At 40.5% G+C, this 144,179-nt stretch overlaps 1 protein-coding gene across 2 annotated transcripts; it reads right to left on the bottom strand.

Moving 5' to 3' along the window:
* Positions 1 to 35,998: 35,998 nt before the first annotated feature.
* LOC111159033 (programmed cell death 6 interacting protein) lies at positions 35,999 to 114,087 on the bottom strand. 2 transcript variants are annotated; one of them, XM_022521390.1, is made up of 18 exons: positions 113,790 to 114,087; positions 91,842 to 91,896; positions 89,911 to 89,980; positions 85,976 to 86,103; positions 82,363 to 82,516; positions 81,050 to 81,150; positions 78,681 to 78,812; positions 73,332 to 73,554; positions 72,202 to 72,325; positions 69,981 to 70,158; positions 64,886 to 64,997; positions 62,735 to 62,904; positions 54,571 to 54,819; positions 54,099 to 54,233; positions 52,585 to 52,679; positions 41,826 to 41,949; positions 40,501 to 40,691; positions 35,999 to 39,592 (listed from the first exon to the last, which is right to left on the bottom strand). In XM_022521390.1, the coding sequence occupies exons 1-18, from the start codon at positions 113,996 to 113,998 to the stop codon at positions 39,418 to 39,420; spliced, it is 2,625 nt and encodes an 874-aa protein (XP_022377098.1). In that variant the 5' UTR covers positions 113,999 to 114,087; the 3' UTR covers positions 35,999 to 39,417. The 2 variants fall into 2 exon arrangements, with proteins under 2 accessions (XP_022377098.1, XP_022377097.1); XM_022521389.1 differs by having other exon boundaries at positions 78,681 to 78,797; positions 113,790 to 114,086.
* Positions 114,088 to 144,179: the final 30,092 nt, after the last annotated feature.

Raw genomic sequence — 144,179 nt, 5'->3', positions numbered from 1 at the left:
TTTGGCCACTAAGTTTGACATGATTTGTTACACAGCAAAAGCTAACTAATATCCTGGCTTTATCCTGCGATCAGGGGAAGCCACTTGGAGATTTAAGGAGCTGAGTGACAGTGTGAGATGTGTCTTTATAAAAGTTACTCTGGGGGCACCTGGGTGGCCCAGGGGCCTTCGGCTCAGGTCATGATCCCGGGGTCCTGGGATAGAGCCCCATATCGGGCTCTCTGCTCAGTGGGGAGCCTGCTTCCCCCTCTCTCTCTGCTTGCTGCTCTGCCTACTTGTGATCTCTCTCTGTCAAATAAATAAATTAAATCTTTTTTTAAAAATAAATAAATAATAAAATAAAATAAAATTTACTCTGACTGTTATGTAAACAATGAATGGAGAAGGGGCAAGTCTAGCTCAGACATCAGTTAGTGGGTATGCTGCCACCCAGAGGGAAGTGATGACCACCAGCCCAGGACAGTGGATATGAAGAGAAGTGAGAAGAGAAGTGGAGGGACATGGGAGTGCTCCCAGCAGTGGTATCAACAGGACTTGGTGACTGCTTCAATGGCGGGGGTAAGGAGAGAGATGTCAATAATGACCCCTCAGTTTCTGCTTGAGCAACTGGGAAGATAGTTATGTTAGTCAGAGTTCTCCAGGGTGTGTATACCAGTAGGATGTGAAATAGAAAGGAGTGTATTATAAGGAAATGGTTCATGTGGGTATGGAGCTGGCAGTTACCAATCTGCAGGTTGGGCCAGCAAGGCTGGAGACCCAGGAGAGCCAATGGTGGGGATGACATCCAAAAGCAGGCTGCTGGGGAGTTTTTTTACTCTGGGGAGGGTCCATCTTTTTGCTCTACTTGGGCCTCCAACTGATTAGATAAGGTCCATCCACGTTATGGAAGATGATCTGCTTTACTCTACCAATTAAAATGCAAATGCATCTAAAAATGCCCTTGCAGAAGTACCCAGAATAATGCCCAAATGTCTGCTTATGCCATGGCCCAGTCAAGTTGGCACATAAATTAACCATCACCATGGCACTGCCAGAGGTTGAGATGAGGAGGCTGGGAGAAGCAGGCTTGTGCGCTAAGTCGATGAGTTCAGAAAGTACAAGGCGCAGTGGACAGAGGGCATTCCAGCCAGTCTCAAGGCTCACAGGGACTCCTGAGCAGTAATGGTTGCCTTTTTCCACTGTCATGGTCACAGTGAGATCTTAACACCATAGTAGCCACAGAAGGGACTGTGGAGAAGCAGATGGTACAGCCCCCACCCTGACAGACCTTGACTGTCTCGTTAAAGGGGGAAATGGAATTCAAGGAGAATGGAGCCCAAGTGGATTAATGAGGAGACCCTAGGCTATCCTTCCCAAACAGCTTCCCCCTGCAGCTGTGGGCAACCTCACTCCAAGGCTGTCCTGCCAAATAGCCCGTGGGCTTGTGTGCTGCGCACAAGGCCCTTTGGGGTCTAGGACCTAACTGCCTCTCTCTCTAGACCCCCCTTCCCTTCTCCATCTTTCCAAGAAAGGACACCAGAGAAAAGGCAGCATTTAAAAGCACGGACTTTGCTTTCAGGTTGTCTGGAAACACACTTTGTCCCACCGGCTGTGGGCTTCTCTCTCTGGGCAAGTCCCTGAACCATTCCTGGCTTCCTCATCAGTGAGGTGAGGATACAACAGGACAGAGCTGCATGTGATTAGCTGAAATAATGCTTAGCAAAGTGCCTGACACTTAGTTAGTATGCAAGAAGTGTGAACTAATTCTTATTAGATCACTGCTATCATCATTATCATTACTAGGAGCTTTAAAGTCCAAAAAACTGGGGCATCTGGGTGGCTTATTTGGTTAAGCCCCTGCCTTTTGCTCGGGTCATAATCTCAGGGTCCTGGGATCGAGCCCAGAATCAGGCTCCCTGCTCAGTGGGGAGCCTGCTTCTCCTTCTCCCTCTGCTGCTCCCCCTGCTTGTGCGGTCTCTCTCTCTCTCTGACAAATAAATAAATAAAATCCTTTATAAATAAATAAATAAAGTCCAACAAATCCTTAAAGTCCTCTCCTTATTAACTACTTAATAGCTGTGAATCTTGGGTAAGTCGCTGAACCTCTCTGGGCCCCAGTTCCTGAACTGTGAAAGGCGATAGTGTTTCCTACATCTCAAGGCTATTGTGAAGACTTAAAGTGACAAAGCAGAGAAATCACCTCGAACATTCCCTGGCACTAGGTCAATGAGCAATACATTTTACCCAGGAGTAGCATAGTGGTACAGAGGTATTCTGTCACAGAAAATGGCCCTGTCCATCTGCCACGTGTCCGTGCCTCTTGCGGCACCCGCTCATGCCCCTGCTCCCCTAGAGACTTCCCTGTTACCCACCCACCTTGGCCCAACCAGCCTCTCCTGTGTTCACCCTCTATCAAGGGTGTGCCTCAACCACCACCTATGCCTCTTCACAGTGAGGGTACCTGCTTACCTCATCTCCACTAGTGTCCCAGACACCGCTGGGACTCCAGGGTCCACCACAGGGCCTGGACCAATTCAGAAGCTCAGTAAACACTGGTAACACAGGGCAAAAACCCCGGCAAGAGAACCTCCTGGACTCATGGGAGACTTACAGGCTCAGAGTGCACACCCCTTAGACACACAGGCGCCCTGAGAAAAGTGGGGAGACACCGAGAACCGTCTTCTCCCCACCACCGCACCTCCTCTCCTCCCTCCAGCCTTCCCTGTAGCCCTTTCCAAGAGATCAAGAGGGAAGCAATAAAAAGGTGAGAGGACCTGCCGGTGAGGAAATGCCTGTGGGCCTTCTCTCCTGCTAAGTGGCCTGAGTTCACAGGTTTCCCGAGGCTCCAGCCCAATCTTTAATGATTTGGCAAGAAAAGATTTCTCAGCCTGTCTTGCTGCTCCTGCCACAATCAAAAAATGCTAAATGGCATCTCTCTGCTCCAAAAGGCAAGAGGGTCACACTGGGCCTGCCGTGTTAGATAACATGCCAGCAGGTTGGGACTCGTGTGAACCCAAGTGCACCTTCCCGCCACCTGCACACCCAGTAATTGTCCAGGTCTCTCCAAGTGGGCCCTGTCCCCTGTGCTAATGGCCTCACAGCCTGGCACCGCCAACGGCTTCATGCACTTTACCCAGCGCTGCCTGCAAAGGCTCTGAGGGCTCTCCTCCACCATTAATTCAAAGTTCCTCATGTCCACACAGCCCCCAGGAGGCAGGCCTGGAAGCTACAACCTGCACACCAGAAGCAACTCACCCGTCCTATTAAGTGTCTGGTAGGAACTGCGGCCTGTGGGCAGGAGGGATGAGCTGGGCAGGAAGGGGCAGAGAGATGGTTGCTGTTCTCTCCTTCAGAAAGCTTACACAAAGCAGGAACATCTCCTTCATTCATTTACTCTTTAGAAATTGACCGAACTCTCACTCTATGCCACGTTCTGTATTAGGTGCTAGACTCCCAGTGGTGAGCAGAGCAGAGGCACTCCTGTTCTCTCCTACGGGTACATGCCAGTGGGGGGCCCAGATCTGAATCAAGGCATCACAAGAACGAAAGCTTAATTATGCTTGGCAAAACTACGACACTGTAGGACAAGAGGCTCAGACTGAGTCAGGGGCTAGGGTTAATCATCTCCAGAGATGCTTGAAAGGCATTTAATGAAATTACACACATTCTTAGGCCAATTTGATCCCTAGTAAAAATAGGAACTATTTTACAAGCTGTCTTACAAACCTTTAGAAACTGTTAAGTCATCCCCGAGAGTCATCCTTTCCTTCTACAGTAATTGAACACATGAATGTTAGCTGAGTACTTGGTTACCTAGAATCAAAATTACATTCTCACAGCTAGTCTGACTATGTAACTAAGTTCTTGGTGGTGGGATATAAGCAGAAATGGTATGAGCAACTTCCTGGACATTTGGGAAAGATAATGTCCATTTTATTCCCTTCCCTCCTTCCTGCTGGTAGAAAAGTGGGTGTGGCACCTGGTGCAGGAGCAGTCATCTTGAGCTACAAGGGGAAAAAGAACTTTGAAGATGATGGAACAACAATTAATCCTAATTTAAACAGAATGTGGTACCCACAGGTGGGGAGCCTCAAGTGGCAAAACCTAAAATGAGATGCTGTCCAAGTGGAACTGGGAGGACAGCAGATGGCTAGGATACAGACATGGTATTTCATCACATCTAAAATGCACATTTTTTTGCCCATTTTAACATCTCTGAAATTGATTTGCATCTCACAACTGAGAGCATATTACAATTGCTATGGGCCATTTTTTACATTGTGACATGGTTGCATAAGACGTCCTTAGCAAGCAGTAACATCTTCCATAAAACATGGTATCACAGGCTGGTCATCTGATGATCCTAGCTACTCCATATAAAGCTCTTAGTTAGACCATCATCAGTGGGAGACAATGGAGACGAAGTGTTAGGGAAATTTCCAAATTTCGGGAGCATCAGCTACCTTTCTTTCTCTTTTACCCAAAGTTACAAGAGAGATTAACTCTGCCTAGAGATAGCCACAAACAGAATAGAAGGGGACATAATTCTTCTAGGAGAGGGACTTTCTATCTGTGGCCAGCAATCAACATTGACTGGGGGTCGAGTACTTTCATGCCCTTGAAGAATGAAAGACAAGGAAGAAATCTCCCACAGGTAGAGCTGGGGGACTTTAGCAGACAATAAACAAAGGCCTTCTCCCCAGAGACCAGAAGTAGGTGACCTGAGTGGACTAATCATGAAATGTGGTCTACAGCCAGAAAAGGAACTATTTGCCATTACAGCCCAGTGTTATCTCTGCCAATGTCTACAGAATTTCCCACTTTCACTTTTCAAGATGGAATTTGGGTTGTGATTGTCCTGTCTTTACTGAGTCATATATATTGACCACGTTGTGATCAGATCATTTTCCTTTTAGTTTAAAGACCACCAGATGAAGGGAAGCCTATTGTATTCTGATGGACAGAACTGTGCATTAACCTAAGATCCTAGGCTTTGCCCCAGATGCAGGACCCAGTGGGGCTCTATTCCCTTCAGGGGGTGGATGAGTATGTTCTACATAAGGAAAAGGTACATGCAGATATTTGGCTAGCCAAATTAATTGGCTATCACAGAAGCTACTAATGATGGGTATGTCCCTAATGTAATAAAGATATCTATCTCAATTTCTTAAATCAGCCTCCTGTTTAATGAGAAAACACAAGAAACTCCCATTAAAGTCAGGGACAAAACAAAATGCCCACCATCACTCTTATTTTTTAATATGGTTCTGGAAATATTAACCAATGCAAATCAACAATAAACAAATAGTTTTAATACAAAAAAAATTTTTTAATGAAGACAGTTATCCATAATTGTACTTGGTGGGATTATCAACTAGTAAAAGTCTAAGAGGATTACAGAAGTCTATCACAAACATCTACGAAATAAGAATGAATCTATACAGTGTAAATATACAGCAAATAAAAGCTTTAGCAGGTTGAATAGATACAAAATTAATATAGCGAATTTAATAATAGCCAGTTAAAAGGTATCAGGAAAGAAAAATCTCACATGTAATAACAAAAAAAGATAAAAATAGAGAAATAACCCAATATGTGCAAAAATCTATGTGAAGAAAATTTAAATCACCCCTGAGGGACACAGACCAAAAAAAGACTTTTAAAGTAGGTTCCATGCCCAACATGAAGCCCAACACAGGGCTTGAACTCATGACCCTGAGATCAAGGCCTAAGCTGAGATCAAGAATCAGACACTTAACTGACTGAGCCACCCACGTGTCCCTCAAAAAAGACTTTTTTAATAGGAGGTGTACCATAGTCTTAAATTGGAAGTGTCTCATTGAAAATTTAAAACACACACACAGGGACGCCTGGGTGGCTCAGAGTGTTAAAGCCTCTGCCTTCGGCTCAGGTCATGATCCCAGGGTCCTGGGATCGAGCCCCGCATCGGGCTCTCTGCTTGGCAGTGAGCCTGCTTCCCTGTCTCTCTCTCTGCCTGCCTCTCTGCCTACTTGTGATCTCTCTGTGTCCAATAAATAAATAAAATCTTTAAAAAAAATAAAATAAACACACACACACACACACACACACACAAAATTCTCCAAGAAAAGTCTCCTTTTAAAAGCAATATAAGAAGACAGCCAAATATTAAGATATATTACAATACTGTAGGAACTAAAATAATTAGGTACTGGTGCATGAAAAGATAGACAGATCAAAGGAAAGAATCTGAAGCCCAAGTAAAGATCCATGAATACATGTGCGTGTATATAAATGAACACTTAATGTATGATGAAGATGTTTTGAATCAGCAAGAAAAAATATTTCTTCAACAAAATGATGCTGGGGATGGCCACGGTCTCCAAACTGTGGAAAGAACCAAGATGCCTTTCAACGGACAAATGGATAAGGAAGATGTGGTCCATATGCACTATGGAGTATTATGCCTCCATCAGAAAGGATGAATACCCAACTTTTGTAGCAACATGGAGGGGACTGGAAGAGATTGTGCTGAGTGAAATAAGTCAAGCAGAGAAAGTCAATTATCATATGGTTTCACTTACTTGTAGAGCATAAGGAATAACACCAAGGACATGGGGAGATGGAGAAATGAGTTGGGGGGAATCAGAGGGGGAGAGGAACCATGAGAGACTGTGGACTCTGAGAAACAATCTGAGGGTTTTGGAGGGGCAGGGAGTGGGAGGTTGGGTGAGCCTGGTGGTGGGTATCATGGAGGGCACGTATTTCATGGAGCACTGGGTGTGGTACATAAACAATGAATTCTGGAACACTGAAAAGAAATAAAATAAAATAAAATGGGGGGGGATGATGCTGGGAAAACTAAACAACCAGAGAGCAGGCCTGCCACATCACAAATATTTCTTCTTCCTAATTTGTGACTTGGGGCGGTGGTTTTGTTTTGTTTTGTTTTGTTTTTACTTTGCATATGGTGTTTTTTGCAATGTGGGTCTTTTTTTTTTTCTTTTTGTTTAATGGAGTCAAATACATTGATCTCTTTTACCGTGACTTCTGAATTCGCATCATTCTTTGGAAAGTCTTGCCCATTTTGAGGTTAAAACTATTTTCCTATTATCTAGTGATCCTTTATGCCTTAATTTTTTCAATACTTAAATCTTTGATCCACCTGGACCTTACTTTGATGGAGGATGTGAGGTAAGGCCATGTTTATTTCCTCCAGTGTGTTCAGACAAGAAGAGCAACTCTTCCTCTGGTTCGAGGCCAGGAACCTGTTTCCAACAACAGGGAATCAAAGAGCCTACCTTGGTCAAAGACGCCCTCTTCAGTAACAATTCAGAGAATCTTCCCAAGAGCACGAGCTGTCTGTCATCAGTGGTCCTGCATTGTCTCCTTGACAAAGGCAAAGGCACTCCGGACTCTGCCTTGCTTTTCACACTGGTCTCACTATGGCTTGCTCCCTGCCCCAGAGCACCCTCATTACCTGGGATGAAATGCTTGTGCCCATTGGAATTCACTCTTCACCACAACTGATGTGCTGCTCACTCATTTTTCAAATCTAAACCCAGCCATTACCCTTCGGCTGCCGTGCCTTACACATCACACACGAGCACACATTCCCCACCCACAACCCTCCCTCTGGGTCGCATGTACATGTACATGCCCTGGATCCCTCCCACATACCACTACCAAAGCAGCAACCACATTCCACATTGTGCTGTTCTATTGTGAGTCTTCCCTGCTGGCCTGCTGACAAATGTGTCTGCCACTTCTGCTATCCCTCCACCCAGGGCAAAAGGATGCTGCAGAAATGATTCCTGAACCAGTGAGGATCCCCCAATCCTGTTCCATTTGTTAAGTATTTTTCTAACGCCAAGAGTGGCAAAATCATCAAGGAGGTGAAGTTCCTAGCAGTGGTATATATAATGTCCCCAAAAATGCAAATTATAAATGCTTAACTGAGCTGACAGTTGGCCAGCCATTCTGCTATACAACAGCGTGGTAGTTTGCTGCAAAAAGGGCCCAAAGTCTTCTCTTCCCCCGTACAGACACCTCTTTTCATTGTGATTTTTGCAGAGGTAGAGTCGGCTTCCTTTTCCTTGAGTCTGGTCTTAGGATTTGCTTTGGGCATTTAAGTGTGGCAGAAGAAGTCCTTGTGTGTCTTTTTTCTTTTTTTAAGAAGATTATTTTATAGAGAAAAATAATGGTTTTTAAAGGGTGAAAATCTTTATTTTTAGCATGTAGGAGGCATTTCCCCTCATAATTTTGTTCCCCCTCCATTTTAGCTGTCTCATGGACCACGATTTGAGTTTTCCTCAACCGTTTTAGGCTAATTTTATCTCGGCCTAACGTTTATGTAATCCTATTTTTTCCTCACAAATCAAATGGATGGACTGTAAAAGGAATAGAAATTGTGATCTCTCATGAATAAATAGCATATATAGAGGGGTCATGATTCACTAGCTCTGTTCCTAGAGCCTCTATTAGAACTCTCAGACATGTTTGAATGTCCCTGTGTCTTCAGTCTGAGGGAGTAGTAATACCTTGTGGATCTAAACATATGGCTGATCCATGAAACCCAAGACCTGTGGTGAGTTGATGTGTGTGTGGCAGAGTTCTGTGCTCCTTTCTCAAGCCTCAAAATTTACATACGTAGCGCTCTGAGAAGTTACCTAACACAAATCTGGTATCGAGCTGATGTGTGTGTGTGTGTGTGTGTGTGTGTGTGTGTGTGTGAGAAAGGATTCCTCTATCAAGTTAATTAAACACATTCGTCACCTCACATTTTGTGTGTGGGAGAACATTTAAGCTCTACTCTCTTAGCAAATGTCGATTAAGCAATATAATGATATCAACTATGGCCGCCATGCTTTACATTATATCCATTAATCATCTTATAGCTCTTATAGCTGAAAATCTGTACCCTTTTACCGACCTCTCCTTATTTTCTTCACCTCCCCCGTGTCCCTGGCAACTTTTCTACTCTCTGTTTCTAGGAGCTGGACTTTGTCTTTTTTAGATTTCACACGTAAGTGATACCATGCTGTATTTCCCTTGCTCCATCTGGCTTACGCCCTTAAGGTCCATCCATGTTGCTGCAAATAGCAGGATATCTTCTTTCTCAAGGCTGAGCCATATTCCATTGTAGGTATATACCGCATCTGCCTTATCCATTCATTCATTGATAGCAACTTAGGTTGTTTCCGTATCTGGACCTTTGTGAACAATGCCACAATGAACATAAAAATGCAGGGACCTCTTCCAGGTCCTGTTTTCTTTTCCTTTCAATACACACCCAGAGGTGGGTTTGCCAGATCATATGGTAACTCTATTTTGAATTTTTTGAGAAATCTCCATACAGTTTCCCATAGTGGTACCAGTTTACATTCCCACCACCAGTGCATAGGGTTTTCCTTTTCTCCACATTCTCAACACTTGTTACCTCTAATCTTTTTGATGATTAGCCATTCTAACAGGTGTGAGGTGGTATCTCACTGTGGTTTTGATTTGCATTTCCCTGGAGATTAGTGATGTTAAGCACCTTTTCATGTACTTGTTGGCCATCTGTATGTCTTCTTTGGAAATTTTTCTATTCAGTTCCTCTGCCTATTTTTTAATCAGATTGTTCATTTGTTTGCTTTTGGTATTGAATTGTAGGAGTTTTTTATATATTTTGGATATTAAGCCTTTATCATATGTATAATTTGCAAATATTTTCACCCATTCTGTAGGTTGCCTTTTCCTTCTGTGGCTGGTCTCCTTTGTTGTGCAGATCTTTTTAGCCTGATACAGTCCCTCTTGTTTATTTTTGCTTTTATTGCCTTTATTTCTGGTATCCAGTCCAAAAACTCATCGCCAAGACTGATGTCAAGGAGCTTGCTGTGTGTTTTCTTCTAGGAATTTAATGGCTTTGGATCTTACATTCAACTTAATTAACCCATTTTGAGTTGACTTTGTGTTTGGTGTAAAATAGTGGTCAGTTTCATTCCTTTTCATGTGACTGTAGTCTTCCCAGCACCATATATTTAAGAGACTCTCCTCTGCTATGTATGCCTGTGCATGCACACAAATGCACACACATGCATACACGTGCTCACATGAGCACATAAGCACACATGTGTGCACGTGCACTGCACACATACCTGTTGGTTCTGCTTCTCTGGAGAATATTGACTAATACAACAGATATTTTTGCTGGAAATAGAATTCCGGCTTTACTTTTTTTCTTTTTTTTTAATATTTTATTTATTTATTTGACAAAGAGAGATCACAAGTAGGTGGAGAGGCAGGCAGAGAGAGAGGGGGAGGCAGGCTCCCTGCTGAGTAGAAAGCCTGATGCGGGGCTCGATCCCAGGACCCTGAGATCATGACCTGAGCTGAAGGCAGACACTTAACCCACTGAGCCACCCAGGCACCCCGTACTTTTCTTTCTTTTCAACAATTTAAATGTGTTGCTCTGTTTTACTCCCTTTCCTTTTTTTTTGGATGGTTTTGGGGAAAAGATTGCTGTAACTCTTAGCCTTTTTCTTCTTCAGGTAACATGATTTTTCTTTTTACCTCCCTCTGGCTTCATTTCTAACTTTGTCTTTGGTTTCTGCAGTTTGTATATGAAATGTCTGTGTGTGTGTATTTATCTTACTAAGCATTTTATGAGATTCATTGATTATTAGTGTAACACCTACCACTCTTTTGAAAAATTCTCACCCATTATTTCTTCTGCCTCCTTCCCTTTCACTTCTCCTAGGATTTCCAGTTATGTGCATGTTAGGGTGGTGGCTGTTAAGCCATCTCCTGGAAATTGTGTTCTCTGTCTTCTTTCCCTGTATTTCTCTGCATCTCACTGATTTGCATTAGCCAGTTCAAGCTCTATTTCTTTCTTCAACTGTGTCAGGCCTAGTGATAAGCCTGTTGAAGGCATTCTGCTTTAAATTTCTGTACTTTTGATTTCCAAGTATATTTCTTATTATTTTTATAACTCTGCCAAAATTACCTCTCTGATCTTGCATGTTTTCTGTGTTTTACATTAAAGACTTTAACATAGAAGCATTGTTATTAATCCCCAGTGTAGTAGCTCAAGCATGTGTGTCACATCACAGTTTGGTTCTGAGGTTTGCTTTTACTTCTGAAAATGTGGTTGTCCTGACATTTTATTATTCCTTATAATATTTTTATTTCTGTTCAAGATGGAGATGTAAGAAGATCCTGAACTCATGTCCTCCCACCAACACACTGAGTCTATAGCTCCATGTAATAATATTTCCTTTGAAAACAACAACAACAGCAAAGAAAGATCACTGACGTTCGGTTGAGTGACAACTACATATTGGGCAAACAAAAAGAAAACCACAATGAAGTGGAAATGGAGTCTAGAACACAATCTCACCATAAACCCCACCCTGACATGGTTTCCTACAACTGGCAGGAAACTCCAAACCCCAGAGCTTCCCCAAGAGGAGCAAATGGTTCAAATCCCATGTTGGGCGTCTGAACTTTTAAGACATACTCTTAAGAGAGGAGCTTCCAAAGCACTTCACTTTGAAAAACAATGGGAGTCATGTCCCAAGACCCATAAAACTCTAGCAGTCTGAGAAACCACTCTTAAAGGACTCACCAGAGTGCCGCCTGCACTCACCCACCTCGGGGCCCAGCTCACAGGCAGCAAATCACATCCAGACTTAAAGTGAAGGAGACTCACCTTCTTACATTAAAGCTTCAGCTTGAGGGTCAGGCATCTAATCTAACACATACATGTAGGAGCCTGCTGCAGTAGTCTCCAGGAACACAGACCGGCAGGTGCCATCTTTGCCTGCTCACTTTGACGTGTTTCAGAACCAGTATCTCCCAGGAGAGAGATTTTACAAGCAGCTGGTGCCCTGATTTTTATACCTGCCACCTAGGGGCATCTCCTGATTGCCTGGCTCTGAAAGTTTGGATTCCTGGCACCATGAAACTGTAATGACTGGTGTCACCAGAGAGGAGGTCATACCCTTGCCTGGCACATGATTTTTGCAACTGCCATCTGGAGACACCTCTCTATTGGGACTTATACTTCCGGACCTCACAGGACTATAGCCAGTGAAGAAATATTGCTTAAATAGCTCCCACCTCTAGGACACAGAGGAGGCAACAGATCCAGAGGTTCAGACTGTCTGTGAAGAAGACCTATTAGCTAATCATTCTGACCATGGTTGATGGATAGGCTTTTTTTTTTAATTTGCTTTTATTTTTTTTTTTATTTAAAAAGAGACACTGACAGGTCAGAGCACATCCTCAGCTACTGGGAGCTGTTAAAAGTATAATAGGCTGCTTTGATAAGAGCTGAGCTGGGAGTCCTTTGTTGTGAATATTATCCCATTTGATGTTGTCCTATATGTCTTTTAAGCTATCTTCACTTTTTTCACCCTTTTTTCTTTTTCCTTCTCTGGTTAGGTGTCTTGTCCGCTGTCTTGTCTTTGAGTTGACCGATCCTTTCTTCTGCTTCATCCAGTCTGCTATTGAACACTCTAGTGTATTTTTTAATTTGGTTACTATATTCTTCAGCCCTGCAACTTCTTTTTGGTACTGTCTTATATTTTCTATCTCTTTGTTGAAGTTCTCACTGTGTCATCCATTCTTCCCTCCCACGTGGTGAGCATCTTTATGACATTACTTTGAACTTACTCTCAGGTAAGTTACTTATCTCTGCTTCATTATGGCTTTCCTTCTGAGGTTCTATCTTGTTCTATCAATTGGAACATATTCCTTTGCTTCTTCATTCTCCTTGACTCCCTGTGTTGGATCTATTCAGTAGATGAAACAAACACCTCTCCTAGTCTTGAAGGAATGGCTTCGTGTAGATGACTCTTGTTCAACATTGCCTCAGCTCTTCATTGTGTCTCAACCTCTGCAAATCAATGTGATAATCACATTAATATAATGAAGAATAAAAATTACATGATCGTCTCAATAGATGCAGTTAAAGCCTTTGAGAAAATTCAATATCCATTTATGACAAACACTCTCAATAAAGCCGGTATAGAGGGAATGTATGTCAATATAATAAAGGCTCTTTATGACAAGCCATGACTAACATTAGATCAATGGTGAAAAGCTAAAAACATTCCCTCTTTAAGATAAAGAACAAGACAAGGATGCCCATTCTCACCACTCTTATTCAAAATAATACTGGAAATCCCAGCCAGAATAATTGAACAAGAAAAAGAAAGACAAGGTACCCAAATTGGGAAGGAAAAAGTAACATTGTCACTACTTGCAGACGATATACAGAGGACCCTAAAAACTCCATCAGAAAACTGTTAGAACTGATAACCAAATTTATTAAAGTTGCAGATAAAGGGGTGCCTGGGTGGCTCAGTTGGTTAAGCGTCTGCCTTAGGTTCAGGTCATGATCTCAGGGTCCTGGCATCAAGCCCCACATCAGGCTCCTTCTCAGCAGGGAGTCTGTTTCTCCTTCTACCTCCCCCTCCTCTGCCCATGTTCTCACTCTTTATATCTCTCAAAGAAATAAATAAATTTTTTTAACTTAAAAATTTAAAAAAATAAAAATTGGCAGAAGATCTGAAGAGACATTTTTCCCAAAAAAGACAAACAGATGGCCAACAGGTACATGAAAAGATGCCTACATCATTAATCATCAGGGAAATGGAAAACCACAATGAGATACCACCTCGTACCTGTTGGAACAGCTTTTATCAAAAAGGCTAGAAATAACAAGTGTTGGCAAAGATGTGGAAAAGGGGAACCCTTATGCACGGTTGGTGGGAAAGTAGATTGGCGTAGCCACTATGGGAAATGCATGAAAGTTCCTCAAAAAATTAAAAATAGAACTATAATATAAGATCCAGCAACTCTACTTCTGGGTTTTTACCCAAAAAAAAAAAAAAAAAAACACTAATTCAAAAAGCCATATGAACCTCCATGTTCATTGCAACATTATTTACAATAGCCAAGATATGGAAATAACTTAACTATCCATCAATGGGTGAATGGATAAAGATGTGATATGTATATCACATATACACATATACACACAATGGAATATTATCCAACCATAAAAATGAAATCTTGCCATTTTTTGCCATGTGGACAGACCTTAAGGACAATTTACTAAGCAAAATAAGTCAGACAGAGAAAGAAAAATACAACATGTGGAAGCTATATATATATATAACCAAGCTCAGAGATACAGAGAACAGATTGGTGATTGCAAGAGGTAAGGGGAGTGGGGGGAACAGGTGAACTGCTTTTGCTGTTTTTATCTCAAATAAACTATTTTTTTTAAGGGACAGAGATGCACAAAAATGGAAAACCAAACAAAATCTGAATCAAAATGTTGCTTGTTCTCTTAGAACTCCATCCATCCATGTGAAAAACCCAGGCTAGCCTTTTGGAGAATAAAATATACATAGCCAAATCACTCCCACCATGCCAGGTAACCCTGCAACACCCAGAAACCAATTATCTAGCCATCCGGAAGCAGACCACAGACACGTGATTGACCCTAGTCAAGATCAGAAAAATCACTGACCCCATCACAAATTACCAAAGCACAGAATGAGCTAAATGCATTTTTTTAAGTCACTACGTTTTGGAATAGTTTCTTCCACAGCCTAAGTTAACTGCTAAGACTTGTCATTAAACTGTTACAGTTTTTCTGTATCAGTTAGTAAATATTCACTACTTAATTCCCCAGCCACTAATAAATAGACCCCTGGACTGCTTTACATTCCAACAACAAAAAATTTGGTGCTTGGTCCAGCAGTGGCCTCCAAGACTTCCTCTGTATCTAAAGCCTGGTCTATTCCGATTGTTCAGTGTTAATGACATATTGGTTGTTAAATATTTTGAAGACTATTTCTAACCAAAGGGGAATGCCTATGTCACCTATAACATATCTGAGTATTATATTTTTGCTAAAAAACTATGTTGAACCATCAGTCCATGAAATCATATCTATAAAATAATGTTAAATGGAAAAGAGCAGGTCACTATCAAAGGGAACGTACCCATTGTAATATTTGTCTATTGTACATTGACTATTTGTACAAAATACAAATACTATTTGACAAAGGTGAGAATTAGAATTACAGTTCCAAAAGCTTGATGATTTTATTCTCTGTAATTATTATCTTAGTGTAGAATAAGAGAAAAACAACTATACTCTTTCTAAGCAGACTGTATTTAGAAACTTGTCTTTTTGAAATCGAGATCTCTCAGAGTAAATCCTAATGTTGGGTATAACTCATTAAGAAAAAAAAGTTGTTGGGCACCTGGGTGGCTCAGTGGGTTAAAGCCTCTGCCTTCGGCTCAGGTCATGATCCCAGGGTCCTGGGATCGAGACTCACATTGGGCTCTCTGCTCAGCAGGGAGGCTGCTTCCTCCTCTCTATCTCTCTCTCTGCCTGCCTCTCTGCCTACTTGTGATCTCTGTCTGTCAAATAAATAAAAAAAAACTTTGAAAAAAAAATTGTCATAGAAAGCATTTCCAAAAGGAAATGAAATCCCATTCTGTTTTTCAGGTAATATATGGAAAAGTTCATTTTCAAGGAGCCTGAGGTCAGACTGAGGATAATAAAGCTCTTCTGGCTACCTCAAATGTCTAAATCTTCAGTAAATAATTATATATTTCTTTAGCACCTTAAGTTTACAAATTATTTTCACTTTTGATCCTTATGATGGTTCTGAGGAGGTATAAATAGTATCATTCTCCTTTCATGGAAGAGGCTACTGAGGCCAGAGCCTAACACAAGTAACTAAATTCATTAAATATTTAATGTCACTATGAGAGTGGTGTCAATAAGAAAGCCAAGGCTTTGACCAGAATATACCTAAGATCCCAACCCGACCACTTCTGTGCCAGCTGAATGTCACTGGTACTGTTTCTAAACTCTTCTGGGCCTCATTCTCCATATGTACAAAGAGAAGATAATACCTATTTCAAGGACTTTTTATAGAATTAAATAAGAGAATTAAAGAACATGTCAGTGCTTGCCAATAGTATACTGATAAGTATTAAACAATAGGCTCTGTGAAGAAAGTAAATGTCTGCATGTGTATATGAACATAAGTTTATTATAAATTGCTATTACCATAAAGGATGTTTAGCATACAATTGACAAATCATAATAAAATACCCAATACTTAGTATTACAAATTCTGCATAGCCAATTGATGCTAACAGAAAGCTTCCATTGGTATTTTCCAAACTCTTATATTGGTAGCCAAATTATACCTCCAATTCAACTAGGATTTGACAAACAGAATTGGATCCCAGTTTGCTCTTTCCCCAACTGATGTATCATCAATAAATCTGATATGTGACATAGAAAAAAAAAGAAAAAGAAAAAATTGCCTATAGGCAAATTATCATTAATGTCCAACTTATTTTTATAGGTTAAAAATTTGCAAAATGAGGGATGCCTGGGTGGCTTAGTCGGTTAAGCCTCTGCCTTCGGCTCAGGTCGTGATCCCAGGGTCCTGGGATCAAGTCCCGCATCAGGCTACTTGCTTGACAGGGAACCTGCTTCTCTCTCCGCCTCTGCCTGCCACTCTGCCTGCTTGTGTGCTCTCTCTCTTTCTCTCTCTCTGACAAATAAGTAAATAAATAAAATCTTTTTTTTTAATTTGCAAAATGAGAACAAATCAATATACTCTAGAATGGATCATACTCATTTAAGCAAATATTAATTCACTTGTGAATAACTTTACCTCATTAGCTTCTTACCCCCTTCCCAACATGGAGAAGAGCTCTGTTTTAGCCAGATCAGCCCCCAAGAATTTTGCAATGTAAAATCTAAAAGATGAGTATGCCAGACATTGCCAGCTTCTTATCCAAGGTCTGTTCTTCCCTTCTTTATTAACATGACCTTGATTTTTTTTACAGTGTTCAAAGTAACCAGTTATACCTATCTTCCCAGGCACCCTTGCAGCTGGTGATTACCATGTGACCATTTTTGGCCAATGAGATGTAAGTGGAAATCTACAAGATGAGGCTTCTGGGAAATCAACTGTTTTCCTGATAAGAACAACATATTCATCAAGCACATGTCTTTTGCCTTTGGCTAATCCCCCTCATCTGGCCTTGACTACTCATCCTTCAGTGCCCAGATCAAGCATTTTGGGAAAAGCAGCCCTGAGAGATTTTATCCAGCAGTTGGCCTAGTTGTTATCAAATAGGCTGTGATGTTCCCCTGATGAAAAAGCAAGTTCACAGAATATCAACATCGGCAGAGAACTCCAACAAGACAAAACAATACGACTCCATAATCACCCCTGAACAGAGATAAAAACAAATACATTGTGCAACCACAGAACAACAAAGCATCCCCTCCCTAGGCTAACATGAGTCTCTACTTTTTTTTAAGATTTTATTTATTGAGGCACCTGAGTGGCTCAGTCGTTAAGCAGCTGCCTTCGGATCAGGTCATGATCCTGGGGTCCTGAGATTGAGCCCCAAATGGGGCTCCCTGATCCACTGGGAGCCTGCTCCTCCCTCTCCCACTCCCCCTGCTTGTGTTCTCTATCGCTGCAACTCTCTCTCTGTCAAACAACTAAATAAAACCTTTTTTTGAAAAAGATTTTATTTACTTATTTGAGGGAGAGAGAGAGTACAAGCAAGAACAGGGGAATGGGCAGAGGGAGAAGCAGATTCCCTGCTGAGCAGGGAGCCTGATGTCCGACTTGATCCCAGGACCCTGGGATCATGACCTCAGCCAAAGGCAGATGCTTAACAGACTGAGTCATGCAAGCATCCCAACATGAATCTCTATTGCTTCTTTTCCAGTGATATCTCTAACCCCACTCCATTCCTCCCACTTCCTAGATTGAAAGTATTAAGATGTCCAGTTACTATGTCTCCAAAGGCAAAAGAAACAAAAGCAAAAATGAACTTTGGGGACTTCGTCAAGATAAAAAGCTTCTGCACAACAAAGGAAACAGTCAACAAAACAAAGAGGCAACCCACAGAATGGGAGAAGATATTCACAAATGACACTACAGATAAAGGACTGATATCCAAGATCTATAAAGAACTCCTCAAACTCAACACTCATAAAACAGATAACCATGTCAAAAAATGGGCAGAAGACATACAAATGGCTAACAGACACATGAAGAAAATGTTCATCATCATTAGCCATCAGAGAAATTCAAATCAAAACCACACTGAGATACCACCTTACGCTAGTTAAAATGGCAAGAATTGACAAAGCAAGAAACAACAAGTGTTGGAGAGGATGTGGAGAAAGGGGAACTCTTTTACACTGTTGGTAGGAATGCAAGTTGGTGCAGCCACTTTGGAAAACAGTGTAGAGATTCCTTAAGAAATTAAACATAAAGCTACCCTATGACCCTGCAATTGCACTACTGGTTATTTACCCCAAAGATAACCAAAGATACAGATGTAGTGAAAAGAAGGACCATCTGTACCCCAATGTTCATAGCAGCAATGGCCACAGTTGCCAAACTGTAAAAAGAACCAAGATGCCCTTCAACAGATGAATGGATAAAGAAGATATGGTCATATATACAGTGGAGTATTATGCCTCCATCAGAAAGGATGAATACCCAACTTTTGTATCAACATGGATGGGACTGGAGGAGATTATGCTGAGTGAAATAAGTCAAGCAGAGAGAGTCAATGATCATATGGTTTGACTTACTTGTGGAGCATAAGGAATAACACGAAGGACATTGGGAGATGGAGAGGAGAAGGGAGTTGGGGGAAATTGGAGGGGAAGAAGAACCATGAGAGACTGTGGACTCTGAGAAACAAACTGAGGGTTTTGGAGAGGAGGGGGGTGAGGAGTGGGTGAACCTGGTGGCGGGTATTAAGGAGGGCACGTATTTCATGGAGCCCTGGGTGTGATGCATAAACAATGAATCTTGGAACACTGAAAAAATAAAATAAAATAAAATTTAAAAATAAAATAAAAAATGTCCAGTTACCAAATTGTCCCGCTTTCTAACAACACTATTCCAGAAAATATCCCTTATTTCCTTATATTCAAACCACCAAACACAAGCCCAGATCCTCTATTAAGCCCCTCCAAGCCTCCTCTAACCCAGACCCCCCATGCTTGTCTGCCATATGTGTTCTCCTTTTGTATGGCAAGTTACAAACACAACTTTAACTACGTGTGTGTTCCTGGGAACCTCTGGAAGGCTGTTGACCATCCCATCGTCTCTGACCTTCCCCAACCCAGCAGAACAAAATGCGTATTTCTGTGTTACCAGTGTAGACGTCCAGCCTCCCTGAACCCTGTTCAGAACAACACCCTGCAGCGACATTTCTTGCTGTGTTGCCCTTCTTGCTGTAACTGTCCCACGACCTCTCCCATAAGACTGCTTACTCCCTGGGCAGGCCACCAGGATGGCTGCGGAATAAATATCCCAACATTCCACACCCCAAAGCAGCACAGAGAACCTCCGTACCCAGCACCAAACGGCTCCTAAGCGCTCATCCTTCTCCACCCCCGCCTCACGTGGAGCCAGAGCACGGGACGGCGATAAAGTTGCTCCTCATCAGCACTTCAGATGCGGCTTCTCATTTTTGCCTTACATGCTGTTCTTAAATTGGCCAAGTCGCCACGACTGCTGATCACTCATGGAGGCCCCCTCTGTGACTCTAGCATCCCCCAACGGTGCTGTGCCACTTTATTGAAAGCGAGGACGGCAGCAGCAAGCAAATAATGGGAACACGACTTAATGAGTTGATAACACCAAGATCCTTCACCAGAGGAAGGAAGGGAAGAGTCTTAGGGTTTAAATCACCTCCATAAAACATCTGCAAAGAGGAGTTGGAGAGGCTGCACGAAGCCACTGGTTCTTGTTTAACATGCACGATTAGCAGTTTTAGGAAGCAACCTTTAGGAGACAAGTGCATCCTGAAGTGTACCCTTTGGTTCCTTCTTCAGCTTGGACTCAGCGACCTGAAAGGCAAGCAGCATTGGCCCCGGTCCCTGAGCCACCGAGCACAGCCTCTCAGCATTCTGGAAGAAATGGCAGCTGCTTTTTTCCAAGGAAAACATCATGTTTCCCAGCTTTACTGAATGTGGAGCAAAATTTAAGGGTCAAAAATATCAGGTTTGGTTGTTATGGTTGCTTTTTTTTTTTTAAGATTTTTTTTAAGATCTTATTTATTTATTAGAGAGAAAGAAGAGCACGAGCAGGGGGAGGGGCACAGGGAGATGGACAAACATACTCCCCGCTGAGCAGGGAGCCCAACGCAGGGCTTGATCCCAGGACCCTGGAGACATGACCTGAGCCGAAATCAAGAGTTGGCCACTTAACCGACTAACCCACCCTGATGTCCCGCTTGCTTTCTTTTCTGTCCAAAATGGTTCCCTTGTTGGTAAGGTCAGTGCACATACCACTTGCTCACCCGAGTTCCAAATGAAAACTTCACGTCTACCCACCGTGTCCTCACGCCTGCTGCAGCCTCTGCCCCCTTCCCAGTACCCTGGTCTCATCAGGAAGGAACTGGGCTCACAGACAAATACACAGGAAACAAGGTGCCCAGCAGGACTCTGAAATCAAAGGAAAGAAAGAACTTTTCTTCTCTCTTTTTCCGTAGTTGAAGGGAGGTTGGAAGATAACAACATGGTCCCATTTTTTTCAACACAAATTAATTCTGCCAGCCACAGGAAGACTTGTAAACCAGATGCCACTTCTCAAAAGTTTAAGAAACGTATGACCTGGGGGCACCTGGGTGGCTCAGTGGGTTAAGCCTCTGCCTTCGGTTCAGGTCATGATCCCAGGGTTCTGGGATCGAGCCCTACATCGGGCTCTCTGCTCAGCACGGAGCCTGCTTCCCTTCATCTCTCTCTGCCTGCCTCTCTGCCTACTTGTGATCTCTGTCTGTCAAATAAATAAATAAAATCTTAAAAAAATATATTAAAAAAAAAAAACATATGACCTGTCACCCCTGAAGGGGGGCTTCTTTTATCTGAGCCCAAAATCAAAGGAATATTACAAGAAACATTTATACAAAATCTTTCAAGTGCTTGTGGTTCTCAGGGTGGGGGGGATGGTGGAGGAAGTGAGCCTATAAAATAAGCATCCAAAAATGAATGACACAAGCTCTTACATCACACTCCAGAACTGATCTTGCTGCTTGTGTCTCCAGCACACCAGGGACAGGTCCCTCTGGGAGCACAGTCAGGGACACAGCTAGTTCCTGAAGTTAGCCACAGCATGGACGGCCTCCAAGGAGTCAGAGAAGGTCTGGCCTCCTACCTCACCACCTAGCCCTCCTAGTGCCTCCTACCTCACCACCTAGCCCTCCTAGTGGGCTAGCTCTGCCTCCATCGCTCCATCGTCACCTCCCACCTCGGCTACCAGCAACTCCCTGCCGTCACTCTCCCCGACACCCATCCATCATCACCCTCACATGATGGCTCATGGACCACCCCTGCATATAAAGCAGGGAGAGACCGAACACAGAGGCCGGCCACGCCAGCAACTGGCAAGTCTGACAAGCAAGGAAACTTACCAGGCTTGTCTTGGGTAGCCAGGGGATGAGAGGACCTCCACACTTGCCATCAGGATCTTAAGGTTTCTAGAGAGGCTTTAATGGGGTTCAGCCATGTATACCAATCCAAAAGGTCTCAAAAAATGCAGTGCACTCTCGAGGCTGCGTCCTTGAAAACAGCCCCACCGGGGGCAAGGTGGGCGGATGGTATACTCCAAGGACAGGAAGGGGTGAGGAGTCTCTGACTCCCCGCGGGCAGCTCGCCCGCCAGCCTACGGTCACGTCCTCTCCACGACCTCCTACAACACCACCCCACCAGGACTCCTCCACTGCTACCAGTCACCATAGAATATTGAGGAAACTGGGTCCAGGGACGTGAAACCACTAGTCTCGAATGTGTAGTAGATTCTCACAACCCTTTAACTTTGTCATCAGAACATATGTAACAAGTTGCCTTGGGCGATACAATAATAATAATAGCTCAGCGTTGTGAATGCTTCCTACGTGCCAGGGACCACTCCAAGTGCTTTGCATGTGCGAACTCATCATCAGTCCTGTTCCAAATATGGGGAAACCGACGCGCAGAGGGGCTCAGTGACTCACTTAAGTGCTGCAGCTAATAAGTGTCAGTGCTGGGACTTAGCCCAGGCCACCTAGCTTGAGAGCCCACGCTCTTGACCACTTTGTCACACTGCCACCTCACCCAATAAACCTATGACACGTATATGAAGGGTATTCATTAAGCTCCCTGCTTATTGGAGGTACCACCTCATAAACAAAGCAGAAAGCTGCCACAGCTCCCACTCCCCGAGAACATCACGAGCTCCAGGAACAAAGCTATCATCCTTCCTAACAACTGCCAGGCACCGGGCTAGCTGGGCATTCACTTTATTTTCTTAATTCTCACAATACTCTCATGAGATAGGTAATATTACTCTCATTTTATATTTGAGGAAATTGAGGCTCAGAGCGGATCAACAACTTGCCTCCCAGTCATGCTGCGGACATCTGTGAAAAGTCTCTATTCAGGTGGCTCAGTCAGTGAAGTGCCCGCCTTCAGCTCAGGTCATGATCCCAGGGTCCTGGGATCCAGTCCTGCATCGGGCTCCCTCCTCAGCAGGGAGCCTGCTTCTCCCTCTGCTGCTCCCCCTGCTTGTGCTCTCTCTCTCTCTCCATCTCCCTCTGACAAACAAATAAATAAAGTATTTAAAAAAAAGAAAGACCCCCACCTATTCAGAATGGTGGCATTTACCCAGCATGTGCTAAGCACTCCGTGGCACACTATAGAGCCACACAGCATTGTGGGGGAGGGGGAGCCCCTGCTGTGGCCCCAGCACCCAGGATGGTGCCTGAAAAGGCACCTCACAATAGATGACATCCTCAGGAGATGAATGCATGCGTGCACGGGGGGGATGAGTGCACGGGACAGTACTGCCCATAATTAGGACCGCAAAAATAACAGCCAACTGTCATCCAAGGCCGGAGAAGAAGGTTGTGTAGCAAATGTTACTTTTAGAGTCACTGCGGGAGGTGGGAGCACAGAGCCAGCTGCAGAGCGGGAGTGACCCCCCACCCCCACCCCACTCAGAGACCTCTTGCTGGTGCTTCTTCAGTCTGACCCAGTTCAGCTCTAGGGAGGGCTTGGAGAGCTGTTCCTTGGTTCCATGCTGACTCGTAAAAGTGGCTGCTGCCCTTTGCGATTAGACAGTCTAGACCTCCATTCTGAGCCCTTAAACATATACAGTGACCTACGTGCTGATGCGGCCAAAGGACAAGGAACGTGTGAAACTGTCCCCATTAAAATCAGCCCTGGGGGCAACCACTGCATAAGCAAGTGGCAGGCCTGGCCCAGGCCTCGGGATATCTGTTAGATTTGTGTCCCCTCCTCCCTCCCACACAAACACAGCACCTTCTCCTAACAGCCATTGAGTGCTTGGCAAACTTTCTGTGGCGTCTCTAATTGAGACGCGTCTCTGCGTCTACTAGAATAACAAACTGAGTGTACTGTCTGCTTTACAAGCCTGGGATGTGGGGGGGGGGGGGCGGGGAGGGGCTGAGAAGACAGCAAACGCGACCTGGGCGCTCAACTTCAGGTCTCAACTAGGCCTAGGAGGCTCTCTTGTTCATAGCACATCTGCCCGGATTCACAGAACAAGAATGCTTCGGCTCTTGGCAAGGTCTCAACTACAGAGCCTCATGACAGGGCCCCAGTTACATTGCTAACAGTAAAGAAGAAAACTTGAACCAATTTTAGAACAAGAGTTAAAAAGGAATACAGAAAATTCCCTGCTGTGCTCTTCTAAAACTTGAGTGGGGAAATATTTCCCTCTTGTGGTCTAACTGGGAATTGCTACTCTTACCCAGAAAGTTTTCCACTGCTTGAAATTCATAAAAGTTTTTGTGCCATAAACCATACCGGAAGGTAAAGCCAAGGGACCTTTTCCCAATTCATAAGTCAAAATACATAGAACTACAAGGAAAACCAATTAAATCTAGATTTGTTTACCCAATTATTAAATAAATGGGGGCTGTATAAATATATGTGCTTCTTTAACACAATAAATAACAAAGCCTTATTACCAAAACGCTTACTACCATAAATAAAAAGTAGTGATGAAAATAAATGATATTTTGAGAAATCAGGGACAACTGTGACATAATATGCAAATAGCTAGAATTTCCGGGAGTGACAAAGGTATGGGTTCTGATACTACTACATAGGTCAGTGTTTGACCTTTTATTGTCATTTATAATTGAAGGAAATTCTGTATTTCTTTTTTTTTTTTTTAAAGATTTTCATTTATTTATTTATTTGACAGACAGAGATCACAAGTAGGCAGAGAGGCATGCAGAGAGAGAGGGCGGGGGAGGAAGCAGGCTCCCCGATGAGCAGAGAGCCCGATGTGGGGCTCGACTCCAGGACCCCGGGATCATGACCTGAGCCGAAGGCAGAGGCTTTAACCCACTGAGCCACCCAGGCAACCCGGAAATTCTGTATTTCAATTAGAGGTCCAGCTCCAGTCCTTCCCCATTCTAGTGCATGGGTCTCCTGAGTTCATCCACAGACCCCAGGGGTCAGGGGAGCCCAGGTGGTCTAACCTAGCTTAATCTAATCAGTGAGCAGCTTCGCCACATGAGGCAAGGTTGCCAGTTTGTAGTGCATCAGGAGCAAAAATGCAATTGTCATAGCCAGGGTGTGTGAGAACTAGGGATGCTGAAGAAAACAGCCAATCCAACATGTTTAATGTAACAGAAACGACACTGGTCTAAAAGCCAGAAGCACTAGCTTCTGACCCAGCCTGGCCCGAACATGCAGGGAAAGGAAGCAAGATCAAGTAGAGAGAAGCCAGAAGTCATAGAAGGCCAACAATCCCACCCAGTTCCCCACAGGTTAGGGGACGTTTGCCTGTGTTAGTGATGCGGGAGTTCTACTCTGTTGGTCCCCACGGTTCTTGGTCACAACGCTTGGAAGAATGAAGAGGGAGACCAGACGAAGAATGGTGGGCAGCAGAGCAGAGTTCACTGAGCGATTGTACAAGGCTCCTGGAGGGGGAGGGGAGGCCCAAGTGGGTTGCCTCCAGAGTTTCTAAGTTTAGGGAGTTTTTATGAGCTCTTTTGTGGAACTATCTTAAGCAATCAGGGTGTGCTGAGTCGTGCCAGTCAGGGCTTTGATCATGCATCTACCTATCGATATTAGGTTCATATCAAGTGCGGATCGTCTTTTTTTGCTGACATCTAGGGGCTTACGTTTTAACTGCCCTTGCCCATGATAGTGACAAGTGCATTGCGGATAATTGTCTTCTTTTAGAACATTTTGCGGAAGGCATTCCTACAAAGGCTGCAAAGCAGAATGTCAGTGTGTCCTGTCTAAGCCATAGAACAGGATGTCAGTGCTGTTTTGTCTTAGTTGTCCTGATTCCATGTTGTTTTGTTGGGGACGCTGGCCCGGAATACCTCACTGTCCAACCAACTGCCAACATTAGTAATAATCAAAACGGCCAAGTGTTGGAGCATCTACCGGGGCTGTCTTTCAGGCATTCTGCCATTCTGAGGGAGGGATTATTACCTGTTTCAGCAACAAGGAAATGGGGGCTGACAACAGAAGTGTCTTGCTCAGAATCACACAGCCGGCTCGTGGTAAGGCCAGGAGTGCAGCCCAGGTCAGTCTGGTTCTTACTACCAAGTCTTCAATCCCTGTTGGTTTGTAAAGCCAGGAGCTTCCCGGGTGAAATCCAAAACCACCCCCCTGTACTCAGAGCGCAGGGAGAGGCCATAGAGGCCAAGTGCCCCAGATCAGTACATCGCAGGTGGACAAGCCAAGGAATTTACAAGGCTTGTCTTAGGCAGCTGCAAAATGAATGGATCTCCACACCCATGGCCGGAATCTGAAGGTTTCTCAAGAGGTCTTCACAGGGGTCAGCTAGCTTATACCATCCAAAGGGTCTTACTGCCCTGTCAGAGCTGCATCCTTGAAAATGGCTCCCAGGGTGAGAAAAGTGGGCGGAATGTACATTTCGAGGCGTGAGGAGATTGTGAGTGCCCTCTCCAGTTCATGGATCAACTGGATGACCGCCTCCAAAATTGTGCCCCGTGACCCGCTCTTCCAGTTCTACAATCCCCCTTACTCCACAATGGGCCCTGAGTGGTGGCAAGGCGTTTCAGTCAGCGTGGAAATGGCTAGTTTGCAGCCCACAGGCTGCAATGGAGGCAGATACCATAGCAACAATATAGGCACATGTAAGAAAACAGAGTAAAATAATGATCCCCCAAACAAGTAACAGTGTTTTCCATTAAGAGCTCCATGATCCAAAGCACTGATTTATGAGGTCCCTAAGAGTAAGTGGGGGGTCCAATCCCTCAGGGTATCCACTTGTGTCCTCATGAGATGTGATAAGGAAAATGCGTCTGCAGACTCATCAGGTATGAGCATGACATTCGGTTGGGATGGCGGCACAGATGCCTCCTTGCGAGGCAGCAACAATGTCCAAGGCCATCCTGTCTTGGAAGACAGCTTTTCTCGATAAAGACATTTCAGTGTTCAGTCAAGAGAGGTTTCGTTGGCTCTCATCTAAGACTTACTGGTCGAATTCAGCAAGGGCTTCTACTTGTGTGATAAAGGCTTCCAGGCCAAGGGAGGGAACGTGTATCACGTATAGTGTGTTTCAGCAGGTCTGGCTACAGCAAGACAACGGGATCCCAGGAGAGATGGAGCAGTTCCCTCTCTCCCTAGTGCAAAGCACCTCACCCAACCTGGAGAGACATCCCCTTGCACATTCCCGTAGGTAAGACCTTTCCCAGTCTCGATGGGACTCGCTGTTCTCAGCATCCTCGGTGAGAGGACAATGGCTGTCTCCCTCAACTTCCATACCTTCATGGTGTTGGGTGCCTCGGCAGGGGTCTTCAGTGTGGCCTATGGGGCACCAGGCCCAACTGGTCAACGATTCAAATGTATTAAAGCTTGAAACTTTAGTCCCCCTGCCCCGCCAAGGTGATTTTACCTGTTAGTAATTTAATCCGCTGCTTTAATATTCCATTTTTTTTCTGCTTGTGGGTTTTAGGGAAGATGCACCTCCATTTTGCCCAGTCTTGCACATCCTGCCTTCTAAATGTGATCCCTAATCAATATCTAATCAGTGAGGGTATCCATACGTGGTACTCAGCTTCTCTAACCCCTCAGTAGGTGGCAGGCTGGTTTGCACGGCGACAGGAGAAAGCATGGGTTAGGCCAGCCGAGGTGCCCACATGCCAAGGCCTCTTTAGAACCCTCACTTAGAGGGAGAGGACCAGTATAATAGATTTGTTGCCTCAACAGCTACCTCAGTGGGAAGGACCCCAAACCCAATGGACCCCCGTGATAGCCACTACTTGGAATGATAAATTGAAGGGGAAGCCAGTACACAGGGCAAACTTCGGTCCCATCAGTGCTTCTGGGAAAGGCAACATGGGAGCAGGACTTAGGTCAGCGGAGGGTTCCCCATGGAGAATGACCCAACAAACATGGCAACCAGGGACCTCCTAGCTAGAAGTTCTGGTCCACTTTCCACAAGCTTCTAATTGACCAAGCAATTCCACAGCAAGTCCAAATGTGTCCCTTCTCCCCACTGGGCTGTCTAAACTTGGTCCCACCACATCACTCCTCTGCCTACAACCCTCTTGGGGCCTTTTATTGCTGGGTGAGGTCTCTTACTTGCTGCTCTTTCTCACCTCTGGAACTTCCCAAACATCGCCTTTGTCTCCCAACAAGCATCACTCCCTCCCCCGCCACACGCGCACACAGACGTGCGCGCACACATACACACACACACACACACACACAGTGAGGAGTAGTCTCTCTCGCTCATCTAGACATCACAGGAAGGAACGTGACTGGCCACACTCAGTACACCCAGCCTGGATCCCACTCCAAGTCCTCCTCAGCCATTTCACCAACTACCGATTTTCTCTAGGGCTGAGAACCCTATTCAATACCCTGTGTGTCCTCCATGCGCATGCCGTGCCTCTTCAGGACCACCTTTTCTGAGGACCGGTCCACCTGGCTCACCTCACCGTCCTTCCTGAGCAGGTCTCTCCCCACAGCATCCAGGCCACCCCACCAAGGACAGACTGAGGGTCACCTCACCCAAGATTCAGGTTCCACCACCCATTTCCCGGGAGTCTGAAGCACATCTCCGTTTGCTGGCCTACTCTATCGGGACCTGCTGTGGAGCCACCAAAACCAGCCTCGTTAACTGGTTCCCTTCACCCGTGAGTACCCAGTCTTTACGGCATCGGTGGCTGGCAGGTACAAGGTGAGGGTCTGTCAGTCAGAACCTGGGATGGGATGTGCCACTCAAGTCAGGCAACACCTACTGTGAATGTACAGGCCTCGCTTGTAAATTCCAGAACTCTCCAAGGAAGGGCCTTCCACACCCTCTCAACTCATCCATCGGTGCGGACACCTTTCAACAGCCAGCTGTGTGCTCTGAAGGCCTGCTCTGGCTCTAAAGAGCAGGTCTCAGCAATTGAACCTTTGCTCCAAGAGCCCTGGGGGCCTGAGGACCTCACCCTTGGGATTTCTTGGTCTCTTGGCCACCCATCTGCTGCACCTCAGACAGGGCCCAAGTAAGACTAAAAGACTTCTCCTGGGACCAAGCCAGAGCTTTACCTCCCCAAAACACTCATGGTTACTAGTAGGCTCATTTCTACCACAGAATAGCTATCCCCACAATTTGGGCAACCACTTGGCCTAGGCCTTCCATGGTATGACCAGACTAGGGCCATGTTAAGATCCAGGCACCTACCTCCCCCCAGGCACGGGGCACACTGCCTCCTGGAAATGCGAAAAATCAGTCTCCTCAGCCCTGCCACACACATGACTTACCTCCTCTCCATTCTCCCAGCCCCCATATCTAACCAGTGCACAAAACCATTTAGTCTTTTGAACCCCGTCTCATCCTGTACCGGACCGAGGCCCTGAGAGCCCCCTTACTTCTGCCGGCCAATCCTCCAGCGGGATCCCAGCCAACCCACCCAAATGAATGCGGTGCTGCCTGAGACCATGAGTGCGGGCGTGCACAGCAAACATCCTTCACTGCCCCAGGGACAGCCCCGATGCGGCGGTAAGGTGGCTGTCAACCACAGCTAACAGCACCAGGTGCCCAAGGAACGTCCATTTGTTTACTCAGTAAAGCCCATCCCACAGGCTGGCGAGAAATTCAGTCTCAGCCATTAGGCTCCCCATATAAATGCCAAGCTGGTGCTGGGTCTGGGGTCCCCACACCATGCCACCCAGCCTCATGGATGCCCCACTTTACATGCTGTGACACCCTCTCTGGGAAAGCTGCGATTCCTCTACAACAAAGAGCTAACTTCTCTGAGATTTTGCCACTTCCTTCATCTCCTCCTCCCAGATACGCCGGGGGGGTCTGCACCCCACACAGCATGCAACCCCTGCACAGGAATAAAGGGCTTGGCTACCTGGCTGGAGCTGAAAACAGGGAGGAAAACATGGAGAGCACCCTCATACAAATTCATAATGTAACACCCACCTTAATCCCACCATTGTTCCCAGGTCAACTTCACTCTCCTAGAATAGAAATTCCTTGCAGGCACAGCTGCATCCCAGGACCTCGAACAATAAGGAGTCTCTCAACATACAATGTTGAATTACTAGGAAGAAGAAAATGAATGCATAAAGACATAGATGCATGCTGGCATCTATGCATTGGTTCAGGTCTCGATCTCAGGATCCTGGGATCAAGCCCCGCATCAGACTCCCTGCTTGGTGGGAAGCCTGCTTCTCCATCTCCCACTCCCCCTGCTTGTGTTCCCTCTCTCACTGTCTCTGTCAAATAAATAAATAAAATTTTAAAAAGAGAGAGAGATAGATGCATGTAAGAAACGGGAGCAAATGCCCTCTTATAAAACACACTCCAAGCAACAGGGGAGACTTCAGAACCTCTTTAACTTTCATCTCGATGAGGGCTCAGCTCCATGATGTGCCAGCCCCCGGGACTCAGTCTCTCTGACCCTTGTTTCTGCCTTTCCTGTAAACTGGGGGGAAGCTAGTGGCCACCTCGTAAGTGGTTGTTCAGATAAGGCAGTGGATTTTGAATGCCTAGAAGAGAACTTGGAACATGACGGACACTCAATAAACGTTGGTGGCTGCAGCAACAGCAGCACAGAAGAGCAAGCGCTGCTTGTCCTTAGAGATGTTGAGATCAGAGTCCAACGGGTGAGCGAGAGCCCAGCCCCAGCTCATCTACGAAGCAGCCATGTGACCTCGGACGAGTGGCTCAACTTATCCACAGCCAGCGACTCCTCTGTTTGGAGTGTGAATCAAATAATATCACTTTCATAGGGTTCTTATGAAGCATAATGAATTATTATTGAAAGACACAGTAGCGTGCCTAGAAGTTGAACTGGATAGTCGATGCTGAGCAAGTCACTATTAGATGAAACAGAGTAACTACTAGGAACGCAGCAGCGGTTGGCCATGGATGGAAATTGTGAAACTGGTAAAGACAGCAACAAAATGTATCTGCGGCAGCCAAATTAAAGAGGCTTTGGAGATGGGGTGTGGAAGAGTAAATGCTGCAGAAAAATGAATTCTGAATTAGAAGTCTCTGATGGCTAAAGTTACCTGTCGACCTGACTGGGCCAGGGGGTGTCCACACGTTGTTGAACAGTATTCTGGGTGTGTCTGTGAGGTTGTTTCTGGATGAGATTAACACTTGAACCAGTAGACTGAGTAAAGCAGACCGCCTCCCAAACAGAGGCAGGCTTCATGGAACCCACTGAAAGCCTGAATAGAACAAAAAGCTGAGCCAGAGAGAATTTGCTCCCTGACTGATGTTCTCAGAGGCAGGCATGTCTTCTCTCTATCTGGAATTCCTATCGTTAGCTTTCCTGGTTCTCAGGACCAGAGACTGCAGATCTTGGAACTGCTCAGCCTCCATAAATATGGGAGCCAATTTCTTATAACTAATACAAAAACCATTTCTGGGGCCCCCGTGTGGCTCAGTTGGTTAAGCATCTGCCTTTGGCTTAGGTCGTGATCCCAGGGTCCTGGGATCAAGCCCCACATGGGGTTCCCTGCTCAGTGGGGAGTCCGCTTCTGCCTCTTCCTCTTTCCCTCCTCCGACTCGTGCACTCTCTCTCTCAAATAAATAAAATCTTCTAAAAATTCTAAAAAAAAAAAACAACCATTTCGGGGAACCTAGGAGGCTCAGTCGGTTGATTGTCTGATTCTTGATTTTGGCTCAGGTCTTAATCTCACTGTTCTGGGTTCAAGCCCCATGTTGAGCTCCGCGCTGGGTATGAAGCCTACTTTAAAAATAGCAGGGAGGAAGGGGAAACCAATTCAAGAAAGTCTCCCAGAACTGAGAGAGAAAAAGTTTGAAGATTGAAATAATGGGTTAAAAAAATAACTAATATTATTGAATATTTATATGCTAGGCACACAGAAAACATATGGGGGCGGGGATCAAGCATCCTAACAATAGGAATTCCAGAGGGCAATCAAAAAGCACATGGAAGAGAGATCATTCTCTAAGTTTAAGAAAGGCTTGAGTTTTTTTTCTTAAGAGTGTGCGCGCGTGTGTGCACACTCGCACATGCATGAGTGGGAGGAGGGGCAGAGGGAGAGGCTCTCAATCTGCTGAGCACAGACTCCTGTGCAAGGCTCGACCTCACAACCCTGAGATCATGGTGGGAGAGGAAATAAGAGTCAGATGCTTCACTGACTGAGCCACCCAGGCGCCCCAGCTCCAATGTTTGTATCAAAAAGTTCATTTGATCTCCAGTTTCTGCTCTGACATGTGACCACTCCACACACACAAGGAAAAGGCTGAACAAACTGAAAACCAACCATTCTTCTTAGAGCATTTGGAGCACTGAGGTCAGAGGGGACACCGACTGGAGGCCCCAAATTAGAGCAATGGGCAAAGGCAGGAAATCACCGTTCCCCGGGATCTGGGAGGAAAATAAACCGGAATGGACAAAACACTGAAACAGAGGAAGGACTAGCTCAAGAGTTAAAAGCTCCTGGGGGCCCAGGCTTAGATGGAAGGGCCCTCCTATTTCATGAGTTTTGGCTCCAGGAGCCCCACAAGGTTTCCATGGGGAAGACTGAGAAAACCTCCTCTGACTTCCAGCAGAGGAGAAGGAGATGAACCAAAGGAAAGGACTGTTCCGTTCTCTGCCGGCCCGCAGGTGGAGCCGCGTCATCAGAGCCGAACCAGCTTCAGGAAAGGGCTACGCCTGCTGGGTTCCGGGGTCCTCAGCCATCCTGTCTGATAAGGCATGGGGGAGCGCTGGGAGGCACTGGTGAAAGTTAGAACCCACACTCCTCCCGCCTGCAGCCTGACTCCTTCAGCACGGCTCCCACGTAGAGGATTACAGCTGCAAGGACGGGGAGGCTGGGGTTCCACTTAAGGGGTTCCTAGGGAAACAACAGAAGAAACAAAAAACAAGGACACTAGAGGGAACTTGCGCTTACACACCTCCAGAAAACAGTAAACACAATCTAACTCACCAGAAAAATACAAACCCTCTCACTACAGGTCTATTTACCTCAGCTTCTCTTACCCAATACATCATGTCTGCCTTTCAACAACTACAAGGTGTGTTAAAAGGCAAGAAAAAAACCCAGGTTGTTCGTCTTGGTTTGGGTTTTTGGCACTTGGGCCTGTATGTCCTCTGGGGAGTCACCACTGTGTGTTGTAGATCTCCACCTCTCTGCTCATGAGATAAACTAGGGCATGTCGTATATTCCATATGACCCAGGGAGCCCAACGAGGAAACTACCTGTTCATAGACCAGACTGAGTATAACTCACTATTGCTTCTGTAATAAATGACCACAAACTTAGTGACTTCAGACAACACAAATTAAGGGCGCCTTGGTGGCTCAGTTGTTAAGCATCTGCCTTCCACTCAAGTCATGATCCCAGGGTCCTGGGATTGAGCCCCACATCAGGCTCCCTGCTCAACGGGAAGCCTGCTTCTCTGTCTCCCACTCCCCCTGCTTGTGTTCCCTCTCTCACTGTCAAATAAATAAGGTATTTTTTAAAAAGACAACACAAACTAATAATCTTAAGTTCCTGAGATCCTAAGTCCAAAATAAGATTCACTGAGCTACAGTCGAGGTGTTGGTGGAACAGTGTCGCCTCTGTCAACTCTAGGGGAGAATCTGTTTCCTCCCCTTTTCCTATTTCTAGAGGCTGCCTCTTTCCTTGGCTCATGTTCCCGTGGCTCCATCTTCAAAGCCAGCAGGGTTGATGGAGTCGAGTCATTCTCAGGCTGCCATCCATTTCTCCCTTGCCTGTCTCCCTCATTTCACTTTTAAGGCAACCTGTGATTACACAGGGCCCACTGGTAATTTAGGATAAAGTACCTATTTTAAGGTCAGCAGAGTAGCAACCTTAATTCTACCTACAACCCTAATACTCCCACTTTGCAGCCTAATATACTCATGGGACCCGAGGAATAAGACAGAGACATGTTTGGGAGGTCATTATGCTGTTACCACAGAGTAAAATTAAATGTGCTTATGTTCTGTTCTTTTAGGTGCAGTTTATTTTCTATGCTCCAAAGTTAGAAAGTTTTCTTGCTGAGTAAGTATGAGTCTGAAATACTGTCAAAAATTGTGAGATCTACTCTGGGTAATTATGAAAACTCATAAAGCATAATGGGATTAGAGATTAGTGACTGTTCAAGACATGTCATTAGTGCAAATAATGCTGTGTACCTGCACTTCAAACAAAGTCTGTGATGTTTCCAACCAAAAAGGCAGTCTTTGGTCTTAATGAAAGAAAGGAAGCCAAGGCAGATTTTGGTTTTAGAAACAACTGTCACAGTTCACTGCCTCCCTTCCACAGAAGGTCACATCACATCTGCTACTGGAGTTGATAAACCTAAAGACAATTTGAACTCTGTGCGTGCTGGTAGCAGACAGTCTCCAAGGAAGGAAACTGGAGGACACATTGTTTCATCACATGCCTTTTCTTACCTCTTGTAATTTATATGTGTATATACTTACTCAAAAAGTACACTAAATTTTAAAAGAACATATGATGCAGCCCAATCTATTGTGGTGGGTGGTGAAGGTTGAAGGGGTGAAGGTTCTTCTTTATCCCTTTTTCTAGGTTCTGGTAGAAAAAGAAGGCATTGGCCCTCCATACGGGTCCCTTGTCTGGGATCAGGTGCTTACTGGTAACAGAAAAGCCACAAGACTAGAAGCACTAGGGGATTTGACGTAAGACAGACAACAAGATCAAACATCCTAAATGGTCAAAGGCCACCCCAAGATGAAAAAGGGAGGAGACCCAGCTCTGCCATGTTAATGTATTTTGTAAACTGAGTAATATAAAACTGAAGAGAAACACAAACAAAACGCAAGCAAAGCCCAATTATTATAATTCAGAGATGATAACTACTGTAAAAATAATAGTGCATTAACAAGAGCAATCTAAATCCTGTTTATAAAAAAAATTTTTAAAAGACAAGATTTGGCTGGGGGTGGTGTGGTAAAAAAAGTATTAATGTTCCAAATAACTAGAAGAGAGAAAACATAATCCAACCAATTAAAGACAAGAAAAGGAAACAGAGAAGACAAAATATACCAAACAAAATGATCAAAAGATCATATAATTACAATTTTAACAAAGTTGCAAGTGAAACTTTCCTATTCGGTTATCCAAAAAAAAAAAAATCTGACTGGGTCCAGTAACTACATCTAAACACCTATAACTAAGGCAAGCACACAAAATTTAGAAATTTTGCTAATGCATCCAAAAAGAACACAATGGTGGCAATTTTAATAACAAAAGATATTACAAGGTGGAAAAGGAACAGTCATTTCATGTTCACAATAGACATAATTAACATGAATATGAATCACATGACTTCAAAATACATAGAGAGTTAAAAATACAGTAAAACTGAAGAGTAAATTAAACGGTAACAGACGTGAGCCTGTTCACCCGTACCACTTGAGTGTTCATTAGTTGAAAGGGACTAAGCAACTTTTAAACTCGAAGGAAGAGTATCAGGAGCCACAGAACTGACAAAAGACAGGGTCCCTTGTAGGTGGGATGCTAAGGCAGACACTCAGGATGCCTGGACTGATTATCTACACAGGGGAGCCTGGAAGCCAATGGGGACACTGGCTGGCAGTGGCCTGAGGCTCTCTGGTGCACAGGCTCTGGGCAAGCTAAAGCCTGCTCCCTGCAGTTCGTAAGCCAGCCCCGTGTGCCGTGCCGAAGTAAATGCTAAAGCCACCCCAGCACACGAAGCTGCTCCTTTCCCTTTAGACTGCAGCACAACCCAAGCACCAGGCACTGGCCTCTCACTGCAGACATCTATGCGTCCAAGCCCCTAGTGTGAACTCTGTCCTCTCCAACCCAGATGCCAGATTACTGAAAACAGAAGTAAGATTTAACTATGCCCAGTTGATGTATTTAAAATTTATATAATAGGGATCCAGACTATTGATTCATTCCTGGAGCCAGCTTGTTCCAACAAATTTGGAAGACATACAGCATCAACACATTTTCAGATAAATTGTGCATTGTGAGCTACATAATAAAACAGTTGCATCTGACCTTAAAACATGGAAGTAGAAAGAAAATGTTTTAAAAGGCGAACACATTTCAAAAAATTTACGAATAAAACATGAACACATTTCACCACCTCCCCTTTCCTAACCAACTGAATAACATGCCATACATTTCCAAAAATTAACCCGCAAGAAATGACACCTGAAAAGAGATTCCTCACAGACCTGCACCCCTGAAACAAATAATTCGTTATATGTTAATTTAAAAAAAACAAAACAAAAACAAAAACACAAAATTACGATGGGTTTCGCTTGTTTAAAAAAAAAAAGAACTAGGGCAAATCACAACTAATGAAAAACATAGTCCATCCATGGATCAAGTATGGGGCTGACCGCTGTAAGAAAACATTTAAACACGGTCTCACGCATTTAGTCAGAGTGGGTATTTTTTTATTTCCCAAACCACCATTTGTCAAACTGCAGAAACTATAAAGCTGAAGGATAAACAATTCAAATAAGAATTCATACTCCAAGGAAGTAAGAATCTTTCAACTTTTATTTCTAGGATACATTCATCTGGAACCTTTTTGTTGCTTTACAATTTTCCCCCTAAGAGAAATGAATACAATAAAAATATAATCCAACTACCAGCAGTGTTTGTAACCAGAAAAGAATCTAAAATCTCTGGTGTGATAATATAGGATTTTTTTAAAAAATATAAACTTCATACCAGAAATAAAGCCTGAATATTCTCTTTTTCTTTAAAAATATAATTTTTCCTTCTTAGCTCTTCCATGTAAATCTTATAATCAACCATTTAGTTCTACAGTCTATTTTTATACTAGTAATTTTAACACTATAGCAGTTTTTCCCTACTTTGTATCCTGTTCTGTACTGTGAATCAACCAATAATTGCAGAAGTGTTTACAAAGAGAGAAAGAGAGAGATGCCACTAGGTTGTAGCAAGATTCTTCGAGATATACCAATCATTAAAAGAAAAAAAAAATCCCCATTAGCAAACTGAAACCTACTGAACAAACTGCATTTTATCATGTTTATGAAATTAGAAAATGTGTATAAAGCACTTTTGCAAACTTTGTAAAGCTCTAATGGAAACATTTTTAAAATCTGTTTTAACTAGAAAGGCTGCTGACTGGGATAGAGTGTCAGGGACAGAAGGTTCTGTGAAATCTTGTTCTTTTTTTCTGTTAACTACTTACATTTGGGGAAGGAGAGATTATAAACTGCGAAGAAACCGGGGTTATGGGTACAGGAATGTCTCATAAAGACTGATTGGTGTGCAGTGACATATAACTGTTCTTCTTAACTGAGAATAAAAATCAAAGGACATGGGAGTAGACCAATACTTTACACCAGACTGAGAAGTCAAGCTATTTGTCTCCAACTAGGAACAAGAAATAGGAGAAGTGAGGCTTTTCCCCCACTTCTGACTAGCTCCTCCATGCAGAGCTTCATTACTTGCAGTCCTTTTTTAAAAACAGTATTCCAAACCCAAACTTAAATGGTCTGGGAATGGTTTCTTTAGTTCAGGAAAATTATCAAAAAGTCTAATTATAAATATAGGTAACAAAAACCTAAACCAGCGTTGACACCTTCCTACCTCGAGATAAATAACATTGTCCATAACACCTTTTTAGGGTATTCTGTGGAATATAAGAAGTTAAAGGACAAGAAAGTTTGGTAAAAAACATAATCCCAGTGGGGGCTTCCTTGTTTGTTAGAATGCAAAACAGACTAACAGAAAGTTCCTACCATGAGCTACCCTAATGAAACCAGAAACGCTATGAGGACAGCCCCAGCAAGGACGGGCTGCAGAAATCTGGTCATCCGTACCCAGACACAGGCGACCAAAAAACGCATCCACAGTTACCTAAAGGATAAGTGAACTGACCAGAGAGTGGGTCTGCATTACTGTGTAAAAATGTCTTTGAGCGAGTCAGGCATGATGGAAGAGGCTGCCACTTGGGGCTTTGGAGCCTCCTTTCTAACAGTTTCTGAACAATTTTCCCGTGGCTCTCTAGGAGCAGGCCTAGCTTAGCACACAGAATGGGCTAAGTGGCCTTATAACCTCTTTTGCCCCTCTGATGCTCTTACTCTTCTTAGTGCCTTCTTTCCCCAAGAGAATATTCAGGCCAATTTGTTTTTTGTTTTTTTCTGCATTAGTAAGAATAAACTAGCAATTTGGAATACCCCTAACTCTATCTCCTGTTAGTATAGGATACCATGAACAATAAGAATAAGAAGAATGTAGAACTTTAATGCCTTTTACATAAGTGTCAAAAAAGCCTATGTCATAGTTTGATGATTCCACATTAATAAAATTTAGCTATGATATGTAAAAAACTACTTTTGCCAAGGTTTTAACTATTGGACTTTAAACCAATTTCAATATTCCACGGAAAGGTCATTTGTAACATGCCTTCATGTTTTCTATGTACAACAACAAAGTAAGATTTTTTAAATGTACATATATTTTTTAACCAATGCACTCCCTTTTACAATCACACCTCCAGTCCAACATTTAAAATATAAACCCAAAATGTCAATGAAAAGAACAGTGGACCAAATGACAGTATCATTTAAATGTAACAATAATGCAAGAAAATGTGAGCATCAAAACTTAGAAAATAAACATAAACAGATTCATTGGAAATCTGCTCATATGCCTGATGTGTTCAGAAATGAACCGCACACAAAACAAATCCCACTATTAGATAACTCATACCTTTCTCTTTTACTCACTCCATGATGCATGTCTCACTATTTTTACTGAGGTTTATAGAGTGATTAATTATCCTAACAGCAGAGCTTAATATTAAATATACAGCCTATTCCAGAATTGGCATATGTTCCCAACAATTGTTTTGTACGCTCCCTGAATTATAAAATAGTCTAATATTTTAGGAGCATAAAATGAAAGGGTTTAGATTGACTCAGATACATTGTGCATTAAATGTTACTAAGTTAAGACAGTAAGGTGGAAAAAAGAAATAGAAGGGTATAGCAAATTTTCTTTAAACAATTCCCTTACATTAGACAGTACTGTCAATGATATGTATTTATTTTAAATAGGTTATGAAAAAAAGGGAAAAAATTATTATCAGAATTTGTATCAATTTCTTGGAGAGGCTAATAAAACTTGAAATATACATATTTATTTGTATATTTATTTGAATAATCTTTGGTAGCAATTGTGTTTCTTCCACATTATAGGACTTTTCAAAATAAATGTCAAAATTAATTTACTAATCAGCATGAAAGATAAATTATGGTACTATTCTTTTGGTTTTCCTATAAACCTGACATATTAACTTGCACTAATCATGCACTTAAACACAGTTATCTGTTTAACTTATGTACATATAAAATGAGAGACTAATACCAGAAAGAAATTAGACAGTAATGAGAATCAATGACAAAACATAACAATGACAACTGTTCTTAAGTTATTTATTTTTAAATTATAAGATTTACAATGCTTTGATTATGCAAAATAGTATAATGGAAATTAAACCAAACTGATAAACCAAAAGAGAAAGAAAACTTAGTTTTCTTGAATATCAGTACTTAAACCATCATTATAAGTATCTGATGTCCCAACCACGTCTTATGTAGACTTAAGTATAATAATTTCAAACGTTTCACTTGTGGGTTTAATTTCTCATTTTCAACTTTTATGAGCTGAAATGTAATTTATTTCAAATCCTATTATACCTATTATAGTGTTTATACTGCAACAGCAGCATCTCTCAGTGTGCAATCAAATGTGGAACTGGGGCACAGTTTTTAGCTTTCAGCCACAGACAGAAATTATACACTGTGATCAGTATAACAGAGTACATTATATTAACCAGAACATAGAGTTTAGTACACTTATTGCAGGGTTGGTACTTCTTTCCCTTTGAACTGAACCAGCTGAGCTTCTGAGCTGACATATTACTGCTGTGGATAGTAAGACTGCTGTGGGGGCTGAGGGAAGGGGTATGAAGGCTGCTGGGGTCCTGGGTATGGAGCCTGTCCAGGGCTCTGGTGATACACTGGCGGATATGGCATATTATACTGGCCGTATGCGTAAGGATTGTAGCCCATGGGCATGGGCATTTGGCAATACCTGATGAAAAGAAAACAAACAAACAAAAAAAGGAATTGGTAAATCAAATACTGGAAAATGAAATGTAACAATTATTCTAAAACCAAGTTTTTTTCAAGAAAGTCATTTTTCTCTTTCTCAGTCTAGCAGAGAACACTAGGGAGAAAAAAAACAGCTATTTCAAGGTACTTATTAGAAAAAAAGTGTTCCTATCTGTTAATACTTGAGATAAAAGAATATCGAGTATTTAATACTGTAATGGAAATAAGACTAAATATTAAACTATTAACAAGGAATAAAAATGGGAGACCCTTAATTTTAATGTACCAACCTAAGTACCTTCCTGATTCACAAGATTCAATACTCGCTGTAATGCACATAAATTCACCGTTAACAAGGTTTTAATATTTGGAAGACAGAACGTACTTACAAAGCAAAGTCTGGAGCACATCTTAAGAGGTAGTCAAATGTCTGGATTTTTTAAGATTAAAAAGTTATCACAAAGAAAGCTGTTCTTTAAGAAAGCACATGCCGTAATTAGAGTCGTGTTCAACAGTCTGTCAGAATACCAATATTTCAAAGTACAGGTACATAAGCAAGGCCTTATCAGTCTTGCTAAGTTCGGAAAAGGCGCCTATCTGTTTATCACCAAAATAAAGACGACCAAGGAAACACATTCCACATCCCATACAGAAGAGATTTAAGATGAACCCAGCATGTAAAAACTAAAAACATAAATAAGCCTGGGAAATAGCCATTCAATTGCTCAAATAAGTGCCTGTAAAATTATTTTCCTTTCTGTGTAAGCTGACAATGCAGATTATTCCTTCATGACACCTCCATTAGAGAAGGGGTAACCCTGTTTTTAAAAGTCTAACCAGAGCTAGAAACATTAGCCAATTCATTCAGATATTCAGTTGCAGCCTTACCCGGGATATCCTGGATAGGTAGGATATGGGGGTCCCTGGGCCTGTGGAGGAGGAGCTGCTGAACCAGGAGTGTGTGACGGAGCTGGCGGGGCGGTGCCTGTCCCCACTGGAGCTGGAGCAGTAGCAGGAGGAGCTCGATTTGCTGGAAGCACAGGAGGTGGAGGCCGGGCTGGAGGTTGGGGCTTAGCAGGCTATAAGAAAAAGTCAACATTGACTACAAAATGTTTTATGTTGCTGTCAAATTACTGTCAGTTAAAATAAGTGAGGGTATATGGGAAACTCTAGAATCCAACCAAATATATTTCTAATTTCCATTTTTAAATGTTGACTTGTTGCTCTAGAAATGTAACAAGTTGAGGAATAATTCTCCAATTTCTGGAAACTGCACAGCAGTAGCTAATGCTACTGTTCTAATGTTCCTAATGCCTAATCATTTCTGTAGCTCATTACTGCTCCCATCAATGGTTAGACATTTGAGATGGGAGGAAGGAGCAAGTCAGGTACGGTTTATTACTATAATCTCCTCCTAGCCACATTTTTTATGCAAACATTTTCAAACACTCAAAAACTTAAAAGAATAGTATAATAAATATAATATTTACCAATTAAATTCAGTAACTATTAACATTTGGTCATGTTTGCTTTATCTATAGCTATATCCATATATTTATCTACCTAAATGTTTGCGGAACCATGTGAAAGTAAGTTGCAAACTTCATGACAATAGCCCTAAAGACTGCAGCATACAAGTCCTAATATTCTCCTACATAATCAAAATACCATTTCACGCTAAGAAAATGAACAGTTACTTCCTAATGTCATTGAGTATCCACTCCACATTCAATTTTTCCTATTTATCACCAAAAAAAAGCTCTTAAAGGAATTTTTATAAACCAAGATCCAATCGAGGTTCATGTACTACATGATTATTATGAATCTTTCCTCTTTTAAACCAGAATGTCCCACACCTATTTTTTTTCTTTCCATGACATTCACTTTTAGAAAAGACAAAGTCTCAGAATGCCCCAGTTCTGGATTTGTCCAATTATTTCCTAATGGCACAATTTAACTTCTTATTTTGTAACACTGTATTTGCTATAAACTGAGAGGTGGTTCTAAAGGCCTGATGAGATTCAAGTTGAACCTTTCTGGCAAGAATTCATGAGTGATGCTGAATCCCTTATATTGCAAAACATCAAAAGGTTGGTCAATCTGATGAAAACTGGTAACCATCAGATCTTTACAATGTAAAGCCTGTTTCATCCTTCACGGCAAGCAAGCACTAATGTAAAACTTCCATTTACAAACTGTGGTTGCTTACTGACCGGCATGGTTCTTGGTGCTGGCGTTGGAGGAGCTGGCGCATGTCCCCCAGCTGGGGAAGACTGATATGCAGGTGTAGGAATTGACGGAGCACTAGGTTCCCTGGCAATGCTTTGTTGCAAGTCCCTTATTAAAGACAGAAGTGTTAGGAATTAACACAATTTTAAAAAACAACATCTATAAAATACCAGATCTTTTTTTTTCATAGTTTTTTTAAATTTAAACTCAATTAATTAACATATAGCGTATTACTACCATCAGGGGAAGAGTTCAGTGATTCATCAACCTTATACAACATCCAGTGCTCATTATATCATGTGCCCTCCTTAATGCCCATCACAAATTACCACATCCTCCCAACCCCCTCTCCCGACCAGCAACCCTCAGTTTGTTTCCTATGATTAAGAGTCTCTTCTTTGGGGAGGGTATGTTCTATGGTGAGTGCTGTGAAATGTGCAAGCCGGATGATTCACAGACATGTACCCCTGGGGCAAATAACAGATTACATGTTAATTTAAAAAAAAAAAAAAAAGTCCCTTGTGGTTTGTTTCCCTCTCTGATTTCATCTTGTTTTATTTTTCCCTCCCTTCCCCTATACTCCTTTGTTTTGTTTCTTAAATTCCACGTATGAGTGAGATCATATGATATATGACAACTGTCTTTCTGACTGATTTATTTCACTCTGCGTCATACCCTCTTAGTTCCATCCACGCCATTGCAAACACCAACATTTCAATTTTTGATGGCTGAGTAGTAGTCCACTGTAGACAGACCACATCTTTATCCATTCATCTGTTGATGGACATCTGGGCTCTTTCCATAGTTTGGCTATGGTGGACATTGCTGCTATAAACACTGGGGTGCAGGTGCCCCTTCAGATCACTACATTTGTACCTCTGGGGTAAGGGTCATAAGGTGCTCTATTTTCAACTTTTTGAGGAGCCTCCTTATTGTTTTCCAGAGTGGCTGTATGAGTCTGCATTCACATGCATCCTCACCAACATCTGTTATTTCCTGATTGTTAATTTTAGTCATGACTGGTGTGAGATGAATACCAGATCTTTTTAAATTTTTTCTTCTCTTCATATAGGAAACAGAATATAGACTCAAAACAATGATGGTATTTTAAAATATACTACATTTCTGTTCTTGACTAGAACGAACTCAAATCTTTTTTCCTACTATTTAAAAAAATAAAATTAGTTCTTTTTCTATTTCTGAAGACAAGGAAAAGATCAGAGATCACAGTTACAGCTAGAGTAAGGAACATGTCAAACTTGGTAGGCAGTCCTAAAAGACTGCCCACTCACTATTAAGAAGTCACCCCTAGGGCGCCTGGGAGGCTCAGTGGGTTAAGCCGCTGCCTTCGGCTCAGGTCATGATCTCAGAGTCCTGGGATCGAGCCCCACATCGGGCTCCCTGCTGAGCAGAGAGCCCGATTTCTCCCCTCTCTCTGCCCGCCTCTCTGCCTGCTTGTGATCTCTCTGTCAAATAAATAAATAAAAATCTTTAAAAAAAAAAAAAAAAAAGAAGTCACCCCTAGATGGAAACTCCTAATATACTGGCCTATCTAAAAGTTATCAGAATACCACAACTGCACACAGTCAGCCAGGTGTTTCATACCAGTGTTTTAGGAAACAAAACAAGTGAGAAATCAAACCATTATGCAAATTTCTTGGTGAAAATTTTCTGAAGATATTCAAAGAAATGCAGCACTGAGATATTTTATGTTAAAAGATAACCCTAACATCTATAACTAAGGTAAATGCATTACAGACTGTTAAAAGGACTATTAAAATAGAGTATTAAATTTTAGGAAAATAATTTAAAGTCCCCTCCAACAGTAAACTGAAATTCATCCCAAAATCTCAATAACCAAAACCCTAAGGTAAAATGCACTCTATGAAACACATGGTATTGACCAACTTCTATCTGAACTGAGTCATATACACAAAAAAGTAAATATGGCAAGCCCCAACATGTTTGCAACAGCACCTGATGTCCTGACGTAACAATTAACTGCAACTCCCAAAGTCCCCCCCCGGACCACACTTTTACTACCAAAAAAGGGTCCCAGTTAGAAGATAAATTCGTCACTCTCTATATAAAGAAAGTTAATACACACTCATCAAGAAACCAAAAATACAGAGCAGCTGGGTGGCCCAGTCGGTTAAGCATCTGCCTTCGGGGCTCAGGTCATGATCCCAAGGTCCTGGGATCCAGCCCAGCATCAGGCTCTCCACTCAGTGGCAAATCTGTTTTTCCCCCAACCCTCTCTCTCCCTCTGTGATCTCTCTCTCTCTCGCTTGCTCAAATAAATAAAATCTTTAAAAAAAAAAAAAAAGGGAGGCAAAAATAATTCTTAACATTTGTAAGTTTGTAATAACTGCTTACAACATAAATTAGAAGTTTTTAATCAATATTAAAATTCAAAAAGTTCCGATTTTTTTGAAATATTTGTGTGTATATTTCATATATACAAATATGTTTAATCATATTCAATATGTAATACTTCACTTATTATAATGGTTTATATAATTATAATCGATCAGATACTTGAGTATATTACAAATGCAATATCTAACATATGTAATTATATTATAAAGCCTTAACATAATACTTTTCTTTATCTTTGATAAACTCCAGAGATAGCTGCAATAAATAACACACTTACAGGACAACAGAGAATTTCCTAGCCACTTAGTAATAATTATATAACTCAGAGCTATTAAATCATGAGACTAATAACATAAAAAAGCAAAAACATATGAAATAAAACCCCACCAGTATTTCACTGCCAACAACCATCATTACTGACATTATAATGTTTCAAATCACTAGTGAAAAGAAGGTAAAGTTCAGAGAAAAATATTTATTCTTTTGCACACTGAATATAAAGAAGACATATTAGTCATGAGGAAAATGAAAATTAAAACCACAATGAAATAACACTACACATCTACCAAAACAGGCAACTCTCATACACAGCTGGAAGAAATATAAATTAGTACAACCACTTTGGAAAACCAAAAGCTTCAACTAAAGCTCCATATGCATACACCCTCTCACCTAGCAATTTCACTATTAGATATATATCCAATAGTACTGCATGTATTTGCTCACCAAAAGCAGGACCTAGAACTAGCCCATATGACTATTAAACACCTGAAATGGGGCTAGTGTGAACTGAGATGTGCTGTAAGCGGAAATTACACACCAAATCTTTTAAGACTTACTCTGAAAAAAGCAGTATGTCATACATATTTTTTATGATTATGTTTAAATTATAATATTTTGGATATACCAGCCTAAACAAAATGTATTTTGGGGTTTTTTTTGTGAGTTTTTTTTTTTTTTTAAGATTTTATTTATTTATTTGATAGAGAGAGAGCGCGCACATGAGCAGGGGGAGTAGCAGAGGGAAAGGGAGACTGAGAGGGAGAAGCAGGTTCTCTGCCAAGCAGGGAGCCCAATGCAGGGCTTGATCCTGGAACCCCTGGATCATGACCTGAGCTGAAGGCAAACACTTAACAAACTGAGCTACCCAGGCATCCCAACAAAATACATTTTTGAAAATTTAAATTTTAAAATGTGGCTACTGGAAATTTTAAATTGCATACATGGCTACATAGTACTTTCACCATACAGACAAAGCTTTATTTCACTAGCCCTGGACATCTGGTTTGCTTCTATTCTTTTACTGCTACCAGCAAAACTGGGGAATCAGATTTTAGAACATTCATCCTCACACTCATCATAATACAATGGCTAAAACTACATACTACTCAAACACCCAACAGAATATGTATGTAACTTATAGCACATTTACACAATGAAATGCACCCAAATGTGAAAATTAAAGATCTACAACTACACACAACTATACGGATGAGTCTCACAAACACAATGCTACCTGTAAACCAGGTACCAAAGAGTGCATGTGACTCCAGATACACAGTGCAAAACAGGAGAAACTAGTCCACACTCTCACAGTAAGGATAATGGCTGCTCTGGGAAAGTGGTTAACAACTGAGTAGATGTGTGGATGAGGCTTCTGTGGTGCTATGTCCTGTGAACTGACCAAAGTGTTCAGTGCATGACTACATTGTTTGTGAAGATTCAGTAAGATGTACACTTATGTATACTTTCTCAAAAGATTTTACTTAGGGGTTCCTGGGTGGCTCAGTGGGTTAAAGCCTCTGCCTTCAGCTCAGGTCATGATCCCAGGGTCCTGGGATCCAGCCCCACATCGGGCTCTCTGCTCAGCGGGGAGCCTGCTTCTCCCTCTCTCTCTCTCTGCCTGCCTCTCTGCCTACTTGTGATCTCTCTGTCAAATAAATAAATAAAATCTTTAAAAAAAAAAAAAGACTTTATTTATCTATTTGGGAGATAAAATAAAATAAATTTTATTTATCTACTTGAGCAACAGAGGAAGAGAGAGATGCAGATGCCCTGCTGAGCAGGGAGCTGACCTGGGCCTCGATCCCAAGACCCTGGGATCACAACCTGAGCTGAAGGCAGGCGCTCAACCCACTGAGCCACCCAGGCACCCTTTATGTATACTTCTGTTGTGCTTTTATTTTATAATCAGTAAATATGTTTGAAGAAATTTAGGACCCTGGTATTAAAAGTGATTTTAACAAAATAAACCCTCAGATTTTTAAAAGCTAATGTTATGTCTATTTGGCCTACCTTTTTTTTTTTTTTAAGATTTTATTTATTTATTTGACAGAGAGAGACACAGCAAAAGAGGGAACACAAGCAGGGGGAGTAGGAGAGGGAGAAGCAGAATTCCCGCCTAGGACAGAGCCCAATTCGGGGTTCAATCCCAGGATCCTGGGATCATGACTTGAGCCAAAGGCAGATGCTTAACCAGTGAGCCACCCAGGCGCCCCTGGCCTACTTTTCCATCCTTCATTTACCTTTTAATCATCAAGCTAAAATTACCTGACAAGTTGATGAATGTTTCAGAACTGATTTTGTTCATAGTATAAATATAGAAATACACATGCAAATAGTAACAAGCCTAATTTTCAAGCTAGATATTTGAAATATGAATATCTGAAAACAAGAATATCCCCAAATGTCTTGCTAAGCCATGAACCTGTATTATACTACACAATTCTGAAGAGAGTTATGTTAGCCTATTTTACCCTAAAGATTTAAGTGGAAAAAGAGTACACACAACTAGAAAGTAAATTATCACAGGCAACAAAAGGATTTCAACTAGGAGTTGGCAAAATTTTTTGCATAAAGAGCCAGACAGCAAATATTTTAGGTTTTGCAGGATATAGGGTCTCTGTCACAAACACTCAAGACTGCTATAGTCAGGGCAAAGCCAGCCATAGATAGTATGTACAAAAAGAACAGAGCTGTGTTCCAGTAAAACTTGACTTTATAAAATTAAGCAGCAAGCTTGACTTAACCTGGGCGCTGTACTCTGCCAACCTCCAATTTAAACTTAGAAACCCTTTTTTGGGGGGCACCTGGGTGGCTCAGTTGGTAGGGTGGCTGCCTTCGGCTCAGGTCATGATTCCCGGGTCCTGGGATCAAGCCCCACAGCGCGCTCTCCGCTTGGCAGGAAGTCTGCTTTCTCCCTCTCCCTCTGCCTGCAGCTCCTCCCATTTGTGCTCTCTCTATCAAATAAGTAAATAAAATTTTAAAAAAGAAAGAAAAAAGAAACCTTTTTTGGCTCTCACTTGGTCCTGAGATACAGAATTTAAGGGTCCTGTACAGTCACCTCAATGGCAGCTGCTTGCTTAGGTGAAGGAAAGAGAGGCAAAAGGTCCTGCTCCAAGCCCCTCACCCCACTTGCATCTGAGCCAGATTAATCTTTATCTGTTTTACAAGCCAGGCTTCTCTGTAACACTAAGTTTGAGCAAAGGGTTCTGCAGCTTAAAAAATAAAAAAAGGTGGGCAGTAGGGAATGACTCTGAAAATTCAGCTGTACAGTCTGAAAAATAAAAATCAGACTACTTGGGGGACACCTGGGTGGCTCAGTTGGTTAAGCGGCTGCCTTCGGCTCGGGTCATGATCCCGGCGTCCTGGGATCGAGTCCCACATCGGGCTCCTTGCTCGGCAGGGAGCCTGCTTCTCCCTCTGCCTCTGCCTGCCACTCTATCTGCCTGTGCTCTCTCTCTCTCTCTCCCTCTCTCTCTCTCTCTCTGACAAATAAATAAATAAAATCTAAAAAAAAAAAAAAAAAAAAATCAGACTACTTGGATGTGGCTATAAAAACATACGAAGACCCATTAATTATTTAATTTCACATAACTTTCTGAAAACATAATGTGTTCACTTGCTTCAAAAACCAAAAAGTGAGTGAAAGATCCCTATCCGCAAGGTCCCGCTCCACCGCTCACACCCCCAGATACACACTATTCTTACGAACCTGTCCAGCATTACCTGACACATAAACCAATTCAAATGTATTTTATTTTCTCCTTTTTTACACAAAAAGCATACTTCACACTGTTCTGTATCTTTCTTCTTTACCATGACTATCTTCAAAATCTCTCCATACCAATAAATAGAAAACATACAAAAGAAAAAAAAAAGAAAAAACAGATGTAGTACAGATGTAGCTTTATTTATTTCACCAGCCCTAGATATTTGTTTCTTTTACTGTTGCAAGCAATTCAGAAATGAATTGGTTAATGTCATTTCTAGCATATGCTAACACATACCAGAATAAATCGTCAAAACCAGACTAGCTGGATTAAAAGATGTACGGATTTGTAATCCAGACCTTTAAAGCAAAACTGCCCCACACAAGGATGCACCAACATGCATTCACAGCCACAGATGAGACCTGTTCTCCCACATGTGCCAACAAAGCATGTTTTCAAACTTCCAGATTTTTGCCAACCTGAGAAATGTTACTTCAGAATAGTTTTAATTTGTATTTACATTTATTGAATGAGGGCAGGTTTCTAGTTTATTTATCTACTTTTTAGGTAAGCTCTAGGCCAACTGGGGCTTGAACTCACAAACCCAAAATCAAAAGTTGCGTGCTCTACTCACTGAGCGAGCCAGGTGCCCCAGACAGGTATTTTTTCATAAATGCTTAGGAACCACTTATATTTACTTATCTGCCAAATTTCTGTTTACAGCCTTTGCCAACTTTTCCATTGGGTTTTTCTTGTCCTCAGTAATATCTGCGTTCTTCATAAACCAGTTCTTCATAAACCAGTAAATTTGCCTTTCACCTCTGTGAGGTTTCAAATATTTTCCCCTATTTTATTACATAAAGACTCAGCTTATGTTATGATGAATTTTTCCTTTTTAAAAAATGGCTTCTAGATTTTAAGTCAGAGTAAGAAAGACTCGTCCCATTTCAGCTTTATAAAGGAATTCTCTCATAAACATTCTATTTTATCCTACACATTTCAAGTTTGATCCACTTGGAATTAATTCTGGTATAAAAATAACTTATTTTCTAAACAGCAAGGCAATTGTCTCTAACATCTTCTGATTGGTTTAGGATCTTTTTTACACTAAATTCACAATGTATCAGAGTCTATTTGTATTTTCTATTTGGTCTTTGGTCTGTCTAATCATGTACCAGTACCACTGTGTTTTAATTAGACACAATGTTATATATTTTAATATCTCGTTGAATGAGTTTCCCTTACTGTTCTTTTTACACTATTTTCCTGGCTAATAATTTGACAGTTTTTCTAGCTAAGTTTTAGGATCAACTTATCTAGTTTTAAATGAAAATCTGTTTATTTTAAATCAATAAATTATGTTGAATGTGTAAGAACTGACATCTTTATAAAGTTGAGTCATCCTACCCAAAAACATGACACATCTTTCAAATTCAAGTCCTCCCCTGTGCCCTTAAACAGTGTTTCAAAGTTTTCTACATATAGGTCTCATAGACAACAAATTAATTCCTATGTATTTTATGGTTTTCGTTGCTATTACAAGTGGGGGTCTTTTCTTCCATTGTATCTCCTATATTTATTTATACAAAAGCCACTGTTTTCTATAAATTATATTTACAATCCATTGTCTTCAGTAATAATTCTATTATTTGCAGAGTTTTGGGGTTCTCATGGATTTTTAAGCTGTATTATCATAAAGTTGTATAGTGTAGATTTTAACTTCTCTTTTTCAATTTTTCTATTTTGAATTTTACTCTTTTGTCTAATTATGCTGGCTCGTACTGCCAGTATAGTATTAAATAATAGAGTTGATAGTGGGCATTTTGTCCTTGCCTTTAGAAGGAATGTTTACATCGTTTCTCCATGAACCATGATGCCGAGTTTTGTGCAGATATAAAAAGATTGGTACACACACACACACAGTGTTAAGGAAGTATCTACCTACTCCTATTCTACTGCATACCAGAAGACTTTTTTTTTATTTAAATTAGCCAACATATTAGTTTTTGATATAATGTTCAATAATTCATTAGTTGCACACAACACCCAGTGCTCATCACATCACATCACATCACGTGCCATCCTAAATCCCCATCACCCAGCTACCCCATTCCCCCACCCACCTCCCTATCTGCAATCATCAGTTTGCTTCCCAGAATCAAGATTCTCTCATGGTTTGTTTCCCTCTCTAATTTCTTCCCATTCAGTTTTCCCTCCCTTCCACTATGACCGACTCTGTGCACTATTTCTTACATTCCACATATGACTGAAACCATATGATAATTGTCTTTATCTGATTGGCTTGTTTCACTTAGCATAATACCCTCCAGTTCCATCCATGTCAATGTAAATGTTAGGTATTTATCTTTTCTGATGGCTGTGTAATATTCCATTGTATATATGAACCACATGAGACTTACTTTCTCAATTGTTTTTTCCTCACCTATGAAAACAATCTTCTTTCCCTTACATGTAAAAAAAATACTGAACTAATCATCGCATTACTGGAATAACCACCCTATCCCCGCTTGTTCATGGTTCTTTTTCTAACATACTGGTATCAATGGTTAAGTATTTTATTCAGGACTTTTGCAACCATATTCATAAGTGAAACTCATCTGAAGTCTGGTTTGTCTTAATCTTTGTCAGATTTTCTTATCAATAATTTGGAGGATTTTTTTTTTTAGTCTCTAAAGCCATGTTAAAAGTTCATTAATTATTTGCTTTTCAAATGTTTAGTAGAAGGGGTGCCTAGGTGGCTCAGTAGGTTAAGCATTTGCCTTTAACTCAGGTCATGATCCCAGGCTCCTGGGATCGAGTCCCACATCCGGATTCCTACTCTGTGGTGAGCCTGCCCTATGTCTCTCTCTGTGTCTCATGGATAATTAAAAGGAAAAAAAAATTTTTTTTAAAAAGGGTTTAGCAGAAAAACTCTAAAAACAACATTGCCAAGAAAGAGGTGGAGGGAGGTAGCTCTTTGACAGTATCTCCAACAACTTCTATGAAAAACAGTTTAAATGTGAACAGAGGGGTGAATAAGGGTGGGGCTGGTTGAAGGGTTCAAGAAAGACTCATTAATATAGTAGTCTCTGAGTTTTTTACATTCATTAATATCCTGAAGGATAGTTTGACTGGATATAAAATCCTTGGCTCATATTTGCTTTCCTTGAGTTCCAGTAGCAATCACTCTACTCTCTCCTAGCACACAGCGCTATGAGCCTCAACTTTTTCACCTTTTTATAAATGGACTTGACTTTTTTGCCCAATTGCCTAAAGGACTCCGCCATTATCTTTTAAGGCTAAAAATTCATACTTGGTGTTGACAATTCTTGTTCATTTTTCCTGACCGTAAGATAAACCTTTTTGGTAAGCTTTCGCTTATTTTAGGAAAATGTTCTTCAGTAATACTGTTAAGTATTTCTTCTATTCAGGGTTTTGGTTTTTCTTCTTTCAGCAGAATTCAATTTTGCATATTTGGATCTTCTTTGACCATCTTCTCTTTAATCCTTTTTAATTCTTTTTTTACTTTGGTTTCATTTTCTTTGATTTCCTCTTTTCTACTCTGTGCTCCTGTAGTCTTCTTCATGGTCTATTCTCCTTTTCACTCCTTCCCAATTCATCTGGTTTCGGTGACAGTTTTGTTCTTCTCTCTTCTACTTGTTTCCTGAATCCTGACACCTCACATTTTATCATGTCCTGTCTTTTCACCATCTTCCTTGAGTTCTGGCATTTCTGTGTGTGGCATTCCTCAGGATGACTGCCTCCTAACCCTCTTCTCTTTTTTTCTTAACTCATAATGAAATGTTCATTCAGAATATTTATCTGTTCTGTAACAATATGATTCTGGGGAATATTCTCCATCTATTAGATTTTATTAAATTTTGTTCATTTTTCACCATTTTTAATAAGCACTGTATCATTGTACCAATGCTGTGTCAACTCTACAGGTCACTCACCATGGAATGAGTCCTACGCTATGGCCCACCTTTCTCAGCTGCCTCCCTCTGGAGGGCCATAGCTGATGTTTTCTAAGCTATTCATCCTGTCTTCCCCATATTCTGTAACTCTAGTTTTATATGAGGAACCTGTCTGCCATTTTAAGGTACACTACTTGTGTTTATTATTAGCATTTCTGATATCTGCCACCCTGAACTATTGTTTTAGCAATTCTATGACATCACTATGCTTCCAGCACCCGGCGTTCCTGCTCCTTTTCATCTTTAATCTCAGATCACGCAGCTTGTTTGTTATTTTGTAAATGTCCAGGAAGAAAGGGAGGAAATTGCTATTTCATACTGCCAAGTTCACCCCAAAGTCTCCACATTCAACTTTTCAAAAGAAAAATACAATTCAATACACAAAATAAACTTACTTTAAGAGTTCATCTCTTTCTGTCTTCCGCGCAAACACTATATCACTACATTTGTTCTGGAATCTGACCAAGATTTCAGTCAGCTCATTGTAAAACTGTAAGCAAAGAAGAAATACAAGTAATAAACCAGAATGATTTTTTTTAATCTATAGAGGAACACAATTGAAAGTTCATTAATCACGATTAAAGTTGAAGAACTAAAATCCTCTTCATAAGATAGTCATACCCCTGAGGTTCAACAACTTAATATTGAATATGACCTAACTAAAGAAAATAAAAATTAAAAAATCACTTTTAGAGAACATTTGTCATCAAAAATTAAATGGAACAAGTTGTAAGTTTCATGATGGTAACTATATTCCCAATTCCTAGAGAAAAGTCAATTAATAAATCTATGATAAAAATATGAGACCTAATTAAATGGAAGGATTAGATTTGCATATTCACTTCAGAAATATAGGTATCACTTCAGAAACCCTTAGAAGTATTTCCAAAGGTTCTCTGAAGAGTTTTCTCAGCCTATCTATTTCAACAAAGCATTTTAAACCAAATAAACTGGTGTCTTATTCTTCTATTTTCAAGGCTGTGTAGTATTTCTACCCCCTCTTCACAGGGTTTTACATTATATCCACTGTATTTGTATCAAGATAACTTTACTCAGTGATCATTATGGAGTTAAAAAACCACAAGGTATCATGTACCTAAAAAAATTAAAAATCACTTGCTCTCTCAAAAGCAAAGTCAATGGTAAAAATAAATACAATCACTTCCCTAAGCTATTTAAAGGCAAAGCAAAAAAATACTTATCATACTTAGTAAGCACCCTAAGACTCAGGCAGATCATAAGTCTATCATCATCCATCAGCACCATCAGCACAGAATATAAAAGCCATATACCCCCTCCTCCCTTCCCCACCACAGATCAACTTCACTTCAACTACTCCTGTTCCCTCATAATTCACTCAAAATAATCAACTTTCGGCACAGCTGGGTGATTCAGTCAGTTAAGCCTCCTACTCCTGATTTCGGCTCAGGTCATGATCTCAAGGTTGTGAGAATGACCCCCATGTTGAGCTCCATGGTTAGCACCAAGTCTGCTTGTCCCTCTCCCACACCCCCTTCTACTTCTCCCCACTGCTCACTTTGAAGAAGTTCTCTTTTCCCTCTCTCTCAAATATATAAAATCTTTTCAAAAAATTTTTTTACTTAGTCAATTTTCTTTCTTTTCTTTCTCCCCAGAACGTATCATTAGCTTTTGACATCTCTGTGCTAATTCTTTTGCCTGAAATTCCTACACCCTCTTTTTGCCTGATGGAATATACAATTCATTCTTCAACATTCCCATGAAATATCGCCACCTTTAAGCTTTCTCTTGCTCACAATAAGCCTCTCAGAGATGAAAGTCATTAGAGCTAGGATTTCAAGAATAATGTGGCACAACTGGAAACACAATTAACTTCTTAAACCATATTTTCACATCTGTGCTGGTGAACTATTATTTTTGTACATCATACCTTCGTGCCCTCCTTCAAATTGGCTACAAGTTCAACAAAGTTGTCGTATGCAGTAGCTAAATTCTTCAAAACTTCTTCTCTTAAGTTAGCTTCATTATTAGATTGCTTCATTTTTGAAAACTCCTGGTGTGAGACCTTGTTAAAGGAAAGATTTATTGACCAAATTAATATAGCTCATAACATTTTTATTGTTACTTTGCCAACTACATATGAAAATTGTATATGACTGCATGCCAGAATTACTAGAAATTTACCTAATACGTTATTTCTTCTGTGATAAAACAGTACTTTAAGTCTTTCCTTAAAGAAAAATACCACAAATTCGGTGGGTATCAAACATAACCAACAATGACTGCAGACTTCTATTAAAATGCATCACTCTCAAAAAAAAACAATCCTAAACAGATATAGATTTAGTCCAGGTTTATCCTATTTTCTTTATATAAATCTTACTAAAGCATAAAAACTTTACCTGAATATTTTTAAGAAGTTCTTCCTGTTTCTTTAGAGATTCTTGGACTTTAGCCGTAAGACCTCCATAGATTCGATCCAGTTCAGTGACAGAAAGAGCTTCTTCATTTATGACACCATCTTGAGCCAAAGCAGTCAAAAATTTGCTTGTCATGTCGAAGTTCACTGATTTCAGGTCATTCTCCAGCCCTTCTCTTTCCTTCTTTACTTCATCAAGATTTGTCAATAAGGACTTTAAGACATTTACAACCTAAACAATTAAAACAAAACAAAATAAAACCCCTTTGTTTAATTGTCCAAAAAACCCAGAAGCCAATTTCCAGAAGGGAATTATATACTAAGGTTCACTCAGAGTTGGATGATTTCTTAAAGAGCCAAGCATCAACTGTACATCAAGTTTACTTAGAGACAGACATTGTACCTTTAGTGGACTCCGCTTGTAACAGGAGGCAGCAATAATTGTAACAGCAGCAAGCACAACAATTTACTGAACATTTACTATGTGCCAGGAACTGTCCTAAACACTTCACAAATGTAATTTAACGTAATCCTTCCAAAATCCCATTGGGTACATATTTATTACTTCTATTTCACAGTTGCAGAAACTGAGTCTCAGAAAGATTAAGTAAGCTGCCTAAGGTTACACAACTACTAAGAAGTAGAAGTAAAATTTGAGACCTAAGTCTGCCTAACTCCAAAATCAATCTCTTAACCACTCTATACTATATACCATGTCCCTGTCATGGCTACAAGGTAAGAGGAAGGTGTGTTTCTGCCAAGTAAGGAGATACCCTATTTGCTAACAAAGAGAGACTGAGAGACATATAGACAAACATGTAGATACAGAGACGCAGATATATATGTATGGACAGAGCATCTTAGATCAAGAGGGCCAGAGATGCAGATAAAAAGCTATAAACCGGGCGACTGGGTGGCTCAGTGGGTTAAGCCTCTGCCTTCGGCTCAGGTCATGATCTCCGGGTCCTGGGATCGAGTCCCGCATCGGGCTCTCTGCTCATCAGAGGGCCTGCTTCCCCCTCTCTCTCTGCCTGCCTCTCTGACTACTTGTGATTTCTCTCTCTGTGCGTCAAATAAATAAATAAAATCTTAAAAAAAAAAAAAAGGCTATAAACCATGTGTTTATTTTATATACTGAGAGAGAAAGAGGAGAGGGCTCTTGTACATCTGTTCATATCATTAAAAGTTTTCCATGGGAGAAGGGGGGGCGGCAGGGAGGCATCTGCGTGGCTCAAGCAGTTAAGCGTTGGCCTTCAGCTCAGACCATGATGCCAGTGTCTGGAATCAAGCCCTCTCAGCAGAAGTCTGCTTCTCCCTCTCCCTCTGCCCTTCCCCCTGCTTATGCTCTCTCTAATAAGTAAATAAAATCTTTTAAAAAAGGGGGGGGACATCTGATGACTCAGTTGATAAGCATCTGCCTTCCTGAAATTTGTTTAGCTATAAGAAAAATGCCACCTTTTAACTTTCTCCCAGTTATGTCCAAAAAAACAAGAAAGAAAAAAATAAAAAATAGTCAAGTAAAAGAAAACTGGGGGAGAAACAGGAATACGCAGAACTGGTTTAAAAAAAAACAAAAAACTAGTCTACTAAACAAAGCTGAAAGTCAGGGACACTGTAACACTATTATCTATAGAGAAAGAGACTGGGTGCTTCTTCCATAGTACGGCAACTAAGAGCCTCTCATCAAATATTGCAGTGACAGTACCCCAAATTAGCTAATAAATAATATGAGAAGACAGACATAGTTCACATGAATAAAACCTCCTCTTCACTGAGGAACAACAAACACACAGGCAGCAGAGTAACGTGGGAAGAGAACCCCAGCAGAATCTGTAGAATCACAAGTTCTAATACCACTTCCACTATGTAGAAAAGCTAACTTCCTAACTTTTATGGTAGTCAGGGGTTTTAAAATCAGTGATAAAAAGGACCAAGTATGTATTTAGTAAGTCCTATTCTATTCCAAAATGCTATGATTCTAAGTCTCTGGGGGAAAAAATGGCATTTGAAGCAACCAATTTATAAATGAACTTTTAGACCACCATACAAAGAGTCCTTATATGACAAGCATCCTCTTTTTTTATTTTTTTTCAAACTGTCATATATACTAGTTTAGCCATATTTTAGAGTGTATAATACCGGCCTTATTTTAAGAGTGACTACAGTAGGGGCGCCTGGGTGGCTCAGTGGGTTAAAGCCTCTACCTTCAGCTCAGGTCGTGATCCCAGGGTCCTGGGATCGAGCCTCGCATCGGGCTCTCTGCTTGGCAGGGAGCCTGCTTCCTCCTCTCTCTCTCTGCCTGCCTCTCTGCCTACTTGTGATCTCTGTCTGTCAAATAAATAAATAAAATCTTAAAAAAAAAAAAAAAAGAGTGACTACAGTAGAAAATGAATTAAACTGCTTCTACAAATGAATGACCAGAATAGTAAGAAAAGTAAACCACTACCTACATTTTCTTTCTTTCGACATCAATACATTTTCTTATCCACTCATTAAGTTTGAAGCTTAATGTGTCATCAAGTTAAAGTGTATCAATAGTTAGAATCCCTCTGCACCCCCATGTTCACTACAGCATTATTTACAACAGCTAAGATATGGAAACCTAAATGTCCATCAATGGATAAATGAATAAAGATGATGTAGTGATATACACACACATGCATATACACACACATAAAGTCTATATTCAGCTATTAAAAAAGAACGAAGTCTTGCCATTTGTACCATGAATGCACCTTGAGGGCATTATGCTAAATGAAGTCAGACAGAGAAGGACAAATACCATATGAACTCATTTACATGTGGAATCTACAGAAAACCAAGCTTACAGATATAGAGAACAGACAGACTACTGCCTGAGGTGGGGCATGGGGGTGGGCAAAAGAGATTAAGGTAATCCAAAGGTACAAACTTCCATTAATTAAATACATTAAGTCATGAGGCTATAACGTAAAGCATGGCAATTATACTTAGTAATACTATATTGTGGAGCACCTAAGTGGCTCAGTCGGTTAAGCATCTGCCTCTGGCTAAGATCATGATCCCAGGGTCCTGGGATCAAGCCCCGCATCGGGCTCTCTGCTCAGCAGGGAGCCTGGTTCCCCCTCACTCTCTGCCTGCCTCTCTGCCTACTTGTGATTTCTGCCTGTCAAATAAATAAAGTCTTTAAAAATAAATAAATACATACATACATTAAGTTATGAGGCTATAACATACAGCATGGCAATTATATTTAATAATACTATATTGTGGGATACCTGGGTAGCTCAGTTGGCTAAGCATCTGCCTCTGGCTCAGGTCATGATCCTAGGGTCCTGGAATCGAGCTCCATGTCAGGCTCCCTGACTAGCAGGGAGTCTGCTTTTGCCTTCCCTCTTTCTGCTCCCCCTACCCCGCCTTGTGTTCCACTTTCCCTCAAATAAATGAAATCCTCTAAAAGAAAATAATAATAATAATAATAGGGGAACCTAGGTGGCTCAGTCGTTAAGCATCTGCCTTCAGCTCAGGTCCTGATCCCAGGGTCCTAGGGTCTAGCCTCGCATCAGGCTCCCTGATCAGCAGAAAGCTTGCATCTCCCCCTCCCACTACCTCCTGCTTGTGTTCCCTCTCTCACCGTCTCTCTATCAAATAAAATAATCTTAAAAATAATAATAATATGCTGCATTCTTAAAAGTTCTCACAAGAAAACAAATTCTGTAACTATGTGTGATAACTGATACTAACTGGATTTACTGTGATCATTTTACTACATATAAAAATACTGAATCATTATGTTGTACACCTGAAACTAACATAAAGTTGTATGTCAATTATACTTCAAATAAAAAAATTTAAAAAAATTTTTTTTAAATTCTATTTTCCAAGTTTGTTTTTTTTTTAGTATTTTATTTATTTATTTGACAGAGAGCTAGAGAGAGAGCACAAGTAAGCAGAGCAGCAGGGAGAGGGAGAGAGAGAAGCAGGCTCTCTGCTGAGCAGGGAGCCCGATGCGGGGCTCGATCCCAGGACCCTGGAATCATGACCGGAGCTGAAGGCAGCTGCTTAACCAACTGAGCCACCCGGGTGCCCCCCAAAATTTAAAAATTTATTTCAATGTTTTAAAAACAGCTCCAATTAGCTCTCAACTGCAATTAATTGAATCCCTTTTTTAATAAGTTAGGCTGCCAGTAGTTATCAATGCATCAACACTTTTTGAATCCTTACATGTTGGGGTATTGCTCTAGGTTCTAAAATACAATTATTAACAAAAGCAGAATTGGTTCATGTGGGGGACAGGGGAAGGGAGGAGGGAATTAAACACACACAAAAAAAACAGAGCAATATAGTAGACAATGACAAAGAAAGGCAAAGGGTGACATCTGGGGCTTTAATGAAAAAACTAGTGGTAGCCATGCAAAGGGAAGAAAGACCCCAATAGAAGGAAAGCAAATGTTAAAGTCCTAAGGCAGGAACAAGCTTCCCATGTTCAAAGGGAAAAGACAAAAAAAAAAAAAAAAAAGGCCTAGTATGGCTTTAACACAGTAAAAAAAAGATAAAAGGGAGAGAGATGAGGTCAAACAGAAAGGCAGGAATGAGATCACCTCAGCTGTCTATACTTCACCTTTAAGACCAAGAGCTACAAACTTTTCTTATAAAGAACCAAACAGAAGGGGAAAGGAAAAAATGACAGAAAATATTTTTGGCTTTGTATGCCATAGTCTCTGTTGCAACTATCTCTCCCTTTCTAGTGTGAAAGCAGCCACAGATGAAATGTGAAGGAGTGTAACTATGCTCCAACAGAAGTTTATTCATGGATACTAAAGTCTGAATTTCATGTAACATTCACATGTCATAAAACACATTATTCTTTTGACTTTTTTCAACCATTTAAAAATGTAAAAGGCATTCCTGGCTCATAGACCACACGAAAACAGGAGGCAGGCTGGATTTAGCCCGCAGACCATCGTGTGCCAGCCCCATTTAGATGATAAAGCTCTCTGTAGCATCTAACAGCACCATACACATTTAGGCGCAGAACAAATACTCTCAATGAGATTTTCAGCTTTACTTTTCAGTCCCTGCCATTTTATTTTCAGAAAAGGCAGACATGAGACTATCTCAACAACAGAACAGTGAGAACCTGATCACACTTGCCCTACACTAAAGCAAACATAGAGTTTTGCATCCCTCTCTGTTAGTGACCATGGTGCCATAATTCCTGGCATACAGTAGGCCTTCAACAAATTTTTGGTGAACAAACCTCAACACCTATCTAGACACTTCCTGTTATGAAAAACAGAGAGTAAAAGTAGCATTTGCAGTTCACCTACTAGATGACTTTGTGTGAACCAGGAAAAAAAAAAGGCCTACAAAGCTTTGGACAGTGCTAGTTTATGCACTATCTCTGAGGAGATGGACATTTTTTTTTTCCCCCAAAGGGACCCCTCCATCACCCAAGACAGATGCAATACTACAAGTATAAATGGATATCACTTTTATACCCAAAAAAAAGATGTCCCTTCCTCTGGGTAGACTCAGCCCTACACCAGGGCCAAGGCTTGGCTGGCCAAGTGTAGACTAGATTCCATACCCCTGCTGATCAGACGTGCACAGTAACAAGCAATGGTCCTAAGTATTTAAAAAAGGATCTTTAAATGCAAATTACCCATAGTTTGCAACATTTTTCAGAGTATCTCAAGATGTAAAAACAGATGCCCAAAGAGACTAAAGATAAATAGTAGAGTAGCAGGCCACTTCACAATTTAAAAAAAAAAAAAAAAAAAAAGAGCCCTACCATTAAAATTGGACTTTTTTTTTCTTTTTTTCTTTTTTTTTTTTTAAGATTTTATTTATTCGAGAGAGAGACAGTGAGAGAGAGCATGAGCGAGGAGAAGGTCAGAGGGAGAAGCAGACTCCCCATGGAGCTGGGAGCCCAATGCGGGACTCGATCCCGGGACTCCGAGATCATGACCTGAGCCGGAGGCAGTCGTCCAACCAACTGAGCCACCCAGGCGTCCCAAGATTGGACTTCTTAATAAAACATGTATGTATGTCCTTTGTATTCACTTTAATAATCAGAATTTAAATGACTATACTTTTATCATAAAAACTCTGACTAAAATGTGTCATCAACAACTATGACAATTACCTGAAAGAGCTTTAATAAACATGGTATTAATTAGTCTTTTTGATAAAGGCACATAATGAATGAATATATAGAGCACTGAATATTTTTGGTTGCTTCTATCTAGAAAATCTAGCTTCAGTAAAATAACTTCATATTGATTATAAAAGTTTTCTTCCCCTATATAATACCATTACTAACTAACAAAAACAGCCATGACTACAACTGTATAAAATAACAAAGTAGTGCATGCGAATTCTGATTTTGCTCAGCAGAAACCATTTTTGCTTTTCTACTGAAAGCAGGAGAATCAAAGGACAAAAGCCACATTAAGTTCTGAGTCACGTATAAGACACCAAAAAGAAAAAGGAGGGGGGGTGGCTGGCTAGCTTAGTCAGTAGGGCATGCGACTCTTGATCCAGAGGTTTTAAGTTCAAGCCCCAGGTTGGGTATAGAGACTACTTTTAAAAAATGAGACAGGGCGCCTGGGTGGCTCAGTGGGTTAAGCCTCTGCCTTCGGCTCAGGTGGTGATCTCAGGATCCCGGGATGAGTCCCGCATCGGGCTCTCTGCTCAGCAGAGAGCCCGCTTCCCCCGCCCCTCTGCCTGCCTCTCTGCCTACTTGTGTTTTCTCTCTGTGTCAAATAAATAAATAAAATCTTTAAATAAATAAAATAAAAAATAAAAAATGAGAGAGAGAAGAGGATGGGAAGCAGGATTTTCTTTTTCCTAAAATAAAGAAGTTGCTGTTCAGTGGGTCTGCAGTCTCTGCTCCTCACAAATTAATCTAACCACCTTCCTTCTTCCTTCCCTCCTTTTCCTTAAAGCATCTAATTGATATTCTTTGTTCCATCAGGATCCCCCTACCTTTAGAGCTTTGGGTTCTGTGCACATTCAACTATGCAGTCTTCACTGTGGGGGCTCATTTCCACCGAAACTCTGGTAGCGTCTCCGACACACCACTCTCTTGATCCTCCTTGGATTTGTATGTGTACACTTTGTCTGCCTGTCTACTCTGTTCTCGTCCTGTACCAATCTCTTAAGAGGCCCCTGAAGAGATAAGCTCCAAAATACTGGAATTTAAGTGCTTCATCATCTAAATCCTCACAGCATACTTTCTATAGTCACGACACATATCTAGCCTGTACTACAGTTCTCCTTGTATAGGTCTAATCTTCCCACACTGGACCATGAATTGAGGGTAAAGGCTATGTATGATTCATTTGCTGATTTTTCAAAGTACCTAGCATAATGCCTACAGAGCAGGTATCCAAAACCTTGGTTGGATAAATACATGAAATGTTTCTGTGGAAAGGCAAGGCACAACACTGATAACTTTTGAGACCTACTATACCAGGAAATTCACCTTTTTCAAGAAGTTTTCAGCAAACACTTCTTGCCCTTTGGCTTATTTTCCTATGCACTTCATTCAGGATCTATCTTATTCAATTAACACCTACTACAGTGATCAGCCACTAAAGCATATTTGCACCTTTGGACTTTCTGACTGACATGCCCCACTACTGATTTTCCCCTTCCTGTCACAAAGAGAAATGCTATAATGATGTTACCCACTTATTAACAATCACAGCTGGCTGACTGTCCCTTTAGAGATAGTCCCAGTGGAACACAGTGGATGGCAATAGAGAATGATGTAACAAACAACAAAGAATTTATGGTCAGAAGAACATCTGGTCAAATCCAGTCCTTTCACTTCAGGGAAGTTTCTATGTTTCCAAGCCTCTCCCTTTTATAAAACCTGAATGAACTGAATACTGAACTTTTTATAAAGTATCTAGATAATAGTACCAAGCTCATAGGAAACATTCAATAAATAGAAATTAATTATAAGATGGTAATATTATTTATTAATGTAATTACCTATTACACAGTATATGTATCATGCTACTTCAAATATAACCTCAATTTACATCTGCATTTCTGAAAAGAGGACAGTAAGGAATTGGCAATTAATTTTATTCATAATGGCTTGAACATAGTTTTCCTAAGCAGATAACCACCCACATCAAAATGCATCTGCTTACCTCACTGCCCTGCATAGTCTTCGCTGGGTTAGCAGAAGGGATGGCAGCATTCAGCTCAGGCTCCGGCTTACACAGAAGTGCAATGGTGTCACGGTGAGACTGATAACGTTCTTTCACTTGCCCATCTGCTTGCACAGCTTTATCCAAAACGGCTCTGAAGTTGGTTCCCTCTGTGGGGGAAAAAAAAATGTTGCCAGAGTACAGCAATGGCTTTAATAGTAACATTTATAGGCTGATTATACTTTTAGTTCTGCTCTCCAACTTTACTTCTCTCCCCTCTTCTATGGACCCTGATTCATTATATAATGGAAACTGAGCTCCTGTCGCCCTTGGCATTTTTGTTTCTGGCAAAACGCATGGGTATACCTTAGCATATATTTGTGGTTATTATCCACCAAATAAAAATTAACCAGCATTAGTCTAATCCTCTCCTACAACTCATTAATATAGAGAGAAATCGGGGCGCCTGGGTGGCTCAGTGGATTAAAGCCTCTGCCTTCGGCTCAGGTCATGATCCCAGGGTGCTGGGATCGAGCCCCGCATCGGGCTCTCTGCTCGGCAGGGAGCCTGCTTCCTCCTCTCTCTCTCTCTCTGCCTGCCTCTCTGCCTACTTGTGATCTCTATCTGTCAAATAAAATAAAATAAAATCTTAAAAAAAATAGAGAGAGAAATCATTCACTCCAAAAATTGTTGCAACTTACGTACAACGTATTCCCCTCTCAAGGGATCACTGCTTCAACTTGACTTAAAAGAACAGCAGTTAACATTTTTAGGAAAAAAATGTCAATAGTACTAATTATATAATAGTAAATAAATAAATAAAATAAGTCTCTAGCTACCATAAAGACACTTACCTTAACAAACACAAATCTTAATAATTAAATTCTTTTTTTTTATATTTTATTTATTTATTTGACACAGAGAGAGAGAGATCACAAGTAGGCAGAGAGGCAGGCTGAGCAGAGAGCCCGATGTGGGGCTCGATCCCAGGACCCCGAGATCATGACCTGGGCTGAAGGCAGAGGCTTTATTAACCCACTGAGCCACCTGGGTGCCCCAATAATTAAATTCTTAAAAAAATAATAGTTTGATTTCAAATTAACTCACCTTTTACCATCCACTACTAAGTGAAATGACATTACAAAACCATATGCATATAATATGATCTCATTTAGGAGTGCCTGAGTGGCTCAGTCAGTTGAGCATCCAACTCTTGGTTTTAGCTCAGGTTACAATCTCAAGATCACTGAAATCAAGCCCTGTGTCACACACCACATTCAGTGGGGAGTCTTGAGATTCTCTCTCCCCTTCCCCCAGCTAGCACTTTCCCTTTCTCTCACTCTCTCTCAAATAAATAAAATCTTTAAAAAAAAAAAAAAAAAAAAAAACAGAACTGATCTCATTTATTTTAAAAATATGCATAGAGCTTAACACCAGTTCCTGGAACCAGTGATATCTAGTGGTTACATAGATGCTCTAAGATAAAAAAAAAAAAAAAAAAAAAAAAGGCACAGGGCTTGGAATATGAAAAGAGAGTTAAACAGAATCATTTTCATTTTTACTCTGTATTTTTTAAGAATTCTTTAGAATTTGAAAAAAAAATTTTTTTTTAGAATTTGGGGGGCACCTGGGTGGCTCAGCCAAATGGGTGTCTGACTCTTGATTTCGGATCAGGTCGTGAGATCAAGCTCCAGGTCAGGATCTGTGCTCATAAGGAGTCTGCTTGATATTCTCCCTCTCCCTCTCCTTCTGTACACACACCCCTACCATGTGCTCAATCTTTTTTAAAAAAGAATTTTTCAGAATTTTTAAGAATCTGAATTTCTTATAATGAACATGAATCACCTCTGCTATTTATTTTTTATCTTACCCTGAACTGAGCGGGGAAAAAAAAAAAACCTGTGTTTTCAAAATAGCAGTTTCAGTAAAAACAGGTTTACAACTGACCCTAATTCAATCAAGCAAAAATGTGGATCCAAACTGGGAATTTGTATGGGCACCTGGATGACTCCGTCAGTGGAGCATGCAACTCCTGATCTCAGGACTGTGAGTTCAAGCCCCACGTTGGGTATAGAGATTACTTAAAAATAAAATCTTAAAAAAGAAAAATTGGGAATTTATTCAAGTAAAAGCCACTTATATACATTTTACCTGCTCTTAAAGGCTTATAGAGTTCATTAGATGGTGTCCTTTGCCAGCGTTCCTTGAATTTTGCTCTTAAATCATTGTCAGTTGCTTCTTCTTCATCCAACAATCTTAATGACTTTTAAAAAGGAAGTGAAATAACAATGAAGTATCATTTCTGGTATAAAAAAATTAAAACATTTTTTAAATGATCAGACTCAATATTGGTGAGAATTAATGGACAGGAATACCCCTACTTTACTGGCTGAACTATAAAATGGTACAATTTTTGTTGCACGAATCCAAGTTATAACATATTTAACAAACTCTTATAAAATTTAAGGCTAGGTTGCCATTACCTTACTCAATAAATTAAAAAGTAAGATAAACTAAGAGATTATGTATATCCATACACAAAGGCTACTTTGAACAAAGATTCTTTTTAAGATTAAAATAAACAGAAAGCCTTACTACCTCAGATGCCATAAACAAAACAAAGAGAAAGACGTTAACTTATCCACATGAAAATCAAAGATTTAGACTTTTTTATCCCAGTACAACAAACTATAAAGTAACATGTACAAAATGGCTTCTGAATGTGTATCTGAGAAGACAGAATAGTCGGGGGCCAGAACACAAGAAAGTGTTAAGAATCTACCGGGAGAAATAAGTGCTAAAGCCCTGGCATCTTAGAGCAGAGAGGTCTGCAAACTTTTCTGTCAAACACTAGAGTATTTTAGGTTTTGTGGACCTTTGTGGACCATCTCTGTCACATTTTTTTTTTTACAGCCCTCTAAAAACAGATTAAAATCATCTTTAACTAGTGAATCACATAGAAATAGGTCACAAGCCAGAATTGGTCCACTGTACATAGTTCACCAACTATACAGTTCACTACTGGCTTACAATGTGAAGGTAACAGAACAGGAGCAGGACACAAGAAACATGGGTGGGGCTGCTATGAGTGGATGTCCCATCAAAGGCAATTCCATCTACAATAGCACCAAAAAATTAAATACTTAGGAATAAATTTAACCAAGGAGGTGCAAGACTTGTACATTAAAAGCTACAAAACACTGCTGAAAGAAATTAAAGAAAACCTAACTAAATGGAAAGACATTCTGTTCATATTCATGGATTGGAAGATTTAATATTGTAAAGATTGGCAACACTCTCCTGGTTGGTCTAAACATTCAGTGCAATTCCTATCAAACTATTAACTTTAGGATTTCCTATATGTAAAGGTTAAATCAAAACCACAATGAGATACCACTTCATACCCACAGGATGGTTATAATTAAAAAAACAGAACAATCAGGGACACTTGGGTGGCTCAGTAGGTTAAGCGTCTGCCTACAGCTCAGGCCACGATCCCAGAATCCTGGGATCAAGCCCTGTATCAGGTTCCCTGCTCACTGAGGAGCCTGCTTCTCCCTCTGCCTGCTGCTCCCCCTGCTTGTGCTCTCTTTCTCTGACAAATAAATAAAATTAAAAAAAAAAAAAAACCTGAACAATTTAAGGTTTGGAAAGGTAATGTAAAGAAACTGGAACCTTTACACACTGCTGGTAAGAATGTAAAATGGTGCCACGGCTCTGGAAAACAGTTTGGTATTTCCTCAAAAAGTTGAACACTGAATTCCTGTATGACCCAACAACTCCCCTCTTCTGTATATACCCAAGAGAATTTAAAACAGGTACTTAAAAAAAAAACCTGTTCACAAACAGCATTATTAATAACCAAAAAAGCAAAAATACCAACATTTATAACTGACAAATAAACAAAATGTGATACATCCGCACAATGAAGTGTTAGCCGTAAGAAGAAATGAAGTGCTGGTACTACAACATGGATGAACCTGGAAACATTATTCTAAGTGACAGAAGGTCAAAGTGCACATACCATTTCTGATTCCATTTATATGAAATGTCCGAAATAAGCAAATCCACAGAGACAGAATCAGAGTAGTGGCTGCCAAGAGCAGGGGCAAGGAGGAATGAGTAGTGACTGCTAGTGAGTCTGGAGTGAGTGCCAGCGAGAATGGAGTTTCCTTGGGGTGATGGAAACTCTGAAATTAGACAGTGTTGGTGCTTGCACAATACCGCAAACATACTAAGAACCACAGTCCTGTACACTGTAAAGAGGTTAAAATGAATCTTGTTATGCAAATTTTACCTCAAAAACAAACAGACAATGCAGTTGTGAAATAAATACAGGAGATTTTTTAGAAGAATCAGGTATGTTGAAAACAAGAGATACCAACAAATGAAAAACAACTCTCAAGGTGGCTAAAAAGCACAAAAAGCACACTAAATAACCAATTACTGAGCTGGAAGGCCAGCCTGAGCCAGCCTTGCAGGAAGAATGAGAGCACAAAGAGAAAAAGAAGAAATGTTGAAAGATAGGAAATCTGATTATCACCAGAAGAACTACCACCCATCTGACAGAAATCCATTAAGAGAGGGCAGAGAAAAAAAAGTAACTAAAGAAAAAGAATCCACGGACAGGAATCCAAGGTTAATAGGGCCCAACAGTTCCCTAGTGAAGATAAATTTATTATTTAAAAAAAAAAATTAGTGAATACTTGAATATTTCTGAAAATCAGCCCTAATTTCTAAAAGCTACCAGAGAGAAATGAACACTCAAAAAGAGGACCAGCTTCACAAACTTACTTCTCTCAACTCACAACTTAATTAAAATGAGACTCTCCAAGTACAGCTGACAGAATAACAGTGACTACTTCACAAGACTGTTAGAAACATCAAATAAGATAAACAAAAGTACCTCATATTAAGATAGGCAGACAACAGACATATACCATACATGTTAATAACGCCAGTTTTTAATTATAAAATAAGCTTTTTACACATTAGTATTCCTAATAAAGATGCTGCTCACAACTGATACATAGCATTTCAATAGACAATGTTCTTTTCCACAACTTGTTTCAAAATCAAATATGCATCTTCTAATCAATGACATCTTAAAATCAAGGAAATATAGTAATATTTAAATAACTACTAAGTAGCAGGCACATGCCTGATCCCAGTTCACAGCTATCTTATGTGATAAATATTATTATCCCATTTTTTTCCATAAGTAAACTGAGACATGAAGATGTTAAGTAATCTGCCCAGGGTGACAGCTAACAATAAAAACTGGGGATCAAGTTCAAATATAACTCCAATATTCAATAATGGTTTATTAAAACTTTTACCTACTAAATGTCCCAGACTGCTACTGACTTGCTATACCTGCATTTTCCAGTGTCTGTCTTTTCCCATCAGACAATTATTTCTTGCTGCTTTCACAAATGTGTGATCTTAAACACCACTCTCCATTTTTTTCTCCCTTTGTCTATCTACTATTCTAACGTCCTTTCAAGTGCAACACCAGATAACAAGCTTGCTTAATCTAATAATCAACAAATTTTAAAGGACTATAAGGCATTCTCATGAATAAATTTATGACCTTAAGAGTGGTATCTGTCAAATATTAATGTGCAGGGGCGCCTCAGTGGCTCAGTGGGTTAAAGCCTCTGCCTTCAGCTCAGGTTGTGGTCTCAAGCCGCAAATCGGGCTCTCTGCTCGGCAGGGAGCCTGCTTCTTCCTCTCTCTCTCTGCCTGCCTCTCTGCCTACTTGTGATCTCTGTCTATCAAATAAATAAAATCTTTTAAAAAAAATATTAATGGCACATGAAACACCATGGGATCTTGTTAAATGCAGCTCCTGATCCAGAAGGTCTGAGATAAGGTCTAAGATTCTGCATGTCTAGCAAGCTCAGCACAGCAAGGCTTTGGTACTGAACTACATAACATCAATTCTGTTTGCTTTCAATTTTCTTTTTATTGATTACATCTACATAGATGAGGCTGATAACACTGATGGTGTAATTAATGTAGAACCCCTCATGAATCAGATTCCAAAGGCCAATACTGCAGGTAAGTTTTCATTTAAGTTTCCAATAGCTAATATGCCACTATCACTATCAATTTATCATTTAGTATAATCATAATAATCCTTTTAAAAGGCAATCCTTTAAAAAAAAAAAAAAAAAAACCAAGGGAGGCAAATATTCTCATCCCCAAGGTTCACACTGTCTCAAGTACAGATGACCCCTGCATAACACATGTTTGAACTTTATAGGTCCACTTGTAAGTGGATTTTTTACAGGACAGTATTATAAACGTATGATTTTTATGACTTTCTTTGATTTTAATAACATTTCTTTTTTCTAGCTTCCTTTAATCTAAGAATGCCGTATATAATATATATAACATACAAAATACGTGACAGTCAACTGTTTATGTTACCAGTGAGGCTTCCAAAGTCAACAGCAGGCTATGAGTAGTTATGTTTGGGGAAATCAAAAGTTATACTCCTATTTCTGACTGCATGGGGGGTTGCCACCCCGTGTTGTTCAAGATAAACTATACTTAAGTACTATACCCCTGCCCCAAAGTACTTGGAAATGATATTAACATCCTTTGAAAATTAACTGAAAAATTAAAACATGGATTAAAGCACTGACAACAGAAGTTAACTAAAAAACGTGACTCCTAAACTGGCAAAAGCCAATGTAACCATTTTGACTATATTTATCACTAAAGAAAGAAGTGAATCAATGTGGGGAAAGACGTGAAGGCACAGTAAAAGAATAACACTGTCCAACAGCTGACTTCAGCCAAAAAACTTCCTATTGATAAAATATGCTCTCTCTACTGAAAGATGGATGTGGTGGGCTTATAAAACACTTGAAGGCCTAACTTCCTTAGTCTGATTCCACATTTACCAAACAATCTAATCTTTCAAAGAAATCATTAGTTATGAAGGTTCTGAACAGTTTGTATGATTGTAATTTCTCACAGTATATCAATATTACATCATGGTCCATGAGTTTCATTAATGTGCATTTATAAACCCTTAATACATGTATGAACCCATTCTCACTCAATCAGAATTCCCCCTGGAAGCTGAAAGGCAGTTCTGGTTCACATTAAGTTCATCAGGATGGTGAGTACTACCCTACAAAACCCAAAAGAAGAAAGCATCCAGTCCTAATCCCTGCTGGACACCGAGTGGCAAACAGTTTTTACTTGAAAAAACAAATCTCTTAAAACATACCTCATCTAGGATTTCTCTATTTCTTTGTAGTAGTTCAGGTAGCTCTTTGATCAGCTGATCAACAGTCTGGATGCCTCCCTGTTCAATCACAGACGTGGACTTAGTCAATATAGACTGAGGTACAGTATCTCCAGATATATCTTCAATTGCTGCTGGAAGATTAAGGGAAGCTAACACCCTGAAAAAAAATGAGATACTGTGTCATCTAGAGGTCTAAATCATCTTTAAAACATTAATCTCCTATATATCCTAATCAATAGCAATGAAGTTTTAGCACCCCAAAAAAGCTGAGTACCCTCATCAATGGAAAAATAAAGATAAAGGGGGAAAAAAAGAAAAAAAAAAAAAAAAACCAATGATTGATAAAATTAAAAGAAAACTGTTAAAGAATTAAGTTCACAATTCAGAATTAAAAACCAAAAAGTAAGAAATGCACATTAAAAAATACTAGCTACCGGGGCACCTGGGTGGCTCAGTGGGTTAAAGACTCTGCCTTCGGCTCAGGTCATGGTCCCAGGGTCCTGGGATAGAGCCCCGAGTCGGGCTCTCTACTCAGCAGGGAGCCTGCTTCCTCCTCTCTCTCTCTGCCTCCCTCTCTGCCTACTTGTCATCTCTGTCGGTCAAATAAATAAATAAATAAAATCTTAAAAAAAAAATACTAGCTACCTTGGGCTCACAGCTCAAACTTAACTTCTTTCAGTCTAAGTAATTAAAAGACAAAATCTGAGGCAGCTGGTGGCTCAGGCAGTTAAGCATCTGCCTTAATGATCCCAGGGTCCTGGGACTAGTCCCCCATTGGGTTCCTTGCTCATCGGGGAGCCTGCTTCTCCCTCTCCCTCTGCCCTTCTCCTTTTGCCCCTCTCCCAGCTCTTGCTTGCTTTCTTTCTCTCTCTCTCCCTGATGAGAATAAATAAATAAAATCTTGAAAGGAAGGAAGTCTCAAAGATATGTATCTGACAAAGAACTTGCTCTAAAATACACAAAGAACACGAAAAACTCAATTTTAAATAATGAGCTAAAAATTCAAGACATTTCACAAAGGATATATAAATGCTAATAAGCACATGAAGAGTTACTCAACACCATTAGTAATCACAGAAATACAAACTAAACCACAGTGTGATACTGCTACACACACACTAAAATGAATAAAAATGAAAAGACTGACAATACTACATGCTGCTGAGCAGGTGGGAATATGAACTGGAATAACCACTCTGGAAAACAATCTGGCTATTCTGCATGAAGTTAAGCATATACCAACCACACAACTCAGCAATTCTAATCCTAGGTATTCACCCAGGGAAATAAAACATGTCCACACAAAGATTTACGCATTAGTGCTCACAGCAACTGTAATGTCCACCATCAGTGAATATAGAATTAACAAATTGTTATTTAACTATAAAATGAAATACTGCTCAGTAATAAAAAGGACCAAACTGATATAACATAGATGAATCTCAAGTTATTATGCTAAGTGAAAGAAGTCCAACACATTCTGAGTATATACTGAATATGCAATAGGTACTATAAATACTATAGCAACACTACAACATGCTATATACTATAATGTACATATAATGTAATACACATGCTATAATAATTACATTTATAGTAAACTGTATAAAAAGTAAAACTAATCTAGAGTGACAAGGAGCAGAGAGCAGTAGCTAAGGGCCAGGGGAAGAAGGACTAAAGTGAAAGAGGCATGAAGGAACTTTTTAGGGTGATGGAAACGTTCTCCACCTTGATCATGGTGGTGGTGGTTACACGGGTATGAACATTTATCAGAAAGAACGGAACTATACACTTAAAATAGGTGTATTCTGTTGCATTTTATTGAAAATTATACTTAAGATATTTTAAAAACCAATGAATTATTTTTTTTAGCCTTAATCCAAAAACTGGATAAGAATACTGAATATACCATATACCTTAACTTACAAGTATAAATATTCCCTAAAATGCAAATCAGTAGCCAAAACTACTCTCTTTGTTTCAGTAATCAAGTTTATTCCAAATACATTTACTAGGGCTTAATAAATACACAGTATCCACAAGAAGTGCACATAGGTGTGTATCTGCTATTTCACATATTCTTGACATTCATCTGCAAGCTCAGAAAACTAAAATGTCCAGAAACTATTTAGTTATAGAACACTCAAACAGAAACATTAGAACTTTAGAGATACAATAATGGAAGTTAACCTCTACCTACCCATTTGCCAAAGTCGTGGCTTCTCTCATTTGAGCAATTGATCTGTTAACCAAGTCAGCTTTCCTCTGATTATAGGCAGCCAATGACTGCTGTACTGATACAGGAACCATAGTCTCAAACAAATCTAAAATTAGGAATGAAAATTTCAACAAAATTTCAAGACAAAACACCTGTAAAGTGAATGCTCATATTCCCTTTCCAATATTCACATAAAAAGTCTACAAATACTTAAAAATCAAAACCAAATCACTATTAAAAGTATAGTAATGAAGAGGATTTTTAGATCACTATATTCAGGGACAATGACAATGAAAGCTTTCTTTTTCTTTGATCTTAATTTTCTTAACTTTTTAAGATGTGTTTGTCATTGACATTCTAAGATCTTTGGTAAAGAAGACTTACATGTAAGAAAACACACTGTTCATTTGCTGATTAAGTAGCCTACAGTGCCATGGTTTGATTTCCAGCTCCTTCCACCACTTCCTAGCTCTGAAACACTGGGCAAAATTACTTAAGGACTCTGTGAATCAATAACCTCATCAGTCAACTGAGGATAACAGTACATACCTCATGGGACTACTGCAAGAATATGAATTCTGAGCTAGCATCTGTATTTAAGAGAATCCCTGGCACACGATAAACACATCTTGTTTGCTAAGTAGAAACAGTAAGATAATCACCCTTTCCCAATAACTTATTAATCTTGGGATTTCAGCTAGACTACTATATACTGAATGTATCTACAACATCCAAGGATAATAGTTACTTCATACAACTATGACTCCGTAAGTTTATACATTTAAAGTCATATTTATGAATGTTCATTTTTAATGGCAGACTCTTAAATCAATAACAAATGTTAACAAAATGACAAATGCTTCAAGTCTATCATTACTCAGTTTCAAATTCTCTGACTCTGTTGTATACAGATACTTTATTACCATTTACTCTCCATCTTGAAATTTCACTATAGATACACCACTTCATTTTTATTCTCATATTCATTTTAAACATGAATGCAAATCATATTCAAAGCATACAATAGCAGTTATATGATTTTAGCTTTAATGAACAGATGAAACTGGGTGAAAGATGAGTAAGATTAAAGTGTATCTGAATACTTGACATACCAGTGAATTTCTGGCTGATGGGTACACTGACTGGGGTAGATTTCACAAGTGTGGCTTTGCCAATAGGGTCTAGATCTTTAAGGTCTGGAACTCGATCATGATAAATGAAGTCATTATCCTTCTTTGCTGCAGAAAGGGCACGGCTGATTTTGTCAGAAAAATCTTTCACATTAACATATTCATCATAGCGAGATGCCACTGTCTTAATCAATTCTGCTGCATGCTAAAGAGAAAATGTTAAAAAAAAAAAAAAAAAGAAAGAAAAAGGTTTTCTTTTTCTCAACCAAGGATCCAAGCATTGGTTTTTCAAAACAATCTTTGAGGACTTGTATTTCCAGCAATGTGGTCAACAGAATAACGTTGAAATTATCCCATCACAAAATACCAAAATATCAAAAATAAAGAATAAACATAGCCAGCTCCCTCTAAACACATGGGTGAATTACCAGGAAAGTAAAAGAAATTCATGGGCCGATAAGTATAAACTGACAGTGAGGGAGGCTGGCTATCAAATATTTCTGTATCCCAAAAGACTAGCAATTAAAACGCATTAGAAGTGGGGCGCCTGGACGGCTCAGCGAGTTAAGCGTCCAAATCCTGTTTTCAGCTCAGGTGACGATTTCAGGGTCCTGGAACTGAGCCCCACATCAGACTCCATGCACAGCAGGGATATTGCTTTTCTCCCTCTTTCTCTCCCTCTCCTTCTGCCTCTCTCCCAGCTTGTGCGTGCACTATTTCTCTCTCTCTCTCCGATAAATAAATCTTTGCAACACACACACACATTAAAAGCTTTTATGGAACCTGAAATACAGAGACATATCCATCTACTGAGAAACATGCCCTCACCTCACATAGAGGCAGGAACCTTGAAGAGCTACTCCAACAGTGAAAGGGTGAATCATGAAAAAATGACCCAGCCAACACAGGAAGGCAACGAAGAAGCATGTTATCTCAGCATCAACAGGAGTATATATATATTTTTAAAAGGTCTATCCTCATAATTCATAACATGAGCAAATGCTTCACGTAAATGTAGGGCTCAAACTGCATTACTCAGGTGGTTTCAGATACAGTAACACCAGATAAAATAGGCAATAAAGTCAAAAGCATCATTAGGGATAAATTAAGTACTTAATGCTTAACATCTGCCAATTTGCCAGAAAGACATAAAACTTCTTATACTTTGCATTTAATAAATCTCTATGTATATAAACAATTACAATGCAAAATGGATAAATCTACCCCTCATCAGAGGGGAAAATTTTAACATTCCTGTCTCAACATGACAGACCAAGTAAACAAAAAAATTATTAAGATTACAGAAGATCTGAACAGCACAATTAAGGAGTTTGATTTATGAGACATTGAGAACCTTGGAATCCACAATTAGAGAATATATAATATCCTCAGACATACAGGGAACATGTATACAGAGTAACCACTGAAAATAAAGCAAGTATGAAACACCGAATTATAGAAATACATGAATGGCTTAATGATATAGAAATACAAGAATGGTTTAAGAAAACCTACTTATATAATTCTCCAAATAAATTTTTAAAAATCAAATTATCTACACAGGTATTGAAAAAGCATTTGATAATATTCAATATTCATCACTGATATTTTTGAAAATCTTGGTAAAAATCAAAATAGATATCCAATCCCTTAACATGATAAAATCTTAACCCCCAAAGCTAATATACTTAGCAGAAAAATTTAAAAAACATTCCTAGAGTCAAAATAAAATGGTATCATCGACAACCACAGAATATGTCAAAACAAGACCAAAAAAAAAAAATGAAATCAGACATATGAAATTTTAAAAAGGAAAAAAATGATCATTTACAGGTGATGTATTTGTATACCAGGAAAACCTAAAAGTCAACTACACTATTCTGATTAATGAGAGAGGTGGCTTAGATGCAAAATCAACAGAGCAAAACAAAAGCTCCATCTTCAGTGGAAACTAGGAGGCGGAAAATATACAAATTTAAATCACTTATCACATTTGATTTGTAAATATGTGGTCAAAGAGCAAAGTTAGTACTACAGTATTCAGATATACTGAACACACTGGAGAAAAAAGGGACTACTAAGCTCCCCTCCCCCTATGAGCGGAAATGACTTTAAGCAAATCTGAAAATGATGAAATGGAATGAAGTAACAAGTGCCAATAGATGATAAAGGCAAAGCCAAATGGCCCATGTCAGCCACCAGGGGTCACAGGAAAAACCAAAGTGCTAAGGGGCCTCATCCCAAGCGGGGACTGCTATGAGCAAGAGGCTGATTAATCAAAGGCAGAGAGGCTGGGGGAAGTAGACAAGAGGAGTGAAAAGCAGGGAGAAAGAAGAAAGGGGGTGAGCACTCAGAAAAGGCCAACAAAATAAACTCTCAAAGCAGACACACCACCCTGCAAAAAGCAAAGGCTGTGAGGGATTCAGGGAAACAAGATTTGGAGGTTAAGAGTCCTTCCTCAATCAGTCTAGGTTTATAGAGACAAAGAAGCGAAACTGAGGAGGATGCCCTTACACAAAGAGGCATGGAACACTCCCAGGTGCGATTCCCCTACACAGGAGCCTCTTTCAATCTATCAGAATCAATCCTCATTCAAATACAAGTAACCAATACGGCATCCCATCTGCCTCAACCCAAAGAAACAAAGAGGGAAAGGATGAAAATGAGCATATAAGTTTCCAACAGGTAATGAAAATTCACCAAAGAAATGTTGTCACAAAGCAGATGAAAACAGCATGCTAAAAAAACTAAAATAAACTAAAAAACTTAAGGGTATAATCATAGTATCAAAAGAACACAAAATATGAACAGAGGACCAGATGGCCCAGACAACAGTGGGTGAACAGCAGATAGCAAGAGAATGTGCAACAGGAACTGACAGAACTCAAGCAAGAAAATGAAGAAAAACTCAAAATCACTTTTAAAGATTGAAATATTTATACAAGTAACAAAAAAGAGATAACAGACATCACAGACACCATTTAAGAAACACACAATCCAAGAAAGTGAGGAAAATTCAATATGGCAGTCAAGGAGAGGGAGGCCATTACAAATTAAAGATTTGTAAAACACATCAACCAAATACAATGTGAGGACCTTATATGGATCCTGATTTGCAGAGACCAACTATAAAAACAAACAGTAAGAAAAAATCCGGGAAAACTAAACTAGGTCTGGATAATATTACATTACTAATATTAATTATTAACCAGTTATTAATCTTGCTGAGTGGGATGACATTGTAGTTTTAGGGTTTTAAGTCTTATCTGTTAGAGATATAAAGTACTTAAGGATGAAATATGTTAAATACTCCAAAAAAATAAGAGGGGAAAGGGAAATAAGTGAAACACAAATAGCAAAATACTGATAACCATGGACACCAGATATTTGATGATTCATACATTACATAGATTTTTTTTCAAATTTTCCATAGTAAATATTTAAATTAAAAAAATTCATATAGAAGCATAAACAAAAAGAACAATCAGGAAAATTCAGAAATGAGAGATGGATACCTATCAGGCATTAAAACACTCTAAAGAGTCAATGACTAAAACTGTATAGAACTAGAACAATGAAACAGAATAAAAGGTTAGAAATAGACCCAAATATATATGACGAATTTAGTGCGTGACAAAGCCAGAATCTCAAGTCAGTGGAGTAAGAAAGTCACTGTAATAAATGGTTTGGGGAGGGGTGCCTGGGTGGCTCAGTGAGTTGGAGCCTCTGCCTTCAGCTCAGGTCATGATCTCAGGGTCCTGGGATCGAGCCCCCCATTGGGCTCTCTGCTCAGCCTGCTTCCTCCTCGCTCTATGCCTGCCTCTCCGCCTACTTGTAATCTCTGTCTGTCAAATAAATAAATAAATAAAATTTAAAAATAAAAATAAATTAATAAATGGTTTGGGGACAAGTGGGTAAGCCATCTGGAAAAAGGAAAACTGGATCCATACTTCACATATCAGGATAAATTTGAAGTGGATCAAAGATCCAAGTATCATATACAGTAAATTATAGGTACATTATACTTTTATTATCAGCAATCCAATTTCTAGAAATTTAAGGTATGCCTGCTGCTGTGGACTAAACTGTTCACCCCGCCCCAAAAATTCCTATGTTGACGCTCTAACACTCAAAGTGATGGTACTTGGAGATGGGACTTCTAGAAGATTATGTTCTGATGAGGCCATGCGGGCAGACCCCTCATTATGGAATTAGTGCCTTTCAAGAGGATGAGCCAGAGAATGTGCTCTCTCTCCTCCCCTTACCCATGTAAGGACACAGAGAGAAAATGGCCAACAGTCTACAAACCAGGAAGAGAACTCTCATGAGAACTCTCAACGAGAACCTAACCATGCTGACATCCTGGTCTCAGCCTCCACAACTATGAGAAAACAAATTCCTGTTGTTCAAACTCTCAACCTATGATAACGGAAGCCAGAGCCAAGACACCTGCTGAAATACAAAATGCCATGTGTACCTAATTATTCACTGCAATATTACTTGCACGAAACCTTGCAAACATGCAAGTACCCAGCAAAAGGGGACAGCAATAAACTGCTATTTATACAATGAAACACACTTCAGCTCTAAAGAAAAATTAGGAAGGTGTCTCTATTGCTATATTATTATTATTATTATTATTATTATTATTAAGTGCTGCCAAAGCAAGCACCGTATTGCTATATTAAAATGGAGAGATCTTCAGAATATGCTGTTGCATGCTTAAAGCAAGACACACAACGCTATATGAAGCATAGTACCTCATATGTAAGAATGGGGAGAGTTAAGAACATGCATTGTGTGTATTATGTAAGCAAGTGCATATATTTGCTGATATTTCAAAGAAAAAAAATACTGAAAGGATTAAATGAGAATCTAATGGAAATCACCTTTGGGGCAGTGGGGAAAAAAGATGGAGGAAACAGAAGGCAAACAGAGAAAGGTATATACCTTTACATATACCTAATTTTCCCAATTTTAAATTTCAAAAAATTTCAAGCCCACAGGAAAACTGAAAAAACAGAAGGAATAATAAAAGACCCACACTTAGGTTCAACAAGTGCTAGCAATTTGCCGTATTTGCTTTATCACTCTTTCCCATATATACACTTACATGTATTTTTTTTTTTTTTTGCAGGATCATTTGAAACTAAAGTTCGTCCATAAATATGTAAGCATACATCTGGTAAGAACAATCTCCTTAATATCTACAAACTACTATCACAACTAATACTAAGTAATACTTTCACAAAAACAGTTTTCTTAGGTTCCTCATTAATAAATTAAGTGTATCTGACAGATACTCATTCTAGAGTGGTCCAAGAGACTCACCTGTAACCTTGCGATCTCTTCTCCAAATTTCTTCTGTTGCTTTGCCAGGATAGACTGGTGGTACTCAGCGTTGGCCTGCATGATACAGTGCTTTGCAGCCAAGACAGGGAACACCTCCTGGAAATAAAAATACTGACCAGGGGAGAGTCCAACCACACAAACCACCACAGACAACATGGGATGCAGGAAGAAAAAGGAAAAGGAGACAGAAATTAGAATCACCCCATTAATGGTTTAGAGATAGGTTAGTCATTAGGTGTAAACAGAGAAGACCACATGATTCTGCAGGAACTGAATTCAATGAATTCAACTTTTTTCTTCCAATTAAAATTAAGGGGTTTTTCTTTTGAACTGTTAAGTGAAGCCAATTTAAGTTTTTTAAGTCTTCAAACAAGCCATGAAGTCAACATTTTGTTTACAAAGAAGACAGGAAAGCATATATTAGAAAGAGAAGGGAAATAGACATTCACAGAGGAATACCAAGCACAGGGCTTTAGAAGCTTTCTTATGAGTCCTTACCCAGCCCTTAGAGTTAACTAAACCACCATTACTCACATACACTAATGAAAATGCTCTATAGCTGACTGTTTCATCATGTTTAAAAGACAAAAGACAGTAAATTAAGTTCCCACTTACATTTATATCCTAAGAGAATTTTTAAATAAAGATGATTTCTAGCCATATAAAAATTTAGTATAAATGCTAACATTTCAGATCATACACTCAAACACACAGAACAGACAAATGTACTAAATTAATACCTAACATGATGAAGTGTTGTTTTTGCCCTAATTTGTTTTGAAAAAAACTCCAGTCAAAATTATTTTAAAAGACCCAAACACATGAACCAGAGAAGCACTTATTTCAGTAGATGTTCTTCCAAAATGTCAAATCCTAGCCTGCAATCTTGCTGTCTTTAGGAAGTACATGACATATGAAATCCAAGAAATATACTAGGCAGTCATGGTCTAGACAAAAAAATAAAGACAGTCAAAAACTCAAGTACTACCTGGTATGCTTTCCTGTCTCCCAGTGAATAATCTGCTAGCTTCCTGGATCACTACTTGCAGATATTCCAGTTTTATAACTAGAATATGAAAATACCTTATGAGCTTTATTAGTAAAAAGGCAAAAAGGACATCTGAATCTCAAGCTGTACTCATGCCAGGTCTCAAGGTAAGGCTGGAGCAACTTGCTATTTAAACAGGAGATTTTCAAGGAATACCAGGAATGCTGCAGAGGTAGTTTCCAAGTCTTTGAAGGTGACATTCTTCTCTCCGTGACACGACTGAACTAATGGCCCAACAGGATGTAACGGTACACTGTGCAGCTGAACATGAGGTCTTTCAGATGAAAAAAAGGTGAGAGAAGATCCCAAGGCTCTTTTCAGGAGTAACAGTATTAACATCCAAGAGTCCTGGGCAAATTTCTACTGATCTCTTGGTGTATTTTAAATCTCCAGGAATTCCTTCACATGAATTCCTAATTCTCTAATTTGTGCTGTTGAGGTATTTATTTGCTTTTTTACTTCACTACAAAATTGTCTGCAATTTCATAATTTAACAGATTCCTGAATGACATAAATCAATAAATTCTCCTACAAAAAATCATATAACAAAAACCATATGCAGATACAGATAAAACCAATTACCTGAACATTTCTGAAAGAGTAGCTGAAACACATTTCACACAATCTGTTAATTCCTTTTTTTAACCATTCTGAGTTCACTCGTTAGTCTAATCATCTGCTTTGTCATTTACAAATGATCATCACTGACTAGTCTTTTCAAATGCCACTTCAGAAAAGTTTACATTAAAACAATTAATACTCCCTGTGATGTGTGGTTTAAGATGGTTGTTTTCCTTAGCTGTCCAACAGCAGCCCAATTTTCTATCCCTGTTGGCAAAACTTACTTCTAATCAAAATATTAGATGAATTTGTTTCTTTTGCTTTTGTCTTTATGTCTGTTTTTGTGCCTTAAGACTCATCTTTAAGAAAACAGGACAAAAATTAAAAGAGTGACTAATCAACATGCTCAAGTATTCATGCTTATACCAAATCACCAATGAACCAGAACTACACAAATCTTCATGTGGTAAAATTACTGGAGAAGTTCAAAAATTTCCAGAAAGAGTTTTAGCTTGGAAAAACAAATTTAGTTAAGAGTAGAGACAAAGGCATACCCTAAATATAAAAGAATTTTCCATGCATCCTAAATAATTTCTACAAATATATTCTCCAAATGCCTCTCCTAAAATTTCAAGTTTCTTTATAAAACATAATTTTCAATGCACCGTCTTACATACAAAAACATCCAAGTTATTTCCACATGCAAAATAACCAAGTGTTTACAAAAACAATAACTGACCTTGGGGAGAGTATCTTTGTACTGACACTGTTTAAAAGCATCACCAAAGTAATCTGCAGCCTGATTAGCCAATTTAGCTATGATGGCATCTTTCATTTTATCTGGAATAAAATATTAAATTGACCATTATAATTAAAATAAATATAAAATAATCATGGTAACAATATAAACACCAAGATCACAAGTTTGTATATTTGTCTAAAAAAAGTCCTTACTGATGAAATCAATTCTTCCACATAAAATTTAACCACTTTATAGGCAAATCCAGAGTCAGAAAATAGATTAGTGGTTGCCACGGGCTGGGAAAAAAGGAGAATGGGGAGGGGGTTTGGAGTTTCTTTCTGGGGTGACAATAATATTTGAAAATAAGAGATAGTGCTGGTGGTTTCAAAACTCTGAATATACTAAAAAACAATCAACTGTAAACTTTAAAAGGGTAAATTTTATTATATATGAATTCTATCTGCTTACTATCTTACTATCTTACTATCTAAATATCTTACTATCTGCTGTTATTTTATAAGATAAAAACTATTCCAGTTCATATTGCTTCCATAAGATGACTGCTCTCTTATTTTCAATTACTATGCACTTCCACAATCAGACCATATCCCAATCTCTCATACTAACTTACACGCCTCCTAAGAATTGTTTTTATTTCCTCATTCACAGGACCAGGGACTCTGTCTAGATGCTCCTTCTTATTAATTACATCTAGTTTAGAGTAGATCTCTTCAAAGAAACTCTTCTTGACTAATCAATCAAAATTACCATGACTCCCCCAGTATCCTCACCCAGAGCCAGGCCACCAGGCATTATCACATTATCTATTTTATTTTCTTTATACCAATTATCTCCCTTTAAAATCACCTTGGCTACTTAATTTCTTGCTTATCATCTTTCCCACACTAAAAATGTAAGCTTCCTGAAAGTAAGAATCTTGCTTATTTGCAACCTCTATCTAGAGCCTAGAGCAGTGACTGGCACACAGTAGGTACCCAATAAATATATGCTGAATGAATGAATTTTTGACCCACTACAAACCTACACAAATACTATTCTAGAGTTTAGTATTTTAAGATAATAGCTATCTACTTCATAAAATGCTTCAAACACAGCCTACATTCATAAATGTTCATTTGTACCACTTTAATTTCAGAAAAAGAAAGTTGAAAATTTTCAATAACCCATGTGTTAATAAGTTCAAAGAGGAAAGCTCTACACTGAGCATATTATATTCTAATCACCTTCCTATTTTAAAAGCTTGTCACTTCTTTTCACATGCAACAAAATGGAGGAAAAATTAAAATTACCTCTTGTGGCTTTTAAAAAAAATACTTCTTGGGCCTGTGCCAACATAATAAGACTGAGGGTCCCAACAGTATCTGGAGATATGTCCACAGTAGGCTCTCGATTTAAGGCAGATAAAACTGTCTCTTTAATATGTAAAAAGGCACCACTAGCAAACTACAGGGAGGAAAAAAAGAATTTCTTTGAAATCTACAGAAACCCAGCCAACACTTAATTTTCTACTATTACACACAAATCATTTCAAATGTTAATTTAGTTGAACAGATACTATTTTAAAATTTTTATCTTGTTACAAATCTAAAAACAACTGACCTACAGACAACAATGCAAAAGATTTAACAAAGATTAAAAGTACACTGCAGCAAAAAAAACAGTAACTTTAGAGGACAAATTGGTTAAACTTATTTTTAGATATACTTCCTCAAGACTAACATAAGAATAGAGGCAGGGATAAAACATTATTAAAATGCATTTAGTACTAAAATGATTTTACTTTGATCCCAAACAAATCCATCTGTCAAGTAATTAAACATGCCATACTTAGGGAAAACCTCAAATAGTACAGGTGCCTACTCCTCTGAAGAACAGCATTATTAGCCACTGTTAATGATTTCTATTTGGCTTTCAAAGGTCCCTGGTGAAATGTTCCCCATCAGATTTTTTATTCCTGATTATATTTTGCTGAAGTTAACACAAAAAATAACTGCTTTTATGAAACAAATGATCCTGGGAAAAAGAAAAACATCAGTCTGGGTTTAAAAGGTGTTGTGGGGGGCGCCTGGGTGGCTCAGTTGGCTAAGCACCTGCCTTTGGCTCAGGTCATGATCCCAGGGTCCTGGGATTGAGTCCACCACATCAGTAGTGTCAGGCTCCCTGCTCAGCAGGGAGTCTGGTTCTCCCTCTCCCTCTGCCCCTCCACCCTGCTCATGCTCTATCATTCTCTCTCTCAAATAAATGAAATCTTTAAAAATGAATTAAGTAAGTAAGTAATTAAAGGTGCTGTGGATTATAGAGAGATGCTCTGCAGAGATAATTCAAGGTTAACTGTACTGAAAGTGAAAATCATGTTTTCTGCAGTCAGAAGTATAAAACTAGAGCATGTGCAAGAGGCTATGACCTGACCTTGCTCAACAAACTAAGAGAATCACAGACTAGAACAACAAAGAATCCAGTCTCTCTCACCAATCCTGGAAATGAAGGCCCACAGAGGTTATTAAAGAACACAACCAAGTGCACACAGCTTCTTGGTGGCAAACAGCATAGACCCACTTAGGATCTAGGTCTTCTTACCAATGTCACCCCTCCCTTTCCATCACACTAGGTGACCTACTGTGAATCACAGAAGTGACTCACAGGATGTAATATTCTCAGTAATTAAGAATGCCCTCTAAGTCTACGGCCATACCACCCTGAACGCGCCCGATCTCGTCTGATCTCGGAAGCCAAGCAGGGTCGGGCCTGGTTAGTACTTGGATAGGAAGAACGCCCTCTAAGATATCACATGCCAATTAACTGAGTTACAGTTAATAGAAAAGTAAATAATTAAGTTTACTTCATTTTCATGTTTTATTTTTTTAAAGATTTTATTTATTCATTTGACAGAGAGAGATCACAAGTAGGCAGAGAGGCAGGCAGAGAGAGGAGGAAGCAGGCCCTCCGCCGAGCAGAGAGCCTAATGCGGGGCTCTATCCCAGAACCCTGGGATCATGACCCGAGCCAAAGGCAGAGGCTTTAACCCACTGAGCCACCCAGGCGCCCCCATTTTCACATTTTAAATTATTGGCCCTCTATAGCCTCAAAAAGAAAAGGGATGCGCATCATATTTGTCATCCATGCCCATTCAAAACTACAGGGCAAGCCATAATTTAGAGCACCTTGTTTGCTTAAAATGTACTTTCCTCTCACTTTTTTATTTTTTTAAGATTTTATTTATTTATTTAGCAGAGAGAGACACAGTGAGAGAGGGAACACAAGCAGGGGGAGTGGGAGAGGATGAAGGAAGCCTCCTCAGAGCAGGGAGCCTGAGGTGGGGCTCGATCCCAGGACCCTGGGACCATGACTCAAGCCAAAGACAGACACCCAACAACTGAGCCACCTAGGCACCCCCCTCTCACTTTTAAAAGAGCATTCCTCACCTCACTCATAAACTTAAATATCAGGAAAAAAATCAGACCCAACCTCTAGGACAAGCAAATTCCAGAGCCAAAGAAGACACTAGAAGCACCGTTTGGAATTCCATAAAATTTGGAATCAGAACACCTGAAACCCCAGTGGACCAGTTATTAACACTCTGACCTTTTAGTCTCCTTGCATATGAGAATGACATTATGTAACATGCATTACAAGGCTTATATGAGAGTAAAATAATGTACATGAGTACACTTTGTAAATAACATCATAATATAAAACATGAGAATGTAATTATACATGATATCACTCAGCAGCAATTTGTTCTTTAAATAAAAACAAAAATAAAAGTTAATACACTGACACAAATATGCCATATTAGTAAATGATAATATCTAAAATCTAAATTTAGCCAACTTAAGAACATTACATATCTGACCACATTTAAATATGACCTCTTTGTTTCTCAGAGTTAAAATTTTCTTAGGTCTTAACTTTTTTGACAATGGTGAAATTTTATATGTGTCTCACTCTAAGAAAAAAATATATTAAAATAATGTACATCTGACCCTTGAACAATAGAGGTCTGAACTACACAGGTGCACATATGCAAGGATTTTTTTTTTTCAATAAATACAGTATGGTACTATACGGTACTATGGTACTATAAATATATTTTCTCTTATGTAGTTTTTTTTTTTAATTTGGATTTAAGTAATGTGTTTTTGTTTTGTTTGTTTTAAAGATTTTATTTATTTATTTGACAGACAGAGATCACAAGTAGGCAGAGAGGCAGGCAGAGAGAGAGAGGGGGAAGCAGGCTCCCTGCTGAGCAGAAAGCCAGGCGCGGGGCTCAATCCCAGAACCCTGGGATCATGACCTGAGCTGAAGGCAGAGGCTTCAACCCACTGAGCCACCCAGACACCTCTCTCTTATGAAGTTCTTAATAACGCTTTCTTTTCTCTAGCTTACTTTAAGAGTACAATATAAAATACATGTAACATACAAAATGTGTGTTAATTGTTCATTTTATGGGTAAGGCTTCTGGTCAACAGTAGGCTATGAGTAGCTATGGTCTAGGGGAGTCAAAAGTTATTACAGTGTATTTTTTGACTGTGCAGGGGGTCAGTACCCCAATCCCCATGCTTTCAAGGTTCAACTGTACAAAATTTTTAAATGAGATCAATTATTTGAAAGGGATTTACCAAGAACTTCACCTAAAACATTCAATCATTTGTTCTCCCAACATTTATTGAGCCTTTCTTATGTGCCAGGCACTGTGCTAGGTGCTGGGTATACAATGGTGAAGAAAACAGAGCTGGTCTATAGGTATGACGTTTATCAAAATTCAAAAGTATTCAGTAACTCATTAAAAAGTACATTACTTTTCAAGAAAAGTATAAAGAAACATCTATAAACCTCAATACAGATTATTTCCAATTTAATACAACAGAGCGTTAACCATTATATGGTTACTTTTCTGCATACCTGATAATGCTTAGCAGCAATTTTCAATCCTTCATCATTATCCAGGTTCTGTTCCACTGCAATCTGGCTAGCTAGGGCTGCACAGTTGAACAACACACAGCTCTTTTCATATCCTAAGCTTGCAAGAGCTGCAAAAAATTAAGAAGGAAAAATTTTTCATTTATTTTTCTAAAAAAAAATGAATGTTTCAGAGATTGACTCTCACAAAAACAAGTTTCCAAACCTTTTTTCTCACCCAAAATAGTGCCCATATTTCTAATGCTGTCCTGCCAGGCATTTATTTCCACAGCAATATTCCTATCATCTAAAATTCAAAAGATCAATGAATTATTGTTTCCTTCCCTTTATGTCCAAAATGTTGTGAGGTTCCAAATGAAGTCATTTCTCACTTAAATCCAAGTAAATTATTTCCATTTTCTCTTCACCGCTCTCAAAATTGTATCTTCTCACCGCATTCAAGCCAGTTCTTCACTACCACAAACCTAACCCAATTCAAGCACCTCCAAGCCTCACTCCCTTATGCCAATACATCTCTCAGAAGGCTAGCAGATAATGTGGTTAAAATACAATTCTGCTCAAGAAACTACACACTTCACATCCACTGGGATAGCTACTATCAAGAACAGCAACAATAAAAAATAACAATTGTTGGCAGACATACGGAAAAATTGGAACTGCTGTGCACTACTGGTGGGAATGTAAAACACTGCAGCTGCTTATGGAAAACAATATGGCAGTTCCTCAAAACGTTAGAAATAAAATTCCCATATGATCCAAAAATTCCACTTCTGGGTATATGCCCAAAGAACTGAGAGCAGTCACAAAAAGATATTTATACACCCATGATCATAATCAAAAGGTAGAAGAAACCTGAAGTGTCCACTGATGGACAAACAGATAAACAAAATGTGGTATGTACAGACAATGGAGTATCATTCAGCCTTAAAAATGAAGGAAATGCCATCACATGCTACATAGTGGGTGAACCTTGAGAACATTAAGTGAAATACGCAGATCACAAAAAGACAAACTTACAGGCATACCTCATTTTATCGTGCTTCACTTTATTGGGCTTTGCAGATAACTGCATTTCTTTCTACAAACTGAGAGTTAGTTAGTGGCATCAAGCAAGTCTATCACTGCCATTTTTCCAACAGCATTTGCTCGTTTTGTAGCTCTGTGTCACATTTTGATAATTCTCACAATATTTCAAATTTTTTCACCATGATTATAATTATATTTATTAGGGTGATCTGTGATCAGTGATTACAAGTCACTGAAAGCTCAGGTGATGATTAACATTTTTTAGCAACAAAGTTTTAAATTAAGTTATATACACTGTTTTTCAGATATAATCCTATTGCATACTTAACAGACTAACATAGTATAAACGTAACTTTGATATGCACTGAGAAATAGAATAAAGCTTTACATGTGAACAAAAATATACTTGCACTCTTATTCTTAGCATCCTAAAATTACACAATATTCTAATGAGTGGGTAGGCTATGCTTTATTTAAGCAAGACATTACTGAAGGACACCTAATTCCCAGTATTTGCTACTGGACGTGCCTTCATGAACTACCTCCTGCTTTATTTACGCTAAGCTTTTTGCTTCCCACTTCTTCCAGCAACTTGGTTCGTCACTTAATCTATCTCACCATCAACTCCTTTTCAGCCTATCAATTTGGCATTAAAAATCCTTTTTCTTGACCTGGTCTCCCTCTCAGCATAATGCTCCCTTGTCCTTAAATCATTACTGCAAATTTTCTGAAATAAGCAATTCATATTTGCTGTTTTCATTTCCTCACTTCTGGTCCACACTTCAACCGGATGCAATCTGGCTTCTTCAGCATCCCCTCAGAGAAACTTCTTTCATTGCCGAACCCAGCAACTTCTCCACAACTTTCCATGACTTAACCTCTGCCACAACCACTCTGTCAGTGACATTCCAACCTGAATGAATATTAGAGTTACCTGGAAGTATCTTCAAAGATACTAATTTCAGTGGCCCACCCTGAAAATTCCTCCTACCCTATCACATCTGGCATTCTATATCTTTACATCTGTACCTTTCACATTTTCCCCAGGTAACTCTATTGTAGCCAGGCTCAGAAACTACTGGACACGACCTGTGAAATTCTCCTGGCACTCAATTCCATGTCTCTATTTTCCCCTTGTTCCTCTGAGATTTGAAGGCTTTGTCTCATCCTCATTCCCAGGAACCTCTTCCCCTGTTATCCTTAAATGTTATAATCCCTACCTCTTTCACACTTTTCCCAATCTACACACTACCAGAAGAGACAGATTTATCATTTAATGATAACTGTTTTCAATTCAATGTCTCTACCACTTCTGAGTTTTAAATCCAGTTCCCAAATGCCAAAGAAAAATGTCTACCCAGACGTAACACAGAATAGTCAAACTCAACTTACCTATCTTAAGGAATAAATATCCAACAAGTCAAACCAAGTTATAAATCTGAGAGTCAACCCTCAACTACTACTCTTTTCTGAGAAATAGTCAGCATATCCAGTTAGTTTCAACTCTGAAATGTCACTCACACCCACTCCTCCTCTTCTGACCCACATATACCACCCTGTCTAATCTCACCAACCTTCACCAGTCTCTTCACTGATCTATCATATCTCCTTTAGTCTCTAGAGTTAGACTTTCAGGAATCACATCCCACTTCATTAAATCCTTGCCTTATAACCTCAGAAAGTCACTTAATCTTTCTAAACCAGTGTGTCCAACTAGTAATAATAGTGCCTTTCTTAAATGAAACAAGATGAAACCAGAGAGGAAGACAAACCATAAGAGACCCTCAGGAAACAAACTGAAGGCTGCTGGGGCGGAGGGGGGTGGGAGGGACGGGGTGGCTAGGTGATGGACATTGGGGAGGGTATGTGCTACGGTAAGAACTGTGAACTATGTAAAACTAATGAATCACATACTTGTACCTCTGAAACAAATACATTATGTGTTTTAAAAAAAATGTTTTTTGAAAAAAAAAAAAAAACAGTGCCTTTCTTCATTGGGCTTCTGGGGAATTCAGTAAGATAGTATGTGTGAAGCCCCTGCACAGGGCCTAGGTGTAATAAATACTCAATAAATGTTAGTTATTAATATGTAAGAGAGAAGAATACAAATTCAGAGTATATTTTCAACTGTTTATAATCTACTTTCCAATGTCTTCGCCCTCCATAATCCTCAATTCAACCTATGGTTTCAAGCCTTAACAATAATTATATTAATATGTATTACATATAATTTCTACTGTATGTTATTATATGTAACATATACTCTATAATGCATACATAATATAAATAATACATTACATGTAATCATTTATAACAAAACATATTACTATTGTTCATTGCAGCTAATATTTATTGCATACTCTTTTAACGACTTCACATATATTCACTCATTTAATCCATGCAAGAACCCAATGAGATAAATAGTATTTCACAGTACTATTTATTCCCCACTTATCAAAAAAATGACCTTTTGTTCTAATGTTCAACGTATATATTTTGGTAACGTTATATTTTAGGTGAGAAAACCAAATTCACCCTTCACAGCCTAATTTGAACACTGCTTTCTTTCAACAAGCAGAATTCATGTCTTCTTCATTTTTGCTCCCACAACTTAGTTCATATACTCATATACTATCCACTGTATTTTAGAATGATCAGCTGTCATCCTAGTAAGATTAAATACATTTTTATAACTAGGACAGTGCCTGGCAAGGTATAGGCTCTCTATAAATATTTGGAAATTACATTAAAATTTGAAGTTAAAAAGAAAATAAAATGTAAAAGTTTTTATTATTTACAAAGAGTTGTTAGGAGAGCAATTTTAAAAACCTAAAATAATACAAAGTGTTTAGACCTAGTTTCTTATCATTTTTATTAAAATAATTACATACCCAATTTTACAGATCCTCCAAAAAGTGAACCTTTATCAAAAGCATCCTTCCAGGTAAATGTCAAGCAGATCTTGATAGAAAGAGAGAAAACAGAAAATTATCCTACTTTCTTGGATCTTATAAAATATTAGGTCTCTTTTGAAGGAAAATCCACAATGAGGAAAAGGACCAAAGCTTGTCAAAACATTATCCTCTCTAGTCAACTAACTCCCTTCCCTTTTCCTGGACCATAAAATTTTCTTTTTTTAAAGTAAAATACTGGCACTAAGATATTTCCAATGGTCATTCTGCCTCAGTAATTATACATATATTATCCTCTCCAGAAAACACTATCTTACTCATCTTTACAACACAGAATGGCTTGAATAGAACAGGCACTTAAATAACTGTCAAATAAGCCAAGAGAAGCAAAGGCAACAAAGTACTATATAGGTTTCCAAGAAAATAAAATTAAAAACGATTCTATGATGACAAAGTAGGAGAGGAGTTACTATTGGGGTAATGAGATGAGATAATATGTTATTTTTTGATTTGGGTTGTGTTCATATGTATATTCACTTTGTAAAGATTCAAGTTATAGGGACGCCTGGGTGGCTCAGTCCTTAAGTGGCTGCCTTTGGCTCAGGTCATTATCCCAGGGTCCTGGGATGGAGCCCCCACATCAGGCTCCCTGCTCAGTGGAAGGGAAGCCTGCTTCTCCCTCTCCCACTCCCCCTGCTTGTGTTCCCTCTTTCACTGTGTGTCTCTCAGTGAAATAAATAAAATCTTTAAAAAAAAAAAATTTTTCAAGCTATACACATGACACATATGTATGCAATACATAAATAAAAAGTTCACTTAATAAAAAAAAAAAAAAAACTACAGGGGCGCCTGGGTGGCTCAGTGGGTTAAAGCCTCTGCCTTCAGCTCAGGTCATGATCTCAGGGTCCTGGGATCGAGCCCCGCATCGGGCTCTCTGCTCAGCAGGGAACCTGCTTTCTCCTCTCTCTCTGCCTGCCTCTCTGCCTACTTGTGATCTCTGTCTGTCAAATAAATAAATAAAATCTAAAGAAAAAAAAAAAAACCTACATCTCACCCTGCTTCTAAAATATTCCATACATAAAGTTTAAAAAGAACTTACCATCTTTCTTTTAAATCATGTATTGGAATCCCATACAAAAATTTTGCAACTCAGAATTAAGAGAAATTTTCTATATATACAAAACCAGAGAGAATAACATAATGAACCCCACATAGCCATCACCAGTTTTAGCCATTTGTCCTTGGTTCACGTACCCCTACTTTCCCTGCCCCACCTCCAACCCCTAAACATACACTTCTTTCCTTGAGTATTTTAAAGCAAATTTCAACATATTATGTCACCTATAAAACATCAGTACAAGATTAAAGTATTGTTCATAAACTACATTATTTTAAAACTTAGAAATGTCACACAAACTAAAATCTCATTTAACAAGTCTCTCAGCATTTCCAATATCTAGTCTTTAAGAGAAAGCAGACATTCTTATAGTGTAACACCTAATCATACCAGCACTTGCAACTTCATAAGCAACTATATGTGTCAAATTTTAAAACACATAAACTGAGACTAATACTTCCTCAATTATAGTTTCCTTCTTAATTCTGTAAAAGCCAAAGGAAAGGACCTCACAGATTATGTTAATCAGTCAACAGATCATACTGATATAAAATGTAGGGGGGAAAAAATGCAGCCCAATGTTCCACATAAACCCAGAAGTAACTAAGCATAGACAGCAACAGAATTCCAAGACATTCTTCAAAAAGACATCCAATTTTTATGAGATGGGCTTATAAGCTTCTAATTTGTACCAAAAGGTATCATAAAAACATAAAAATAGTAAAGTGATACCATGTGTGGGAGAAAAGTCTACATTATACAACTTTAAAACAAATTAAAATTAATGACTTACTTGATTTTCAGAGAATGGGAATTTGGGTTCAATGGAACAAATCTGATCATAATACCTAAAAAACAAGAAAATTTATAATTACCAGAGCTAAATATTATATACATTTATGTATATATAACTGGTTTAAGAGTACACAAAACTTATTCATGCTTTGAGTGGCCCACAAATCAAATTTAGTCATTTTTAAGTTAAAAAACACAACCTTTCAATGCATAAACAGAATCTAAAATGCATGCAATAAAAAAAACTGTACAAAAGACACATACTCACCACCAAAGAAAAATACTTAAGTATTAATGACTAAAAGCAAACTAACATCTGCCCAAGACCACTGTATTTCTTAAAATACTATTTCTTATTAAGGTAACTATTTATATCCATTGGGTAAATTATCTGGCAAAATGATATATTTTTTTAAACATTTATTTATTTATTCCAGGCTCCAGAGCTCAGGGGTTAGAGCACTGGTCTTGTATTTATTTATTCCAGAGAGTGCATGTGAGCAGGGGGGCAGGGCAGGGGAAGCAGACTCCTCACTGAGCCCAGAACCCAAAGATGGGCCTGATTCTGTGACCCTGACATCATGACCCAAGCCAAATTAACAGTCAGATGCCCAACTGAGCCACCCACGTGGCTAACTTGTTAGTAAACTGCTATTTAAAAACAGGTTTACTAACTTTCAGATATGCTTTGGTTATATCCACTTCTGTCCCTCTCCACCACTGTCACAACAGTTCACCAAAGCTTCTACCCTCCCCAGAAATAATCCCATGATTATATTGGTCAGTTAACCTTCAACAATGGAGGTAAGAATATCCAATGGAAAAAAGACAATTTCTGGGATACCTGGGTGGCTCAGTCAGTCAAGTGTCTGCCTTTGGCTCAGGTATGATCCTGGGGTGTTGGGATCTGCCCTGCATCAGGCTCCCTGTTCCTCCCTCTCCGTCTGCCCCTCCCCCTACTCGTACTCACTCTTAATTGCTTTCTATCTCAAATAAATAAATTCTTTAAAAAAAAAAGAAAGAAAGAAAAAAGACAATTTCTTCAACAACTGATGTTGGGAAAACTGAACGGTTTTGCAAACTATGCAAAAAGAACGAAACTGGATCACTTTCTTAGTGGAGGATAGTGGGGGACAGGTCACAAAGGTGATGGGGATTAAGGAGTACACTTGTGATGAACACAGGCTGATGTACGGAATTGTTGTCTATAGTTAAGAGTCTGCTTTTTTGTTTGTTTTTTTCTTTGTTCATTTAATGTTTCTCAAATTCCACATACAAGTGAAATCTCATGGTATTTGCGTTTGTCTGACTTATTTTGCTTACTATTATACTCTCTACATCCATGTTGTTGCAAAAGGCAAGATCTCATTCTTTTTTATGGCTGAGCAATATTCCTGTGTGTGTGTGCATACACACCATTATCTTCTTTATCCATCATCTATCACTGATCAGTTGGGCTGCTTCCATAATTTGGCTATTTTGCATAATGTTTAAATAAACATAGGAGTGCATATATCTACTCAAATTAATGTTTTCAGATTCTTTGGGTAAATACTCAGTAGTGGAATTACCGCATCATATGACAGATCTATTCTTAATTTTTTTTTTTTTTTAGTGAGGGGGAAAAAGTAGAGGGGGAGTGAGGGAATTTTAAGTAGGCTCCATGCCCAGTACAGAGCCCAATAAGAGTCTTGATCTCATGACCCTGAGATCACGACTTAAGCCGAAACCAAGAGTGGAGAGCTTAACCTACTGAGTCACCCAGGCACCCCTATTTTTAATTTTTTGAGGAACCTCCACCCTGTCTTCCACAGTGGCTGTACCAGTTTGCACCAAGAGTATACAAGGATTCCTCTTCCTCCTCACCAACACCTGTTTCTTGTGTTTCTTATTTTAGCCATTCTAACAGGTGTGAGTTGGTATCTCATGATAGTTTTTCTTTTTAAAGATTTATTGTTTGAGGGGCACCTGAGTGGCTCGGTCATTAGGTGTCCACCTTTGGCTCAGATCATGATCCCAGGGTCCTGTGATCAAGCCCTACATCAGACTCCCTGCTCGGCAAGGGGCCTGCTTCTCCCTCTCCCACTACCCCCTTTCTCATTATCTCTCTCTCTGTCAAATAAATAAAAAAATCTTTAAAAGAAGAAAAAAAAAAGATGATTTGAGAGAGAGAGCGAGCACATGTACAAGCACAAGCAGGGGGAGGGTCAGAGGGAGAAGGAGAAAAGCAAACTTCCCACTAAGCAGGGAGCCAATCGCAGTGCTTGATCCCAGGACCCCAAGATCATGACCTGAGCCAAAATCAAGAGTGGGATGTTTAACCGACAGAAACACCCAGGCAGCACTCATAGTTTTGATTTATATTTCCTTGATGATGTGTGATGCTGAGTATCTCTTCACATGCTTGTTGGCCACCACATCCTCTGCCATTTTTTAACTGGACTGTTTTTGGGGTGTTAAGATTTTAAAAATTCTTTATACATTTTGCATACTAACCCTTCACTGGATATGCCATCTGCAAGTATCTTCTCCCATTCCATTGATTATTGTTTAGTTTTATTGACTGTTTCCTTCACTGTGCAGAATGTTTTATTCTGATGTAGTCCCAATCATTTATTTCTGCATTTGCTTCCCTTGCCTCAGGAGACACATCTACAAAAAGTTTCTATGGCTAATGTCAGAAAAGTTACTGCCTGTGCTCTCTTCCAGAATTTTTTGGTTTCACATCCACACTTAGGTCCTTAATCTATTTTTTTTTTTTAAGATTTATTTATCCTTTTTAGAGAGAGACAGCGCCCACATGTGCAGGGGAGGGGCAGGGGAAGAGAGAATCCCAAGTAGACTCCAAGCTGAGCACAGAGCCCAACACAAGGCTCTACCACAAAACCCCAAGATCACCACCAAACTGAAACCAAGAGTCAGATGCTCAACCAACTTCGCCACTCAGGCACCCCCAATTAATCCATTTTATTTTTGTGTATGGTGTAAGAAAGTGGTCCAGTTTTCCCAACACCATTTGTTGAAGAGACTTTTTCCCACTGGATATTCTTTCCTGCTTTGTCGAAGAGGAATTGACCATAAAACTGTGGGTTCATTTCTGGATTTTCTATTCTGTTCTATTGATCTATGTATCTTTTTTGTGCCAGTACCATACTGTTTTGATTATTACACCTTTATAATATAATTTAAGTCCAGAATTGTGATGCTTGCAGCTTTGCTTTTTCCAGATTGCTTTAGCTATTTGTAGACTTTAGCAGTACCACACAAATTATTGTTTGTTCTAGAGGCGCCTGGGTGGCTCAGTTGGTTGGGCAACTGCCTTCGGCTCAGGTCGTGATCCTAGAGTCTTGGCATCAAGTTCCACTTTGGGTTCCCTGCTCGATGGGGAGTCTGCTTCTCCCTCTGACCTCTCCCCTATCATGCTCACGGGTGCACGTGTGCGCACACTCTCTCTCTCTCTCAAATAAAAATCTTTGGGGAAAAAAGAGAGAGATTGTTCTAGTTCTGTGAAAACTGCTGTTAGTATTTTGGTAGGTATTACAATAAATGAGTGGATTGCTTTGGGTAGTATAGACATTTTAACAATATTTGTTCTTCCAATCCGTGAACATGGAATTTTGTTCCCATTTCTTTGTGTCATCTTCAATTTCTTTCATTAGTTTTCTCACTACAGGGCTTGCACCTATTTGGTTAGGTTTATTCCTAGGTATATTATTATTTTTGGTGCAAATGTAAATGGGATTGTTTTCTTAATTTCTCTTCCTGCTGCCTGTGCTCAATATTGGTGCATAAAAATGCAACAGATTTCTGTACACTAATTTTGTATCCTGTGACTTTACTGAATTTATCAGTTCTAAACAGTTTTTTTTTTAAGATTTTATTTATTTATTTGACAGAGAGAGAGAGATCACAAGTAGGCAGAGAGGCAGGCAGAGAGAGAGGGAGAAGCAGGCTCCCTGCTGAGCAGAGAGCCCGATGTGGCTCGATCCCAGGACCCTGAGACCATGACCTGAGCCGAAGGCAGAGGCTTAACCCGCTGAGCCACCCAGGCGCCCCTCTGAACAGTTTTTTGATGGAGTCTTCCAGGTTTTCTATATATGGTATCATGTTACTTCTTACTTACTAATTTGGATGCCTATATCCTTTTGTTGTAGACTGCTGTGGCTAGGACTCCCTGTACTATGCTGAATAAACGTGGTCAGAGTGGCCGTCCTTGTCATATTCCTGACCTTAGAGGAAAAATACTCTAAGTTTTTCCCCATTAAGACTACACTTACCTTGATGAGCACTGAGTAATCTACAGAAATGCTGAATCACTATACTGTACCCTTGAAACTAACACTATGTTAACTATACTGGAATTAAAATTTAATGGGATGTCTGGATGGCTCAGTCAGTTAGGTGTCTGCCTTCAGCTCAGGTCATGATCTCAGGGTCCTAGGATGGAGCCCCACAGGGCTCCATGTTCAATAGGGAGTCTGCTTCTCCCTTTCCTTTTGCCCCTCCCCCTGCTCACACTCACTCTGTTAGTCTCTCTCAAATAAATAAAATCTTTAAACAAAAAAAGAAAACAAAAACAAAAAAAACATCTAGGGCTCCTGGGTGGCTAGGCTGTTAAGCATCTGCCTTCCGCTCAGGTCATGATCCCAAGGTCTTGGGATCAAGCCCCACATCAGGTTCCCTGCTCGGTGGGAAGCCTGCTTCTCCCTCCCCCACTCCCCCTGTTTGTGTTCCCTCTCATGTCTGTCTGTCTCTCTCTCTCTCTCTCTCTCCCCCTGTCAAATAAATAAGTAAATAAAATCTTTAAAAAAAAAAAATTTCTACCCTCCCTTTAGACTAATGAAAAAATCACCTAGCCAACCTCCCTGTCTCCTTGAGTCCTTTCTCTTTTTTTAAGATTTTATTTATTTGAGAGAGAGAGAGAGAAAACGTGTGCATGTGCATGTACACATGTACACTCTCTCTGGGGTGGGGGGCAGTCAAGGAGCAGAGGGAAAGAGAGAAGCAGACTCCCCGCTGACCAGGGAGCCCAATCAGGGCTTGATCCCAAGACCCCAGGATCATGATCTAAGCCCAAGGCAGACACTTACACAACTGAGTCACCCAGATGCCCCTTCCTCATTCTTTTCAACCTATTCTCCACACAGCAACCAGAACAATCATCAAACACAAAGCATTCTTCTCCCTTACCAGGCTGACGTTTGAGCTAGCAAGCAGGGTTGGGAGTATCCAAGTCCAAGCCTTCTAACTGGCCGTAATCTTTCCTCCTTCCCTTATTATCTCCTCCCTCCACCCTCCTTCATCAGGGTTATCATTCCAGTCACTGTTTCTGAGGCAAATTTTTCAGGGAGAGAGGCAATACATCTGAGACCAAATATTTTCTCTGACACAGCCCTGAGTTTGATTACAAACAGGAAGTATTAAGCATTTAAGTAAATACACTGAAGATAATGTAGGCTAAGCTTCTAAACAATCAGACAAAGGAGTTACAAATACAGGAAGAAAGATGGCTAGAATAAATTCTGTGGCTTCTGCTTGGAACTGGAGGTATCAGTATTAACTTATTTTTTAATATAGTGGAGAAATACAAAAACAGGTATAAATGTGTGTGAGTGATTTCCTAAGTGTACATACCGAGAGCGCCTAGAAGCAGTAACACCTCAGTAGCAATAAGCATACCCAGAGCCCCCATGAGTAATGCTCTGCTTTAGAAGCCAACACTCCCAGAAATGGCAGACTCCATGGCTGAGACCAAGAAAATTCAAGATTCAAGCCTAAAACATCCTGCTATGTCAGACAGTCAAAGAAGTACTCATGCGGTGCACCTGGGTGGCTCAGTGGGTTAAGACTCTGCCTTCAGCTCAGGTCACGATCTTAGAGTTCCGGGATCGAGCCCCGCATCAGGCTCTCTGCTCAGCAGGGAGCCTGCTTCCCCCACCCCCCCACCCCCCCCCCACTTGTGACCTCTCTGTCAAATAAATAAATAAAATCTAAAAAAAAAAAAAAAAGTACTCAAAAAATGAGAACATGTCAAAGACACAAGAACTAGCTTTTAAGGGGCTCCTGCTAGCGAAGTTCAAAAAGTTTCAAACAAAATAACAAATCACAATCCACTGAGGAAAAGTAAGAACGCCAATCTGAAGCAAATAAAACAAATAAATAGGTAAACAGAGAAAGCACCACCTTACTGTACAATGCCAACTAACAACACGAGAATATAAGAAAGAGTTAGAAAAAGCATTTGACACCTTTCTGAGTATAATATCTATTCAGGTAAGATACATCAATGGGTGCTAACACAAAAAAGTTTGATGGAAACAGGGTATTATAAAGATTCAAAGTATCTCCCTACAAAGTACTTACTAATTAATTAGTTCAACATACTCATTAACTGTCAGGTCAAGAAAACTAGCAGACGTCATCTACGAAGTAATAAAAGTTAAACATTAACAGCCCAGGACAAATCAACTTCAAGTTCTTCCTGACACGCTGGTTGGGGGGGGGCCAAAAATGCATAAATCACAAGAAAATATAAGACAAACCCTAACTGAGGGACAGTCTATGAAGAAACTAGCCAATACCCTTTAAAAATGTCAAGGTTGGGGGTGCCTGGGTGGCTCAGTGGGTTAAAGCCTCTGCCTTCCGCTCAGGTCATGATCCCAGAGTCCTGGGATCCAGCCCCGCATCCAGCTCTCTGCTCAGTGGGGAGCCTGCTTCCGCCTCTCTCTTCCTGCTTGTGATCTGTCAAATAAATAAATAAAATCTTTTAAAAATAAATAAATAAATAAATAAATAAAAAATGTCAAGGTTGTGAAAAACAAGGAGAAACAAAAGAACTATTCCAGACCGAAGGACAAAAAAAGAGCCAACCAAATGCAATGCAGAATCCTGGATTAGATCCCTAATCTGTACATGACTCTGTCCAACAGCATTATCAGGGGAACTGGCAAAATCTGAATGTGTTTAATGGATTAAATGGTAATATTAAATAAATGTTAACTTCCTGATTTTGAAAGTTGTACTGTGGTTATACAGTAGAGTATTCTTATACTTAAAAAATGAACTCTGAAAAAAAAAATGAACTCTGAAGTTTTGTTTTTTTTTTTTTAACTTTATTTATTTGACACACAGAGAGAAAGCCAGGGAGACAAGTGGAGGAAAGAGCAGAGGGACAGGGAGAAGCAGACTTCTCACTGAGTAAGCAGCCCAATGTGGGGCTTGATCCCAAAACCCTGAGATCCTGACCTGAACCAAAGGCTGACGTGTAACTGACTGAGCTACAGGCAACCCCTGAACTTTGAAGTATTAAACACTTAAACCCTTTAATGGATTCCTATTATACTCAAAATTACATACAAAATTTTTGACAAGGTCTGGCATTATCTAGCCATCATTCAACTCTCTAGCCTCATCTGAGAATATGGACTACACACTTTAGTCATTAGTCTATGCTTTCCCCTAAGCTTAGGGACTTCACCTTTATTTTCCTCTGGAAATTTTTTTTCTCTGGGAACTTTCCCATTATAACTCCCCACTTTTCTTGTCCAAGCTGATTATGTCATCAAAAAGTCTTCCCTCAGAGCATCTGGGTGGCTGAGTCAATTAAGAGTCCAATTCTTGATTTCAGCTCAGGTCTTGATCTCAGGGTCATGAGATCAAGCTATGCTTGGGGCTCCCTGCCCAGCAGGGAAACTGCTTGGGATCTGAGATTTCTTCCCTCTGCCCCTTCCCCACCCAACTCACACACCCTCTCTGGCAAATGATAAATCTTTGAAAAAGAAAAAAAAAGTCTTCCCTCATTCACTCATCCATTCAACAAATACTAAGAATTTCCTATATGCCAAACACAGTTCTAAGACATAGAAATTCAGCAGTAAATAAACATTTAAAATTTTGAGCCCCTGTAAAGCTTACTTTTAGAGGGAAAGACAAGAAAGCTAAGTAAAAATATAGCAAAGGGGTACCCGGGTGGCTCAGTCCGTTAAGCGTATGCCTGTGGCTCACGTCATGATCCCAGGGTCCTGAGACCAACACCTATATCAATCCAAGTCCCTGCTCAGTGGAAAGCCTGCTTCTCCCTCTTCCACTTCTCCTGCTTGTATTTCCTCTCTCACTGTCTCTCTGTCAAATAAGTAAACAAAATCTTTAAAATAGAGGTGACTGAGTGGCTCAGTGGGTTAAGCCTCTGCCTTCAGCTCAGGTCATGATCTCAGGGTCCTGGGATCCAGCGGCACATCCAGCTCTCTGCTCAGCGGGGAATCTGCTTCCTTCTCTCTCTCTGCCTGCTGCTCTGCCTACTTGTGATCTCTCTCTCTGTCCAATATATAAATAAAAAACCTTTAAAAAAATTTTTTTAATAAATAAGAAGGACAAAATGTTATACAGGGTGATGTGAGAAGACATTAGTCTTAAGTCACTACATGTGGTCACTTGACTATATATAGAAGTAAAAATTTCAATAATTTAAAACATCATGAATAACGGAGAAGGCAAGAAGGAGGTGATGTGATGAGGCAAGCAAATAAGTGAGATAAAAGCATTACCAGTCAAGGGAAGATCAAGTGCCAAAAAGCTGGGACAAGAGTATGCCTGAAAATATGCTGCCATGGCAAGGAGGCCAATAAGGTCACAGAAGAACAAGCACAGGAGAAAACAGTAGGAGATGAAATCAAAGAAGTAATGATGCCTTGAATACAACTGTAAGACTTCTGGCCTCTACTATATAAAATAGGAAGGGGAACCATCAGAGAATTTGGACAAAAGAGTAACATGAGCTAACCCCTTTTCACAGAGTCACCATCCATGGCTGCTGTGTGGAAAACTGACTTGCAGTTGTGCAAGAGCAATAAAGAAACCAGTCAGGAAGCTATTACTGTAATCCAGTCAGAAGATAATGGTAGCGAGGATCAGGGTGTTCCACTTTGGTGGCAAAAGTGTTAAGGGCAGGGGTGCCCGGGTGGCTCAGTCGGTTAAGCCTCCAACTCTTAGTTTCAGCTCAGGTCACGATCTCACGGTTCATGGATTTAAGACCTGCACTGGGCTCCCCGCTCAGCGGGGAGCTTGCTTAAAAGATTCTCTCCCACTGCCCCTTCCCTCACTGCTCACTCACTCTCACTCTCAAATAAATAAAATCTTAAGAAATTGGGGTGCCTGGGTGGCTCAGTCATTAAATGTGTGCCTTTGGCTCAGATCATGATCCCAGGGTCCTGGGATCGAGCCCAACATCGGGCCCCCTGCTCAGCAGGAAGCCTGCTTCTCCCTCTCCCACTCCCCTGCTTGCTGTCCTCTCTTGCTGTCTCTCTGTCAAATAAATGAATAAAATCTTTTTAAAATAAGTAACATAAAATCTTCAAAAATATACAGAGAAAAAAAAAAGATTTGATACAGGCAGTCGATCTAACTCCTACTTAAAATTAGTTCCCAGGGCGCCTGAGTGGCTCAGAGGGTTAAGCCTCTGCCTTCCCCTCAGGTCACGATCCCAGCGTCCTGGGATCCAGCCCCACATCAGGCTCTCTGCTCAGCAGGGAGCCTGCTTCATCCTCTTTCTCTGCCTACCTGTGATCTCTCTCTGTGTCAAACAAATAAATAAATCTTTAAAAAAATAAAAAATAAAATTAGTTCCCCTCTTCCTTTATAATCTCTTAGGCCTCTGAACTCTTCCTTCACAGAACTTACCACAGTTTGTAATACATTTAGTTGTGGAATTATGTTTAACATCTTTTCTCTTAAAAGATTCTAAGCTCCCTGAAAGCAGAGACTGGGTCTGTTTGTTCACTATTTTACTACTACCCCAAACAAATAAATCAGTAAAATGCAAAGTTTTTTAAAAGTAACTTTTTTTAATCTCTGAAAATAAACCCAAGATTCTCTTGTTTTGATAATGAACAGACCCTACTAAAGAACATGGCCATAAGGACAGAATACCAAGTACCAAGGACCTGAGGCAACAGAAGGCAACTGCGTGCCTAAGGGTGTTCATGGCACAGCAAGAAGGCTCATACGGCTATAGGGTAGGGATTTACAAACTCTTTCTGAGAATGGCTATTGTAGGCTTTGCCAAGCAAAAGGCAGAAAATAAAGGATAACATGTTGGTCCTTATATAACAAGAAAAAAAATCCTGCCTAACCTATATCCTTTTTACCTAAGTCAGGCTATCTCAGATGGTGGGCACACTAGGTACAACTGTCATTAGCTGGAGCCATTTCCAAAGGAAGAGTATCCAGTTCCGTGGAGAGGGCACCACTGGGGGGCTGGCGGGGGGTGGGGGGTGGAGGGAGGTAGGATAGTACTGAACACAATCAGCTTCATTCTCTGCCCCAGTGACGCCTAAATTCCAGGACGCCCTTCTCTTCTCCCAGAGAGCCCAGCCATCTCAATTTGGGCAGCGGGCTCAGCTGCTGGAGACAAGGCAATTTGCTGAGTCACCAATCCCCAGTCTGAGACTCTACATTCGCTGCCAAGTGTAGGTGGCACCAGAGCAAACCCTGGGCAGCAGCAAGGTACAGCCAATGGACAGGGAGGCAGGTGCAGGGAATAAAGGGGACAATGGGACAGAGGGAACAGTCCAGCGAGGTCTCCAAGGCTCAGAGCCCTAACCAACTAGAGTGGTGGCTATGGAAAACATAAAAATAGGCAGCTGGGCAGGCCTTAGTTTGTTGACTTCTGCTCGAAAGGAAGTAGTAGGAGATGAAGCTACTTCCTCTGCAAAAAAAGAAAGAAAGAAAAAAGAAAGGCTAAACAGAATGTCTTAAATTTTTTACACCTACTCTATTCAAAGTTTTTGGGGTCAACTCTCAAAACAACTTGTATGGGGAAACAGTGCATTTGTAGCCTATATTTAATTGACTAGAAGCTTTATGATGGAATCCTTAAAAACAGCTGTCTCAGGAGAGGTTATGTAATTTAAAGTAAGTACTATAGGACAGCAGGGGTGCCTGGGTGGCTCAGTGGTTTAAAGCCTCTGCCTTCAGCCCAGGTCATGATCCCAGGGTTCTGGGATCGAGCCCTGCATCGGGCTCTCTGCTCTGTGGGGAGCCTGCTTCCTCCTCTCTCTGCCTGCCTCTCTGCCTACTTGTGATCGCTGTCTGTCAAATAAATAAATAAAATCTTAAAAAAAAAAAAAGGTACTATGGGACGGCAGTCATTGGAAATCAACAATATCTGATTCACATGAAGTAAACTCCAAGAGAGACGAAATAATGCTTTTTAAGGAAAGAAGCCATTGCTAACTCCAGTTAAAATGCTGTTCCTACAGCACCAATTACTCCCCTTTGATATATTTTCATCATACGACCCCTGGTAATTCAGCTTAAATCTCAGGTCTCAAAATTCCTAAAGAGGGAACAAGAGCAGAAACAAGAGAATCTACGCACCTCTCTATCATTTAAATATGATTTACTAAGGGCGCCGGAGTGATTCAGTCCTTAAGTGTCTGCCCTTGGCTCAGGTCATGATCCCAGGATCCTGGGATCGAGCCCCACATCGGGCTCCCTGCTCGGCAAGAAGCCTGCTTCTCCCTCTCCCACTCCCCCTGTTTGTGTTCCCTCTCTCACTGCATCTCTCTCTGTCAAATAAATAAATAAAATCTTTTAAAAATAAATAAATAAGTGAGTAAATAAATAAATAAATAAATATGATTTACTAGATCCGCAGATTCTAGCTTAGGCTACACCTTTAACAAAGTAGACCAGGACTCCAAGTTTTCCACAAGTAAGAAGAAGGAAAGCCAGTGTCCTATACCAGAGTTGGCAAAAAAAAAAAAATTTTAAAAAGTGCATTATGATTATGATAAATACTACTATAGAGAATCTGTATGTACTTTAATATTTTAGAAATAAGTAATTTTTAATCAATTATAAAACCCTAATCATGCTTAAGAGGTATAATGTCACAGCGGGCAATAGCTCAGGCTTGCAAGTCAGACAACCCTGAGTTTGAATCTCAACTCCACCAATTCAAAGCTGTGTGATTGTATGAAAGTTATGAATAACTTCTCTAAACCCTTCCTAATGTGAGGTAATAGCTCATTAATTTAAGCATGAGGAAAAAGATGATACATACTAAATACTTAAAATAGTATTGATATATAGTACATTCGACATAAATGATAGCTACAGATTATTTTGCAACTATCCAGAAAGGCCTTTTATGTTCTCCAATAATTTTATAAACCTCAGGCACCTTAGAGCAAATATTCAATAGGTCAATTTTTAAAAGCTCACAGGGGGGGAGAAAAAAAAAAAGAACCCTAGGAAATGAATTCATTTCTTTGAATATACAAAAGACCAAAAGACAGTTATAGGACAAATTCCCATCAGAAATTCTAGTTTTAGGTACACCTGCATAGCTCGGTCAGTTAAGCATCTGCCTTTGGCTCAGGTCATGATCCTGTGGTCCTGGGATCGAGCCCCGAATCAGGCTCCCTGCTCAGCAGGTAGCCTGCTTTTCCCTCTGCCTGCCACTCCCCCTGGTTATGAGCCCCCACACTCTCTCTCTCTCTGACCAATAAATAAACGTCATATTAAAAAAAAAAAAGAAGATAAAGCTTTCTTCTAAAATTTTTTTTTAATTTTATTTATTTGGCAAAGAGAGAGCACAAGTAGTCAAGAGAGGCAGGCAGAGAGAGAGGAGGAAGCAGACCCCTCGCTGAGCAGAGAGCCCGATGTGGCACTCGATCCCAGGACCCCGAGATCATGACCTGAGCCGAAGGCAAAGGCTTAACCCACTGAGTCACCCAGACACCCCTCTTCTAAAGTTTTTAAAAAAAAATAAAAAAGAAGGAAGTTCTAGTTTTTGGTTTGTTTTTTTTAAGATTTTATTTATTTATTTGACAGAGATCACAAGTAGGCAGAGAGGCAGGCAGAGGGGGTGGGGGGAAGCAGGCTCTCTGTGGAGCAGACAACCCAATGCAGGGCTCGATCCCAGGACCCTGAGATCATGACCTGAGCCGAGGGCAGAAGCTTAACTCACTGAGCCACCCAGGTGCCCCAAGAGGTTCTAGTTTTAAGGGCACCTAGGCGGCTCTGTCAGTGAGCATACAATTCTTGGTTTGGGCCCAGGCTATGATCTCATGGGTGATGGGATCAAGCCCCATGTTAGGCTCCCTGCAGAGATTCTGCTTGCTTGTAGTGTCTCCCTCTCCCCCTTTCCTGACTCATGCGCATGCACCTGTTGCCTGTTTTCTCTCTCTCTCTCCACCTCCCCCTAAAATAAATAAGTGAGTCTTTAAAAACAAAAAGAGAGAGAGAGGGAAAGAAATTCTAGTTTTAAAGTTCGAGGGAAGATGTGGAGATTGAGAACAACCAAGCCACACTAGCCAAAGCGACACTGTAATGCAAATTTACATGACCTATACAGCTCTAGTCACTACTTAGGGCTGTGCAACTCCTGACCACCCACCAGAGAGAAACAAGAGAATCCAAAGAGCTGTACCACTTATTGGTCAGAGTTAACAGATCCTTCTGCAACCTTATTTATACACTTCTTCACCCAATTTTATCACATGAAGAATCATTAATGAAGCATTTTGCAGCAGAATACAGTAGAAAGTAAATAATCAGGGAGTCAAGAGGTCAGGATCTTAGTCTGATCTTAGTCTTATCCTATCACAAAGTCCACTGTGTGGCCTTAAACATCCTGTGGGCAAAGGATTCTCCCTTAAGGTTACACAGAATGAAGACAGCCCTAACAAGCTTTTTGATTTACTAAACATTAGAAGTCAAAACACAGGAGTGCCTGAGTGGCTCAGTGGGTTAAGCCTCTGCTTTCAGCTCAGGTCATGATCTCAGGGTCCTGGGATGGAGCCCATGTCAGGCTCTGCTCAGCAGGGAGCCTGCTTCCCCCCACCTCTCTGCCTGCCTCTCTGCCTACTTGTGATCTCTGTCAAATAAATAAATAAACTCTTAAAAAAAAAAAAAAAAAAAAAAGTAAAAAAACAGAAAAACAAATCAGATTTTAAATCTTCCTTAAAATTGCCTAATCAAGGGGCACCTGGGTGGCTCAGTGGGTTAAAGCCTCTGCCTTCGGCTCAGGTCATGATCCCAGGGTCCTGGGATCGAGCCCCACATCGGGCTCTCTGCTCAGCAGGGAGCCTGCTTCCCCCTCTCTCTCTGCCTGCCTCTCTGCCTATTGTGACCTCTCTCTCTGTGTCAAATAAATGAAAAATATCTTAAAAAAAAAAAATTGCCTATTCAAGCTATCCTACAACCCAACAATCACATACTGGGTATCTACCCTAACAATACAAATGTAGGGATCCAAAGGGGCATGTGCACCTGAATGTTTATAGAAGCAATGGCCACAACAGCAAAACTATGGAAAGAACCTACATGTCCATCAACAGATGAATGGATAAAGAAGCAGCAGCATATATATATACAATGGAATACTATGCAGCAATCAAAAGAAACGAAATCTTGCCACTAGCAATGACATGAATGGAACTAGAGGGTATCATGCTAAGCGAAATAAGTCAATCAGAGAAAGAATTATCATATGATCTCTCTGATATGAGGAATCTGAGAGGCAGGGGGGTCATGGAGGGTAGGGAGGGAAAAAATGAAACAAGATGGGATCAGGAGGGAGACAAACCATAAGAGACTCCTAATCTCAAGAAACAAACTTAGGGTTGCTGGGGGATGAGGAGGTAGGGATAGGGTGGCTGGTTTACGGAATTGGGGAGGGTATGTGCTATGGTGAGTACTATGAAATGTGTAAGCCTGAGGATTCACAGACCTGTACCCCTGGGACAACTAATACATTATATGTTAATTTAAAAAAAAATTTTTTTTTTAATTCTGTCTATTCAGGGAAGCCTGGCTGGCTCAGCTGGTTAAGCTTCAGACTCTTGGTTTCAGCATCATGACCTCACGGTCATGAGACTGCGCCCCAAGTGGGGCTCTGTGCTCAGTGCAAAGTCTGAGACTCTCTCCCTTCCCTTCGTGCATGCTCTCTCTCAAAAAAATTTAAAAATATTTTTAAATATTTTATTTATTTATTTATTTAACAGAGAGAGAGAGAGAGAGAGAGAGAGAACACACAACCAGGAAGAGAAGTGGGAGAAACAGGCTCCCTGCTGAGCAGGGAGCCCAATGCCAGATCTGATCTCAGGACCCTGGGATCGTGACCTGAGCCGAAGGCAGTCGCTTAATGACTAAGCCACCCAGGTGCCCAAAAAAATAAAATCTTAAAAAAAAAAATTTATGTTTATTCATCTATGCAGAATAAAATTACTAAGCCAAATCAAGGTCTGTCAAGTACAAGCACTTTCTGAGACCAAGGGCCAACTATTATGTATCTTTATTTCCTCTACACAGTTTGAATAACAAATCTGTAGTAATGTCATTAGTACTAAAATTATCTTAATATCTTCACCCCCAAACTAACAATCAGAATGTAAGCAACAGTTGTGAAGTAAAATGAAACAGCAATATTTTCTTTCCTGATCCACAAAACACTAGTGTTTGAAAAAAGAATTCAGAAATTACGAGACTAGTTCCATCAACTGTACTTTTTACAAGTGAAAACGGTACTACCATAACACAACAAATATTAACCCACAAGAGAATGGCAAATTTAGAATTTTTACAAGACCTACATAAATGACTTAACACAAAGCTAAAATTACAAACTATTAAAAAAAATGTCAATGAAAATACTAATATCAAAACCAGCGAATGCAGCCAAAAGCAGACTGAGGAAAAGCACACAGTTCTAAAATAAATGTATTAGAAAAACAAGAGGGGAAAAGTTAATCACTCAATACAAAAAAGAAAAAGAAAAGAAAATGACAAAGGCAGGAAAAAAACATACACTTTGTTAAAACATTTATTTGATAGGGGCGCCAGGGTGGCTCAGTGGGTTTAGCCTCTGCTTTTGGCTCAGATCATGATCTCAGGGTCCTGGGATCGAGCCCCGAATCAGGCTCTCTGCTCAGCAGGGAGCCTGCTTTCCCCTCTGCCTGCCTCTCTGCCTACTTGTGATCTCTCTCTGTCAAATAAATAAATAAAATCTTTTAAAACACACACACACACATTTATTTGATAAAATAATGCCGTATTTCTTTTAAAAAAGAAAAAAAACTGTTTGAGAGAAAGAGAGTGCACGCACTTGCAAGCATGGGGGGTGCAGAGGGCAGAGGGATAAGCAGACTCCCTTCAGAGCAGGGAGCCTGACTCTGGGCTCCATCCCAGCACCCTGAGATCATAACCTGAGCCAAAGTCAGACACTTAACTGACTGAGCCACCTAAGTACCCCTTGACTTGATTTAAAAAAAAAAAGGTAGTTCCAAACCCTTAGCAAATCTGATCAAGGGAGAAAACCACATTAACACGTCCACATTAGGAATAAGAAAAAATTTCAACTACCAATTATGAAAATAAAAAATTTTGTGAGGACTTCTGTATGACAAACGGTATCATAAATGCAATTAAGAAACAAGACACAGGGGCACCTGGGTGGCCCAGTGGGTTAAAGCCTCTGCCTTAGGCTCAGTTCATGGTCCCAGGGTCCTGGGATCGAGCCCCACATCGGGCTCTCGGCTTGGCAGGGAGCCTGCTTCCTCCTCTCTCTCTGCTTGCCTCTCTGCCTACTTGTGGTTTCTGTCTGTCAAATAAATAAATAAAATCTTTAATAAAAAAAAAAAAAAGAAAGAAACAAGACACAAAGTGCCTGGGTGGCTCAGTGGGTTAAGCCCCTGCCTTCGGCTCAGGTCATGATATCAGGGTCCTGGGACTGAGGCCCACATTGGGCTCTCCACTCAGCGGGGAGTCTGCTTCTCTCTCTCTCTGCCTGCCTCTCTGCCTACTTGTGATTTCTCTCTGTCAAATAAATAAATTAAATCTTTAAAAAAAAAAAAAGAAAAGAAAGAAACAAGACACAGGTGTGGATATTTACAAATATACGTAATGGGAAAAAGGGTAAATAACCAGAAAATGTAAAAAGCTCCTAAAAATCATTAAGAAAAAAAAAACAAGCAACCCAGAAAATGGGCAAAGAAAAAGAACAGGCGATTCACAGAAAAAGAAACTAAGTGACCAGTAAACATAAGATACTCTAACTCAGAAAAATCCAGGCAATGCAGCCAAAAACAAGATACCATCTCTCATCCAACATTTCACAAAAAGCAGTAATTTAAATTAACTAGCAAGTACCATAAGGATGTGGAGGAATAAAAACTCATATATACCTGTTGATGGGAATGTAAATTGATAAAACCACTGTGAAGAGCCAAAAATACAAGTAACTCTCTTCCAGTTAACCAGAGATCTGAATGAACATCCTTCTGCTTCCTCCCAAAATTCCACTCAAAAAAGGAATAAAAAATTTAAAAGACGTAAATGCACAAGGACAAAGACAACAGGAAACAGCACAACAGCATACAAGAGGTTTCAGGAAATTTTCTAAAAGATGAGAAGAAGATGAATGAAGCAGAGAGAGAAAGCTGAAAATCTGACTCCCTAAAGGGGAGGAGCTAACAAAATAAAAGTCAAACCATCCCAGAGAAGTCATAAAGGATATGAATTAAGAAACATAAAGTACCACTCAAGAAAGGAATTTAGGGGGCGCCTGGGGGGCTCAGTGGGTTAAAGCCTCTGCCTTCGGCTCAGGTCATGATCTCAGGGTCCTGGGATCAAGCCCCACATCGGGCTCCCTGCTCAGTGGGGAGCCTGCTTCCCCCTCTCTCTCTGCCTGCCTCTCTGCCTACTTGTGATCTCTGTCAAATAAATAAATAAAATCTTTAAAAAAAAAAAAAAAAAGAAAGAAATTTAGTGTAAGTCTGGGAAGAGAATGGTTGAAAATCTGAAGAAAACCTTTAGGCTCCCAGCTCCTCTACTCTGAAAAAGATGTTAGGTATACCAAGCACAGCTAAGGTGGGAATCAAGCACAACTAAGTGGGGAGGAGGATGCAGACTGAGAGGCTATGGCTGGGAGAGCTAACTGCCTGCATCATTCTCTCTCCTTCTTCCTTACTAACAGAACCCCAGATTTCATGTGGGTATATGGCTGCCCTTAATAAAAACTCCCTTTTCTATCCTATCCTTCTAGGAGATATGGACATATGCTAACGTGACATATGCTAACATATGAGCAAGGTGTTATGGGGCAGTTTCCAGGGAATATTCTGGAAACTGAGCCCTCCGTCTCCTTTCTCCCTTCTTCTTTCCAACTATCTGAATCTTGGGTATGACTACTATCTGGGCCTTAAGAACGACAACTCTAGGTTTTACAGAGCAGACAGCTAGAAGACACCTGAGCCTGATGAACTTCACAGAACCACTATACCAGCCCCAGACAACCAGAACTTTTTACAAAGGAATACAATCATAATTTAACTCACTGATAATGTAAGATCTCATCCATGCAGCTAAATCCAACCCTAATACAGGTGTCACACTAGACTAGGTAATGTATATATGACTGCTGAAATCCCCAACCTCCATTCCCCTTGATCAAATTTCAAAAAGCTGACAACCAGGCTTTTTCATGGAAGGAGACCGGAAGCTTTCTCTCTCTAATTGCCACAAAAGACACAGACACTGCTATCTGATGTTTCCTTCCCCAAAACCATGGTTCCTCTCTGACCATCCTGAAGTTTACCAAGGCTCTTCTAATCAGTTTTAAGTTAAAGCCACTTTGTAAAGGATGATGTCCATTCTCAACATGATACTCATAAATGTATATTTTAAGAAATTTTAGTAGAGCTCTACAAGTTAGTAATGATAAGAAAGCAAGTTCATCACTGGACCTCTACATGGTGCTATGTACCAGTACTCATCAAGCTAGCTTCTGTTCCTTAGAAATTAGCTCCAATCTTCTGATTCAAAAATTTTATTTAGAAGTTCATTAGTGCGCCTTCTGGGTTGCTCAGTTAGTTAGGCATCTGCCTTCAACTCAGGTCATGATCCTGGAATCCTGAAATAAAGCCCCGTGCCTGGCTCTCTGCTCAGCAGGGAGCCTGCTTCTCCCTCTCCCTGCCGCTCCCCCTGCTTGTGCTCTCTCTCCCTCTCTTTCAAAAAAATGGTAAAATCTTTAAAAAAAAAAAAAAAAATGTTCATTAAGTTAAGAGCGCCTGGGTGGCTCAGCCAGTTAAGTTCCAACTCCTGATTTCAGCTCAGATCATATCTCAAGGTCACAGGATGAGCCACGCATCATGCTCCCTGCTCAGCTGACACAGTGGGGAGTCTGCTAGAGATTCTCTCCCACTCCCTCTCCCCTTCCCCCAGCTCGCACTTGCGGGTATTCTAATAAATAAGTCTTTTTAAAAAATTAAAGGTTCACCGTTAAAAATATGTAAATTAATGTTCAGTTTACACAATTACCCAAACATAATTATTAAAGTAAGATATTCCAGGGATGCCTGGCTGGCTCAGCTAGTAAAGCATGCAACAATGATCTCCAGGTCATGAGTTCGAGCCCCATGTTGGGTGTGGAGCCTATTTTTAAAAAATAATAAAATTGGAAAAAATAAGATGTTCTGCTTGCTTGATTGAAAAAACATCTCACAACTGTCTGATTTTTGCATACTCAAGGAAGTTTTATATACATCTCCATGCTAAAATTTAATAAATTACAGTATATCTGTGAGCTTATCCTTAACACACTAGAAAGGCAAGAAGTGAAAAAAATATATATATAGCTGTTCAATGAATGGGCTAGAAGAGGATAATACAGAGAGTTACTAATGAAGCATGGTTACTTTCAAAGAGACTATCTCCGGAACAGCCCCAGTACCTAGGAATAGTTCTCACATTTATGCCTGAGAAGAGAATAAAGGACTGAACAAATAAATGACGTTTTAAAATTCACAGCAGAACCCTATCACAACCACTATCCACCATTCCCTCTTTTCCATGAGTCTTAAAACTATGCACCAATTGGGGCGTCTGGGTGGCTCAGTTGTTAAGTGTCTGCCTTTGGCTCAGATCATGATCCCCGGGTCCTGGGATTGAGCCCCACATCCAGCTCCCTGCTCAGCAGGAAGCCTGCTTCTTCCTCTCTCAGACCCCTGCTTGTGTTGCCTCTCTCACAGTCTCTCTTCTCTGTCAAATAAATAAATAAATAATCTTAAAAAAACAAACAAACAAACAAACACCATGCACCAATTGTCTCTGAACACTCCAAGCTCCTTAAGGTTTGGGATCAAATTTAATCTACTTAACAAAACTGCTAACTCTGTAAGGAGATGTTAAGGTATATAAGGAGATGTTAAGGAGATGTGTATAAAACTTCCTTGAGTATGCAAAAATCAGACAGTTGTGAGATGTTTTTTCAATCAAGCAAGCAGAACATCTTATTTTTTACAATTTTATTATTTTTTAAAAATAGGCTCCACACCCAACATGGGGCTCGAACTCATGACCCGGAGATCAGCGTGGCATGCTTTACCAGCTGAGCCAGCCAGGCATCCCTAGAGTATCTTACTTTAATAATTAATGTGGTTCATTACACCACATTCATGCTTTCTTAATATTGCTTATGGAAAATCCTCACTGAATACTATTCCTGTCTACATAAAAATCACTTTGGAGTTTTTTTAAAGTATGTTATTTCTAAACAATGGCCAAGAACTCCTAGGTTACCCCAACAATATGCTCATACTAAGTATTAAACTAATGATCTTTGCAACCCAATAGTCATATCTTTAAAAATGACACCAAAGGGTCATAATCTCTCTGAGCAATCTATTCAGTATACTTCTTTTGGGGAACCAGCCCTTCCCCATCCCACATTAATACCTCTTTGATCCATGTGGGATGGAAAAGTTAAACCAGCAGACTGACTCAGACAAAGGCAATTAAATTAGCCTATTTCTCCTATTTTCCATCATCATAAATGGGCACAAGCCAACCCAGTCAGAGACCTCCCATGGACTTTCCCCAGAGATAAAGAGAAAATCACTCCTCATTTAAGATCCTGAGTATTCAGGACCACTGTAATTACAGTAGAGCTATGTGGGACCCTGTCCTCCAGCACAGGAACAAAGCTCACCTAAACTTAGGGAATCATCACAAACCCAAGATGATCTCCAGTGATGTTTAAAGCTAAGGAAGTGATACTCCTAAAATTCTCAGACACAGGAACAAACTAATTTAATCTAGGCTTCTCTTTGCATCCTAATACAGCTGTTTCTCCTGTGAAACAAGGAGAATGTGTTTCGCATAGGTACCAACTAGGCAAAAGAAAATTTTTAACTATGAAGTACTATAAAAATGTTGTCATCCCGTCCGAAAAGTACCACAAACGGTACCCTCGTTAAATACAGCATGAGCTCAATAAGCATTGTTAACAAATCACTTCCTTATGTGCAAACCTTCTTGTGAACAAACTGATTTTAAGCAACCTATCTTGAACGTTCTGTCACTGAAGCTTAATTTCAAACAAGCGCAGCTCCGAACCTTTGGAATTCTCCATCATTTGATTATGATGAACTTGATAGCGCCCATTTAAAGTAAAAACAATGTAATGAATACTAGACGTTTGTCCCAATGCCCCAGTTCTCTCACTTCCCTCAAGCAACTACTATTATGAAATCTAAACCTGGCCAAGAAAGTTTTGCGGTGATACAAAAATGGGGAAGGGTGGAGTCTCAGAGACAACCCCCCACCAAAAAAAAAAGTGAGGGAAATTAGTTCTGGAAAACGTGGCGAGAGAGCAGGACGTGGCCGACCGTTCCCCCCAGTTACAGGACGGACGGAGTCCCAGCAGACCTGGAGCGGGGGCGGGCCGGCGGGACAACTGGGCAGGGTGAGTGGTGGCCTACCGGGCCGCTCCTGCTCACCAGGAAGGAATGCAGACCACACCTACGCTCCCGGCCAAGCCAGGGCGGGGCGGCCCAACTCCGACCGTGGGTGGGAGGGCTGGACGCAAGAAAGGCAGAGGAAGAAGGGGGGTGGGGGAGAGCTGCAGGCCGCAGACCACCTCCCCTTCACTCGCCCCCGGGCCCACCTCAGGAGCGTCTCGAGAGCGCCCTCGTGTTTGTCCAGCGGGCGGCCGAGGGCGGCGCGGCGCAGCTTGCTGAGCTCCTCAGCCGCGCGGCAGTACTGGGCCTGCTCCTCCCCTCCGCTCGGGTACGTCTGCTGGATGAACTTCACCAGCGGCTTGGCCAGGTCCACCTCCGAGGTCTTTTTCAACTGTACCGAGATGAACGTCGCCATGGCGAGCACCTCGGCCAAACAGACCGCAGGACCGCGACGAGAGTCGAGTCGCGCGGACTACCCGGCTGGCGGACCGGCGGACCGAAGAGCCGACGGACGGGCTCTCAGCCGGTGCTTTGGATCCGGCCACTTCCGGGAGCTTCCGCGCAGGCGCATTCGGCGCGCCGCCTGCAGTCACGTGGAGCGGTCGGGGCTCCCCTATGCTATTCGCGTGGGCCCAGCTTCGCTTGGGCTGCGCGGTAAGGAGTTGACTCTTTTCGGAAATGGAATTCTCCCTTTCCAGCTCGCTGTCGCAGCGGGTGGACCGAGCGCTTTCACGTATAAGTAACTATTCCTCCGTCCGAACAATTGGTGAAGTACTGTTGAACTGCCATCTAGGAGACTTTTCCGCTACCTGTCCAAGACGAGGCTTCAGGGTGGTTGTGACCTATGGTGGTTCATTCAACGGACTGCTATACACAAGGACTGAGCCTTGTAGCCAAGGTGTCCCTGTCATTGTGCAGCTTACAGTCAGGTAAGGACACAGATACTAAGGTGGACGAACAACAGTGTGCTTGGACTGTAGGGTATTAGGGTCCCTTGAGAGAACCTGATTTAAACAAGATAATTAGAGAAGCCTTCTCTGAGAAGATTAACTTAAAATGACCCACACTTTGAGAAGTGCTTGACGTTAGAAGAACGGAAGAGTGGCAAGGGGAGAGACCCCCAGACCAAGAGAGTGCAAGTGCAAAGGCCCTAGGTGACAAGCACTTCCCTTCTTCTGAGAGTTGAAGCAAACTGTGGCAAAAACTTAAAAACCACACGGGAAATGGAATGAAATAAAGTTGGAGGAGTAAGCAGGTATCAATCATTCACAAACTTATAGGCCAAGTTAGAGAATTTGTATTATAGGATAAATGCAAAGGAAGCAATAAATGGGATTTAAGCAATATTGACATGATAGAATTTGCATTTTAAAAAGGTCATCGTATGCATCAATCTGATCTCTTGATGGGTTGTAGTATGAAGTATACGATATCATCTATGATATATTCCAAGCAAAAATGTTTAACTTGAGTCTATCAAACCTTTGCATCCAACACAATTATTAGAAATACTGGGGATAGAGGAGCAAAATACATAAGAGGCAACCAGACGTCGAGGTGTAGAATATTCCGCAGAATAACTGGCCCCATCTCTTCAACATGTATTGTTATGAAAAAAGCCACTGCTGTATGAAAAGAAATCTAACGTTCACAAGAGTAGATTGACTCCTGGTATGAACAGATCACCTTATAAAATGCATTTTCAGGAGAGCTGAAGAAATTTCATTATAAATTGCCTAGGATGAAAATGTATTGCCATGGAAAAATGGAGATTATTAATTGAAAAGAGCAAGTCACAGCACAGTACGTATGTTATAATATCTCACTTTGGTTACAAATACAAAAATACATGTATCTGTGTACTACAAAAAAATCTAGGATTATACCATAAGGGTGTTAACAGTTGTAATCTCTGGAAGTGGAGTACATATTTTTATTTTCAGGTGTACAATATAGTGATTTGACAAGTCTGCAAATTATGCTACGCCCACCACAAGTGTAGCTACCATCTGTGACCATACAATGCTGTTACAATACCATTGACTGTATTCCCTACGTTGTACCTTTCATCCCTGTGACTTATTCATTCCATAACTGGAAGCCTGTCTCCCACTCCCCTTAACCCATTTTGCCCATCCTCCACCCCCCTCCCTTGACAACCATCAGTTCTCTGTATTTATGGGTTTTGCCTATCTTTTCTGTGTAATTTTTTTACAGCATATATACTATTGTTATAAAAGTTTATCTTACCAAATTTTCATTTTTTAATAAAAGATTCTAGGTTAAAATAAAACAGCCACTTAGCTGCTATGTAGAGAATGCATTAAAGAAGGCAAGGTGAGGGGCATCTGGGTGGCTCAGTGGGTTAAAGCCTCTGCCTTCGGCTCAGGTCATGATCCCAGGGTCCTGGGATTGAGCCCCACATCTGGCTCTCTGCTTAGCGGGGAGCCTGCTTCCCCCCAGCCCCACCTGCCTCTCTGCCTACTTGTGATTTCTCTCTCTGTGTGAAATTTTAAAAAAAAAATTTTTTTTCAAAAAGAAAAGCAAGGTGAAAGTTATGAAATCATGTCAGAAATCTAGGCAAGAGATCATGAAAGCCAGCATTAGCGGGAATGAGTTAAGTTGATGTGTTTTTGAGTTAAAAATTGAAGAATTTACTGATAATCAGGATAGGAAGGTCAAGAGAAGGGAGGGAGAGATCAAGGAGGCTCCTGGTTTGGGTGCCTGATCTTCTGAGTGGTCAGCAGAATCATTTACTGATAGAAGAACTGATGTATCATCCACTGATGGGGGCAGGGGGTGGGGAGTGTTTGTATCCAGCCATTGACTTCAGTGGAGTCAATAAATTGATAGTTGGGTTTATGAGATTAGAGCTTCAGAGAGAGGTCTTGTTTGGGAATCGGCCATCAGCATACAAATTATTTTTAAACCCCTGGGAATATAAAGGAAGACAAACAAAAATAGATCAGAAGCTATCAATTAGGGATGCCTAGGTGGCTCACTCAGTTAGGCATCTGCCTTTGGCTCAGGTCTTGATTGGGATCGAGGCCTGCGTAGGGCTCCCTGCTCAGCAAAGAGCTGCTTTCCCTCTCCTCCCCACTCAAACTCTCTGTGGCTATCTCTGTCTCAATTTCTCTCTCTCTCTCTCTCAATTAAATAATAAAATATAAAAAAAAAGAAGCTATAGATTAGGAAAGATAGAATCAGATTAGGAATTTTTTTTTAAGATTTTACTTATTTATTTGACAGAGATCACAAGTAGGCAGAGAGGCAGGCAGAGAGAGAGGAAGGGAAGCAAGCTCCCTGCTGAGCAGAGAGCCTGATGTGGGGCTCAATCCCAGGACCCTGGGATCATGACCTGAGCCGAAGGCAGAGGCTTTAACCCACTGAGCCACCCAGGCACCCAGATTAGGAATATTTTTAAGGCAGAAGATGATAGAGTATCTTGTAAGGTTGGTTGACAAAACTGAGGTACTAGAGAGCGAATGAACATTCAGAAGAGCCTGAGGAGCAAAGCATGTGAAAAGTGGAGAGGAAAGGGTAACCAGAACTGGGAGGGTCGAAGGGAGGGATTAACTATCAGAAAGATATAAGATAAATCATTTGTTGAGGAAGATGGAGAATGAACATAGATGTGCCTAACTATATTGCATTGGTCAAAGGAAGATTAAGGTGATCCTGTCTGATGGAACTTAAAATCCAAACTCCCCCTGAGGGTTGCTGAGGAAAGGGGGTTTGTGGAGAGGGTGGTTGGATGATGGACATTGGGGAGGGTATGTGCTATGGTGAGTGCTATGAAGTGTGTAAGCCTGATGATTCACAGACCAATACCCCTGGGACAAATAATACACTATATGTTAATAAAAAAAAAAAAAAATCCAAACTCCTTACGTAGCTTGATCTATTTCTGCATATCTCTTCAATTTCATATTTTACCACTTATTCCTCATTTATTACTGCCCAGTCACATTGGTCTTATTTTAGTTTTTCGAATTCACTGAGATATTTCCACATAAGACTTAGAATACTTCCCCCCTCGCTTTCTTCATATATAAGTGGAAATGTCTCCTTCCCATCATAGCATTTAAAGTAGATTCCCCTTGTTAATGTCTAACTCAGCCATTGTTTATTTATTTCAAAACACTTATCCTAACTAGCAAGTATTTTTGTTGTTGTTGATTGAATTTTTGTCTGACTTCCCCACTAGAATATAACCTCTATAAGGGCAAAATTGTGGGGTTTTTTGTTTTGTTTTTTAATTTTTTTTTATTTTTTATAAACATATACTATATTTTTATCCCCGGGGGTACAGGTCTGTGAATCGCCAGGTTTACACACTTCACAGCACTCACCATAGCACATACCCTCCCCAATGTCCATAGCCCCACCCCCCATCTTCCAACACCCCCTCCCCCCCAGCAGCCCTCAGTTTGTTTTGTGAGATTAAGAGTCACTTATGGTTTGTCTCCCTCCCAATCCCATCTTGTTTCATTTATTCTTCTCCTGCCCCTTTAACCCCCCATGTTGCATCTCCACTTCCTCATATCAGGGAGATCATATGATAGTTGTTTTTCTCTGATTGACTTATTTCGCTAAGCATGATACCCTCTAGTTCCATCCATGTTGTCTCAAAGGGCAAGATTTCGTTTCTTTTGATGGCTGCATAGTATTCCATTGCATATATATACCACATCTTCTTTATCCATCCATCTGTTGATGGACGTCTAGGTTCCTTCCATAGTTTGGCGATTGTAGACATTGCTGCTATAAACATTTGGGTGCACGTGCCCCTTCGGATCACTTCGTTTGTATCTTTAGGGTAAATACCCGGTAGTGCAATTGCTGGGTCATAGGGTAGTTCTATTTTCAACATTTTGAGGAACCTCCATGCTGTTTTCCAGAGTGGTTGCACCAGCTTGCATTCCCCCCAACAGTGTAGGAGGGTTCCCCTTTCTCCGCATCCTCGCCAGCATCTGTCATTTCCTGACTTGTTAATTTCAGCCATTCTGACTGGTGTGAGGTGGTATCACATTGTGGTTTTGATTTGTATTTCCCTGGATGCCGAGTGATATGGAGCACTTTTTCATGTGTCTGTTGGCCATCTGGATGTCTTCTTTGCAGAAATGTCTGTTCATGTCTTCTGCCCATTTCTTGATTGGATTATTTGTTCTTTGGGTGTTGAGTTTGCTAAGTTCTTTATAGATTTTGGAGACTAGCCCTTTATCTGATATGTCGTTTGCAAATATCTTCTCCCATTCTGTCAGTTGTCTTTTGGTTTTGTTCACTGTTTCCTTTGCTGTGCAAAAGCTTTTGATCTTGATAAAATCCCAATAGCTCATTTTGCCCTTGCTTCCCTTGCCTTTGGCGATGTTCCTAGAAGATGTTGCTGCGGCTGAGGTCGAAGAGGTTGCTGCCTGTGTTCTCCTCGAGGATTTTGATGGATTCCTTTCTCACATTGAGATCCTTCATCCATGTAGAGTCTATTTTCGTGTGTGGTATAAGGAAATGGTCCAATTTCATTTTTCTGCATGTGGCTGTCCAATTTTCCCAACATCATTTATTGAAGAGGCTGTCTTTTTTCCATTGGACATTCTTTCCTGCTTTGTCGAAGATTAGTTGACCATAGAGTTGAGGGTCTATTTCTGGGCTCTCTATTCTGTTCCATTGATCTATGTGTCTGTTTTTGTGCCAGTACCATGCTGTCTTGATGATGACAGCTTTGTAATAGAGCTTAAAGTCCGGAATTGTGATGCCACCAACTTTGGCTTTGTTTTTCAATATTCCTTTGGCTATTCGAGGTCTTTTCTGGTTCCATATAAATTTTAGGATTATTTGTTCCATTTCTTTGAAAAAAATGGATGGTATTTTGATAGGAATTGCATTAAATGTGTAGATTGCTTTAGGTAGCATAGACATTTTCACAATATTTGTTCTTCCAATCCAGGAGCATGGAACATTTTTCCATTTCTTTGTGTCTTCCTCAATTTCTTTCATGAGTACTTTATAGTTTTCTGAGTATAGATTCTTAGCCTCTTTGGTTAGGTTTATTCCTAGGTATCTTATAGTTTTGGGTGCAATTGTAAATGGGATGGACTCCTTAATTTCTCTTTCTTCTGTCTTGTTGTTGGTGTAGAGAAATGCAACTGATTTCTGTGCATTGATTTTATATCCTGACACTTTACTGAATTCCTGTACAAGTTTTAGCAGTTTTGGAGTAGAGTCTTTTGGGTTTTCCACATATAGTATCATATCATCTGCAAAGAGTGATAGTTTGACTTCTTCTTTGCCGATTTGGATGCCTTTAATTTCCTTTTGTTGTCTGATTGCTGAGGCTAGGACTTCTAGTACTATGTTGAATACCAGTGGTGAAAATGGACATCCCTGCCGTGTTCCTTAGCGGAAAAGCTTTCAGTTTTTCTCTGTTGAGAATGATATTTGCGGTGGGTTTTTCATAGATGGCTTTGATAATATTGAGGTATGTGCCCTCTATCCCTACACTTTGAAGAGTTTTGATCAGGAAGGGATGCTATACTTTGTCAAATGCTTTTTCAGCATCTATTGAGAGTATCATATGGTTCTTGTTCTTTCTTTTATTAATGTGTTGTATCACATTGATTGATTTGTGGATGTTGAACCAACCTTGCAGCCCTGGAATAAATCCCACTTGGTCGTGGTGAATAATCCTTTTAATGTACTGTTGAATCCTATTGGCTAGTATTTTGGCGAGAATTTTTGCATCTGTGTTCATCAAGGATATTGGTCTGTAGTTCTCTTTTTTGATGGGATCCTTGTCTGGTTTTGGGATCAAGGTGATGCTGGCCTCATAAAATGAATTTGGAAGTTTTCCTTCCATTTCTGTTTTTTGGAACAGTTTCAGGAGAATAGGAATTAGTTCTTCTTTAAATGTTTGGTAGAATTCCCCTGGGAAGCTGTCTGGCCTGGGCTTTTGTTTATTTGGAGATTTTTTTTTTAAAGATTTTATTTATTTATTTGAGAGAGAGACAGTGAGAGAGAGCATGAGCGAGGAGAAGGTCAGATTGAGAAGCAGACTCCCCGCAGAGCCGGGAGCCTGATGTGGGACTCGATCCCAGGACTCCAAGATCACGACCCAAGCCGAAGGCAGTCGTCCAACCAACTGAGCCACCCAGGCATCCCTGTTTGGAGATTTTTGATGATTGTTTCAATCTCCTGACTGGTTATGGGTCTGTTCAGGTTTTCTATTTCTTCCTGGTTCAGTTGTGGTAGATTCTATGTCTCTAGGAATGCATCCATTTCTTCCAGATTGTCAAATTTGTTGGCATAGAGTTGCTCATAGTATGTTCTTATAATTGTCTGTATTTCTTTGGTGTTAGTTGTGATCTCTCCTCTTTCATTCATGATTTTATTTATTTGGGTCCTTTCTCTTTTCTTTTTGATAGGTCTGGCCAGGGGTTTATCGATCTTATTTATTCTTTCAAAGAACCAGCTCCTAGTTTTGTTGATTTGTTCTATTGTTTTTTTGGATTCTATTTCATTGATTTCTGCTCTGATCTTTATGATTTCTCTTCTCCTGCTGGGTTTAGTATTTTTTTTCTTGTTCTTTCTCCAGCTCCTTTAGATGTAGGGTTAGGTTGTGTACCTGAGACCTTTCTTGTTTCTTGAGAAAGGCTTGTACCACTATATATTTTCCTCTCAGGACTGCCTTTGTTGTGTCCCACAGATTTTGAACCGTTGTGTTTTCATTATTATTTGTTTCCATGAATTTTTTTCAATTCTTCTTTAATTTCCTGGTTGACCCATTCATTCTTTAGAAGGATGCTGTTTAGTCTCCATGTATTTGGGTTCTTTCCAAATTTCCTCTTGTGATTGAGTTCTAGCTTCAGAGCATTGTGGTCTGAAAATATGCAGGGAATGATCCCAATCTTTTGATACCGGTTGAGACCTGATTTAGGACCGAGGATGTGATCTATTCTGGAGAATGTTCCATGTGCACTAGAGAAGAATGTGTATTCTGTTGCTTTGGGATGAAATGTTCTGAATATATCTGTGATGTCCATCTGGTCCAGTGTGTCATTTAAGGCCTTGATTTCCTTGTTGATCTTTTGCTTGGATGATCTGTCCATTTCAGTGAGGGGAGTGTTAAAGTCCCCTACTATTATTGTATTATTGTTGATGTGTTTCTTTGATTTTGTTATTAATTGGTTTATATAGTTGGCTGCTCCCACGTTAGGGGCATAGATATTTAAAATTCTTAGATCTTCTTGTTGGACAGTTCCTTTGAGTATGATATAGTGTCCTTCCTCATCTCTTATTATAGTCTTTGGCTTAAAATCTAATTGATCTGATATAAGGATTGCCACTCCTGCTTTCTTCTGATGTCCATTAGCATGGTAAATTCTTTTCCACCCCCTCACTTTAAATCTGGAGGTGTCTTCGGGTCTAAAATGAGTTTCTTGTAGGCAACATATAGATGGGTTTTGTTTTTTTATCCATTCTGATACCCTGTGTCTTTTGATTGGGGCATTTAGCCCATTTACATTCAGGGTAACTATTGAGAGATAGGAATTTAGTGCCATTGTATTGCCTGTAAGGTGACTGTTACTGTATATTTTCTCTGTTCCTTTCTGATCTACTACTTTTAGGCTCTCTCTTTGCTTAGAGGACCCCTTTCAATATTTCCTGTAGAGCTAGTTTGGTGTTTGCAAATTCTTTCAGTTTTTGTTTGTCCTGGAAGCTTTTAATCTCTCCTTCTATTTTCAATGATAGCCTAGCTGGATATAGTATTCTTGGCTGCATGTTTTTCTCGTTTAGTGCTCTGAATATATCATGCCAGCTCTTTCTGGCCTGCCAGGTCTCTGTGGATAAGTCTGCTGCCAATCTAATGTTTTTACCATTGTATGTTACAGACTTCTTTTTCCGGGCTGCTTTCAGGATTTTCTCTTTGTCACTAAGACTTGTAAATTTTACTATTAGGTGACGGGGTGTGGACCTATTCTTATTGATTTTGAGGGGGATTCTCTGCACCTCCTGGATTTTGATGCTTGTTCCCTTTGCCATATTAGGGAAATTCTCTCCAATAATTCTCTCCAATATACCTTCTGCTCCCCTCTCTCTTTCTTCTTCTTCTGGAATCCCAATTAATATAATGTTGTTTCATCTTATGGTGTCACTTATCTCTCGAATTCTCCCCTCGTGGTCCAGTAGCTGTTTGTCCCTCTTTTGCTCAGCTTCTTTATTCTCTGTCATTTGGTCTTCTATATTGCTAATTCTTTCTTCTGCCTCATTTATCCTAGCAGTCAGAGCCTCCATTTTTGATTGCACCTCATTAATAGCTTTTTTGATTTCAACTTGGTTAGATTTTAGTTCTTTTATTTCTCCAGAAAGGGCTTTTATCTCTCCCGAGAGGGTTTCTCTAATATCTTCCATGCCTTTTTCGAGCCCGGCTAGAACCTTGAGAATCGTCATTCTGAACTCTAAATCTGACATATTACCAATGCCTGTATTGATTAGGTCCCTAGCCTTCAGTACTGCCTCTTGTTCTTTTTTTCGTGGTGAATTTTTCTGTCTTGTCATTTTGTCCAGATAAGAGTATATGAAGGAGCAAGTAAAATACTAAAAGGGTGGCAAAGACCCCAGGAAAATATGCTTTAAAAACCAAATCAGAAGAGATCCCAAATCGTGGTGGGGGGGAGAAAGGGGATAAAAAGAGGTTCAGAAAAGAAAAAAACAAAAAAACAAAAAAACAAAAAAAACAAAGAAAACGAATAAAGAAAAAATATAAAAAAGAAAAAAAAATACATATATATATTAGATAAACTAGTTAAAAAACATTAAAAAAAGAAAAAGGTAAAAGTTAAAAAAAAATTTAGCAGAAGAAGAGAAAAATAAATTGGAAAAAAAATTAAATTAACTGCAAGACTAAAGAGTCATGGGGAGAAAGCCATGAGTTCCGTGCTTTGCTTTCTCCTCCTCTGGAATTCCGCTGCAGTGCACTCCTTGGTAGGTGAACTTGGTCCTGGCTGGATTTCTTGTTGATCTTCTGGGAGGGGCCTGTTGTAGTGATTCTCAAGTGTCTTTGCCTCAGGCGGAATTGCACCGCCCTTACCAGGGGCCGGGCTGAGTAATCCGCTCAGGTTTGCTTTGGGGAGCTTTTGTTCCCTGAGCGCTTTCCGTAGAGTTCCGGAGGACGGGAATGAAAATGGCGGCCTCCCAGTCTCTGGCCTGGAGGAGCCGAGAGCTCAGGGCCCCACTCCTCAGTGTGCCCTCAGAGAATAGCACCCAATTACTCCCGTCTCCCTGGCCTCCGGCCGCGCTCCGAGCTCACCGAGCCTGCGACCGGTTCAAGGTAACCCCGAGCTGAGAGCTCATTCCTCGGCTTTGTCTCTGTAGCCGGCTTCCCCATTCTAAAACCTGCAAGCTCTGCGACACTCAGACACCCCCGATCCTTCTGTGACCCTGCGGGACCTGAGGCCACACTGACCCCACGTGGGCTTCACCCCTGTTTAGCCTCTGGAGCGATGTCCCTCAGTGGAATAGACTTTTAAAAGTCCTGATTTTGTGCCCCGTTGCTCCGCCACTTGCCGGGAGTCGGCCCCTCCCCCTGCGGTCTATCTTCCCAGCGCTTTGGATTCACTTCTCCACCAGTCCTACCTTTCAGAAAGTGGTTGATTTTCTGTTTCTAGATTTGCTATTCTTCTTCTTTGATCTCCCATTGGATTTGTAGGTGTTTGCAATCTTTAGATAAGCTATCTAGCTGATCTCTTGCTACCTGAAGTAGTCTCAGCCTGCTACTTCTCCGCCATCTTGACTCTTCTCCCTGGGTTTGTTTTTTTTTTTAAATACTGTTATATCCAGCACTTGGCACGTGGTAGGTACTCAGTAAATAGTTTTAAATGAGTAAGTGAGTTTCACTGCTTGTAAAAGGAAAAATTAGATTTCTGTTATCAAAGTAACACACATTTCTCAATAACAGATACCCTCATTAATTTGGCAATAAGCCAGTGTAGTTAATTAGGCAATAATCATTAGGCATTAGATCAGTGGCCAAAGAAGGATTGCATATTAGGAAAGGCTAGCTTTGTGTTCTGATAATAAACAATTTCAGAATCTCAGTATCTTAGTTTACTTAGTTTAGTAAACATTTGTCCCTTATCTACATAAAGTCTTATGTAAGACAGGCAGCTAGTTATCTCAACATGAGATGCCACTTTCGAAGGGGAATAGGAAATTTAGAGCATTATGCAACAGCTTTTCACTGCCTGAGCCCTCACTTCCACTCCCATTTCCCTGGCTGGAACCTCTCACTTGGCCCCATCAAACTGCAGTTGGACTGGGAAGGGTAATCTTTGTGCCCAGGAAGAAGGGGTGGGCTGGATATCAAGGACCACCAGTGTTGCATTCTAAGGATGAGTTTCACTGCTTCCAAACTTACTTAATAGTAACGATGATTTTCCATCTGTGGAATGAAACTCCATAAAATACATTCTTATAGTCTCAGTGTAATGTTTGGGGAGATACTAAATCAATAGATTTTCCTCCCTGATAATCCCTAGTTCTGGTAGGCCCATCATTACCTTCATTGATAGAACCAATGGAAATAATTGCTTCTTTGGATGGTTAGAACCCCACTAAAAATGGGTGAGTTTCAAAACAGACTTCTTGAAGTCCATTTTGAGACAATAGCCTGAAAGTAAGCACTTGTGATTTTTGGAGGAGTCAAGATTTTTTGTTGTTGTTGCTGGTGGTGGTGTTTGTTATTTTTTAAGATTTACCTTTTTGAGAGAGACAAAGAGAGTGAGCAGGGGGAGGGGCAGAGGGAGAGGGAGAGAAGCAGACTCCCTGATGGATCGTGACCTGAGCTGAAATCAAGAGTGGGACACTCAACCAACTGAGCCACCCAGGTGCCCCCGGAGTCAAGCTTTGTTGAGGAAAGAGGCTTATAAAGGCCAGAAGCCCAGAAGGCCACAATAAAGAGTTTTTTAAATGAATGAGAGGGTAAATAGGGCAAGGGTTTGATGGGAGGGAAGTTCCTGCAATGTAATAAAGAGAAAGGCCTTTGGCTGCTGAGCGGAAGGGTCTGAGAAAGAGTGAAGGGCAGAAGGTAAATGAGGTGTCCTCACTTCCTTACTCTACACTCTATAGTGTTGGGTAGATAGGAGACGGGGGAAGGCCTCAAGGGAAGGAGATGAGTAGAAACAAAGACAATGAAATCAAGAACAGCAAGAATGGTACCCCATGTCACCTGGGAGACACATTCTGTGTAAGAAATGGAAAGTGGGGAATGGTATGGGGCAGGGGCACAGGTTTTTTGCAATATGTAATAGAAAACCATTTGTCTTTTTAACCTATTTGCATATTTAACTTCAAAAAAATAAAAAATATGCAAAAAAAGAAAATTAGTCATTTTTCACATATGGGTATATAAATTTTGTCCACATGGCACCAGAATTTTTATTTTAATCCAATTAATATATAGTGTATTACTAGTTTTAGAGACAGAGTTCAGTGAATCATCAGTCTTAAATAATACTCGGTGTACACCACTTGACTTCCTTAATGTCTAGCACCCAGTTACTCCATCTTCCCCACCCCCGTCCCCTCCAGCAACCCTCAGTTTGTTTCCTATGATTAAGAGTCACTTACGGTTTATCTCCCTCTCTGATTTTGTCTTGTTGTATTTTTCCCCTCCCTTCCCCTATGCCCCTCTGTTTTGTTTCTTAAATTCCACATATGAGTGAGATCATATGTTAATTGTCTTTCTCTGATTGACTTATTTCACTCAGCATAATACCCTCTAGTTCCAACCATGTCATTGCAAATGCCAACAGTCATTTTTCTGATGGTTAAGTAGTATTCCATTGTGTGTGTGTATATATATATATGTGTGTGTGTATATATATACCACATCTTCTTTATCCATTCATCTGTCGATGGATATCTGGGCTTTTTCCATAGTTCAGCTATTGTGGACATTTCTGCTATAAATATTGGGGTGCAGATGTCCCTTCAGATCACTACATTTGTATCATTTGGGGTAAATACCTAGTAGTGCCATTTTTAGGTCATAAAGTAGCTCGATTTTCAACTTTTTGAGGAACCTCCATATGTTTTCCTGAGAGGCTATACCAGTTCACATTTCTACCAACAGTGTAAGAGGGTTCCCCTTTCTCCACATCCTCACCAACATCTGTCATTTCCTGAGTGGTTAATTTTAGCCTTTCTGACAGGTGTGAGGCAGTATCTCATGGTTTTCATTTGTATTTCCCTGATGATGAGTGATGTTGAGTTTTTTTTCATGTGTCTGTTGGCCATTTGTATGCCTTCTTTGCAGAAATGTCTGTTCATGTCTTCTGCCCATTTCTTGATTGGATTATTCCTTGGGTTTTGAATTTGATAAGTTCTTTATAGATTTTGGATAGTAGCCCTTTATCTGGTCAGACATTTGCAAAATATCTTCTCCCATTCTGTCAGTTGTCTTTTGGTTTTGTCAACTGTTTCCTTTACTGTACAGGAGATTTTTTATCTTGATGAAGTCCCAAGAGTTCTTTTTTGCCTTTGTTTCCCTTGCTTTTGGAGACATGTTTAGCAAGAAGTTGCTGTGGCCAAGGTCAAAGAGGTTGCTGCCTGTGTTCTCCTCAAGGATTTTGATGGATTCCTATCCCACATTTAGGTATTTCATCCATTTTGAGTCTATTTTTGTGTGTGGTGTAAGGAAATGGTCCGGTTTCATTCTTCTGCATGTGGCTATCCAATTTTACCAACATGATTTGTTGAAGAGACTGTCTTTTTTCCATTGGACATTCTTTCCTGCTTTGTTGAAGATTAGTTGACCATACAGTTGAGGGTCCATTTCTGGGCTCTCTAATCTGTCCCATTGATCTATATGTCCCATTTTTATGCCAGTACCATACTGTCTTGATGATTACAGCATTGTAACAGAGCTTGAAGTCCAGAAATGTGATGTCATCAGTTTTGGTTTTCTTTTTTAACATTCCCTTGGCTATTTGGGGTCTGTTCTGGTTCCATACAAATTTTAGGATTATTTGTTCCAGCTTTTTGAAAAGTTGATGATATTTTGATAGGGATTGCATTAAATGTGTAGATTGCTCTAGGTAGCATGACATTTTCACAATATTTATTCTTCCAATCCATGAGCATGGAATGTTTTTCCATTTCTTAGTGTCTTTCTCAGTTTCTTTCATGAGTGTTCTATAGTTTTCTGAGTACAGATCCTTTGCCTTTGGTTAGGTTTATTTCTAGGTATCTTATGGGTTTTGGTGCAATTGTAAATGGGATCAACTCCTTAATTTCTCTTTCTTCTGCCTCATTGTTAAAGTACCAAAAATTTTAAAGAGAAATAGGGAAACTTTTAAGCCTTTTATCTAGAATTACTCCCTAGGTAAGCCCACTCTCATCCTATAAACTACTGCTCCTATTTCCATCAGTTGCCAGTTCTCTAACACCATTCACAGCTATTGTAATAACTACCGCCCTTGCCACCAAAGTGTCTCCTGAATGAGTCATTTCACTTGAATAAGATAACTTCTAAGAATAAAGTATCAATTATTTTTTAAATGCTTTATAGGATAGAAATAAATATTTCTAGAGAGCTGAAAATTGTCTTGTGAGCATCTCAACATTGAGGGCATGTTTTAAGACTCCTATTTTCACTAAAATCCAGTATTTGTTTAAGTATTTCAGGTTTAAAGAGGAGCACCCTCACCCTCTCCCCCTGACTTTTATTGTTAATTTGCTTTTACAGCTATATGAGAATGTGTCTTTAGTCTGTTCCCTGAGGCACACATTAGCTCTGTTTCAGATCCAAGGAGCAGTCAGTAAGTGTTTTTAGTGTCTCTTCGTATTAAACACACTTGAGTTTCTTTGTATGAAAATTATGCGTAGGGGCGCCTGGGTGGCTCAGTAGGTTAAAGCCTCTGCCTTCGGCTCAGGTCATGATCCCAGGGTCCTGGGATCGAGCCCCGCATCGGACTCTCTGCTCTGCGGAGAGCCTGCTTCCTCCTCTCTCTGCCTGCCTCTCTGCCTACTTGCGATCTCTCTCTCTCTCTCTCTCTCTCTCTCTGTCAAATAAATAAATAAATAAATTTTTTAAAAAAGAAAATTATGCGTATACGCAGAGTATGTGTAATTTCATTTATCTTTTCTTATTTAATATTTATGACCTCATGCTAAAAACCAAACCCTGTAAGCTTTATTGGTACAAAGCATCAGTAACATTTGGATGACCATACTAAGTTATTCAGCAAATGTCTCTGAGTTCCCACTATATGCCAAGCAAAATTTAAATCAAGAGAATTCTGTAACCAACCTATCAATCTATTGTATATATTTATAGAGGTCTTGATTCCCCCCTCACAGAGAATAGTTTGGGAGATAGTTGTTCATAGGAAGAGGTCTAGGAGAACAAATAAGGAAAGTCCTAAAACAGTAGCTGTGCAACAGACCTAAAGATTAGCCAGCCCAGATTAAAGCAGAAGGATGAAGGGCTCCAGAAGGAAGGTCCAGAGAGAAGAAAAGACTGATGGGATTATATATACGACCTTATATGATGGAGGCTTCAGAAATATATATATTATCAGGAAGAAGGAAAGAATGACAGTAATATTTTAAGTAATATTTTAAGTAATATTTAAGGAGCAAGTAAGGAAATAAATCATAGTACATAGCCTAGTATGCTATTAACAAAATTTACACTCATAATTAACATTAATTTTTTTAAGATTTTATTTTTAAGTAATCCCTAAACCCAACTTGGGGCTCAAACTTACAATCCTGAAATCAAGAGCCCCATGCTCTACCAACTGAGCCAGCCAGGTGCCCCTAAACAGTAATTTTTTAAGGTGATGTCCACCAGTTTTTTTCCTGGAAAAATTACTATTTTCTCTTTGTAACTAACAGGTAATTTGTGGCAATATACTGTGAGACTGTATAAATATGTTGTTTCTCATTAAACATTTTTTCACTGTTTTTTTCATGCTTTGATGATTCTTGCCTGAATCTATTATTATGATGATGATTGCAAAATGGAAATGTTCTTTTTTTTTTTTTAAGATTTTATTTATTTATTTGACAAACAGAGATCACAAGTAGGCAGAGAGACAGGCAGAGAGAGAGAGGGGAAAGCAGGTTCCTCGCTGAGCAGAGAGCCTGATGCGGGGCTCGATCCCAGGACCCTAGGATAATGATCTGAGCTGATGACAGAAGCTTAACCTACTGAACCACCCAGGCACCTGCAAAATGGAAATGTTCTTACCCATCATTCCAAACAGTATTTATTTGTTGGCATTATTTTGTAAGGAAGAGTTTTCTTTTTTCTCCCATTTATTTGTTGATTCATTCAGTTATATATTTATATCATCAAAGATTCATGAATTTTTATTTTATCAAGTAGATCATAATCTATTCCTATCATGATATAGTTTGAAACTGTTTTGTTTAAGATTGGACCAATGGAAGCACCTTCAGACTGGTTCCTATGTTCTTTTTTTTTTTTTTTTTTAAGATTTTATTTATTTATTTGAGAGAAAGAGAGAGCACAAGAACATAGGAGTAATAGAGGGCAAGGGACAAACAGACTCCCCATGGAGCAGGGAGCCCAACAATGCTGGGCTTGATCCCAGAATGTGAGGATCATGACCTGAGCCCAAGGCGGATGCTTAACTGACTGAGCCACCCAGGTGTCCCTCCTATGTTCTTTTACCCCAACATTTGAATTTAAAATTTCAGGGGCACCTGGGTGGCTCAGTCTGTTGAGCATCAGACTCTTGGTTTAGCTCAGGTCATGATTTCAGGGCTATGGGATTGAGCCCTCCATGGGGCTCAGTGGGGAGTTTGCTTCTTTCCCTCTCCCTCTGCCCCAAACCCCACCTATGTGCACTTTCTCTCTCAAATAAATAAATCTTTTTCAAAAAAGTTAAAAAAAAAATTTCAAACACAGTATAGAATTTTGAAGTGAACATCTATATACCCACCACCTAGATTCTAACATTAATATTTTATTATCATATGTATTTATAATATCACACATCTATCTAGTCATTGGTCTATCCATCTATCATTAATTTATCTTACTTTTTGGATATATTTCATGGTACATTGCAAACAGAAGAAAGGAAAAGTAGAATAAGTAATTTGGTGAATAGGTGATGAGAATCAAAAGATATTTAAATGATATCATCAAATGTCATTTAAAGCCAACAAATCAAATAGCAGAAGGAAGTGAGGAAAAGGGAGACCAAATAAGAAAAGGGCATTAGAAAAAAAATAATAAATAAAAAAAAAGAAAAAAAAAGAAAAGGGCATTAGTGTAAAGGTAAATATTAAAATATATATATAAACTTTCCATAAACACCAAAAGAAAACTAAAAAGAGCAAGTAGGCCATACGAAGGAAAAAAGTAAAAATGATACACTCAACAAATAAAGCACAGAAAGGTAAGACAAAATTGAGATCAAATATAACAATCATATAATAAGTGTAATTGGGTTTATATGAACCAATGAAAGGAGAAGACAAAATTTTATATTGACTCAGAAAGGAAAACCCAAATGTGATAGATTATAAAATTGGCCACAAATTCTTCCCTCCCTTCATCTCTGGCTTTGCAGTGTGATATTATAGATCTTTCCATCAAGGGGTGGAATCTTTTTCTCCACCCCTTAAGTCTGGACTGTTGATTTCAATTGCTTTGGCCAGTGGGGCATTAGCAATTGTCATGCAAGTGAACACTTCAATCATTAGGGCTGGTCCCCTCTAGCAGCTCTTGAGACCCTATGACCTCTGTGTGTGCAGTCTAGCCTGTCAAATTATGAAAGACACATGGCCCAGTCATTCTCCCAGCCCTTGCCAACAATCTGCTAATCATCAGACATGAGTGAGGCTATCTTAGATAATACAGCCTCCAGCCAGACCCCAGCTGACACCAGACACATAAGCAAGCCCATCAGAGATTGGCTGAACCAGCCCAGACAACACATACCACCCAACCAACAGAATCATGAGCTAAATAAATGACTCGTGTTCTAAACCACTAAGTTTTGATACGGCTTATTAGGCAGCAAACATTAACTGACATACCACCACTGTGGTACATACAGGCGATACACCTAAAGTAAGTGGTTCAGAAAGGATAAATAGAAAGGAATAGACAACTATACACTGGACAAATGGAAAAAACAAGAATGCAGAGGTTGGGGTGCCTGAGTGGCTCAGTCGGTTAAGCATCTGCTTCAGCTCAGGTCGTGATCGTGAGGTTCTGGGATGGAGCTCTGAGGCAGACTCCCTGCTCAGCCAGGAATCTGCTTCTCCATCTCCCTCTGCAGTACCCCCATTTGTGCTCATTCTCTCACTCTCTCTGTCAAATAAGTAAAATCTTTAGAAAAAAAAAAATGCAAAGGTTGTTATCTTGATATCAGACAATTGAAGTCAAAAAGACTTAAATACAATTAAGAACACTTCATAATCCTAAAAGATAAAATTTCCAGGGGAAAAAATGTAACTAAAGACTACAAGTAAAACTTTTTAATAACTGTGTATCAGACAACCTAAAATCCATGTACCAAATATGTTTGTACTATGTACCAAATAACATAACAACTACCATCACAAAAAAGCTACAAGATTAAATTTCCAAGTAATAATTTCAAATCTTGGGGCACCTGGGTGGCTCAATGGGTTAAAGCCTCTGCCTTCAGCTCAGGTCATGATCTCAGAGTCCTGGGATCGAGCCCCACATTGGGCTCCCTACTCATCAGGGAGCCTGCTTCCCCTTCTCTCTCTGCCTGCTTCTCTGCCTACTTGTGATCTCTGTCTGTCAAATAAACAAATAAAATATTTTTAAAAAATAATAATTTCAAATCTTTGGGCCAAGTCTATGAGTAGATAAAGGTATTAAAAGGATTATTGCTCAGGGGTGATCCAAAGAAGATAGACTTGGAAGCAAGGTAGGTGGATTAAAAGTAATAATGTATAATACTAACCTCATTATGAGACATGTGGCCTTGCAAATTATAGGGCAGATGAGAAGGTATATTCTACTTTGTTATTAGGCTGCACTCTATGAAAATTAGTATTTGTCTTTGGGAGTTGATGATTCAACAGTAATCTGCAGCACCTTTAAGAGAACAAAGTGACTCATCTACCTACTTTTTGTGGTCTGGATAGTCAAAGTTCCCCACCCAAACTTGGACTATGAGGGGACTTTACTGCTCTTACCCACCACACTCTCCCCAAGGGTACTGGTCTAGTGGTTCTCAGTGAGAAGTAATTCTGTCCCCCAGAGGACGTTTAGCAATGTCTGGGGACATTTTTGGTTTTCACGGTTTGAGGGGGTGGAGGACGATGGGGGAGGCATGCTCCTGGCATCTGGTGGGTAGAAGCTAGTAATGCTACCTACAGTGCACAGTACAATGCCCCACAACAAAAACTCATCTAGCCCAAAATGTCAATAGTACCAAGGGTGAGATTGACTCTGGAGAAATGGCCTCTTCAGAACGGGCTCCAAATGTTGAGGAATATGCTGCTGGGGGTATAATCCAATCCTTTGGAAGGCGGGGGTTGTTCCAAAGAATGCAGAAGACTTTCTCTGGGAGGCAAGAAAGAAGCATTGTTTAGAGAGATTGGTGCTTAAGAATAGGGGAGAAAGGGGCGCCTGGGTGGCTCAGTGGGTTAAAGCCTCTGCCTTCGGCTCAGGTCATGATCCCAGGGTCCTGGGATCGAGCCCCGCATCGGGCTCTCTGCTCCGCCGGGAGCCTGTTTCCTCCTCTCTCTCTGCCTGACTCTCTTCCTGCTTGTGATCTCTGTCTGTCAAATAAATAAAATAAAATATTTTAAGAATAGGGGAGAAAAATTAGGAATTGGGTATAACAGTGAGGGTTGAATTTCATAAGGACTTTTCCATTAAACTAAAGAGAAAGGCATTATCACTTGTAGTTTTTGTCCCAATTCTCACTAAATAAGAATGAAGGAACCCTCTGCTGACCCCAGGAAGAAGAAGCTACCTCCCTCCTATCCTGGTGACTATGTCCAGAAGTTCCAGGTGGTGACCAGCAGCAATGTGACAAGTGTTCACACGGAAATGAGAGCACCAGAGAGGAATGCACATGTGAGAGCAGGGTACAGAATACAACTAAGGGGTTTAAGATAAGTTGCTCTGTCTGGTAAATGTCAAGGTCCTCCGACCTCCCAAATACCTTCACTTAAAAGGATAATAGCCCTATTCTCCAGTTTGTTTTTTGCTTTTAAATTTGATTTATGGAGTTTAAAAGCACCAGGTTGGAGGCACCTGGGTGGCTCAGTAGGTTAGGCGTCTGCCTTTAGCTGAGGTCCTGATCCGGCTCAGCGGGGAGACTGCTTCTCCCTCTCCCTCTCCCCCTGCTTGTGTTCTCTCTCTCTCTCTCTGTCTCTCTCTGTCAAATAAATAAAATCATAAAAAAAATAAAATACTCAGGAATAAATTTAATCAAGAAGATGAAAGATCTATACACTGAAAACAAGGAAAAAATGATGAAAGAAACTGAAGAAGATGCACAAGAATGGAAAGCTAGCCTGTGTCGATGGATTGGAAGAGTTGCATTGTGAAAATGTCAATACCAGGAGCCTGGGTGGCTCAGTTCATTGGGCAACTGCCTTCTGCTCAGGTCATGATCCCAGAGTCTGGGAATCGAGTCCTGCATCGGGTCCCCAACTCCATGGGGAGTCTGCTTCTCCCTCTGACCTTCTCCCCTCTCATGCTCTCTCTCATTCACTCTCTCTCAAACAAATAAAATCTTTAAAAAATAAATAAAATAAAATGTCCATACCATACAGAGCCATCTGTAGATGGAATGCAATTCCTATCAAAATTCCAATGGCTCAGTAGGTTGGGCCTCTGCTTTCGGCTCAGGTCATGATCTCGGGGTCCTGGGATCAGGCCCTGCGTCGGGCTCTCTGCTCAGCGGGGAGCCTGCTTCCTCCTCTCTCTCTCTACCTGCCTCTCTGCGTACTTGTGCTCTCTGTAAAATAAATAAATAAAATCTTTTAAAAAAATTTCCAATGGCATTTTTTACAGGAATAGAAAAACAACCGTAAAATTCATATGAAATTACAAAAGACCCTGAATAGCCAAAAGAAAAAAACAAAAAACAAAAACAAACCTGGAGAAAAAACAAAGCTGGAGGCATCACTCTTTCTGCTTTCAAGTTACACTACAAAGCTGTAATAATCAAACCAGTGTGGTATTGGCATAAAAACAGATATATAGATCAATGGAACAGAACAGAGCCCAGAAATAAATCCATGCATATTTAGTCAATTAATTTTTGACAAAGGAGCCAAGAATATACAATGAGGAAAGCATAGTCCCTTCAGTAAATGGTGTTGGAACAATTGTATATCCATCTGCAAAGGATGATACCGGACCCCTGTCTTACACTATACCCAAACACCAACTCCACATGGATTAATGGCTTGAATTTAAGAAGAACTCTTAGAAGAAAATGCAGGGGATAAGCTCCTTGACATTAGTTTTGGCAATGATTTTTTGGACTTAACATAGAGCAAAAGCAACAAAAGCAAAAATATAAAAATGGGTCTAAATCAAACTAAAGCACACCAAAAAAAATAACAGGGAAAAAAAAACAGCCCATCAACACAACAAAAAGAAACTATGGAATGAGAGAAAATACTTAAAGACCATATGTCCAATAAGAGGTTAATATAAAAAATCTGTAAGGAATTCAACAACTCAACAGCAAAACAACCAAACAAAACAGATAACCTAGTTAAAAAAAAAAAAAAAAAAAAAAACAAAAAAAAACAAAAAACCTAGTTAAAAAAAAAAAAAAAAAAAAACAGGCAAAGGACCTGAATAGATGATAATCAAATGGCTAGCAGGTACATGAAAAGATGCTCACTAATCATCAGGGAAATGCAAATCAAAACTACAGTGAGCTATAAGCTCACACCTGTTAGAACAGCTATGATCAAAAAGATAAATATTAAATGCGAGCAAAGACGTGGAGAAAAGGGAACCCTTGGACATTTGTGAGAACGTAAAACCACTCTGGAAAACAGAATGAAGTTTTGTCAAGAAATTAAAAATAGAGGGGCGCCTGGGTGGCTCAGTGGGTTAAAGCCTCTGCCTTTGGCTCAGGTCATGATCTCAGGGTCCTGGGATCGAGCCCCACATTGGACTCTCTGCTCCACGGGGAGCCTGCTTCCCCCTCTCTCTGCCTACCTCCCTTCCTACTTGTGATCTCTATCTGTCAAATAAATAATAAATAAAATCTTTAAAAAAATTAAAAATAGAAATACCATGTGATCCAGCAATCCTACTTTTGGGTATACATCCAAAGTAACAAAATAATTATCTCAAAGAGATATCTGTACCTCACTATTCATTGTAACACTATTTGCAATAGCCTCAACCTAAGTATATGCTGACAGTAAATATGATTTTATGTATATATAAGTTCAGCCATAAAAAGATGTTAAACCTGGGGCACCTGGGTGGCTCAGTGGGTTAAAGCCTCTGCCTTCTGCTCAGGTCATGATCCCAGGGTCATGGGGTGGAGCCCCGCATCTGCTCAGCAGGGAGCTTGCTTCCCTTCCTCCTCTCTCTCTCTGCCTGCCTCTCTGCCTACTTGTGATCTCTGTCAAATAAATAAATAAAATCTTAAAAAAAAAAAAAAAGTTAATCCTGTCATTTGCATCAACATGAGTGAACATGGGAAGGCATTATGCTAAGTGAAATAAGCCAGACAGAGGAGGACAAATACTGTATTCTGTCATTTATATGTGTCTCAGAGGAAAAAAAAAAAAGTCAAACTCACAGAAACGTAGTAGGATAATGTTAGAGGCTGGGGAGGAGGGATAAGGGCAGGTTGGTAAAGGGTACAAACTTTCAGTTATAAGATGAACAATGTATGAGGACCTAATGACAACAGTGTATGAGGATCTAATGACAGCATGGGGACTACAGTCATTGAAATTTGCTAAGAGAGAACTTAAGTGTTCTCACACACACACAAAAGTGATGGAAGGTGGGAATTCTTTCACAATGTATATCAAAATATCACATTGCACAATTTAAATATATTGCAATCTCTTGGGGCTCCTGGGTGGCTCAGTGGGTTAAAGTCTCTGCCTTCGGCTCGGGTCATAATCCCAGGATCCTGGGATCAAGCCCCACATTGGGATCAGCAGGGCCTCTCTCTCTCTCTGCCTGCCTCTCTGTCTACTTGTGATCTCTATCTGTCAAATAAATAAATAAAATATTTTTTTAAAAGTGGGGTTAAATATATTGCAATCTCACTTGTTAGTTATATCTCCATAAAATTGAAGGGGAAAAAAAACAAGGTGAAAACGAAATGATGAGAAAGATGGGAAACGGCTCATTCTCACAGACCCCAGTGTCTTCTACCTCTGCCCCACAAGGTGTCACTGCTGAAACACAGAAGATCGGCTATGTCTCCAACGCTCACCAGACGGAGCTGTTGCTGAAACAAGTACTCAGAGTCTGCAGTTCCAATGTTACAAACACCAAGGGCTCTTTCTCTTAGGACACACAAGAGCGAAATTTATAAAGACTGAGCTGGAAGCCTGTCCTCCGGGCCAGCAAGGTTAGGTCCAAGCACCCCTCTCCTTTGTGGTGAATTGCTCCTGGGTGGCCCTTGTGTCTTGCTGCCATCTCAGGTCAGGGCCACTTGAGGGCGTTGAAAGTGCTGTCGTAACACTAACCCTCCTGAAGAAAGCGGCCCGGGTCTCAAAAACTTCCTTCTGAGAACTTCCTTCCTTCTTCCCGGGAGACCTCCCAGAAGTCTCCTTCGTCTTTGGGAAAGTGGCTGACTTGCTCCCAAAGAATCTGACAAGAGGAGCAGCATTCACAATTCCCAAAGTGCCCCGGGGCGCCTGGGTGGCTCGGTGGGTTAAGCCGCTGCCTTCGGCTCAGGTCATGATCCCAGGGTCCTGGGATCAAGTCCCGCATCGGGCTCTCTGCTCAGCAGGGAGCCTGCTTCCCTTCCTCTCTCTCTGCCTGCCTCTCTGCCTACTTGTGATCTCTGTCTGTCAAATAAATAAATAAAATCTTAAAAAAAAAAAAAAGAAAAACAATTCCCAAAGTGCCCTGCTACACCCCTCCCCTGCTTGCCTTACTCCTACCTAATTAAAAGGAATCCCCCTTCCAGAACAAAGGATAAGTGGGGGACCTCAACTAACAGAGACACTGTCAATTTTATTTTTTAAACTTAGTTAGTTATCTCTATATCTAGTGTAGAGGGTATTGAACTTAGGACCCGGAGATCGGGAGTTGCATGCTCTTCCCATTGAGCCAGCCAGGTCGCCCACAGCTGTCAATTTTATCTTTTTTTAAGACTTTATTTCTTCATTTGAGAGAGAGAAAGAGAGCATGAGGGAGAGCAGCAGAGAGAGAGGGAGAAGCAGGCTCCCGCTGAGCAGAAAGCCTGATGCGGGGCTTGATCCCAGGAGTCTGGGATCATGACCTGAGCTGAAGGCAGATGCTTAGCCGACTGAGCCACCTTGCACCCCAACAGCTGTCAATTTTAAATGGTGTTAGCTCTGTAATAAAAATGCAAAATTCTACCTTGCTGAGCAGCTTATTACATACAGAAATGGGATTTCCGAGGCGGTGGGAAGGCCGCTGGGCAGCCAGCAGAGCCAGGTCCTGAGGGCCACACAACTCCCCCTGCCCAACCAGCTCTGCGCCTCTCGTGCCCGCCTCTCCCACCCACCAGCCCCAGGCCCCTAGTACCCCAACCACCTAGCCCAGGACGCGCCCGGCCGCAGCTGCCTCTCCACCTCCTGGGGGAACGCCCACATCCCCCACCTCCGGGCGGGAGAGACCTGTCCGGACGTGGCCACCGCGAGCTCTAAGGATTAGCCCTCCGCTGGGACCGCCGTCGGGGGGAGGAGGGAGCCTTCGTCAACATCACGCTAGCGGAGGTTGGTGTCCTGGTTGGCAAAGGCCCGTCAAGTTCTTTTGTGAATGGACTGACACTGGGGAGCCCCAAATGTTCTGTTAAGCGGGACTCGCTGCTGCAGGACGAGGAATTTCAGCGGAGCTCCGACTGTCAACATCACTGTTACCACGACTGCCAAGCCGCTAGTCCTGCTGACCGACAAAGGTGTCCACCGCGGTGAGATCAACAAGAAATGGGATGAAATGGCCTCCCACCTGCAGCGCTCCCAGTTACCTGGACTGCCCCTTTACCCCCACCCCCCTGCTTTTCACCCTTCCCATACACACACCTTTTTTATTTGGAGGGCCCTTACCCCACAGGCCTAGCTGCTGCCAAAACCATATGGACTGGGGCTGGGGCTGGATGGACAGACACCCCCCCACCCCTACCCTCCTGTGTGTGGTTGCCAAAGTTTTTTGTTTTGACTTTTGTTTTGTTTTGAATAAAAAAGATCCTGCCAACAAAAATACAAACAACAAAAGTTGGATTTTACCACACATACTGTCTTAAGTCTGTTTTCTTTACTTGCAGTATCATCCAGTGGTTAAGAATGTCTAGAATCCCAATGTCTTCATCTACTCCAACTTCTATAACAAAAATACCACAGACTGGGTGACTTAAACAGCAAACATTTATTCCTCACAGTTCTGAGGGCTGGAAAGTTCAACGTGGAGGTGTGAGCTGATTTGGTACTTGGTGAGGTGAGGGCCCTCTTCCTGGTTTGCAGATGTCCTTCCCTGTATCCTCACGTGGTAGAAAGCAGAGAGAAACAATGCTCTCCCGGCTCTTCTTATAAGGGCACTAATCCCATCATGATCTAATTACTTCCCAAAGGCCCCACTTCCAAAACCATCACATTGGGGATTTGGGTTCCAACATACGAATTTGATGGGGAACACAAACATGTAATATAAAATCTGACTGACAAATTTTGAATTCTAACTTCAACATTTATTATCTGTGCGACTTTGGGCCATTTATTCAACATCTCCAAGTATCACTCTTCACATCTAAAGATATGTAATACTACCTACCCCAAAGGTTTACTGCAGAAATTAAATAAACTATATTAAATACTTGACAGGTTCCTTACCACACAGTACATACTCAATGCTAGCTACTGCTAAATTATTTTGTTGTCATGATTGAAAGCCTTTCTTTGTATCCCCTCAAAGTCTGGAAGTAGAAGTAGTTCATCACTAAAAAGGAAACATGGGGTACCTGGGTGGCTCAGTAAGTTAAATGCTGGACTCTTGATTTCAGCTCAGGTCATGATCTCAGGATCATGATCTCGGGGTCATGAGATCCAGTCCCACATCAGGATCTGCTTCTGGGTATGGAGCCTGCTTCTAATTCTCCCCCTCCCTCTCTCTCTCTTTCTGTCTTAAAAAAAGGGAGGGGCAGCAATATATTACAACCCATTAATGATTTTTATACAGAAGTAAACAGAGCAATGGAAATTCAATATAAAGCAGGAGGAGAAAATGCAAATAAAGAAACAACTAAAAAATGACATAGAAGATGTTTCTCAAACTGTAGACAGACATTGTTTCTGTTCAGATTGGTGGAATAGCTATATTCTCAGGACAACCCTGGTCACCTATCTAAGGTGACAACACAGCCAGAAGTAAAGTAGATTGTGATTCCTTGGTCAATTATGGAATCGGATTACTGGCACCAAAGGAGGAAATATGACATTAGGTTTCCATACTTCTGTGGCTCCCCAATATCAAATAAGAGAGTGGAGCCTATAGGCCTCTCACAACAGAAGGAAAATATGGTCTTAAGGATATGTTGGCAAAAGGGAAGCAAAATACCTTTATTACTGCTACGCCTGTGGCTACACCTCTGACTGTGGCCTTGATGTTTCCCCAAACAGTTACACAAAATAGGGGAAACTGGAGGAGAGTACACCATCTGCCAGCCTCATGCTAATCTATTATAGTCATGCAAAAACCAAGGAACTCAACATGATAAAGCATATAAAACTGAAACAGGAAATGAGTGTGATAGTAGGAGGAAAAAAACACTGCTTGGGGTTAAAGAAGATAAAGGAACTAGGCAAATAACCAAGGGAATATTTCATATTGGACTTTTGAAAGTTCATCTAATAAATGCAAATTTTATATTAGAAAACTAAAAACAACATTTCAAAGATGAGACTAATTTTGACTAAAGTCAAAATAACTTTGTAGGAATTGAAAAGAGAAAAAAAAAAACACATGCATTACCTAAAATAATGATAACCTTGAATTCTGATGTTTCGGCAAAGGACTGTGTGCTTAATAGTGCTGTGTAAGCTTGTATCCTGGGAGCTCTACTTGGAAATGTAATTGTCAAGGAAGTTGCACAAGGTGGCTTAAGGCACTTAACTTTTGGTCAGTTGGTGATTGGATATGGCCCCACGTCGAAGAGTCCTTTTTCATGCTTACATTGATAATATTAGGAATATGGTTGCTTACACTGGTGATTAACGTATGATGTGAAAGAATGTGCATCAACATAGGAGGATAAACAGAATATAATTGTGTGTGATTAAGATTGCAATTGATGGAGACGCCTGGGTGGCTCAGTGGGTTAAGCCGCTGCCTTCGGCTCAGGTTGTGATCCCAGAGTCCTGGGATTGAGTCCTGCGTCAGGCTCCTTGCCCAGTAGGGAGCCTGCCTCTCTCTCCGCCTCTGCCTGCTTGTGTGCTTTCTTTCTCTCTCTCTGACAAATAAAAAAAAAAAAAAAAAAGATTGCAATTGATGTAGAATCAGAGGGTGGGCTGGTATTTTTGTGAACTTGGATTTGTTAGGGCATTAGGCCCTAGCATTCATTAGTGTCTAAGTGACTTGAAACCACAGGATGGATTGTTGTGGTTTGATATGATTTCAAATCCACTCATTTATGGCAAAGACAAAATTGTGGGGTTTTTGGGGGGGGGGGGTTTAAAAATTTTATTTATCTACATGAGAGAGAGCGGGAGACTGAGAGAGAGCCCAAGCTGGGGAAGCTGCAGAGAGAGAGGGAGAAGCAGGCTCCCTGCTGAGCAGGAAGCCTGATGCAGCTCAATCCCAGGACCCTGGGACCAGGACCTGCATCAAAGGCAGATGCTTAACCAACTGAGCCACCCAGGTGCCCCCCAAAAGTGTTTTTCGTCATAAAGTTGTTTTGGTTAAGAAAGAAGTGAGTCGTGTCAGGATGTCATTGTCTCTTCTATTCTCACCCATGAGAACTCAGTAGTAGCTCTGCGGCAGAGGGACCGTGTGGGGGTTCACCAGTGGAAACATAGGAAGATGCCACTAGACAGACAAAGGGGCATTTAGAACATGAATCCTAGGAGCTATAAGGACTCTCCGAGAGTGCTCTCACTGGCAAGTTTCCACTTTGCTCATCTAAAGTGTCTTTCCAAACACCTTGGAGAAATTTGCTGCTGCTACAGCAAAGGAGACACTTTCCAGGCAGTGGTAAAAGCCATGCAAAGGCTCCTCAGCAAAGTACATCTTGCCCATCAACACCAGCAGCCTCCTTCCCTGAAAGATGCTCTAGCATTCCTGAACTTTTACTCCTGCCCTGGCAGCTGAAGATGAGAACTCGATTGGCTCAGTCAGATGTCTCTCCAATTACCTACTTATAAAAATACAGTTCAAATTAATTTGAACTTTATTCCTTGCTTCTCCCCTTACCTGGACAATAGTGTGATTAATGGGATTGATCTAACGTGGAACTATGTTACTTCTGTAATGGTCAATTTTTTTTTTTTTAAGATTTTATTCATTCAGGGGCGCCTGGGTGGCTCAGCGGGTTAAGGCCTCTGCCTTCGGCTCAGGTCATGATCCCAGGGTCCTGGGATTGAACCCCGCATCGGGCTCCTGCAAAGCAACGAGCCTGCTTCCCTTCCTCTTTCTCTGCCTACTTGTGATCTCTGTCTGTCAAATAAATAAATAAAATCTATTTAAAAAAAAAGATTTTATTCATTCATTTGAGAGAGAGAGAGAGAGTGCACCCACAAGCAGGGGGAAAGGCAGAGGGAAAGGGAGAAGCAGACTCCCGGCTGAGCAGGAACCTCGATCCCAGGACCCCAGGATCACAACCTGAACCAAAGGCAGATGCTGAACCATCTGAGCCACCCAGGTAGCCCTGTAATCCTGTCAATTTAAAACATGATCCTGTATGCTGTCGGTTCGAGAAATCTACACAGGGAACCAGCACTAAAGACAGTGTTGGCAAAGACATAATCAGTCTGAGCATTATTTGCCCCCCAAATCAAGCAGATGTCAGGGAGATCATGTGCACGTGTACACTCTTGGGCTGGGTTTAGGCAGACGCCAGGTATCCCCAAGAGCCTGCTACTGTGACCCACCCTTACCCAACACAGCCCCCTGTCCCAGGCTACCTTGACCTGTGAGGCTCACATCTGAGCAGGACACAGCCTGTCAACTACCCATGGAGCTGGGGTCCATCCCTAATTGCCTGCATTACCTCAGGCGTGGAAGGGGCCCACCCCTGAAATTCCCTTGGAGGCAGCCCCTGAAATGGGTGGAGGCCAGTCCCCAGGGGTACTTACTGTGTGCAGCAGTCCTGGGCTTCTCCAACAATCAAGCTTCCCAGGTTTCCCTTTTTGGAGTGGAGCCTGACCATCCCAAAGGGCACATACGTACCCAGCAGGTCCAAATTCCTACACCTCTGCCTTCAGGGAGAATATACTCCTTAGTGTGACTTGTGGCTTGGAATTATGAGGATGCCACGTATCCATGGTAGCCCCCCTGCCAACACGGCCTCTCCTACAGCTGCCTGCTTCAGATCCATGGACCCACTGACGTGTGTAGCTCCTCCGTGCACCGTGCGCACATCGCCTAGCCAGCAGAGTGCAGCCGGGCAGGGGAGCACTCTAGGCCCATGGATCATCCGCGCAACCCCAAACCACCCGAATAACCTTCACGAAGGTAGGAGACCTCCCACAAAAAGACTTTTCTGAGGCTGACGTGTTAAACAGCGCTTGCCAGTCTACATACCCAGTGGACAAGCTGCCTGACAGAATCTCCGGCTTCCCCAGCCATCAAGGCAAACAGGGTCCCTTACTGGAGGATATCCCAGCCATATGCCAGGCTCCCCAACTCCCAATCTGGCAAAAATGACCATTCGCCTCAAGTCCTGCCTTCAGAGGGAAAGGTGTGTGCTTGTTTAGGCTAGGCGGGGAGCAGGCAGAGACGGGGACGCACCCCTCCCCACCCCCCACCCCGCCAAGCCTCACCGATGGCCTCCCTGCAGTCACTTGGCTAGCACGTAGGCACCGCACTCCACTTCAGCGTGCCTGAAACAGCTGGCGCTGTCTGGGCCTGAGCTGCAGGGGCCTTAGGGCACACCCTGCCTAAGCCACAGGGCATACAAAGCAACAAGTAAAGCTCTTTGTGAGGTGACGCCATTCAACTGAAGCCACTCAGTCCCTATTTCGCCCAACTGCCTGTTGGGGTCCTGTGCTTACCGCCATTCAAGGCTCCCAAGTGTCTGTTACTGAACAATGCCCACGCAGCCCAACAGGCCACTTCTGGGCAACACAGCCCATAGTCCTCCAGCTTCACCTTCCAGAAGAAATATGGATGCGTGTTTGTGTAGGCCTTAAAGTAGGCAGACACCTGGTAGCCCCAACTGGTTGTCCAGGGA

This window comes from Enhydra lutris, unplaced genomic scaffold (genome assembly GCF_002288905.1).
Source record: "Enhydra lutris kenyoni isolate GAN:26980312 unplaced genomic scaffold, ASM228890v2 scaffoldscaffold66, whole genome shotgun sequence".
Classification (NCBI taxonomy): Eukaryota; Metazoa; Chordata; class Mammalia; order Carnivora; family Mustelidae; genus Enhydra; species Enhydra lutris.
This window is presented reverse-complemented; position numbering and strand designations above follow the sequence as displayed.

Bases quoted from the DNA above. Each gene is read 5' to 3' on its own strand.
- LOC111159033 (XM_022521390.1), bottom strand. From the start codon at position 113,998: ATGGCGACGTTCATCTCGGTACAGTTGAAAAAGACCTCGGAGGTGGAC. The intron at 62,905-64,885 runs GTAAAATGTATA...TTTCCCCCACAG, and splicing joins CTATAAGCCTTTAAGAGCAG to AGGGAACCAACTTCAGAGCC. The intron at 52,680-54,098 runs GTATGATGTACA...CTTTGCTTACAG, and splicing joins ATTTGAAGGAGGGCACGAAG to TTTTACAATGAGCTGACTGA.